This window comes from Moschus berezovskii, chromosome 15, assembly GCF_049115385.1.
Source record: "Moschus berezovskii isolate FMDL1 chromosome 15, NW_MosBer_1.0, whole genome shotgun sequence".
Lineage (NCBI taxonomy): Eukaryota > Metazoa > Chordata > Mammalia > Artiodactyla > Moschidae > Moschus > Moschus berezovskii.
The window spans coordinates 61,438,091-61,582,269 of NC_142474.1; the positions used below are offsets into that span (position 1 = coordinate 61,438,091).

The 144,179-nt window shown below is 39.3% G+C and overlaps 3 protein-coding genes across 4 annotated transcripts; all 3 read right to left on the reverse strand.

The window, feature by feature from the left end:
- Nucleotides 1-24,772: 24,772 nt before the first annotated feature.
- On the reverse strand, nt 24,773-85,280 carry SPAG6 (sperm associated antigen 6). The gene is made up of 11 exons (XM_055428297.1): nt 85,135-85,280; nt 84,951-85,046; nt 71,846-72,012; nt 68,434-68,617; nt 50,420-50,625; nt 49,384-49,557; nt 46,117-46,269; nt 43,416-43,607; nt 35,421-35,537; nt 32,325-32,470; nt 24,773-25,095 (listed from the first exon to the last, which is right to left on the reverse strand). Exons 1-11 carry the CDS (start codon nt 85,157-85,159, stop codon nt 25,026-25,028), a joined length of 1,530 nt encoding a protein of 509 aa, XP_055284272.1. The 5' UTR covers nt 85,160-85,280; the 3' UTR covers nt 24,773-25,025.
- A 14,544-nt stretch (nt 85,281-99,824) lies between these two features.
- On the reverse strand, nt 99,825-109,985 carry BMI1 (BMI1 proto-oncogene, polycomb ring finger). 2 transcript variants are annotated; one of them, XM_088844141.1, is made up of 10 exons: nt 109,491-109,985; nt 104,570-104,700; nt 104,147-104,243; nt 103,485-103,540; nt 103,346-103,396; nt 103,077-103,185; nt 102,951-102,996; nt 102,451-102,549; nt 101,987-102,067; nt 99,825-101,895 (listed from the first exon to the last, which is right to left on the reverse strand). In XM_088844141.1, the coding sequence occupies exons 2-10, from the start codon at nt 104,679-104,681 to the stop codon at nt 101,566-101,568; spliced, it is 981 nt and encodes a 326-aa protein (XP_088700267.1). In that variant the 5' UTR covers nt 104,682-104,700; nt 109,491-109,985; the 3' UTR covers nt 99,825-101,565. The 2 variants fall into 2 exon arrangements, with proteins under 2 accessions (XP_088700267.1, XP_088700268.1); XM_088844142.1 differs by lacking the exon at nt 109,491-109,985 and adding an exon at nt 109,014-109,165.
- Nucleotides 109,986-110,944: 959 nt separating this feature from the next.
- Nucleotides 110,945-114,902, reverse strand: COMMD3 (COMM domain containing 3). Its single transcript, XM_088844143.1, has 8 exons — nt 114,629-114,902; nt 113,229-113,340; nt 113,060-113,123; nt 112,936-112,970; nt 112,517-112,577; nt 112,371-112,427; nt 112,219-112,278; nt 110,945-111,309 (listed from the first exon to the last, which is right to left on the reverse strand). Exons 1-8 carry the CDS (start codon nt 114,765-114,767, stop codon nt 111,250-111,252), a joined length of 588 nt encoding a protein of 195 aa, XP_088700269.1. The 5' UTR covers nt 114,768-114,902; the 3' UTR covers nt 110,945-111,249.
- Between the last annotated feature and the right edge of the window lie 29,277 nt (nt 114,903-144,179).

Sequence of the window (144,179 nt, forward strand, 5' to 3'; positions counted from 1 at the left end):
GAAAAGGCAAAAAGATTCAATATACATATGGAAAAAACAGATGTGTTCCTAAAAATTGACTAAGAAAGTGAATTTTTAAAGGGAATCCTCCTACACAGTTGGTGGGAATGTAAATTGGTACAGCCACTATGGAAAACAGTATGGAGGTTCCTTAGAAAACTAAAAATAGAATTACCAGATGATCCGGCAATCCTACTCCTGGGCATATATTCAGCCAAAACTATAATCCAAAAAGATACATGTACCACTCTGTTCATAGCAGCACTATTCCTAATAGCCAAGACAAGGAAACAACCTAAGCGCCCATCAGCAAGTGCGTGGATAAAGAAGATGCGGTACATATACGATGGAATACTACTCAGTAATAAAAAAGAATGAAATAATGCCATTTGCAGCAACACATAGAGATTATCTAAGTGAAAAAAAGTCAGAAAGAGAGAGAAAAACACCATACAATATCATTTATATGTGGAATCTAAAATACCACACAAATGAACTTATCTACAAAACAGACTCACAGACATTGAGACTTGTGGTTGCTAAGGACAAGGGGATGTGGAAAAGTGATAGACTGGGAGTTTGGGGATTAGCAGATGCAAACCATTATATATATAATGGATAAACATGGTCTTGTGTATAATACAGGGAGCTATATTCATTATTCTGTGATAAACCATAATGAAAAAGAATAGAAAAATAATGTATATGTGTATGTACACTATATACATACATATGTACATAAATACATATGTATGTATGCAAATCACTTTGCGGTACAGCAGAAATTAACATAAGATTGTAAATCAACTATACTTGAATAAAATAAATTTTAGAAAAAAGAAAGTGAATTTCTAAATATAAGCCCCCTATTTTCTAATTGGCTTTATTTATTTTTTTTAATAAAGATGTTCCTTTGGAAAATATTCTAGCATAAACATATAACAAAACATACATGCATACATTAAACAAAATTTTTTTCACATTGAGGTGAGGAGTAATCATTTCAATTTTGGTGTTTAAAATAGTTATTGTATGGACTTCCCTGGTGGTCCCATAGCTAAGACTCAACACTCCCAGTGCAGGGGGCCCACATTCAATCCCTAGTCAGGGCACTAGATTCCATATGCTGCAACTAAAAGAACCTGCATGCCACAACAGAGATTGAAGATCCTGCATGCTGCAACTATGACTCATTTGCAGCCAAGCAAATATATTTTTTTAAATAATTATTGTACTGCAAAGTGTAAATGCAAAACATTCAAGCTTTTAAAAGACTTTTTGTTGCTTTTAAACACTGCAATAGCAATCTCAGACATATATAAAAATATCTAGAGGGTGATTCTTTCTGTGCCCACCTATCACTCAGCCTCAACAACCATCAACCCCATGACCAAACCTACCTCATTTACACTGTTATCCACTTCCTCCCTCCCATATTATTTTGAAGCAAATTCCAGACATAGACTTTCACTTATAAGCATTTCAGGACTCATCTCTTAAAAATAATGACTACTTTCTTTTCAAAGTAAACATAACACAATTATCACCTCTAAAATGATTAAAGTCATCAAACATCCTATGTTCAAATTTCCAAGATCTCATACATGTCATAATCTAAAAATTTTTTTAAATCAAGATCCAAGTCAAGTCCATGCTTTGCAATTGTTTGATGGATCTTCTAAGTCTCTCTTAAATTACCAGTCCTCCCCCAACTCTTTTTCCCCTTGCAATTTAGTTTCCAAGAAACTAGGATGTTGTCCTAACGGGTTTCCTCTCTCAGGATTTTGCTGATATTTCCTGGGGTGGCAGGAAAAGAAATTTTCTTCTCTATTTTCGTAAATTAGTGGTTGGAAGCTTGATCCACATGTGTGATTTTTAAAAAGTTTTCTTTGGCTTTCCTCCTCTTTCATTCAGTTAAGTTTTACTGAATACCTACTATGTGTCTGTTACTGATGGTTGCTATGGAAACAAAGATGCCTCAGGAATTCAGATGAGTGAAGAAAATGTATGCAAACAGAATTATAATCAATGTGTTCAGTGTTTTAAAAAATAATGTAAAAGAGCTGCTAAGGGAATGTCAGAAGGAAGCAACTGGCTTGCCCAAGGGAGGCTTCTTTAGGTGGTGACTTTTGAACTAGGTTTTGAAAGATGAGTAGGAGTTTTCCAGATGAGAACATAGAGAGAAATGAAGGGAAGGCAATTTCCAATCCAAGATAGCAGCATATCTGAAAGCAGAAAATTGTATAGGGTAATAAACACAGCTCAGAGATCTATCTGCTAAGGTAGGACTGCTGACAGCAGAGTTCCTGACCTGGATAAAAATACCTTGAACTACCTCTCCCCTATTTCTGCTCCAGGAAAATTAGTCTCTAGAGGAGTCTTTTACAGAATTGGTCATCGTAGCCAAGAAGAACAGGAGCAGAACATGGAAAAGATTCCAAAAGCAGCAGGAGAGAGAGCCCAGGAGATCTGAGCACTCGTGACAAAGCTTGGGCAGCACCCAGCTGGCCTGGCCTGTGCCTGGGACCTTTGACATGCTGAGACTGGCACAATATTTCACACGTGTATTCAGAGGCAGCCTTTGGTGAGATGGTCAGGGAAGTACAGTTTATTCTGGTCCCCTCGGCACATTCCTCTCATCTCCTCTCATCTTGCTCCTATCTGCCCTGGCTCCCAATAAGGGCAGAATCTGATTCTGCAATATGAGAAGATGCCTGTAGGAGAAAGAGGACTGGAGGGACATGTCGGGGAAGGAATATGAGAGAAGCAGAAGGCTAGGGCAGAGCTCTAGGTACAATGCTCCTGGTTTCTCCCAGGCTGCCCCTCTGAAACTGTGTCAATACCACTCTAATCACTAAGCTAACAACATCCCTTCCACCCCTGACTGCTGGACTATTTGTCACTTATTTTTAACATGTCATGATCATTTACTCCTTTGGTCATGCTGGTCCCTCTGCTACGATGCTCCCATCTCTCCCTTCTCCAATTATCAAACTACTACTCATCCTTCAAGGCCAGCTCACTGGCTCTCATCCCTGGATGACCTGCCCTCATCACTGTGCTCTCACAGCACATGTACACATCTCGGCTTCTACTTCTGTCACTCCATTATGACCATCTGTTTCTGATGTCCTCAGCTTCTCCTCCATTTGACTTTTCCAAAATAGGACTGTGTTCCATTCCCCTTTAAGCCTTAGGGCCTGGAGTGCTGACACATAAAGATATTCGGTGAGCATTTACAATGTGACTACCTGAAAGGATTAACTAGAAAACCTTGGTCTGCATCCTTTGAGTCACTCCACCTTTCCCCACCCACCACCACCACCTGGGCCCAGTTATAAGAGGGCACTGCAGATGGTGGTCTAGATATAATAATATCCTATATGGCTATTGTGGCATTGAGCCCTGAAACTAAGGCCCAATATCAGGTATGTCTTGACATCCAGGGGAAAATTGGGAGACCTCTAATGGCTAACCACAAGTTTTCTTCCCCACTCTGCTCCAAAAGACAAGGTCCCTCAGCCCAACAACCCTCAATAACTGGACCAGGTGCTAATCCCTAAACAGTGGGTTTCAGTTCCCTGCCTCCCAGCCCTCAGAATTCAAATAAGCTAGTCACATCCTCTCATGGAAATCAGAGGGCACTTTGCCCTCTTGATATTACAGAAAAGCCTGCTCCCGACCCTGTGCACAGCTCCTGGTTGCTTATTCCATCCCCAGGTGCAAACTTTATGTGGCCCTGTGTGCAGTGTCCTCCTCCCCATGGCTGTGAGTGTAGAGGACCAATAAACTGCTGTCAATCTCATCTGCCCAGAGTCAGGGGTTGTGTGTCTGGCCATCCCCGTAACTCTAGGGTGAGAATCTCTCTCACCAATGGCATTGAATAGGAGGCGATTAAAACAACCATTGATTCCAGAGGAATAGCGGTGATGGAGGGAAATAGAAGCCAGGTTGGCAGGGATGTAGAAAACCTAGAAGTCTTGGTTCATCTTCCTCATGAGTTTCCTATCATGCTGGGTTCCTGAGTTCTTACGGTAGCACTGATGATCTGTACACCATTCCCAGTGCTACAGAAAAAGTCCTTACCAAAATGTGCATAGTAGTAGTAGCAGTGTTAGTCACTCAGTTGTCCAGTTCTTTGAAACCTGGACTGTAGCTCGCCAGGCTCCTCTGTCCATGGGATTCTCCAGGCAAGGATACTGGGGTTGGTTACCATGCCCTCCACCAGGGGAGCTTCCCGACCCAGGGACTGAACACACGTCTCTTACATCTCCTGCCTTGGCAGGCAGGTTCTTCACCACTAGCACTACCTAGGAAAAAATGTGTGTGGACCTGGGTAAAAGTTTATGAATAACACTACCTGTTGGGTAATCCAGATATTTCAAAACATGGCAGCCATGGAGTGAAAGTATAACTTTTAAAAAGGTCTTTAGCTGGGAATGTCTGTCTGGCTTAGACCAAGCTAAGTTTTGTGAGATTGCAGGGTTAGACTCTAAGAGAGCTTGGGGCTGATTTCCTTATATCCCATACTGCTTTGCCCTCTTTAACCCAAGTTAACTCAAGCGGAATCCATTCAGGAGCAGAGCACTGCCCAGCTGGGGTAATCCAAACAAAAGTAGATTTCTTTGGCTTGAATTATTTCCATAAATGCATCACTTCCCACCTGGCATTAGTGCTAGGCCAGTGGAGTTATACTGCAACTGGCCTTCAAGTTTGTGAAACAACAGGCTCCTCCCAAATAGCAGCTTTGAGACAGAAACCACAAGTTCAAGATGCAAATTAGCATCCCCTCACTTAATAAGATGCTTACTATATAATAATTCTTATTATACAAGTAATAGAAAAATGGGGAAATGACAACAACCTAAAACTAAAATGAAGAAAACTCCAAGCTTTAGGAATCTATCAGAGTGATGTTCTCTCTTTAAAAAGTTTCCTTAGTGAATTACTCATGTTTAGTGCTATGGTAACTAATTTCAAAAGTAATTTAGTGTTAGCAAAAAGTTCAGATACCCTCCGCAGTTCAAGTCTGTAATTCTCTAGGTAATTGCTCAAGATCAGCATGGTGTTACTCTCTGATGTATCGGCCACAAATAATTTCAGCCCGAAGTGTTCTGTCGTCTCTTGTAGATAATTTTTAAAAGGCTCTTTGGCATCCAGAGGAGTTGGATACATCTGATAAATGTCTGAGACACTTTGGATGAGGTTTGAAATCATTTTTTTTCTGAGTAAGGATAGTATATTAAAGGTAGAGAATGAGCTGTACTCATTTTTTCAAATTCCCTACATATGTCCTAACATTTGCGTGTTACTATGAGTGGAAATACTATTTTTCACTATTTCAACCTTATCTTACTCTATGGAGCACTTCATGAAAGCTAGCAATAACTCTTATGAGCCTGAAAGGTGGATTCATTAATTTTAGTAAAACCTAAGTGAATAATGCTGCTTCTCTAGTTCCACAGTCCTCTTTACTCTTTCCCACCAGCACCCTTGTAGGAAACTCAGAGACAGCACTGTAGACGAAAGTGGCTGTGGCAAAGCTGCTCTTCCCTTATTTTTTTACACACGATATTCAAATCTATGTGTAAATATTGCCCCATTAACCTTTATTACAGGCACTGACTTAACAGAGGAGTTACAGGAACTTGTCTACAGTCCCTCAGAACTAGAAACAGCACAGAAATCTGAGCACTGGAGAACCCTGGAAAATTCTAGAATGCAAAGGGACACTGACAGCTCTCATAGTCCATCCTTCACTCCCAGACATGCTTACATCTAAGTGAGTCAGTGAGACCCAGGCTTGGGGCATCCTTTTCCTCAATCTTTTCAGGGGAAGACTGTGGTCAGAAGCCTGGATTGCAAACCTGGTTTTATCACTAACAGAGTATCCTTTGGCAGAAAGGATACAGAAAGTTCCTCTTTCTGGGCCTCACTTTCTTTGTCTGTAAAGACACCGGACCAGATGATCTTCAAAGGTTCAGATCGAAGCTTTTATGTACACCAGATGATTTCTGAAGACGGTTCCACAGTTCCTCCTATATCCTACTTATTTTGGATATACCTCATAGTTATAATAAAATGCATACATTTTGACAAATGCTCCCTGTGTATACTGTTGTTCTAGTCATTAAGTCATGTCCGACTCTTTTGCGACCCCATGGACTGTAGCCCACCAGGCTCCTCTGTCCATGGAATTCTCCAGGCAAGAATACTGGAGTGGGATGCTATTTCCTTCTCCAGGGAATCTTCCCCAGGGATTGAACCCGTGTCTCCTGCATTGGCAGGTGGATTCTTTAACACTGAGCCACCCGGGAAGCCCATATACCACCACAATCAAGGTACAGAATATTCTATTATCCCCCATTACTTTTTGGCAATGATATTCTTTTTTCTGCCCCCTAGATGAGTTTACCTTTTTCAGAAATTCACATAAATAGAATCACACATAATATACTCTTTTGTATCTGGCTTCTTTCAAAAAGCAGAACCATATACCCTTTGCAATGTGCCTGTACCATTCTCCCATCAAGAGTGAAATCTAGGACTTACCTGGTGGTTCAGTGGTAAGGAATTCACCTGCCAATGCAGGAGACATGAGCTCAATCCTTGATCTGGGAGGATCCCACATGCCTCAGGGCAAGTAAGCCTGAGGGTCACAACTACTGAGCCTGTGCTCTAGAGCCTACAAGCCGCAACTACTGAACCCCAAATGCCCTAGAGTCTGTGCTCTGCAACAGAAGTCACTGCAATGAGAAGCCTGAGCACTGCAATTAGAGAGCAGCCCCCGCTTTCCATAACTAGAGAAACACTGGTGCAGTGATGAACACCTAGCACAGCCAAAAATAAATAAAATTGTTTTCACAAAAAGAGTGAAATCTATTTTCCAATCCTTTGACTCCATGCTGGCCCTTGGACTTGCTTTGACCATCAGAATACAGTGAAACTGATGGTATGTAATCCCTTTTACTCCCTGGAAGACAGCCACCATCTAAAAATGCTAGACAACTGAATGATGTGTGACCAGATGGAAAGAGAGCGAGGGAACGCTTGGAGGGGAACAAAGGTGCCCTTCCCGGCTGACAGCACCAAGGCCCAGAAGTGGAAGAGGTCATTTTGGGTCGTCCAGCTGAGGCACCCCCATCAAGATGACATGGAACAGAGAAGAGGCATCCTCAGTGAGCCCTGCCTGAATTACTAACCCAAAGAATCGTGAGAAAATAAAACAGTCTTTGTTTAAGCCACAAAATTTGGAGGTGGCTTGTAACACAGCAGTAGTTAACTGAAAATGTGAGTCTTCTGCCTGTTTTCTTTTAAAGTCCAGCGGGATTTCCTTCAGACCAAGACTATTAGCTAACTATATAAGTGTTTTACCTTAAATCTCTTCTACTCTCTTATTCCCTTTTCTTTCTTTTTTCTTTTTAACTGTGGCATATTTGGCATGCAACATTAGTTTCAAGTGTTAATTAAAATGATCCTATATTTGTATATATTGTAGAATGATTCTATATATTGTATAGAATCTATATATTGTAGATTCTATATCTATATTCTATATGTTGTAGAATGATCACCACAGTAAGTCTAGTTAATATCCATCACCACAGTTACAGAATTTTTTTCTTTTGATGAGAATTTCTAAGACTTACTCTTTAGCATCTAATAAATACACAATACAGTACTATTAACTACAGTCACCATGCTGTACATTACATCCCCTAACAGATTATTTTATAACTGGAAGTTTGTACCTTTGATCCCCTTAACCCATTTCTTACAAGCCCCATTCTTCACCTCTCATAACCATCAGTTTGTTCTCTCCATGAGCTTGGTTTTTGTTTCTTTGTTTTTTGAAAATTCCAAATTATAAGTGAAATCATATGGTATTTGTCTTTCTAACTTATTTCACTTAATATATTGCCCTCAATATATTAACTATCTAACTTATTTCACTTAATATATTGCCCTCAATATATTAACTATCTAACTTATTTCACTTAATATATTGCCCATGTTGTGGTCTTACTCCCTTTTCAGATTGTTCTTCCCTAAGGTATCATAAATTGCATCTAACCACACATTAACCCTCTTACTTACATGGACTTGAAAAATGCAGGGTGTTTTTCTTAGATTTCACTTCTACAGGATTAAAAAAAAGTTCAAATTCTTTCCCTCTTCCCTTCAGATCCAGTGGTCGGGCATTTGAATTATAGCATATTCTGCAGAAAAGGAGGCAGAGTTTGGGAGCCAACAGCTCTCACTTCAGACCTAATGAGCTGTGTGGCTCTGAGCAAGTTTGAAAGCTTCCTGCACCTGATTTTCTACATATAAAGTAGAAAATCTTATGTGCTGCTAGGGAAAAGATAAACTGCAAAAACATATGGAAAAGTTATTCAAGAGCAAAAGCACCTATCATTTCCATAACTCTGACAGGTCTTCTTGCAAACTTATCTGTATGCCCTCCAGGGGTCAAGTTCTCTGTCACAGGGTTCAACATGCAAGATACATTCACCCATCACCTGGAAGACAAGATAAACACTATTTCTGCTTTAGAGCTTTTTGTTGGGAGATGTGAGCAATATGTGTGTATTAATATTTTACTTTGCTACTCTCCATAAATATTCTATGGTGGGCTACTATGACCCATTATGGTCAGGGAAAATCTAGTGAAGGAAACATTCTCACAGAAAGGTGAAAGCTGCAGTTTACATGAAGAAATGCATTGGTTTGTGGGATAATTAACCATAGGGCTTAAGACTTTTAAAAGTCACCTTTAGCAGTAAAAGAACTTTGGGAGTTCTATCTCCCTAAACACAAGTCTAAGGTTCAGTTCAGTCGATCAGTCGTGTCTCTTTCCGACCCCAAGGACTACAGCACGCCAGGCCTCCCTATCCATCACCAACTTCCTGGAGCCTACCAAAACTCATGTCCATTGAGTTGATGATGACATCCAACCATCTCATCCTCTGTCGTCCTCTTCTCCTCCTGCCCTCAATCTTTCCCAGCATCAGGGTCTTTTCAAATGAGTCAGCTCTTCGCATCAAGTGGCCAAAGTATTGTAGTTTCAACTTCATCAGTCCTTTCAATGAACACTCAGGACTGATCTCCTTTAGGCTGGACTGGTTGGATCTCCTTGCAGTCCAAGGGACTCTCAAGAGTCTTCTCCAACACCACAGTTCAAAAACATCAATTCTATGGCGCTCAGCTTTCTTTATAGTCCAACTCTCACATCCATACATGACCCCTGGAAAAACCATAGCCTTGACTAGACATTCTTTTGTTGGCAAAGGTAAGGAAGCTCAAAAAGTTTCTGATTTGCACCATGAGAGTTACTTAGAAGCTTTATTTGAAATATGAATCTTTCTGGGTTCTCCCCCGCCCCTCTCATTTTTTTCTTGGTGTCCATTTATCCTGGTGTCCTAGGACAGTGGTTCCCAAAGTGTAATCCTAAACCAGCAGCAGCACCATCCTGAGAACTTGTCAGAAATGCTAATTCTCTGGCCCCACCCCTAATTTACTGAATCAGAACCTCTGATTGCTAGAACCTAGCAATCTGTGTTTTAACAAGCCCTTTCAGGTGATTCTGAAGCACTGAAGTTTGAGAATCGTTGCCCTCATCAGATACTTGAGCTGTCCACTGCACTGTTTCTCAAACTACCTTTCGTTAGAATCTCCTGAGAGCTCTACAAAAATACCAATGCTGGAACTCTAAACCCACAGATTCTAAGGTCATTGGTCAGGGGTAGGCCCCTGAAATAAGTCTCCTGGGTGATTCTAATATGCCAACCAAGGTTGAGAATCACTAGCATGTTGGGTAATTCAGCTCTAGCTCCTAGGTTTGAGCAACTGGGGGTTGGCAGTAGGGCTGGAGGAGGGGAGGTGAGGGAAGACAGAGAGGCTGTCTGCTTCAGGAATATAAGGATTGTTCAGAAGAATGTGTAAGCAAGTTTGAAACGTAACATTTAAATGGGGAAAGGGGAGTACTGTAGTTAAGCCATAATCTTCAGGAAACATTTGGGCCAGTAAGCAATTTTGGACTGAATGGAAGGGAAAAAATTTAGAGAAAAATGGTGAAAAAGACTAGGTAGTACAACTAAGAAAATTCCTTCTGCTACTGTGCTGTGCACTAGAATCTTATTGTACATTTCTCTTCCGAATCTCTAAGCCACCATTCAGTTTACTCCTTTTTTAAAAATATGGAAAAGGAACACCTCTACTTTGAAAAATTTAATATTGGTACAGTGGTAAAGAATATGCCTGCCAAAGCAAAAGGAAGGAGATACAGGAATACAGTTTTGATCCCTGGGTCAGGAAGATCCCCTAGAACAGCAACTCACTCCAGAATTCTTGCCTGGAGAATCCCATGGACAGAGAAGCCCGGCGGACTACAGTCCAAAGAGTCAGACATGATGGAGCACACATGCATCCTATTCTCCACATAATATTTTATTGTGTTTTATTATAAGATTGGTATGGTTAGGCAAAGTCTGGGTGAAGGAAACATTCTCATGGAAGGGTGAAAGCTGACTGAACAGTAATTATCTTCACTTATACAATAGCGAAATGAAGGAAACAGCAAAACCATTTTTAAACTTGAAAAAATTATAGCCATAAAACGAACATTTTAGAAATGGATTCTTTTTGGTAAAAAGCTATGTTTTTAAAAGGACTTGATTTTTTAAATGGATTTCATTGTGTATTTTTGTATGTTATATTTTGGATGAAGTGAGGGGCAGAACAAAGAAATGTTTCTTAAAAAAGTGGTAAAGTAGATGGCAGATGAAAGATGAAAATAAGAAAAAAATACGTAGTGAAAAGATGGAAGGGGTCTGGAAGTAGAACAAAATAAAATAGGAATATTTTTTTCACTGCTTTACTGCAACACCTAGAACAAGGAATAATGTCAATAAATATAGTATATTTGTTGAATGAATGATTTACATGATACCTCCAGTTCTGCATACCAGGATGAGATGATTACTGGTTGGCTGAGAAATTAATATATGAAATCTTAAACTTATTTTTTGTGAAGGACTTTTCAACCTTTGACAGGTATTATAAACTTTCCTGGCCAAGGTGTGGCCGTTTCCTAACCAAAAATTTCAAAGAAAAGGAGATTGAGACAAGGGTAATTCTTTAGAGAAGCTGGCTGTTCACTCTCAAAGCACCCCACTCTCAAAGCACCCCACTTTCACTTCCTTCAAAATTAATCCATCATTTATGAATCAGCATCCCCTGGGGCCATTTATGAAAGGGCTTTCAGGTAGTAGAATTTAGCAAACTAATTTTCATGTGAAACACTCCGTAGATGTGTCTCCAACATGATACATGATACAGAGGGTCCAGCACAGGAAAATATTTGTGTGGCGCATTGGTGTCCGTCTTGTGCCCTGAATGTCCCAAAGACCCATTCTTGCTCACCAGACAAGCCGCCTAAACCCCCAGATGGGGTTGAGTATGTGCCTGAGGGGCACATGGGACTATTGAAAAAGGGTTTCAATTTTCTTCAAAGATTTTTAGTGGGTTCACCTCAGAAAATTAATCCCTAGAGTGAAGTGAAGAGCACCCTAGACGTAAAGCTCATTCTTTTCACTATTCTCCTTTGCAAAATGTGGGGTATCTCTTGGCCATTCCTTACTGCTCTGAAATGAAAAGAGCGGGTTTGGGATCAATTTCCCGATGTCACATGGCTTTCGGTTTTGTGCTTCTCTCACGATTCCTTTAAGGAATTTGCCATGTGTTTTTCATTCACTGAGTCAGTAAATATTTACGAAGCCCCCAGTACTTCACCAGGCACTGTGCTAGGCTCTAGGCAACCACAGTGAACAAACAACCCCGTGCTCACCCAGGGTTAGAGCAAGTGGGGTAAGAAAAGTCAAACAATAAATATATAAAATATGCAACATCCAGCAGGTGGTAAGAAATGCTACGAAGGGAAACAGAGGATCAGCAGTGCTCTCAAAAAACATCCTTCCTCCCCTCTTTTGTCACCGAGGCCGTAGTGTAACCAAACAACAGACGCCTTCGCAGCGGACTGGAAGCCCCTTTCTGAGGTTTGGCAGCCTCCACCTTCTCTGATTGGGCAGTTTCTCTGGATATCCACTAAAAAGTCATAGAAAAATGGGGTCCCCAAATAACTTTAAACCCCCTCCTCATGCCTGCGTCTGAGGCATCAGCGTGGACTGACCAAAACAAATCTCAGGGCTGAGTCTGTGTGAGCCTCGCCCACCTCCACGGTTTTCCACTTCAACTCTTTCTGAGGAAGGAAAAGATGTGCCAAAGGTCCGAAGAGAACTCGGCCCCTCAAATTTCGGATTCGCCAAAGGAGATAGAGGGTAACCCTCTACGACTCGGACTCCAAGACTCCAGTTAGAATAAAAATGTCAGGAGAGGAAAAGCAGATTTTCCCGGGTTTAAATGACACGGAAAACATCGCCAACAAAGCCCGCAGAGAGCGGCCCGGTGGCCATTCAGGAAGAGCCGCTTCGCCACAGCTCTTCTCCCGCAGACAAAGGATCCTCGTCAGTCCCTCCGCAGCCGCGAAGCACCAAGTTCGGCAGAAGAAAAATTGAGCCGCTGCTTCCCGTCAGGCAGCCAGACAATAGCTGCGACCAGGCCGCGCCTAGCCGGAGGGCACAGCACCGGCATCTTTGTTTCCACCGGGTCCGTCAAATCAGGCCTCCGCGGACTTCCGTAGAGAGGCGGCCGCAGAGGAGGTGAAAGCGACCTAGCAACACTCTTCTCGCTAGTTTCTCTGCAGCAGCGACGCCGCCGCAGCCAATTGCACGCTCGCCTCACCGACGACTGGGGTCCTCTGGCCCCGCGGGAAGTAGCGCCGTCCGCGCGGAGGGAAACGGCGCGCGGTGAAACGCCCGGCAACGTGACGCGTCCGCGGAAACGGGGCTCCTCCGCGGCCCCGCCCCTACTCGTGGCCAGAGCGGGCTGCCCTGGAGGCAGGCGGCCCGGGGACAGTAGAATGGAGTACTCTGCATGGCTCCGGTCTCGCGGGCGGCCCGGCAAGGCCTCCGTCCCGGGGCGTTTGTCTGGCCAGCGGCTGTACACGGCCGGACGCACTGTTCCCCTCTCCAGCCGCAGGTGCCGCAGATTGGGCTGCCGCCCGGGGCGAGCGTGATAATCTGACTAGCTGGTGTCGGCCCCGCGCCCCTCCCCAAGCTCCCCAGCCGGGGGCCCCTAGCCTCGGGTCACTGTGTTGTAAAGTAGGGTAGTTGTGAGTGTTCTAAACGGGCGAATGCAGGTAAAGTGCCCGACGTTTAGCACACAGAGGAAGTTCTCCAAAACAGCGAAGCGTAAAAATGCACCCAGTTATCAATACGGACAGCAACAAGGATGGATCTAAAAAAAAAAAATTGCTTGGTACAGGTGGGGGTAGGGGGTAAACCCAAAAGACCTTAGTCTGTCCGATTGCGTTTATCTGAAATTCTAGAAGAAGCAAAACTGGTGAGGAAAGCTGTTGCCTGGGGAGGGATGAAAGAGGCGAGAGGATGGGAGGCAGGGGAGCAGGAGGGAACTTTGGGGGCGATGGCACGATTCCACGTCTTGATAGGACTGGATGTTACAGGATGTGTGCAGTTGCCAAAATCCAAGGCTTTGTAGTCTTCATATGGGTGGGTTTTTTTACATTCAAATTGGTCTTCCCTGGTAGCTCGGCTGGTAAAGAATCCGCCTGCGATTCAGGAGACCCTGGTTCGATTTACTTGCCTAGTGCAGACGGTAAAGAATCCGATTCAAATTACACCTCAAAAAATCTTGGGAGGGGAAGAGTTAAAGCAGTGGGTAAGCGTAGTGAGGAACATGAGACAGTTTGATGGAAAATAACTACGTTCACACAATCTGAGCGCTAACTGTGCGATCTCTGAATTGAGTGGCTCCTCCTCCCCTACGAATCAGTGAAAAGCAGCACTAGGATAGCTCAGGTCCTAGACGGATGCGCTGTGCGCTGTGCCAGACCCAGCTTGTGCACCTCCCGGGTCTGCTCAGTTGCACCCCCTCTCTCATCTTAGCCTCTAGCTTAGTGCAGAGGGGCCCTGGCTCCTCCCACCAGTCCCAGACTCAGGTGAAAAACATAGAGGTTCAGCCTATTTTTGTCCCTGGCAATTGCCTGGAGGGTCAGGGACACACTCAGAGAAGTGAGGCGTTGGAGCCCCTTGAGACAACAGAGGGCAGAGAGCAAGAAATAAGTACCTCTCCTGTTTTCTCCATAGGCAGCAGGTCCCAGTGTGGCTGAGAAGCTGTACTTTCTCAAGTTGTTTTCAGCTTAGTGAAGCATTGCTTTTCATTGCCTTTCCCCTCACCCTTGCTGCCCTGGGGTCGTACCTCCTAATAAAATCTTAGCACTTAAACTTGGCATGAGGTTCTGCTTTCTGGATAATCCTTTAGGCTTTCAGTCTGTACTTGACTGAAATTTTCACAGCCATAATAGTAAAAAACATTAGGATTATTTTTGGCTCTGACGTACTCTCCTGTTAGCCCTGAACTGCTTTACAAGGCAATCGGTTGAAACTAATACTAAATATATAAATTTATGTATACTTGCTTCTGTGTTAGTAGAGATTAAAATTTTTTTTCTCCACTTACTAGTTCCTAGTGGTGTTTTCTCTCAAGAGTAAATTCCTAGAGCACAGGCACTTGTATGTTTTAAACATTTGGAAGCTTAAAAAACTTGAGATGCAAATAAGTGCAAAAGGAAAAAACTGCTTTTCAATCATGATCATAAAGCTGTCAGTTGGGAAGGGTGGTCTAATTATGTTTTTCAGTTCATTCCTAAAACTATGTTCTATCTTTCCTAAAACCGAATTATTAGGGAAGGAAATGTTAAACCCATTTACAGCAACTTCTTCTGGTCCAGAATGCTATACAAGATAATTTTTTTCTTTGCACTGCTTTAAATATGGAAGACTTGAGTAAGTTTGTATTTTTAATGGTAACAGCCACTGGCTTTGTGCCCTCCTGTTAACTGTAGGTTTGTCAGTCCTTTCTCTTCCCTCCCACTTGGCTTGCTAACCATCTGTAACTTGAGCAACAGTAATTTGAGATGAGACTGGCCAGGGTCATATGTTAAATAGGACATTTCCACTTTCTTGACCACAAAATCCTCCCTTTCCTGGCCACTTAAACACTATTACATAATTCTACAAACATGTGGATCTGATGATGATCTACATATGTTGGCAAAGGTCACACCTGCAAATCTACCTTTCTATCAGCAAATTTTTTTTTAATAAAGACATTTTTATTGTGTATAATCCAGTGTTCCGTAGCATGTAAAAATTATTTTTGAAAACATGTTCTCTCTTATCTGCATCACTGATTTTTGCAGGGAAAACTTTGTCATCCTATCAAATGAACAATTTTTCATCTTTGCCTTTGAAAAATATTTTATCTAGCATTAATTTCAATCACAAGCAATCATGAAGCCAGGCTGTGTTCAAAATGTATTTAAATGCATTTTCACATGAAGAAAAAGCATTTTAAAATATCTTGACTTATAGACATGTGATATTAGAGGACATCCCATTAGGCAAATGTGAGACTTTCTCTTTAACTCCTAGCCCTTGATTCTTTCCAAATATATGAAGGCAGATAACATTCTAGCAAATTTCTAGGTTTTATAGATCTTGGCCCTCTCAGAATAGGTCATAAGCTTGCTGCAGTTGTCACTAAACATTTTTATAATTCTTTAGAGTTCTATAAGACACTGAGTCACATTCTTTTAAATGACATAATCAGGAATAGCAAATCTTTCTCTTTTGAGAGTGTATTTAATTTTTAGAAATACCTCACAGTCATTTGAAACCAGACCAAGTTTAGGAACATTGATTAGCAGGAGAACAATGAATGTGAAATAATAAAAATAAGTGAAGTAATACTTTTTTAAAAATTAAACTCTGAGAAAAGAATTAAAGAAAGATTGAAGCAGAAATTAATGAATGAGAAAACAAGCCACAATTATTGATCAATTCCAAAAGTAAATCTTTGGAAAAAATATGAAGAAAGTAGAGAAATATCTGGCAACTCTAATTAAAAAAAGAAAATATAAATAAAATTATAAAGGGGAAAGGAGACAATAGATACAGAGAAGTTTGAGGGTTTTTTTTTAATTATCTGAGAATGCTATGTATATAGGTAGCTATATTCCAATACATTTTTTTTCAGGAAAAATATGTCACCCAAATTTTATCAATAAGCTAGAAAAACTAAGTAGATCAAAACCAGAGAAGAGGTCACAAAAGGCTCATCTTAGAGATTTTATAAGCAAATGCTTGCAAATTTTGAAAGACATATAATTCCCTTTCTGAATATATAAATATACAAAAGTGTAATTCATTTTATGAAGCAAATATAACTATAAAACCTATCAAGAGTACAAAAAGAATAGTCAAAAATACAAACTCACATAAGAAATCAAATGCCAGAATTCCCCCCAGAAACATCAGCAAGTTATTTTCAATGAAACAAGTAATTTTTAATAAGATCAGGAAGATTTTATCCTAGAAATGCCAGAATATTTTAATAATAGGAAAATATTTGAAATAACAAATCATACATTTAGGCCATATAAGACAAAACCTTATCTCAATAGAGGATAAAAATCTAACACCTACACCTCATTAAAACACCTAAATTTTTAAAAATCTCTTAGTAAATTTTAAACCAATAGCCAACATCATATCTTTAATAAGCTTTTATAAAAATAATGGGGCTTCTCAGGTGGCTCTGTGGTAAAGAACCCGCCTGCCAATGCAGGAGACACAGGTTCAATCCCTGGGTTTGGAAGATCCTCTAGAGAAGGAAATGGCAACCAACTCCAGTATTCTTGCCTGGAATATTTCATGGACAGAGGAACCTGACAGGCTAGTCCATGGGGTAGCAAAAGAGTCAGGCGCAACTTAGTGACGAAACAACATAAAAATAATAATGCTAATGGTAGGACAGTCGCTGTCAAACTGTAAGGAAGAGGAGAAACTGTAAGGAATTCCTCAGCCTCCCATCAGCACTCCCTGCTCTCCTTCTCAGACGTAACCTCCATCAGCTGTTTCTTACATATCTTTCCAGAAACTTCCCATGCACATAAAAGCATATGACTAAGACTGCCCTGCCGGTCCAGTGGTTAAGCCTCCGAGATTTCAATACAGGGGAAGCGAGTTTGATCCCTGGTTAGGGAACTAAGATCCACATGCCGCACAGGATAGCCAAAAAAAATATATTTTTTAAGTATGTGACTACTGCCTTTTGAAAAAAAACACTAATAGAATACTATACAGATTATTCAGCACTTGATTTTTTCATTGTATATGGTATCTTGGACATCCTCCCATATCAGCACATAGATGTACAAAAAATGTTCATAGTTTATTATCTGAATATACATGAATTATAGAACAGTTTACATATATGAATATGCCATTATTTTTCATTCACCTATTGGGAAATATTTTCCAGTTTTTTGCAATTCTATACAGTTACATTAGCATCCTTGCGTATCTTTGCCTATTGGTACTGGTGTACCAGGATTAATGCCTAGCAATGTAATTGCTGGATCCATTTCTGAATAGATATTTCCCAATTAGCATCTAAAAAGTCTGGATTAATTTATAATCCTAAATGTTTGCCAAAATATTGATAATTGTTGAAGCTAGGCAATGGGCAATAAGAGTTCTTTTTACTATTCAGTCTTCTTTGGGGTGTTTTTTAAAATTTCTATATTCAGTGATATGACAGGAGAGGCATTCTCATTAAAATCAGGTATAAAGATGCTCACTTATCAACTCTATCCTTTAAAATTATGCTGAAATAATTCTGACAAGAAACAAATAACAGGTAAAATATTGAAGACAGAAGAAAATTTACCTTTATTTGCAGATGTTTTGCCTAGAAAACTCGAGAGACACGATTTAAAAAGCTATTTAAAAGGACTATTAAAAACAAACCAGTAACCTGTCCAGATCCAGTAATAACCTATTGGGAAATATATATTTTTTAAAGATTCTATTAACATAAAAATAATATTGGCAACACCTGGAAGGGATTGATGTAAAAAAAGAAAAATCACAAATTCCAGTAAGATTATTTTTTAATGAAAAAAAAAATGCTGTTTGGAAGAAAAAACAGAATCATAGCCAGAATACTTTTGAAAAGAAAGAATAAAAATAGGAAATTCACTGTACCAGATGTTAATGCAAATTATAAAGCCAAAGTAATAACTGATTTTGAATGACTGAGAAAAGCTTGACAAATAGATAAAATGTTTCAGAAAAAGTCCTGAAAGAAAATTTAATATGTCCATAAATGAAGCATCACCAATGAGGAAGACACAGATTATTCAAAACTGGCCGATAATTTAGTCCATTAGATGCTCACTTCATACAATTTACTGAAATACATCCCAAGTGGATTGAAGAGGTAAACATGAAATATTAAAAGAAAATATAAATGAGTCCCTTAAATAAGGAATTTTGAGTGGGGAAAAATGCAAAATAATGGAAGATACATAGATCTGCATAAACATTTAGAACATCTGTATGTCAAAAATGAGAGGGATATTTTTGGATGAGATAAGGTTAGATAGTATCACTGACTAAATGGACATGAATTTGAGCAAACTCTGGAAGACAGTGGAGGACAGAGGAGCCTGGTGTGCTGTAGCCCATGGGGTCCACGGGGTTACAAAAAGTCAGGCATGACTTAGTGACTGAACAACAACATGTCAAAATAACAACAAATAAAAAGTTGAGAAGTAGAAAGATATTTGTCATAAATATAAAATGATAGAGTTAGTATTTGCACCAGGGTTCTTAAAAGCCTTTTCAGAGAAGAAATCCCAACACCTTTGGGGCAAAAATAGCATCCTTGTATTATGGGTTATATCTTATGAATTCAGAGGAAACCACTTTGAAGAAGAGAGTTCATTTGGAAGAATCATTTGTCCCATTTTTAGAATGCAAGGTTTTGCTTTTGATATGCTCTGATTTGTTTCCACCTTACTTCATGTGTATGAAGTGATGATATTTGGATTACATGATGATATCTTTTTCCAGTTCTTTTTCAAAAGCAAACCCTAGAATACTGTGCTTCCCTGTCTCCTCCTAAGAGGTTCACTTGACTTCTCTCATTGACTTCTCTCAGGGGTAGATACTCTTACTATCCCCATTTTCCAGATTAGGAAAGATGTATCTCTGTGGCTTTATGTACATAAAGGCAGCAAACTGAAGTGTCAACATAAACATGTCATTAGAGGAGAAGCTAGGCCCAGTGAACACAATTTAGAGAAAGAGAGGCCTGTTGATCCACAAAAGTGTGTGCTCAGCCAGGATTCTTACATCCTGCCCCATCTTTCGCTCACAGACCACACCCAAGGGATACAGCCCAGCTTTCAGCAATGCCTGAACGAGGACAGGTCCAAGAGGCCCCACAGAAGAGGGGAGGCTGGGAGGAAGTTCACAGATGTCTCTGCACTTGTGCTAACACCTGCTGGGGGCTCAAAACAGGGACTGTTTTGAGCATGTACTGACTTCATAATATGCATGAATTGCCTCATGTAACCATCCGCAAACAACCCCAGGACTTATGTACTTTTATGATTTCCATTTTCCACTTAGGAAACTGAGGCACAGAAAAGGTAAGCAGCTTGCTAAAGCTCACACAGCAAGGGAGTGGTTGAAACTGTATCTCAGTCAGGCAGGTGGGGCTGGAGCCTAAGCCCCTTGGCCACAAGTAACCATGTATAAAAGCCCTTGCATCCACAGGGGCACATCTGACCCTCACAACATGATAAGAAGGTCAGGAAAGATTCTCCCTGATTTACACTAAGGCAGTGGGAAGCCAGAAATGGGTTACTGGAGTTAAGTCATCTTTTCCTTTTTTTTTTTCTTAATGATCTGAAAGAAGCTGACAGCAGAGCATGGATGGACATGAGATAAGGAATGACTGGAGGGGAAACAAGACTTACAAAGCTTGGATAAGAGAAAGAAGTGCCCTGAACTTTAAATAGATGAAACACGCGCTGCATGAAGGGGAAGGGGAAGGGGAAGGGAGCTGGGGAACAGGCAAGGGGAGGTTACCCTGAGCACTGGAAGAAAATTGTTCTAGCTCAGGAGCCATCAGGCCTGTAGTGATCCTGGATGATAAACGGTGAAAGAAATCATGCCCACAAGCATTCTCATCATGTTGAAGTCGTTTACCTTCCTGAAATACTAGCTCCTGGTCCATGTCACTATTTGTCCAAGAATCCTGTTATTAATTTATGTCTCTGTTTATTTACCTGGCCTTTGTTAGTTTAGACAGCAAGGCTAGGAGTTCTGTCCAAACAACCAACAAGAAGCTCCAAGCAAAATAGGATTTTCACGTAGTTTTAAAATACAATCATGGTAATAAGGTTTATACAAGTACTTTCAGAATTTGCTCTCATAGAACTAAAATTGTATCAATTAACCTCTGAACCTGTTGCTTGTTTTTCGATCACCTTAAAAATTCCCCAGTGTCATGAATACAAGGGAACTTCACAAGAGTCACCCATGTCTGATAAACTTATGTCTATAAAAATGATCCATGTTAAATGCACTGGAATTCTATTTTAAAGTAGGAAAATAAAGAATTATTTTTCTGTTTGGCTCTTGCCCACTCATTTATCTGATTTTTTTCAAGTCTCAAATGATAGGTATCAGAAAATGTATATTCTATACTCATTGCAAAATTTTCCTAAAATCAATGTGCATCATCAGTTTCAAAGAGAATTCCTTTACCTCTGTAAATTACAGCATTGACCTCAAGTTGTATGTAGTGTTATATCAGTATTGTAAGATTTATCATAAGAATATTGCCTAAGCATAAACATTTTCATCAATAAAGTTCTATCTAAATCCTCTCTCAAAAGTGAGTAAATTTCATGTAGTAAGTCCTTCCTAGTGTCCCTTTCCTGCTCCAAACCCACATTCTTTCCTTCTATAATTCTTGGCCATCAAAATCCTTCAGTGACCTGTAGCCACCAAACAGGTTTCCAGGATTTGATCTCAAATAGTTTAAAAAAAAAAAAAATGGGGGGATTGTTCAGACTGAAATATTTGGCTATGCCTCAGGGGAAAAAAATAAAAAGCACTCTTAATCCATGGTTCTGACAACACTGTTCTGATTTTTTTTTTCTGGTGCTGGCATGAATGAAATATAGGATGATTCATCCGATGAGAATTTGAATGCTGGCAGAAAACCGGACATAAATTCCAGGTGAGTTGAAGGAGAAAGAGATCAGGGACCTGTGGGGAAAATGCAAGCTGAGAATGAAAGGAGAGAGTCTATGAATACAGGAAAACAAACATAGCCAGGTTTGAACTCTAATATTTAAAGCCTGCTAAAGGCCAGTGACAGATGACACCAGGATGAGAAAAGAGCCGAGGGTGAGAAGTTTCTAGGCTGACTGTTAAATAGATGTAGCTCACTGATGAGTGTGCCCATGTGGGATTTTAATTACTCAGACATCTGTTTAGTGAAGTGTATACTAAATAGTGATCAAATACAGAGATCAAATTATGTGGGGAGGAAAGTGGAGATGACATTCATGACTCAGAAAGGAGAGCTATCGGCCAGGAGAAAATCAATCCCGGCTTTACATCTCACCAACAGAGAAGCAATTATTTTAGATGTGGGGCTAGTTAGCATCCTAGGTCATGAATTTAATTAAACAACCTTCAGAAAACAGAACAAACCACTGCATTTAACTGTCAGTAAGACGTGCTGCAAATTAATGGTCCAAATTCCTCCTCTTCTCTCCTTACAGTTGTCAGTGACAAAACAAGGTAAAAGAAACTAATAGTTGATGTAACAACATGGATGGATTTGGGAGGGAATTATGCTACATGAACTAAGTCAGACAAAGACAAATACTGCATGATCTCACTTGTATATGGAATATAAAAAAATACAGAAATGAATATAATAAAACAGAAACAGACACAGATACAGTGGTTACCAGTGGAAAGAGGGAAAGGGGGAAGGGCAAGTTAGGGGTAGGGAATTAAGAGGTACAAATTACTATGTATAAAAGGATACATTAAACAGCACAGGGAATACAGCCAGTATTTTATAGTAACTTTAAATGGAGTATAATCTACAGAATTATTAAATCACTGTGTTGTACACCTGAAGCTATTATAACATGGCAAATCAACTATACAATTAAAAAAAATAATTAAACTAAAAGCCAGTTTGATCCTAAAAAAAAGTCCAAAGTGCCTTAACCAATGGGTAAATGCAATAGTTATAATTAAGATGGTCGTTTAATCCTTTTAATCTCTGAAATAGAAGAGTCACAAATCTGTTTTTTCTACACAGTGAATTTTGTAGCAAAATAAAACACAGTATACACAAACCTCACCATTTGCTAGCACCTAACTTAATCAAAGTTAGATGACTGGAAAACACAACAAATCTTTCATGCTTTCAAGGTCAGTTTCTAAATTTGACATCCTAGACTGGAGTTGGCCTTACCCAGGAATTTAAGGTCAGGGTTTATGAATTTAAGGAAAGGGTTGGAGATCTGAAAACACAACAGAAAAATCCTTCATTCTTTCAAGGTTAGTTTCTAAACTTGACATCTTGAATTGGAGATGGCCTTACCCAGGAATTTAAGGTCAGAGTTTATGTTAAGCAGGACCTCAAATCAAGTTTAGAAACAAGCAAATCTTTAATCCTGTATTTAAGGGGATAGCTTGAGAGGAAAGGTTAGAAAAACAGATCAACCTCCTGTTGTAAATATGAGGTTGTCATTTGTTTTTACACACTGCATGAAATATGCCTGTTTGGTGTTCAGTGTCTTCCCTGTGTCTGAGCAAATGTGTTTATATTAGAAAACTCCATGAGGGCAGGAAATTTAGCTTTTCTTTATCATAAATCATCTGGTATAAACTCCACTTATCTAAGAGTGTGGGGCCTGGTGTGCCCAACTGCTGACCAAAAAGTATACTCATTAACTATCAGATTGTCCATAAATCACATATTGGTTTGTACAGAATGGAATAGTTGACAAAATTGTTTCATGCATCAATGCAAGCTATTGTCATAAGCATCTTAGGAGTCAGCTGAACAAGTATTATCAGTCTTACTAATTGACAGACATGACTAGAACCCAAATATTAATCTCCTTTCAGGCATCACTGATACGTGTGCACCTATTTCTGCAACAGGTGACTGAATGAATAAAGTTCAATCAATAGTAAGATTCAACCACTCTATTCCCGAAGTCCTAAAAATAAATTGCTGTTCATCTAAGTTAAATGAGATATCCTAAGGACAGTTGAATTTCAAATAAACTTCAGGGGCCAGGGAGGGGAAATAGTAAGACAGGGCTTGCTCAGGCCAGAGGATTGGAATTGACAAAATTCAGACCAGGGGTGAAAATAACGAAGAATAGAGGACAAATGCTATTTTTCCTCTAGTATAAATAGAAAAAAAATTTTTTTAATCTCCTTATAGACTTTTCAAAGAATAAAGAAAGCTTCATTTTGCTTTAAGCCAAGAAACATTTCATAGCATACATTTTCCAAATTGCATGTGATTACCTTGAAGCACCCTTTCAAACCCCATTAAATGTTTTATTTTCCTTAGTTTAAAACTATTTGGTAAGTGTGAAATGATGTAAGAAGTGAAATTTTTCAAACATAAAATATAATAGCAAAAAATACATAACGAGAAATTCACCATTCCCATAACATTTGCTAGACTGATACAAGGCAAAAAGAAATGGGATTATCTTGGGTTTGATGAAATTTTAAAAGATACAACAAAGCTACATATTATTAGAAAATGATGACAGAGATTAATCTAGAAAATATCAAAACTAAATGGATAGGTTTCTGTTGAGAGGGGAAAAAAAAAAAGAGTCCAATTAGGAAACCTGAAGGCTAACCTGATTGGAAACTATGTCCAGGGAGCTCTCTGGTTATCATTTACTTCCTCTTCAGGCCTCCAGGGTAGATCACTGTCAGGAATGTCCCTTTAAATTAAAAAAAAAGAAAAGACACACACATGCCAACTAACCAAGACTCCTGAATCTAATCATATATTCCCCAAGGTTAGAAACACCACATAGGAAAAATAAAAAGGACAATACTAATGCTTTTTTAATTTAAAATTTTATCACAACTCCCTCTTATCTTCCTTTCAGCTCCACTTGTGAAAATGCATGTGAAGTCTGAGTCGAATGGTATCCTTTTCAAAATTTTCCTTAAATCCCTGAAAATCTGACTTTTGAAACTTGGGAATGTGAAACTAGGACAAGGGGACACTGAGGACCCATTTTACTTGCTTGCTTCAATAGCAGGCCTAGACTAAGAAGAAACCTTTCAATGAAAATGAGAGGGATGTCTGCAATAGTATAATGTTTAATATTGACTTCTACCCTGTCCAGCCCCAGGAAAGGTAAGGAACAGTTTAGGGAAGAGTAAGATGAGAGGTAGAAAACTTAGGAGGAAGAGGAAACTTTCTAAATTCTTAGGAAAACCTGCCAGGTTACCCATAGAGTTCATGTGTTCAGATAATGCATTTGTGTAACCAGCATCAGCATCTTTCAAATGCCTTGTACTTTGTCATCTATGTCCTTTTGCAACTACTTCCCTTGGATATCCTTAGACTTCCCAAGGCCAGTCTTCCTTGCCTGTGCCCATGAGGAATTGGCAAATTAATTAAGAGTTTCTGAACACCTTCTTTTGTCTATATCTACTTAGAAGTGTGTGCATTGTGTGGTCTTTACTGAAACAATAACAAATTTGTGAAGACCCTTTATTGTCTTTTTTAAATTTGCCTTTCCATCATACCCTATGCAAAGGATCATGACTAGTTCCTCATACATTCAAACCACTAGTTTTTTAAAGTGTTACATAAATTTAGAAAATGTTATCCAAAAGTATTTCACATTGACTAAATTAGTATGTATTTAACTCAAATACTTAGAAAGAGCTCTAACAAATATCATTCACAAATACTCTGCTGTCAATTCGAGCATACAAATGTGACTTTGCTCAGTTAGTAAGTGGTTGATAGCTGTCCACTCTCTGCAGAAGTGTTTCTGAATATCCAGGGGAATAATACCTGAAAAAGAAGATTTTCTATTAAATCTTTGTGAAAAGATTTGGCACAGTAGGCACAAAAGATTCAATGTAAGATATTTATCTGAAATAATTCTTTGAATGAAATCTCTAATACACCAACCAACTATACTACAGGAATACTTTGTGTGTGAGGTTAGAAACAATCAAGGAAGAGAACACCAGCTCACAAGACTGTACCAGAAACACAGTAAAACATTTAAGGAGTATCAATACAATGGCAAAGAAAGGGTATTTTCAAAGTAGCCAAAGTATTGGAGCTTCAGCAGCAGTCCTTCCGATGAATATTCAGGATTGATTTCCTTACGGCTGACTGGTTTCATCTCCTTGAAGTCCAAGGGACTCTCAAGTGTCTTCTCCAACACCACAGTTCAAAAGCATCAATTTTTCAGGGCTTAGTTTTATGGTTCAACTCTCACATCCATACATGACTACTGAAAAAACCGTAGCTTTGACTAGATGGACCTTTGTCAGCAATGATGACTAGATGGACCTTTGTCAGCAAAGTGATGTCTCTGCTTTTTAATATGCTGTCTTGGTTGGTCATAGCTTTTCTTCCAAGGAGAAAACGCCTTTTAATTCAATGGCTGCAGTCACCATTTGCAGTGATTTTGGAGCCCAAGAGAATAAAGTCTGTCACTGTTTCCATTGTTTCCCCATCTGTTTGCCATGAAGTGATGGGACCAGATGCCATGATCTTCATTTTTTGAATGTTGAGTTTTAAGCCAGCTTTATCACTCTCCTCTTTCACTTTCATCAAGAGGCTCTTTATTTCCTCTTTGCCTTCTGCTATAAGCGTGGTGTCATCTGCATGTCTGAGGTTATTGATATTTCTCTCAGCAGTCTTGATTCCAGCTTGTGCTTCATCCAGCCCAGCATTTCGCATGATGTACTCTGCATATAAGTTAATAAGCAGGGTGACAATGTACAGCCTTGATGTACTCCTTTCCCAATTTGGAATCAATCCATTATTCTATGTACAGCTCTAACTGTTGCTTCTTAACCTGCGTACAGATTTCTCAGGAGGCACATGTATCACAGCCTTGTCTAACTCAATGAAACTATGAACCATGCCATGTAGGGTCAACCAAGACAGACGGGTCATGGTGGAAAGCTCTGACAAAACGTGGTCTACTAGAGAAGGGAATGGCAAAGCACTTCACTATTCTTGTCTTGAGAACCCCATGAAAAGTATGAAAAGGCAAAAAGATATGACATTGAAAAAGATGAACTCCTAGGTCAGTAGGTACCCAATATGCTATTGGAGATCAGTGGTGAAATAACTCCAGAAAGAAGAAGAGATGGAGCCAAAATGAAAACAACGTCCAGTTGTGGATGTGACTGGTGGTGGAAGTAAAATTCGATGCTATAAGGAACAATACTGCACAGGATCTGGAAAGTTAGGTCCATGAATCAAGGTAAATTGGAAGTGGTCAAATAGGAGATGGCTGTTTTAGGAAACAGTGAACTAAAATGGATCAGAATGAGTGAATTTAATTCAGATGACCCTTATGTCTACTACTGCAGCAAGAAACCCTTAGACGAAATGGAGTAGCCCTCATAGTCAACAAGAGTCCAAAATGCAGTACTTGAGTGCAATCTCCAAAACGACAGAATGATCTCTATTCGTTTCCAAGGCAAATCATTCAATATCAAAGTAATCCAAGTCTATGCTCCAACCACTAATGCCCAGAAGCTGAAGTTGAACAGTTCTATGATGACCTACAAGACCTTCTAGAACACCAAAAAAGATGTCCTTTTCATCATAGGAAGCTGGAATACAAAAGTAGTAGGTTGAGAAATACTTGGAGTAACAGGCAAGTTTGGCCTTGGAGTACAAAATAAAGCAGGGCAAAGGCTAACAGTTTTGCCAAGAAAACACGCTGGTCATACGAAACACCCTCTTCCAACAACACAAGAGATGACGCTACCCATGAACAACACCAGATGGTCAATACTGAAATCAGATTGATTATATTCTTTGCAGCCAAAGATGAAGAAGTTCTATACAGTCAGCAAAAACAAGACCAGGAGCTGACTGTGGCTCAGATCATAAACTCATTGCCAAATTCAGACTGAAATTGAAGAAAGTAGGGAAAACCACTAGACCATTCAGGTATGACCTAAATCAAATCCCTCATGACTATACAGTGGAAGTGACAAGTAGATTCAAGGGACTAGATTTGATAGAGTGCCTGAAGAACTATGTACAGAGGTTTGTGACACTGTACAGGAGGCTGTGATCAAAAGCATCCCCAAGAAAAAGAAATGCAAAAAGGCAAAACGGCTGTCTGAGGAGGCCTTACAAATGGCTGTGAAAAGAAGAGAAGCTAAAGGCAAAGGAGAAAAGGAAAGATATAAGCATCTGAATGCAGAGTTCCAAAGAATAGCAAGGACAGATAAGAAAGCCTTCCTCAGTGATCAATGCAAAGAAATAGAGGGAAACAATAGAATGGGAAAGACTAGAGATCTCTTCAAAAAAAACTAGAGATACCAAGGGAACATTTCAAGCAAAGATGGGCTCAATAAAGGACAGAAACAGTATGGACCTAATAGAAGCAGAAGATAATTAAGAAGAGGTGGCAAAAATACACAGAAGAACTACACAAAAAAGATCTTAATGACCCAGATAACCACAATGGTGTGATCACTCACCTGGAGCCAGACGTCCTTGAATGCAAAGTCAAGTGAGGACCTTAGGAAGCATCACTACGAACAAAGCTAGTGGAGGTGATGGAATTCCAGTTGAGCTATTTCAAATCCTAAAAGATGATGCTGTGAAAGTGCTACACTCAATATTCCAGCAAATTTGGAAGACTCAGCAGTGGCCACAGGACTGGAAAAGGTCAGTTCTCATTCCAATCCCAAAGAAAGGCAATGCCAAAGAATGTTCAAACTACTGCACAATTGCACTCATCTCACATGCCAGCAAAGTAATGCTCAAAATTCTCCAAGCTAGGCTTCAATGGTACATGAACTAAGAACTTCCAGATGTTCAAGCTGGATTTAGAAAAGGCAGAGGGGACCAGAGATCAAATTGCCAACATCCGTTGGATCATCAAAAAAGAGAATTCCAGATAAACATCTACTTCTGCTTTATTGACTATGCCAAAGTCTTTGACTATGTGGATCACAACAATAAATATATGATACAATAAATGGATTAAAAAAACGAGCAAGTGTAATTAAAAATTTTCTAAAACACTTGGAATAATTAAACCTCCTAAGGTGTTTTCTCCAGATAAAACCTAATGTTCAAGACTTACTTTATCCTTTGTTAATTATCTTTATCTCTCCTCAGGTGCTTGACTTAAAAACTCATAATTTATGTTACATTAATTTCTTCCACAATTTATCAAGTTACTGTGGATAAAACAGCTGTGTTTTCTCAATAGTGTGCTTACAAGCAGTCACGGATAACCATGTACAAATATGCATACATAAAGAGCTACATTAAAGAATATTTCTCCACCAAAGGCTTGTGTGAGTGCTCAGTCGCTCAGTTGTGTCTGACTCTTTGCAACCCCATGGACTGTAGCCTGCCAGGCTCCTCTGTCCACGGGATTATCTCAGCAAGAATATGGGAGTGGGCTGCCATTCCTTCTCCATGGGCTCTTCCCAACCCAGGAATTGAATCCACATTTCTTGTGTTTCCTGCATTGGCAGGCAGATTCTTTACCACTGAGCGCTTGGGAAGTCCCTAAAGGCCTCCTACCCTTGAGAAAAACTGCCCCTAAACAGTGAGTCTCTTCAAAGTATTCCTAGACCAAGGAAGTTACAACTGTTTCTCTATGAGTTAGTCACAAATTTTAAAGCAGGCCTTACCTTCCTAGGTCTTATAAATGCATTAGACACAGGTAAATACTTTTTATAGAAATGGTAAAGAGTGGATTTAGAAAAACCAAAACTTTAAAAATCATGCTGTTTCACATGGTTGGAGAAGGAAATGGTAACCCACTCCAGTATTCTTGCCTGGAGAATCCCATGGACGGAGAAGCCTGGAGGGCTACTGTCCACGGGGTCGCAAAGAGTCGGACACGACTGAGCGACTTTACTTACTTACTTTACTTCACATGGTAGCCACTAGCTAGGGTGGCTCTTGAGCCCTAGAAATATGACTAAGGAATTGACTTTTATATTAAATTTTATTTAAAAATATTAATAACTGATATTCAACTCAGTTATTGGAAAAAAATTAAGTGTGTTTGGAACAACTTGCATATCTACTTTTTCAACTGTAAACTTTATGTAATCTAAATACAGATCATGTATTTCCAATGAAATTTAATATCTAAATTGAGATGTATTGGAAGTGACAAAATACCCACCAGATGTCCAGAACTTACTATAAAAAATGTCAAATAGCTCATTAATAATTTTTATATTGATTACTAAATGCTGGAGATTGTGTGGAGAAAATGGAATACTCCTACACTGTTGGTGGGAATGTAATTGGTACAGTCACTATGGAAAACTGTATAGAGGTTCCTTAAAAAACTACAAATAGAACTACCTTATGACCTAGCAGTCCCACTCCTGAGCATATACCCCAAGAATACCATAATTCAAAAAACACATGCATCCCAGTGTTCACTGCAGCACTATTCACAATAACCAGGACATGGAAGCAACCTAGATATCCATCAACAGATGAATGGATAAAGAAGATGTGGTACACATAAGTAAAGGAATATTACTCAGCCATAAAAAGGAATGAAATGGGGTCATCTGTCATCATGTGGATGAACCTAGAGTCTGTCACAGGGAGTGAAGTAAGTCAGAGAGAGAAAAACAAATATTAACACATATATATGGAATCTAGAAAAATGGTACTGATGAACCTATCTGAAGGGCAGGAATGGAGATGCAGACATAGAGAACAGACTTGTGGCCACCGTGGGAGAAGACAAGGGTGGGATGAACTGAGAGAGGAGCACTGACTACTGTATACACAATACTGTATGTAAAACAGATAGCCATGGGAAGTTGCTGTACAGCACAGGGAGCTCAACTCGGTGCTTTGTTATGACCTAGAGAGGTGAGAGCGAGGCTCAAGGTGCAAGGCTATGTGCATACATATAGCTGATTCACTTTGTTCTATAGCAGAAACTAACACAATATTGTAAAGCAATTATACACCAATTTTTAAAATAAATTAAAAATTAATCTTGAAATAGCTTCCTGCTACATTACTACAAAGAATCTGTATTTCATAAATATTTTTTTCAGATACAGATAGTAACTTTCTTTTTGCCATGCAACATCTCTTTCTATTCTTTTATTGATGTAGCTGATTTATAACGTTGTGCAAATCTCTGCTATACAGCAAAGTGACTCAGTTATACACATATCGACATCCTTCTTTTTATATTTTTTTCCATTATGGTTTGTCAAAGGATATTGAATATACTTTCCTGTGCTATACAGTAGGACCGTGTTGTTAAACATCCTATATAATAGTTCATGTCTCCTAATTCCACCTCCCAGTCTTTCCTCACTCTTGGCAACCCAAGTCTGTACTCTATGTATGTGAGTCTATTCCTGTTTTATAGATAGGTTCATTTGTGACATATTTTAGATTCCACATATAAGTGATATCATATAGTATTTGTCTTTCTGATTTACCTCACTTATTATGATAACTCTAGTTGCATCCATGTTGCTGCAAACAGCAATATTTCATTCTTTTTTATGGCTGAGTAGAAAAACATCTACTTCTGCTTTATTGGCTATGCCAAAGCCTTTGACTGTGTGGATCACAACAAACTGTGGAAAATTCTTAAAGAGATGGGAATACCAGACCACCTTACTTGCCTCCTGAGAAATCTGTATGCAGGTCAAGAAGCAACAGTTAGAACCAGACATAGAACAATGGACTGGTTCCAAATTGGGAAAGGAGTACGTCAAGGCTGTATACTGTCACCTTGCTTATTTAACTTATATGCAGAGTACATTACATGAAATGCCAGGTTGGATGAAGCACGGAACCAAGACTGCTGAGAGAAATATCAATAACCTCAGATATGCAGATGACACCACCCTTATGGCAGAAAGCAAAGAGGAACTAAGGAACCTCTTGATGAAAGTGAAAGAGGAGAGTGAAAAAGCTGGCTTAAAACTCAACATTCAAAAAATGAAGATCATGGCATCCAGTCCCATCACTTCATGGCAACTAGATGGGGAAACAATGGAAACAGTGACAGACTTTATTTTCTTGGGCTCCAAAATCACTGCAGATGTGACTGCAGCCATGAAATTAAAAAGGTGCTTGCTCCTTGGAAGAAAAGCTATGACCAACCTAGACAGCATATTGAAAAGCACATCACTTTGCCAACAAAGGTCCGTCTAGTCAAAGCTATGGTTTTTTCAGTAGTCATGTATGGATGTGAGAGTTGGACCATAAAGAAAACTGAGCGCTGAAGAATTGATGCTTTTGAACTGTGGTGTTGGAAAAGACACTTGAGAGTCCCTTGGACTGCAAGAGATAAAACCAGTCAACCCTAAGGAAATCAATCCTGAATATTCATTGGAAGAACTAATGTTGAAGCTGAAACTCCAATACTTTGGCCACCTGATGCAAAGAACTGACTCATTGGAAAAGACCCTGATGCTGGGAAAGACTGAAGGAAGGAGGAGAAGGGGATGACAGAGGCTAGTTGGATGGCATCACCAACTCAATGGACATGAGTTTGAGCAAGCTCCAGAAATTGGTGATGGACAGGGAAGCCTGGCATCCTGCAGTCCATGGGGTCGCAAAGAGTAGGACATGACTGAGCAACTGAACTGAACTGAGTATTCCATCAACATCTTCTTTCTATCTGTAATAGCAATAATTTGTAATAATGGTCTCATTGATATGAATGTGAGCTTAAGGCAGAGAAACAATATGCAGGGAACTAAGAAAATCAAACACTTTCTATTAACAGTTGATAATTTACTTTGAACTCTGTATTTGGGTACTCTTTAGTAAAGCACATATTAAATTAGTATAGAAATGTCTCAAATGACACTTCAGTTTCATTTGGAAAAGTGTGTGTCAATCAGAACATCATTTAATTTGAAGGATAAAAGAGATTGAGGGAGAAGCAGAAGTATACTTTGGTCTTCTGTGCTATTTCAAAGTCCACAATCTCGCATAGTGGATATAAAAATCTCAATTTGAGAATAGAAAAACAGAATAACATTGACCTTCCCAAAGTCCATTTTTCCTACCTTACTATTTCTTCTGGGTAACAGTTGTTAATGCTGTTGATATATTCTTGAAGAAGAGATCCAGGTTCTGCTTTTATCTCTTGCACCTTTTTAAGTCCACCACTTGTTACAAAAAGTCGTCGAGCTTTGCTATCATGTGGCAGCACCTTGAAAAGTGAAGCACATAAAAGTGTCAGTTTTTCTTTTCCAAGCTGAATTCTCACTCTTGAAAAGCAATAGTATATGAGGAAATGAAAAAGAGAATTTATGTCTAATATACCTGGAACATAATGAGCCTAAATTTGCCAATGATTGCAAGAAAAATGCAGCCTTTTTGGAAATGTCAACTTGGTAGGTTGTGGAGATGGAATAAAGACAATGAACAGAAGCAAAGGTAATAGAGATCCAACCGTATAGGTATGATATAAAACAGTGGCCATCCTTTGCTTACAGCCATTCTAGGTCTCTCCAAAGTTAAAGGCAAGCTCCTTAACAAGGTGCAGAGGGTCTTCTGTGACTCAGGTCCGAAATACCTCTCTGAAGTCCTTCTATACCAACCTCTACACTAAATTTTGTTTTAATAACCTCAAAGGGTGCGTTGGAACCATTTTTTGCTTCGCCTATGCTGCTTCCTCCTCTTCAAAATCCCTTCTGCCTTCCATACTCTTCTCCCATTACTTCGGGTTAACTTCCTTTAAGGAACTTTCTCTGGGACATCCCTACTCTCTTTCCCAGGCTGAGCTGGGTACATTTCTTCTCTCAAAGCATTCTGTTAGACCCCTTTCAGTGCATTTGCCACATTGGTAGTCCAGGGGTTAAGACTCCACACTTCCACTGCAGAGGGCACAGGTTCCATCGCTGCTCAGGAAACTAAGATCCCACAAGCTATTAAAAAATAAAAATTTAAAAAGTTTATCATGAAGTTTAGCACATTGAAGTGTTTTCTGATTGTTCCATCCAGTCCCCCAGCTCAATTATAAAGTTCCTTGAAAAAGAACTTGGTCTCACTATTTTTCATCTATCCATTAAAGCTTAACATGTAGGCATTTAACAAAACTAAAACTACAAAGGGATCTTGCTATTAGAATGATAGTACACATCAACTGGACAATAAAAGATGACACTAAGTGTGCAAGTTTCTAAAAAACGGAAATGCCTATAGGCTTTAAATATTTTGTTTGGCCAAATTAGTATCTTTTTATCTTCTGCCTTGCTTTCCTCTCTCTTTTCTAGTGCTCTGGATCCTTAGATTAAGAAAAGGTAAAACTCTACCTGAAGCAAATATTCCTAAAGGCACACTTATAAGAGTATGTGGTATGCGGTATTGTGTTTTATTTTATCTTGGCTAATTTCCACAAATCCCACTGACTTACTTTAAAAGTGACTTATTTTGAACTCAGTTCAAGCTAGTGTTCGTTTTCACAGCAAGTTCAATAAAACTAGATTATCTCACTCCTGGTAGCCTAAAAAATTAGAGTATGAAATGAAACTTTCAGAAATAATGTCAGCTACTCACAAGAGGTGATGACTGTCTGTAGATGATCCACTCGTCCCCTTACACCTTCCTCCCTCTTAGCTGATCAAATTAGCTGGTTGCTCTCTTATTTAGCACCCAGAAAACAAAGGTTGATTATTTTATTTTTTTTTAATTCCTTTTTTTAAAACATATTTATTTGACTGTGCTAGGTCTTAGTTGCAACATGTGGGCTCTTCAATGCATCATACGGGATCTAATTCCCCAACCACGGATTAAACTTGGGCCCCCTGCACTGGGAGCACAGAACCTTAGCCACTGGACCACCAGGGAAGTCCCCTTATTATTTTCTTAGAAGGAAGAAGACAGAGCACAGGTGTTTGATACACAGAGCTGTACCCTGAGGGGGCTTCAGCAATGTAAAACCTTCTACCATCCAGTGACTATGGTGCTTAAGGGGCAGCAAGATGTTGGAGATCACAGAAACGAGTCAAAGACAGTATGATCTTCCAGAGGAATACCTAAAACTAGACCTATTCAGCTGTAGGGCCTAGCTTAAACATTTTAACAACATACAGTTTCTGTTTATTATTTGTAGAAATATAATACACAACAGTAGTACCTCCTTTACACAGCCTTATAACTGACACTTCAAGTGAAATTGGCCCCATTCATTTTTATTAATTTTTTAAAATCAACCTTTAGCACTTTTATATTTTATTTCTCAAAAACAACTTTTCGGGGTTTTGTGGGGTTTTTTTTTTTTTTTTTTTTGAGTGCCTGGGATTAGGCTAAACTCTATACATATAACAACTCATTGATCTTTACAATGACCCTATAAAATAGGTTCTCTTATTAGCCCCAGTCTATGAGTAATTATACTAAGGTTTAGAGAGGTCAAGATGTCATTAAAGGTATTGCTGCTAGTAGAAACCCAGGCAACCCAGCTCCAGAGCCTGAGCTCACAGCCACACCGAGATACTAATTTCAAAGACCCTATTTTCTTAAATCCAACCTGAACACAACCTGACCACTTCTTGATGACTTAGGGTCCCCCTCCTGGCCATCCACGGCTGTGGGAACACACACATTCTCGGTTGGCCTCAGCTGTCAGTAGTCAGTTCCTCTGGCTGAACCCCATCCAGCAGCTTGACCTTTCCACCTTACTATCTTGAGTCTGCAGTGAGCTAAGAAACATGACAGATATGCTGGTTCAAGAGTGGTTACCAAATAAGCCAATACATTCCAAATGACTGTCTGGAAGCATCTCTGGTAAGTGCATGGATTTCACAAAAAATACTGTGGGGATCTTTGCAGTTGTTCCCAGCTGAGTGAGACTAAGAGACACCAGGAAAACTACCAAAGGGTTATGAGGTTTTCACATGTTGACTCTTTTACTCTCCAAGAACACAAAAAAGACAGTACAGAGGCTGAGGAAACATGATGAAGAAGAAAGTGTGAATTATTTATGTGTGAATTTTATTAACCTATATTACCCTCCCTGTCTATATTATCAGTAAAATCAAATAGTAAAACCCTGCCCCCATCTTACAGAAGAAAACACTGACCCAACAAAACAATGCAAGTTAATACCTCGTTTTAATTCTCTTTCCCCACTTCCAGGCTAAGAGAGCATGTCTTACCTTACTGAACTGTCCAACCACGTGCTTCAGAATATTGGGAGGAGCATCATACAGAAATGGTTCAAGAGCTGGTAAATAGGTGCATTTTTGTAAGATATTCTTTATGGCTTTTTTACTCTATTGAAATACAAGCAAAATACATACCAAAGTAAGTAATCAATGAAAGCTTGACAAAAAGTCATGTCTTGTGTTCTGAAGTTTGAAAATGAAATGAAGAGCTTTATGATGAACTTAACAGCTGTTGGTGATAAAGTCTACTAATGTGCTAGTGGAGATCACATTCACTATACCAGACAGCTTTACCCCAATCCTAACAGTTCCAAGTTGGTGATATACTGTCAAGTTATTAATCAAGAACTCTAATGACAGTAGAAATTCACTGAGCTTTACTATCCTTCATCAAGAAATATACTTGATTTTTGACTATAAAGTTCTATATCAGGATCACTTGCAGATGCTGATTGCAGCCATGAAATTAAAAAACGCTTACTCCTTGGAAAGAAAGTTATGACCAACCTAGACAGTATATTAAAAAGCAGAGACATTACTTTGCCAACCAAGGTCTGTCTAGTCAAGGCTATGGTTTTTCCCGTGGTTATATATGGATGTGAGAGTTGGACTGTGAAGAAAGCTAATTGCCAAAGAATTGATGTTTTTGAACATGGTGCTGGAGAAGACTCTTGAGAGTCCCTTGGACTGCACGGAGATCCAACCAGTCCATTCTAAAGGAGATCAATCCTGGGTGTTCATTGGAAGGACTGATGCTAAAGCTGAAACTGCAATACTTTGGCCACCTCATGCGATGAGTTGACTCACTGGAAAAGACTGATGCTGGGAAAGGTTGGGGGCGAGAGGAGAAGGGGACAACAGAGAATGAGATGGCTGGATGGCATCACCGACTCTATGGACATGAGTTTGAGTGAACTCTGAGAGTTGGTGATGGACAGGGAGGCCTGGCGTGCTGTGATTCATGGGGTCGCAGAGAGTCGGACATGACTGAGCGACTGAACTGAACTGAACTGAATCATTAATAATAATCAGTTGAATTATCCAGCATGAAACAAATATTAGTATATTAGTTGAGATTTTGTTTACTTGTCAATATCTGGGCTTAAGATTATTTAACAAAACTATTGAGATATAATTTACATACCATAAATTCACTCATTTTAAGTGCACAGTTCAATGGATTTTCAGTAAATTTACAGAGTTGGGCAACCATCACCACAATCTAATTTTAGAACATTTTCATCATCCCCAAAATCCCCACGCCTATTTATAGTTATTCCATATTCCCTCCTCCACTTACCCCTACCAACCCCAGACAATTACTAATCTACTTCCTGTCTCTATAAATTTTACTTTTCTGGACCATCCATATAAATGAAATCATACTATGTTAACTTTTGGTTCTGGCCTCATTTGCTAAGTTTAATGTTTCTGAGGTTCATCCATGTTATAGCACATATCAGTGCTTCACTCCTTTCATTGTCAAATAGTATTCCATTACAGGGATTTATCACATTTTATTTATCCATTTACCAGTTGATGGACATTTGGGTTAATTCCACTTTGGGCTAATATGAATAATGCTGCTATGAAGATTCACATGCAAATTTTTTCACTTGGGAAAATACTGAAGAGTAGAGTTATTGGGTGATAATGGTAAATTTAATGTTTAATATTTTGAGAAACTACCAAACTGTTTTTCAACATGACTGCAACATTTTACATTCTCACCAGTAGTATAGAAGGTTCAATTCTCCATAGGATGATCAACACTTGTTATTTTCTGTCTTATTAATTATAGCCATTCTTGTGGGTGTGAAGTAATATCTCATTATGGTTTTGATTTGTGTTTCTCTAGTGACTAATGATGTTGAGAATCTTTCCATGTGCTGATTGGTCATTTGTCAGTGAAATGTCTATTCATTTTTGTCTGTTGCTTAGTGAGGTTATGTATCTTCTTATTATTAAGTTGTAAGAGCTCTTTATATATTTTGAATACGAATCCTTGCATGAATATATGATTTGCGAGTAATTTTTCAGTCTGTGGCTTGTCTTTTCATTTTTTCAGTAATGTCTTCTGAGGCATACAAGTTTTTCATTTTGATGAAATCCAGTTTATCAGTGTTTTCTTTTATTACTTGTGCTTTAAGTGTCATTTTTAAGAAATCAATGCCTATTCCAAGGCTAAAAAGACTTACTTCTATGTTTTCTTCTAAGAGTTTTATAATCTTAATTCTTACATTTAGATCTATCAGTATTATTCCTTTTTAGTTAAATCTAGTGTATGGTATGAGATAAGGATCCAAATTAATATTTTTGTCTGAAGATATAGTCCTAGTACCATTTGCTGAAAAGACTATCTTTTAACATTAAATTGCCTTGGCACCTTTATGAAAAATCAGTTGATGATAAGAGGGTCCATTTCAGATTTTTTATTCGATTACTACATTGATATATATATAGTCTTTCTGTAAGCATCTTGCTTGTGTAGCTTTATAGTAAGTTTTTAAATGGGGCAGCGTAAGTCTTTCTTTTTCAAGATTGTTTTGGCAAGTTCAAGTCCTTTGCATTCCTATATGAATCTCAGGATAAGCTTCTCAAGTTTTTTGAGGAAAAAAGACAACTGGATTTTGACAGGGATTGTATTGAAAATATAGATCATTTTTAACAATACTGAATTGCCATTTTAACAACATCAAACCTTCCAATCCTTGAACATGGAATGTCTCTTCATTTATTCAGATCTTCTTTAATTTTTTTCAGCAAGGTTTTATAGTTTTCAGTGTACAAGTCTTATACTTCTTTTGTTAAATTTATTCCTAAATATTTTATTCTTTTGATGCTATTATAAATGAAACTATTTTCTTAATTTCATATTTGAATTACTCACTACTAGAATATGGAAATACAGTTGGTTTTTACATATTTATCTTCTACCCAGTGATTTTGTTGAACTCTTACTAGTTCTAGTATTAGTGAATGTGTTTGTGTGTATTCCTTAGGATTTTCTACATACAAGATCATGTTATATGTTGGGTTTAAAATGTATAAGCCTTTAGAAAATATGACTTGTATTTCGTGACTTATGGCTGTGAGTGAAATAAAATTGTTCCTATAATTTTATTCTGTGAATTGTACAGAAATTATGTGGGGTCAACAATCCTTTTCTTTACCTAGGTCAGAAAATCAAGTCATGTGTTACTTCGAAATAATGAATAAGAGATTATGAATTTTTCTAAATGTCACAGCATTTAGTAGTTAGTGTTTATCTTTAGACATATATAATATTACATGATGATGTTAGGGAAGGAATCATGGACTATCTATGTAGGGCAACTTGGGTTTGAGCCTGGTTTTCCTACAAACTAGCATAGCATCTATAATTATACATTAATTAATTTTTCTGTCATTTCTAAAAACTAACTCTAGCCACACTGATCAAAGCTCTTGTAGAAACCACAATGAGTGATTAGCAATACTACCCTTTTTTCCTATTAACAATACACATAAGAATAGTAATTAGCAAAACAAAATTGTCAATTCTAGACAAACACTTGATGCCACTTTGTTTTTCACAGAAAATGAAAGGAGTAACAAAAAATTATTCATTGTTGCTTTCATTGTTGCAAATGAATGATCTCTCTTGAAAACTGCTTAAAATGAAAAATGCTTCTTTATTCAAAAGTTAATTTTATTCTGAAAGTATTCTGACCAAAGAGCTATAGTTATTTAAATGAGGGGGTTACACAGGAGTAAATCTTCTCGACTCTGTGCTAGGAAAAGTCTTCTCATATATAACTTCAAAAGCACAGGAGCCAAAAAAAAAAAAAAAAGATAAACTGAATCTCATTAAAATTTTTTAAAGACTTGTTGTAAACAATACTATCAATAAAGTGATAAGACAATCCACAGAATAGGAAAAAATACTTGTAAGTCATACATCTGATAAGGACTTATATCCAGAAGATGTAAAGAATCCTTAAATTCTCAACAATAAAAACATAAATAGCCCAATTTAAAAATGGGCCAAAGGTCTGATTAGACATTTCTCCAAAGAAGATATACAAATGGCCAATAAGCACACACACACAAAAAATTCAGCATCTTTAGCCATCAGGCAAATGCAAATCAAAACCACAATGAGATACGAATTCACACCCACTAGGATGGCTACAATTAAAAACAAAGACAGTAATGAGTGATGGCGATGTTGAAAATTAGAACCCTCATACATTGCTGGTGGGAATCAAAATGGTATAACTACATTGGAAAACAGTTTGGCAGTTCCTCAAAATGTTAAAAAGAGTTATCATATGACCTTGCAAGTCCATTCCTAGGTATATACCCAAGAGAAATGAAAACATACATCCACACAAAAACTTGTACAGTTATGTTCATAGTGGCATTGTTCATAATGGTCAAGGAGTAGAAACAACCCAAGGTTCAAGCAGTGAATAGAAAAGCTAAATGTGGTATATCAATACTATGGAATATTATTTGGTAATTAAAAGGAACAAAATATTGATATATGCTACAACATGGATGAACCCTGAAACTTACACTTAGTGAAAGAAGCCAGGCACAAAAGGCCACATATATTGTGTGGTTCTGTTTAAATGAAATGTCCAGAAGAGGCAAATCCTCAAAGACAGATGGTAAAATAATGATTGCCTGGGGCTAGACAGGGAGGACATGGAGTGACAGCTAATGGGAAAATTAAATGTTCTAAAATTAGACTGTGGTGATGGCAGCACCTGTGAATCTTCACTAAACCATTGAATTATATAGTTTAAAATGAGTAAATTATATGGAATACGAGTTGCTGCTGCTGCTGCTGCTGCTAAGTCACTTCAGTCGTGTCCAACTCTGTGTGACCCCATAGACGGAAGCCCAACCAGGCTCCCCCGTCCCTGGGATTCTCCAGGCAAGAACACTGGAGTGGGTTGCCATTTACGAGTTATATTTCAATAAAGCTGCTAAAAACAAAGGGGAACAACCAAGACAATAAGAATGTAATATTTAAATAATTATGTTAGAAATAATCTTATAACTATTTGAATAGTTTTATAACCATTCAACTGCCAAGCTAATTCCACCTAATACCGCTGAATCAAAACAAATGAAAATGCAACTGCCTGAATATTTTCAAAATATATGTAGGTAAGGTGATTATATAAAAGATACATTTTTTTTTCAGTTTTCATAAGGCATTTGAAATTACACAGGTAGAGGCAGATAGTAAGACCATGCGAAAATGTGCAAGAAATTTCAAGGGGCTGCTCCTGGGCTCTCCTGGATCAGAACCAATTAGAGAATGCTTACAGAAGCTTACATGTCTTTGGGACAAAAGTAACTTCAACATGGCCTTGTAATTTGAAAGCTGCTACAGAATAACAAATGAGAAACACCATTAGACAATTCCTAAAGTTCTTGGATACTTTTCCCTTTTGAGATAGTGTCAAATCAAAGGGTTTGGACTTTTATGCTAAAGCCTTTAAAACAACTGATAGACTCCAAGAGACCTTGGAGAAGAAAAAAAAAAAAAAGAATGATTAAGTCCCTACAATAAGAAAATATTTGGATGGATTTAAAGCCTTGGAAAGATTGATGACAGGATAATGATTGATAAATCACTTTTAATGTAATAGCCACTGTATTTCCTGAAAGTAAATATTATATCAAATAAAGGTAGAAGGAACCTTCTATTAGTAAACCTTAATGTTTTAACAAAACCACCTTTGTTAAACTAGTACACAATAAAAATTATCTGACTTCAAAAAGTAATCAACCGTTTTCACTCCAATGATATTTATACAATATAGCATCATAACATTCATTAAAAATCAAGTTATATAAACTTGGTAGCATGTAAATAGTATATAGTGCTCCCTAAGAGACTATTGGAGAAGGCAATGGCAACCCACTCCAGTCCTCTTGCCTGGAAAATCCCATGGATGGAGGAGCCTGGTAGGCTGCGGTCCAGGGGGTCACGAAGAGTCAGACACGACTGAGCGACTTCACTTTCACTTTTCACTTTCATGCATCGGAGAAGGAAATGGCAACCCACTCCAGTGTTCTTGCCGGGAGAATCCCAGGGACGGGGGAGCCTGGTGGGCTTCCGTCTATGGGGTCACACAGAGTCGGACACGACTGAAGTGACTTAGCAGTAGCAGCAGCAAGAGACTATTTGCTAGGGTTTCTCTAACTATAATTACTATCTACTCTGCTATTAATTATTCATGCTGTAGCTGATGTATTCTTTTATTTCCCTGGATCACTGGAGGTAAGGGTGGGGAGGCTGAGAAGTGAGGAGAAGGAAGAAGGAAGAGGAGGGAGTAGGAAAGGGGGAGGGGGAGGGAGAAAGAAAGGCAATGATGATAATGGGTTAAAGAAATTTGAGGTGAAAAGAGAAGGACATACATAGGTCACAATTACACATACGCAAATCATCTGTATTTAGACAACTCAAAACTGGAAATGGGGTTGTGGTTTCTCACCAGAAAGTCAAAGAATCACAGAATTGTTACACAGGAAAAGACCTTAGCACATTACCAGTTTTACCATCTAGCATGCTGTGCCAAGGAATAGACTCAACATTGGAGACAAGTAATAGAAATCTATTAAATCATTGCTTTGATCTAGAAAGCCTTATAAAAATGGAAATCTTAGAAATCTTAATCTTAGAAATCAACTTCCCTCAATGAGTTTGTAGAGAAAAAACATGTAAACATAATCAAATCAACATAAATTCACTTTTATAAAATTTATAAATCAAATAAATGACTCACTCGATAGCTTTCAGAGTTCCTCAAACTGTGCAGTTCAAATAGATTTCCTGTCCCATTATACTATCTAAAGTTGTTGTAAAATGTGTTTTCCTATTTGTTACTTTATTGTTTCCTTCAAATTTAAGAGTAATTTAACTTACTGTTCATTTTATTTTGAATTATTGTCTTTTTTGTGTATTTCCCTCAACCCAAGTTAATTCTGAGAGCTGCTTTCAAGAAGTTACATGTTTTCCTAACAGGGAGTATGTTGGGAAACATTTTTCTTTCTTTGAAATTCTAAAATTATTTTTAAAACCCATCCTACTTTATATTCATGTTTAATGAACCGTTTTAGTGATTAGTAACATTTTTTTCACAAATCCTCATTTTTTTAATACAAGATTTTTAAATGTTTAATTTTGGGAATCTTATGGTCATTTTCCTTTCAAGGAACAAATAGAAGACATAACTAAAAGATCAGACTTGGAATTAGGAGCGGTCACTCGTTACTCATGCTTCAGGAATGCCTTTGGAGAGGCATTCCTTTTAAATTTTTTTAGGCTTAATTTTTAATTTAAAATGAACTAAAGTTCTCTCTGGCCAATTTTACCTCCGAAGTCCTATTATTCAATTCCTATTCCATAAGAAAAGTCAATAGAAATGTAGATGGCAACAATCAGACATTTGTTTTACAAACAACTTTGTACCCAGACAGAATTTTCTTTAAAATTTATCATTGATTTTTAGAGACAAGGGTAGTTCGTTTTCAAAGAGTCACCTCAATTCTTCTGATAAACTTATTTGTTGACTCAGAAAAATGATATTGCTGGACTTCCCTGGTGGTCCAGTCAGTGGTTAAGAAACTGCCCTGCAGTGCAGGAGACACAGGTTCCATCCCTGGTCCAGGAAGATAACATATATCTTGGAACAGCTAAGCCCCTGCACCACAAGTAGTGAGCCCATCAGCTGCAACTACTGAAACCCAAGTGCCCTAGAGCCCACGCATCACAACTGGGGTAGCCTCCGCTCACAGCAACTAAAGAAAGTCTGAGAGCAGCAGCGAAGACCAGCACAGACAAAAATCAATCTATCAACCTTACCAAAAAAAAAAAAGGATAATGTCCACAATAAAAATTAAAACATTTTAAATTACATATTATAAGAATAAGTTAAAAATCTAACAAATCTTCATTAAAACAATGAAGAATTAAGCACTTACTTTCACTTGAAGATCCTCAGAACTTTCGGTTGACATGTACAAAGAGAGCAGGACAGGCAGAGTGTTTGTGACAGCAACGGCCCGTGCATGCTCAGGAGTGTGTCTCCCAATGTGTCCCAGGGCCCAGGCGGCAGCAGCCTTAATATGGTCTTCTGGCTCTTCTGACAAGCAGAGGGACAACTGCGGCACACCCTGCAGTGTGGATCGAAAGAGCAAGAGTCACAAACCTAGAGCAGGATTAAAGGGTCTCCCATGTCTCTCAGACACGAGAAGAATCATTTTGGTCTTGATCCTTTTTTTTCTTTAAACGGTTCAATAAATGAGCACTTCACAGGGGCCGACATTTTTCAAGTCAATAAAATGACTACCTGATTATCTGTAACAATCTAACTAAACTAAATATCTCTACTAGCGTTTGCTCCCCAAACAGAGGCATTTAACCAAAAAAACAGATGCCATGGGCTAGTATTTAGGCAAAGTCAGATACCACTGTGACAAATTAAAAATGCATAGGAGTTGAAAACCATTTGCTTTTCTTCTAAACTAAAACAGTTAATTTAGAATCTTTTTAAAAATTAACTTTTCACCAAGAGATCCAAAAACAAAATACCTACTATAGACCCAAAATCAAATGAATAATATGGGCAAGAATCCTATTTAAGTAAATTTTAGGTGAAATATATTCACTAAAATCTTTCCTGAAATAGTAATTTCCATTACTTTTGGTCAACATTTACATAATAGTTTTGCCCAATTTAATCTGACTGAATGTCAAAGTAGGGATGAGGACTTTTACTACACAGATGGCATGTGCTTGTATTTTGTATTTCAAACTTCAATTGCAGCTAAATAAAACAGAATTAACTAAAGGGCCTCAAATGCATCACAGCTTATATACCTAAAGAAGAGTCAAATAACCAAATCAAATTATAATTCATTCTGTATGGGCATAACTTTCTAACTTGAGACTACACTAAATTATCTAATACTGATACTAAGTTATCATCTTAAATTCAGTACCACAAAAGCCACTATCACATGGTCATCCTCCCACAAGCAAAGGCCAAATGATCATCTATAGATTTTTTCCCTACACCTTTAAAGTTTTTTGTTTTGTTTTTTTAATTTTTTGGCCACACCACTCAGCACATGGGATCTTAGTTCCTAGACCAGGGATCGAATCCAAGTCCCCATGCATTGGAAGCAAGGAGTGGTAAACACTGGACCACCATGGAAGTCTCTAAATTTGGCTTTTAAGACCAATTTTCAGAAGAGATCTGTCATATTACTTCTTTGACTTCTTACAACTAAAAATGTGTGTCAGCCCATACAAAAACAAAAAGTCAGAATCTTTTCTATCTTCAGAAAGAGGCAACTTCCCAGAAAGTCCATACATCTGAGACATACCAAGAATGAAGAAGCAGGAGGAAAAGAAGACAGTCCTCAAAATGACTTACTAGCCGTGGCTGTTATGAACAGCAAATGAGACAAGAAGCGTAAAACTGCTTTGAACGTTAGGAAGTAATATTTAGCTGGGAGGTATTGTCAGTCCTGACAGCACTACACAGAACCAGAAAGAATGATGCAGTGCTGTGTGATTGGCCTCCAACTGCTGCTGCCCCCACCTTGATCTTCAATTAAATGAAAGACAACCAGGTGTGAGAGGCCAGCAGCCCCAGACCAAAGAAGGGGAGCACCTCCTGGATAGTCCGGGGAAGAAACACAGCAAGCAATCACAGCTTCTTTCCTCATCCTTCCTGTGTGTGGACTTTCTGACAATCCACACAAGAACCGAGAATCAAGAATTCCAATAATATCCCCACCGTGACCCTTCAGAAAGCAGCACTACTGCCCTAGTTACTATCAGAGTCTTTGGTAATAGAAGAACAAAAGGAAAAGCTCAGGATAAAAAGGGAGTGAAGTTAAGTATTATCAAGGAATAGGTAGAAAATAAAGATCTGAGGCTCCTTTTTATTCTGAGGATTAGTAAAGGATAAAAAAAAAATCCACTTCTGTTTAACATACAGCAGCGGGTTTTCCAGGCTGATAAGAAACCTGCACCCTAGAGGGTTGCCAGAGACACTGGGAGCACACAGCCTTTGAAGCGTGCTTCAAGAGATCAATATTTACTCATTCAACAAATATTTTTTGAGCACCTACTATGAGCCAGGGTTACTCAATCTGGTAGATTAATACCAAGTTGTAAACCGAGATAAGGCCAAATCCCTCGAGCAAGCAAACAGAAACACGTCTATCTGACATGTGCCCATGAACTCTGAATCGCCCACATCTAAGAAGAGAAATTAGCTACTGGAAGCTAAAGGAGAGAGAGTCATCCGTACAAGATGATACAAACGACCATTGGGTATGTTAGTTGTCTTTAATCAAAGTATGCCTTACATATTTGTAAAGCCAGTCCTTCAAGATACAAAATACATATTACTTAGATACAGATAATACTAACACTCAGAGGTGCTGACATTTTATTAATATTAAACACTGAGTAAAACTTCAAACTTCCTTCCAAGTCAACCTTACTTTAAGCATTGCTCTGCCAAACTTACTAGTAAGCCTGGAAAAAAGCTGGTAATTCTTTGTCTTTGATCAGTTATATTGTACACTCTGTGGGAGAGTATTAGTCTGTGGTCTGTCTTGGAGGATCTCACTGCAAGAATCAGGGGGAAAGGAAGCAAGGGCAAACCTTGGAAATGATGACCGCCATTGCCAGGTTCTCAGAATGAGCTGCCACGTAGCCGAGCAGCATGATGCCTGGCAGCCTTATGTTCCCTTTGCAGGACCCAATGCAGTCAATCACAGCAGCAACTCCTCCAGCGTTCACTATCAGTTGAGAAAGCTAAGAGAAAAGAGGGAGAGTTACATTATCATGGCCCTAAAATATGAGATGATCTTTATTATTATTTTTTAAAAATATTTTGTAGAGGGTATTTTGGTTTTATTATTAGCAGTATTAGTTGACTTTGCTGGGTCTTCATTGTGGCATGCAGGACCCACAGCATGTGGGATCTCGGTTTCCCCACCAGGGACCGAACCTGTGTCCCCTGTATTGCAAGGTGGATTTTCAATCACTGGACCACAAGGGAAGTCCAGTATAAGACGACCCTTAAATATTACGTTCAGTTCCGTTCAGTTCAGTCGCTCAGTCGTGTCTGACTCTTTGTGACCCCAAGAACAGTAGTACGCCAGGCCTCCATGTCCATCACCAACCCCCGGAGTTCACCCAAACCCATGTCCATTGAGTCAGTGATTCCATCCAACCATCTCATCCTCTGTCATCCCCTTCTCTTCCTTACCTCAATCTTTCCCAGAATCAGGGTCTTTTCAGATGAGTCAGCTCTTCTTATCAGGTGGCCAAAGTATTGGAGTTTCAGCTTCAGCATCAGTCCTTCCAATGAACACCCAGGACTGATCTCTTTTAGGATGGACTGGTTGGATCTCCTTGCAGTCCAAGGGACTCTCAAGAGTCTTCTCCAACACCACAGTTCAAAAGCATCAATTCTTCAGTGCTCAGTTTTCTTTATAGTCCACTCTCACATCCATACAAGACCACTGGAAAAACCATAGCCTTGACTAGATGGACCTTTGTTGACAAAGTGTTATCTCTGCTTTTCAATATGCTGTCTAGGTTGGTCATAACTTTCCTTCCAAGGAGTAAGCATCTTTTAATTTCATGGCTGCAATCACCATCTGCAGTGATTTTGGAGCTCAGAAAAATAAAGTCTGACACTTTTCCACTGTTTCTCCATCTATTTGCCATGGAGTGATGGGACCAGACGCCATGATCTTAGTTTTCTGAATGTTGAGCTTTAAGCCAAATTTTTCACTCCCCTCTTTCACTTTCATCAAGAGGCTCTTTAGTTCTTCTTCCCTTTCTGCCATAAGGGTGGTGTCATCTGCATTTCTGAGGTTATTGATATTTCTCCTGGCAAGCTTGATTCCAGCTTGTGCTTCCTTCAGCCCAGCATTTCTCATGATGTACTCTGCATTTAAATTAAATAAGCAGGGTGACAATATACAGCCTTGACGTACTCCTTTTCCTATTTGGAACCAGTCTGTTGTTCCATGACCAGTTCTAACTGTTGCTTCCTGACCTGCATACAGGTTTCTCAAGAGGCAGGTCAGGTGGTCTGGTATTCCCATCTCTTTCAGAATTTTCCACAGTTTATTGTGATCCACACAGTCAAAGGCTTTGGCATAGTCAATAAAGCAGAAATAGATGTTTTTCTGGAACTCTCTTACTTTTTCGATGATCCAGCGGATGTTAGCAATTTGATCTCTGGTTCCTCTGCCTTTTCTAAAACCAGCTTGAACATCTAGAAGTTCACGGTTCATGAACTGCTGAAGCCTGGCTTGGAGAATTTTAAGCATTACTTTACTAGCATGTGAGATGAGTGCAATTGTGCGGTAGTTTGAGCGTTCTTTGGCATTGCCTTTCTTAGGGATTGGAATGAAAACTGACCTTTTCCAGTCCTGTGGCCACTGCTGAGTTTTCCAAATTTGCTGGCAAATTTGAGTGCAGCACTTTCACAGCGTCATCTTTCAGGATTTGAAATAGCTCAACTGGAATTCCATCACCTCCACTAGCTTTGTTCGCAGTGATGCTCCTAAGGCCCACTTGACTTCACATTCCAGGATGTCTGGTAATAATATGTTAGCATTGCCAAATTTTAAAATTTCAGACCTAAAAAATGGTGTTTCAGTGGTAAAGAATGCACCTGCCAAGGCACGGGACTCAGGTTCAATCCCTAGGTTGGGAAAATCCCCTGGAAAAGGAAATGGCAACCCACTCCAGTATTTTTGCCTGGGAAATCCCATGGACAGAGGATCCTGGCAGGCTACAGTCCATGGGGTCACAAAAGAGTCGGACACAACTTAGGGACTAAACAACAAAATCTGAAATATCATTTGAAAGTATTATATTTATCAAAGAAATATACAAGGGTAACAATTCTGCTATTTCTAATTACAGAATATGCTCACTGTGAGCCTCTCTGCTATTCAATTTTTTTTACATGACTTTTATCCTTATCGTAATACATGTCAAAGTTCCTCACATAAACACTAAACATAGGGCTAGTCCATAACTAGCTAACTGCTGAAACCGCTCCCCCCCCTACCCCGCACAATGCGTGAGTATGAAGCAGATTAATCACTCAATACTGAAAGATGAGGTCAAACTTGAAATATTCTAGCCTCATTATCCGTCCTTTGCTAGCAATGATCACTAGCTGTTGGCACTCCAATCTATAAAAATCTCAAAGATGTTGGGTGAAATAAAGAATAAATACTGAAGAGTTTGGTGAAATGAAATTGATTCGTGAAACTATGCACAGAAAAAGACACAACTTCAGAATCTACCCAAGTTCGCTTCGTCTCTATTCTTTTCCCATCTAAGAACCCAGAGCAGGAAACCACCATGTATGAGCAGCTGAGCAGGGAGCTGGTCATCTCTCCCAACCTGGAGGGGCACTATCTCTCACTACACCCAGATGACCTAGAGTGACAGGACAACAAAGGTCCACGGTCTCTACAACTTAGAAATGGAAAGCAGACAATAATTAAGGATTAAAAACTGAGATTTCAGACACAAACTCCATTGCTACCACCCAGTGGTTCTCAAGTGGGGGCACTTTTGTCCCCTTGGAGACAGCTGGTAATACATGGGGACATTTTTGATTGTCACAACTTAGGGGAGGGGTGCTACTAGCATCTAGTGGGCAGAGGCCAGAGATGCCGCTGAACATTCACCCTACAGTATACAGACAGCCCCCCCCTCCCCGCCACAACAAGGATCATCTCGTCCAAAACGTCAACTGTGCTAAGGGTGAGAAAGCCTCACAACACGTGACACCACCCAGGGCCCTGTCAACAAATTGATGTTCTGCTTAATAACTAAAACTAATGCCATGTGGTTATATTTTGAAGCTGATTTCTTTTCCCCTTGTTTTACCTCGGGTGTATGTTTTGCAATCTCTCTAATTAGAGTAGAAGAGTTTTTCTTCACGTATTCATCTTTGTCCTTCAGACAGGTAAGTACCACTGGAAAAATCTCTGCTTCGACCACCATTTCTGCCAGATCCACAGAATGTTTCGCAATCTGACTGAGAGCTGAAAGCACCTGACGCTGTTCAATAAAAACCAAACCCAAACATTACACAGGGTCCACTGTGGAGTTCAGATGTAATTTAAACAGCTTTATACACATTCAAATTCCTTTATAAAGAGGAAGAAATAATCACAAATCCAACATAAGCTAAGAGTCTTGAAGTATTCACCTCCTACTCTTATACCTAAATACTCTATTTCTTAAATTTCCTAATTTCCAAGTTGAACATCTTAGTTCACACTATTGACTATTTAAATATTTACTTATTGAGGCTGGTCAAAGACTATGACCTTTGGGTGAATATTATTTCTTAATTATGTACTACTTAAATCATTAGTTTGATAAATACAGTAATGTAATACAAACATGATCAAGCAGAACTTTGGGCATGTTGCTGTTATCGTTTTAAAGAATTTTACACTGTCTAATTAACATTGACAATCTTAAAATCTTATAGAACATAACTAATATAAAAGTATAATTGGTAGACTGTTAACTGAAAATTAAATTTTAGAAAGCTTGAAAGACTAATATGGCCATTTTCATAGGAAATGTAAATATAATAGTGGGCTAGAAAACCTTTAAGTCTCTTCTAACCCTGCGGTTTAATCGTGACATGATTCCTTACTTTAATTATTATTCTGATGTTACTTCTAGTTTTCAGCATTGCACATACCCAGTCACATCTTGATTGTCTAATCCTTACAGCATAGTTTCCACATACGAAAGGACCCAAATACATAATATACTCAGACCTGTTTTGCACGATAATTTACTAATATCTAAAAATGTATACTATCCATCTGCACACATATCGTTTCCATTTCCTTAGATTATCAGAATCCTGGTTTGTTTGTTTCTCAACTTTATTTTTAAATACCTTCAGTTTAGCGTCAGGGTTCAGGATCATCTGGGCTAAGTGAGCAATCACTCCTGCATCCACCACTGTCTGTGCTAACTCTGGAGAATGCTTTGCGATATCACTGAGGGCTGAAACAGCAATCCTTTTCAAAGCAATTTCTGGCTCCTGGATACAGAGCACTAAAAGAGGAACAGCTCCTGCATCCACCACAGCTTGTGACAGCTCTGTGGGTCCAAGAAAAGTAATTAAGTGAGTATGGGTGACTGACCCTTGTACAAGCCACTTTTCACCCTGACAGATACAGCAAAGGGAAAAGGGGAGGGTGTACTTCACTGTCTCGACATCTGCATTTCAAATCAGCCTTCCTGGTTTCATGAACCATGTGGGCCAATCGCGAGCTGAAAAGAATACAGGTCAATAGATGGACCTCCATTTACATGAACACATTTGAGGTAGATTAGGCTGAAATGGCTTGTTATTCTTTTTTTTTTTTTTAAGAGAGTAAGCAGATGTCAGCTGTTTAAGCTCTGACAATTCTGCGCTTCTCAATAGGCAAGCATTTTATGCATGGTTTACAATAACAGAGAAAATTAAAGTACCAAAAATTTACCAACCACACTAATTAGGCAGTATTTTGTGCTATTTACATGAGTAAACATTAACATGAATCTCATGCCAATAATGTCAATTTTTTAATTCTTTTCATCTTATCATACTTTTAAAAGATTTTTTAAAACTTTGTACAAAAGGTGCATTTTTGTTGAATATACAAAAACATTAAAAAAAATGAGACTACAACCAAACAACAGGATTTAATATATATAAATTTTAACATTAAAGAAATTAATCATAAACATTTAATATGTCAGAAATAATCTTCCAAATATACATGTTGATTTACTTGTGTGTCCAAGAATAACAGCTATAAAAAATAACACAGTTTTTAAATTACAGAGAATGTGAGATAAACAGGCAAACCCATATATGTGTAAAAAATGTCTTTTCAGAAGCATAAAATACACTACATAGTTACAGATTCTACTCTCATGTTCATGGCCTCTCTTACTGAATCACATACACCCATTTCTGCAATCTCTTCCTTTCAAATTATGTTCTCATTTTCTCAGATGTGTAGCAGCTTGATAATTTATATCTTTTTGTTATTTAAAAAAAATTTTTTTATTGGAGTATAGTTGCTTTACAACATTGCACTAGTTTCTGCTGTACAGCAAAGTGAATCAGTTACACATATATATCCCCTCTTTTTTAGATTTAGATTTCTTTTCCATTTAGGTCACCCCCAGCAGAATGTAAATTGGTACAGCCACTGTGAACAGTATGGAGAGGCCTCAAAAAACTAAAAACAGAAATATCATATGACCCAGCAATTCCACTCCTGGACAATTTATGTCAATAGCCAAATTATCAATTCAGCATATCACTTAGTCTTTAAAGAAGAGTCTTTAATTTTTCAAACAATTGGTAATATCACATTTTCTAAAAGGAAATAATGTTAGAAAATGAAGGTTAGTGTCCAACACTTGTTTTCCTTCAATTATTATAATTATCTGAGAAGTCTCCTATTGTATATAATGATTCATTCATTCTTTCATTAAACAAGAATTAATGGAAGGTTATTATGTGCCAGACTCATTCAACGCTGGTGCAAATGATACACTTCTACAAATTAACATTACGCTGATTAGCAAATATGTTTCAATTAAAAAATCCAGTGTGAAATATGAAATACAATGGGGAGTTAATATGTAATTTCAGGAACCAGAGGCAGATAAGAGGAATATGTTTTTTTAAAAAAGTAGGGAGGGGACTCTCTTGGTGGTCCAGTGGTTAAGACTCTGCTTTTACTACAGGGAGCATGAGTTCAATCCCTGTTCAGGGAAATAAGATTCCACATGCTGCACAGTATGCCAAAAAAGTAAAAATAAAAAATAATTTTTTAATTAAAAAAAAAGACAACAGCAGCAACTGACTGAAATATCCACCTCAAATCAATAGAAGACATTCCTTGGAAACATCTCTGAGATTCAACTGCCATTCCCTGAAGACCAACAATATAGCAGGTAAAGCAGGTGATCACTCTTTCTTCCCAAGGGAAAAGGGAAGAAAATATAAGGGTGTGATATGTAATTTCCAGATATAATTTTTATATTCTATTTTAATAATCAGCACGTTAATTTAATTCAATCCAAATTATACAGCTGTGGTATGGTTGTTGCTGTTGTTCAGTCGCCCCGTTGTGTACGACTCTATGTGACCCCATGGACTGCAGCACGCCAGACCTCCCTGTTGTATGGTAACATCAACTTTATACAGTCATATTCAAGGGTGCCTGGAATCTCTATATCCAGGTGACCCTTGAACAACGCTGGATTTGATCCATGTGGGTCCACTTGTAGGCGGACTTTTTCAATGATAAACTCTGCAGCACTGCACCATCAGTGGTTGATTGGATTCAGGATCTCGGACATGCAAGAAGTGATAATATGAGGGCTGACTATAAATTATACTCAGATTTTCCACTCCAGGGAGGGTCAGCACCTCTAACTCCCACATTGTTCAAGGTCAACTCTACTGGGCTAAATATTTTATTTTGAGAAAGCATAAGGATTACTTCATCTATGTATGTCTTTTCACTTTTACACATCGTTTCTAAGAGTAAAGAATATGCAGTGAACAATTAAAAGTACTATTAATAAAAACAAAGTTCTTTAAAACAAATGTTATCATTGTAACGCCCATACATTTTATTCTTTCCTTGAATAATTGATAACCGTTATCCCCCTTTCCCTGAACTCTATTATGAAAGAAACCCCAGTTTTTCTGGCTTGTTACCCATTCCCATCTAAAGCTGCTTTCCATTCTTTCTGGAATAGTGATGCTAAATGAGGGGAAGGATGGGGAGGGCACCAAAGAAAGGCTTGCCTGAAGGGAAGGAAGCTTCTAGGGACCTGAATGGGGCGTAGCAATCAATGCTGTACTTGAGTTTCATATACTTTACCTCTCCAGTTCATATGGTCCTTCAAAACCTGGCTCTGCTCTTAGATGACACACATTGTTATTAACAAACAATATTGTTCAACCACCTTCATACATATACTGGGTACAAGACACATATACAGGTAAGAGTACGTATACACATTACATTATAATAGGCCTAAATAACGCAAGCCATACTACCGGGGTGGCCAAAAGCTTCATTCGGGTTTTTTATATTATGGATGTTATGGAAAAACCGAAATGAACCTTTTGGCCAATCCAATATATTACACAAACCACAGGCTAACTATTTCATCCTGCCTCGACCGCTCTTTTTTCCTGAAGTGTATCTTTCTTCTCTTCCGTACCATTGCTTCGTCTGGTATTTCTGTACCAGTCGCAGTTGGCTTCTTGTCAGTCAGGGCATGGGCTTGTGAACCAATCCTGGCGAGTGGGACCTGGGTAGAAGTCAGCTGGAAGCATCTGTGAGAGATTTTCCTCTGTAATAAACAGAGATACACAGGAGAAAACACCACCTCATCTGTGCTGGACATGGGCACATCTGCCTGCAAATGACATCTGGGAACTCCTACATCCATCTTGCAACTGTAATAGGAGAAATCGCCAATATGCTGAGGATGGCTGAGTACAAAAATAAGAAACATCTGGGTCCCCCGTAACACTGTTCAGCTGCATAACCAACCTTGGAATGGCTCTGACTCTGAATTTTGTGTCATGTGAAATGAAAAACATCCTCAGGCTTAAGCCACCTGTGGTTGATAGTCTGACTTATAGCCCCAGCCATACTGATATGATTCTGTCCTCTCTCAGGCTTGGTGTCTGCACATAGTTTGCTCTCTTTTCTGGTCATTTAGTGTTCACTACATGCTTACTGTGTGCCAGAAACTGGGTTAGTTAGATCTTGGCGAAGCCAAATAGAGTAAAACATTGTTCTGTTCTGGTGGACTCTGCTAAAGGTGAGTGTGTGAACAGACTGCAGTGCAGAGTGGGGCTGGGAGTCAAGTGCGTGGAGTGTTTGGGGAAACGTACATAGGGCGCAATTTCAGGCAGTGCTTTCCATTTTCCTTCCATCTCCCTTTTTCTTCTTCCCTTTTTTTTCATGTTTGATACATTTTTATTAGTAAACTGCATAATAATACTCACAGACATCAAAATGGGAAAAGCATATAACTAGAAGCTGACTATAACCCAAGTAATTTATGTTGTTAAATCCAGTCCAAAAAAAAAAAATTCCCCCTTATTGTATACTTATTTCAGACTTTTCAGAATTACTTGGGTTTTTCTTCTTCCCTATATTTTTCTACTCTTAAAAAAAAAAAAAAAAGCAGGAATAACCAAAACCCTTACAAAAGTCTGGTACACTTAAAAGTTAATACCCATAGAGGACTTCCCTGGTGGTCCAGTGGCTAAGACTGTGCTCCCAACGCAGGGGGCCCGGGTTCAATCCCTGGTCAGGGAACTCAATCCCACAAGCTGCAACTAAAAGATCCTGTTTGCAGCAACTAAGACTCGACACAACCAAATAAATAAATAGATACATTTGTTTAAGTTACTCTGCATAGGAGAAATCTCACAGAATTCATTTTAACTCTAATTTGGAAATAAGTTTGGGTTGTTTAATTAATTATTACACTTTGGAAATCAAAGATTGATATGTACAGATGTTCATAAAAGTTTTGACCAGGGGGAAAAAATAAGCCAAGAAATTTATCTTCAGTGTGGGAAAATATCTTAACCTCCTTGTAAATTTTAAATGAATCTTCAAAAAGTGAATTTTTAACAACTATATCTTCTTTTATGCAAGAACATGTGGCATAATCATATACTGTTAGGTAACCAGCAAGATTAGAAGTAGTTATCCAAAAAAAAAAAAATCAGAGAAAAAAGGTTTTATGCTATACCAACACATTAATAGGATTTAAGTGGGGTTTATGGCACTATTGATGATATATTTTCTTCTCTATTTGCCAAATTTTCTTCAATGTAATTATTTTTAAAAAATAAAAGAAATATGAACATGTCTTTGACTGTACACATAGCTACTGCTGGGACTAACTTTACTAACATTATTATTACAAAGGACAAATAAATATAAATACTTTAACTTACTTCTCAACATGGGAGAAAGTTTCTTATTTTTAAAAATGGTGGGAATGTATATCTCCTTTAAACAAATTAGGAAAGAATGCATAATTATTCTTTGAAAAATTACAAATATATTCTAGAAATACTATTCACTTTTTCACACTTTCCTTCTTGACTTAATTCATGCCTTTGTTACAGTTAAAATATTACATTTTTAAAATGCTAAGTGTTATTCATTTTTAACAATTTTTTAGGCTTCAAATTGTCAGTGGAAATAAAGCTATCCAGTAGTACCTTCCTTATTCATAAATAATAATTCAAGCCATTGAGTGCATGCATGTAGACAACTGATGTACAGTCCTCAAATCTGACGGTCAGCTATTTTCAGCCAAGGAATAACTAGTTCTCTTCGGCCTCCTGAACACCTCATTGCTGAGTGAAGGAAATGAGGCAGCCATCTCTATGGAAATGTGACAAGCTCAGTATGACTTTAGATTTAATTTTTTAAACAAAAAGAGACACAGATAAAAGGGGGGACATTTGAGATCAATAACATTCATAAAATTACTAGTATATAACAGCTGGATGAATCAAATATTATAAATGACTTTATGTGGACTAGACAGGAACAACATGGACAGGAAAGTCCATCAGTGTGTAATAGGCACAGGTAAAACCAGGTGCATCTTAGCGCTCATCATGGCCTTAGGGCTTCTCTGGTGGCTCAGTGGTAAAGAATTCGCCTGCCAAGGCAGGAACTACAGGTTCAATCCTTGGGTTGGGAAGTTCCCCCGGAGAAGGAAATGGCAACCCACCCCAGAATTCTTGCCTGGGAAAACCCATGGACAGGAGGAGTCTGGTAGGCTACAGTCCACGGGGTCACAAAAGAGTTGGACACAACTAAACAACCACCATGGCCTTGCTGCTGCTGCTGCTGCTAAGTCGCTTCAGTCGTGTCCGACTCTGTGGGACCCCATAGAAGGCAGCCCACCAGGCTCCCCCGTCCCTGGGATTCTCCAGACAAGAACACCGGGGTGGGTTGCCATTTCCTTCTCCAATGCATGAAAGTGAAAAGTGAAAGTGAAGTCGCTCAGAGGAGGGCAACTCTTCCCTCTTAATTGTTACAGCTCATGGTTTGGTTAGATCAGCAGTGGTAAAGACAGGGCCCAGGCAAGTGATGAAAATAAGCAAAGCCAGAGGAACAATCACCAAGTGGGGAGCACAGTAAACTGGAAAAACATATGCACCAGATACAAGGAGCACCAACTACTCAGTTTCTTCAGCCCAGCGCTGCCGTGGGAATGCAGACCTATCCGCTGTCAGATCCTTGGATTTTAGAGAAGCCAGACAGCTGATTGCCTTGTTTTTAAGTTTTGGAAACTTTAAAAAACAAAACAAAAACACACTGTGTAAGACAACATGCGGGTGTGCATGCTAAGTCACTTCAGTCGTGTCTGACTCTTTTGCAACCTCCATGGACTGCAGCCGGAGAAGGCAATGGCAAGCCACTCCAGTACTCTTGCCTGGAAAATCCCATGGATGGAGGAGCCTGGTAGGCTGCAGTCCGTGGGGTCGCCCGCCAGGCTCCTCTATGCACGGGATTCTCCAGGCAAGAATACTGGAGTGGGTTGTCGTGCCCTGCCCCAGGAGATCTTCCTGACCCAGGGATCGAACCCACACTTCTCTTATGTCTCCTGCATTGGCAGATGGGTTCTTTACCACTAGTGCTACCTGGGAAGCCCCTTAAGACAACATAGTGCAGGCCAAATAAAATATGTTCATCATTTTACAACCCTAGGCTTAAATCTTAAACCTTCTGAAATGAGCTGTGGGGACTTTCTGGATGTGAAAAAGGTATAGTTCTCTCTACTTTTGATTCTTGAAGACATGTTGTGGAGTCATAAAGGAAGAACCACTATTGCGGTTATATAAGAAAATTTAGAGGTGAATTCCAAGAAACTGACGAAAACCTAAAAACTGGCCTGCAAAAAAAGGATTAATCTAAACATATATTTTGATACTCAGCTAATTTTCCTGCTCCAATGGCAATGTAGGAGGGAAGAATTTGAGCAAAATTAAGTGATCCATCATGAGAACTCACAAAAAAGACTCAAAATGAAGAGGTTCTCCAAAAAGAAAAAAGGAAAAAAATGTGTATATATATTTAGCACATTAATTCAAAAGTAATTAGGCAACTCAAACACCTCAGGGACTCTAATTTCTTTTAACTTTATTGCTATATATTTTTCCAAACACTGCTTGTAACTCACTGTTTTTAAACCCAACAAAAAGTTAGGTTTTACAGTATTTGCTTCATTAAAAATAAAATTATGAATCATTATTTCTTTGCATTTAGTTTGCCCTATGTATCAGTTTAAAGATAGGCTGGTTTTGCATTTGGCTGTAAAACACGTAACTGTATTATTTCAAAACCTTTTTAAAATAAAGCAGGTTAAAAAAAGATTTAAGATTTGGCTACGATTTATGATGTTAATCTTACATTATATTATCAAGCCATTCAACCAAGTTTTTCATGATTTGGTGAAATCACAGTCAAAACAAATACAGAGTTGCAATCACCAAAGTTGGTTATGTGCTGACCATTGGTGGCTCAGACAGTAAAGAATGACTGCAATGCAGGAGCCCTGGGTTCAATCCCTGGGTTGGGAAGATCCCCTGGAGGAGGGTATGGCAACCCACTCCAGTATTGCCTGGAGAATCCCCATCTACAGAGGAACCTGATGGGATACAATCCATGGCGTCGCAGAGAGTCAGACATGACTGAGCAACTAAGCACAGCACAGCATACTCCAGTTTGATTTCAGAAATGTCACTTCCAAAGTAGAAGAGTTTGTCTAGTTTTTGGTCTAACCCACTGTTTACAATGGGTTACCTACTGCTATGTAACATCACACCAAACTCAGCTGCTTAAAACAGGAAACATGTATAGTCTGATTGCTTCTATAGGCCAGGAATCTGGGAACGGCTCAGCTGGAGTTCTGGTTGTGACCTCTCACGAGGTTGCAGTCAAGCCATTAGCTAGGGCTGCAGGTATCACAGGCTTGGCTGGGTGTACAACATCTTTTTCCAGCACAGCCACAGGAATGTTGGAAGAAGGCATCAGTTCCTCCCTGTTTCTGGGTCTTTCCATAGGCTGCTTGCGATGAGGCTTCCCCCAGAGTGAGAGATCCACAGGAGAGAACCCAAGACAAAAGCTGTAGTCTTTCATAATATAACTTCAGAAGGGACATACCATCACTTCTGCTGTATATCTTTGGTGCAACATGGAAGCAAATTACACAGGGATGTGAATAGGAGGAGGCAGACATGGAAGCCAGCTAGCAAGAAACCTTTATTCTATACCAATACATCTGAGAGAGGCAACATTCTCCTGTAGTTAACAGTGTAGTTAACAGTTAACTAGAGCTATAATTCTGAGTTGAGAAGCTGACATCTCCAATTGCAGGTGGGAGTGTGAAAAAGTGGAAGGAATTTTCATATTATTATGAAAAAAATCTAACTATGACTTTTATTTATCCCCCACCCTCACAAATGCCGTTTTTCCTATTCATCATTTCCATACCATTTCTCTCCACCCAATCTTCAGAACCATCCATCTAACCCTTACACATGGATTGAGTGTTTGAGAGATTAAAGGTTAACGTACATACATACATACATAAATACATACATATGCTTTGAAGGTTAAATAATTCTAGCTCCTTTAAAAAGTCAAGCCAGTCAAATAAGCCATTGATCTGGAGTTAATGGGGCCTTAGTAAGAAATTACAATCAGCTGGAAAGATGGCACACTTTCACAAGGCTCAAGCATAAAAAAACAGCTTCAAAATACGGAAAGAAAAAGTCAAGAAGTGGAGATGAGAGAAAGAGAAGGTGGGAAAAGACAAAGACGTTGGTATGGCCTTGGAAGATAATAAGTAGCATAAGATATAAAGCAATTTTTAAAACCCCAATTTTAGTGACTTTCAGTTTCATACTTATAACTACTCAACAGCTGAGACTAGGCTGAATGGAGGAAGGCAGAACTACAGAGAGGGTCTGGAGGGCTCTTGGGATGAAACAATAAATTACTTGGAATCAGTTTTTTACAAAATATGTTTTACGTATCTAGAAATGTTTCCATTCATTTCCACTTGCTTTAGGGACTTCCCTGGGAATCCAGGTTAAGTTTAAGACTCCATGTTTCCAACATACGGGATGCAGATTCAACACCTGGTCAGGGAACTAAAATTCCACATGCCATGTGGCACAGCCAAAAAAATAAATAAAAAAACAAACAAAAAATACATTTCCACTTGCTTTATATAATATTGCAACCACAATTGTAGTTTCACTCTACCCACAATATGCCAAAACAAAACAATCTTAAGTGGATTTTAAGAAGTTTAAAAAGATTTTATTAAACTTTGAGCCTTCAAACTTCATTGGCATTTGTTATTTGCTTCAGGCCTCTAGGAGCTCAGGCTAACCGAGGAGGCTAAACAGTAAAGGGTCAGCTGTGCCCCAGTGGAATTCTCTATGAGAACACACAAAGGAGAGAGGAAACAGAAACGAAATACTGGATGATTAGAAAGTGTACAGGACGTTTCCATACAAGGGCTCCCTGGTCAGCAGTTCTTGGTGTGACTCCTTCTGAGTGGTTTCCTGAAGTTACCCTTGGGTCTCCACTGTCCACTTTTATTCCTGAGGATGAGCTGGCCCAACAGTGTTAAAATCGCATAATATCCCACTAAGCAAATATGCTATAGTTTACTTAACCATCCCCTCAACTCAGGACACTTAATTGCTTTGTGGATTTGGGGTTTTGCATTACTAAGTACAGCGCTTTAAGATTATGTGTAAGTTAACCATTGCTACATACCAACTGATTCAAACTCGGCGACTTAAAGCATCATTTTCTCTCTCACACTTTCTGTGGGTCAGAAATCCATGAGCAGTCTAGCTGGGTGGTTCAGGCTTGGAATTTCTCGTGAAATTGCTGCTACACTGTCTGTGGGGGCCGCAGTCATCTCTGAAGGCACAATTGGGGTAGGATCTGCTTCCAAGCTCACTCATGTGGTTCTAGAAAGCTCCATTTCTTGCTGGCTGTCAAAGACCTCACAACACAGGCCTTTTCATGGGATACCTGAAGGTCCTCATGTCATAGCTGCAGCTCCCCTCCAAGCAAGTGATGAGAGACCCCCAAAACAGAATCCCTGTAAAGGCTTGTAAAGCTGGTCACCCATGCTCAGAAGTAGCAGATCATTGTTTCTGCTGCTGTCTAGTGGTAACACAGATCAATCCTGGTGTGATATGGGAGGGACTGTACAAGGGTGAGAATGCCAGGACGTGGGATATCTGAGGGGCTTCTTGGAGTCTAGCTACCATGGGTCCTATATTCATACATACATATTCCACACGTTAAACAAACATACACATTCATATGTATGTGCATGCATGTGTGTATTTACTTAAGACAGAGGCTCTCAGGAGGTGGTCCTGAGCAGAATGGTGGCTTTTTTAAATGAATTAATTTATTTTAATTGGAGGATAATTACTATACAATATTGTGATGGTTTTTGCCATACGTAACATGAGCAGGCCATAGGTATACATGTGTCCCCCCAATCCTGAACACCCCTTCCCACCTCCCTTCCCACCCTATCCCTCTAGGTAGTCCCAGGGCACAGGCTTTAGCTTCCCTGCTTCAGTGGGTCTTGATATTTTTAAATTAAACCACAAGAAACTGCTGTTTTTGTTAAGTCAAGACCAATCAAATATAGGAAATCTCATATAGGTCAAGGTAATAAACACTGCAATACTGTTTTCCAAAGGGGATTATCAATATGGGGACCCACTGACAATGTGCAAGTCTGAGAGTTTGGACACTTATAAAGTATATTTCAGCCCTTACATTAGTAAGTGGTTGCTTGAAGTTGACTTATCGTTTATTTCTCCCCAAATAGTACATTTAGTTCCATATTCCTTAACTTAATACATATCACCATTCAGCTATACTGATTAATTTAAGCATATTAAGTGATTTTTTGAGGCCACAGCATCACAATGAGTTGGTGATGGACAGGGAGGCCTGACGTGCTGAGGTTCATGGGTCGCAGGGAGTCAGAGACGACTGAGCAACTGAACTGAACTGAACTGGATACATGGCCAGGAAGGAGATTGCTGGATCATTCAGCAAGTCTATTTTTAGCTTTCTGAGGAACCTCCATACTGTTTCCCATAGTGGCTGTACCAACTTACATTCACACCAGCAGTATAGGAGGGTTCCCTCTTCTCCATACCCTCTCAAGCATTTTGTTATTTGTGACTTTTTGATAATCGCCATTCTGAGTGATGTGAGGTAGTACCTCATTGTCATTTTGACTTGCATTTCTCTAAAAATTAGTGATATTGAGCAACTTTTTTATGTGCCTGTTAGACATTTGCATTTCTTCTCTGGAGAAAGAAGATATTGAGGTCTTCTGCCCATGTTTTGATTGGCTGTTTTTTGTTGTTGTTGAGTTATAGTTGTATGAGCTGTTTTTATGTTTTGGAAATTAAGCCCTTGTGAGTCACATTGTTTGCAAATATTTTCTTCCATTCTATAAACTGTCTTTTCATTTGGTCTGTGGTTTCCTTTGCTGTGCGAAAGCTTGTAAGTTTGATTAGGTCCCATTTGTTTGTTTTTGCTTTTATTTCTATTGCCTTGTGAGACTGAGTGAAGAAAACATTGGTGCAATTTATATCAGAGCATGTTTGCCTATGATCTCTTCTAGGAGTTTCATGGTGTCATGTCTTAATGTTTGTCTTTAAGCCATTTTGAGTTTATTTTTGTGTATGGTGAGAGGGTATATTCTAACTTCACTGATTTACATGTGGCTGTCCAACTTTCCTAACACCACTTGCTGAAGAGACTTTTTCCCATTGAATATTCTTGCCTCCTTTGTCAAAGATTAATTGATTGTAGGTGTGTGTGTTTGTCACTATCAATGTCACTTTTTCCTTTTATATCTATGCCCAACAGAGTTCAGAGGTTATCTGGATATAACAAAGTTTTAAACAAAGTAAAGATTCCCCTTTCTACCACAGTACAAAAACATAACTCACTTGATCCAAAGTAAAATCACCCAATATATTATTCATATTCTTAAGATAGTATTGTACCTTTTTGTTCGATATTTGGTCAGCTCTTTGGATGACCTCTATGCTCACTGTATCAATTCTTCCATCTTAGATTATAAAGTCTTAGAGGTGAGATGTTAGCCAACTTATTTTACCTTCTACAGTAACAAAAGAGATGGTAACATACACATAAATGCCTCAAATACTTTTTGATAATTACAATGATGATGATGATGATGGAGATTAAGAAACTGCTCGCTAGTTCTCAGTGACTTGGGGATCTGCGATTACAGAATTATATTTTATTGTTCCATATTCTGAATTTTAAAAAATGCAAAGAAAGCTTAGAAGATTTTATTAATCAAAAGTCTGTACTTTAAAAATCACAAGAAATAAAAATACAGAAAAATTCACATATAATTTTTTACCAGCATACAAACTAACTCTAAAAAAGACTAACAAATTAGGTAACCACTGAGTAAAAGTTACAATTTAAAATGTTATTTTAGGGCTTCCCTGATGGCTCAGTGGTGAAGAATCCACTTGCCAAAGCAGGAGACACAGGTTCAATCCCTGCTACAGGAAGATCCCACATGCTGCCAAGCAACTAAGCTTGTGCATCTCAACTATTGAGCCTGTGCTCTGGAGTCCAGGAGCTGCAACTGCTGAAGCTTGTGCTCCACAACAAGAGAAAGCACCACAGTGAGACACCCACACACTGCAGCTAGAGAATAGCTTCTGCTCTCCACAACTAGGGGAAAGCCCGTGCTACAATAAAGACCCAGCACAGCCAAAAACAAAATAAATAATAAATAAATAAATTTATCTTTAAAAATGTACTTTAACACATTTGGTGTCTATGTCCAAAGAACATAGAAGAGACATTTATTTTCACTTTTATCTTTTTTTACCAACACCTCAATAAAGAGAAAAGTATTGGTAGAAATAAATGTTAGGATCAAGATTGGTACAATATATAATACATATAATCTCATATACATCATTTCCCTCTATGCTTATGTGTTCCTCAACCCTTCCAAGATAAAATAAGTTATAAAAAGATGGCACAAAAACCAACTTATCTACAGGTATCACTAAAGTTGTTAAGGCTTTTAACACAGAATTACCACCCTCTTGTCCCCTTCTCCCCCTCCTTCCTTACTCTAAGACCTACAGTACAGAATTCCTAAGTATCTCAGATATTTGTCACTAACATGTAGATTTTTAAAAAATTAATTACTGCAACCTAAGCCTGTTCCACACGATGTAGACTATTGGTATTTATGTATGGGTGGTATGAGTGGCACAAGAAGAATATATGCAAAAACTCTGATTTTTAAAATTATTTTTTCTTTTTATCATTTCATTGTTCTAAATGACACAGAAAAGAATCAGGCCAGCCAGCTCTGTCTGGATTCCTCCCTTACATTATCTACTTGGTGAACAAGACACGGTCTACTCGCTGTTTCTGTGGAATCCTAATCAGCTGAGCCCGCTAAGCACTACTCATCTGGGGTTGCAGCCATCCCCTCTCCTGACCACTACCAAGCAGGGAGGGAAGTGTCTCTTTTGATTTAGGTCTTAAGGAGATAAATCAGGTCCCTGGGAGACAGCATAGTCACACATGTGGAACCAGTCATTGGGAATTAAGAACAGAAGTCCCTCACGAGACTTGCAGATACTGCAAGGAGCTTAAGAAGAAGAGTGATGAGCTTTCATACACTTGCCTTTCTCACATTATAAAAAAGAAGAATCTCTAAAGGCTTCTGAGTAATGGCCAAACAGCTCTGCCATAAACTGCCGTCTGACCAGAATAAATCCTTTAACCTCTCTATTTCAGTTTCCTCATCTGTAATAGGGTGATTGTGTTAATAATTAAAATGTTTTAGAACACTTAATCCAACCTATTCCACTTTGCCAGGACTGAGAACTTGCCAAGGTTTACTCAGAGACAGCAAAGGTTTATAGAAAACAAAGTTTACAACAGACAGTGTTTTTAGCTAAAGCTCCTAAACACACACTTAAAATTTATTTCTTTTTAGCCCAAACATGGAAGAGCATTCCTCCAAAACACCTATGTGGCTTCTCTTTCCTCAGGCTGCCGCCAGGTCACTGCTCAGTCCCCTAGTGCTGTGACGGCTGCCACACACTCCACCCAGGTCACTGGCAGCACTTCTCCATGAAGTTTCTGTGTCACCCACAGGTGCAAGGCTAGAGCCAGGTTGCCAGGCAGAATGGGAGGGAGGGAGGGCCTGGGCCCTCCCAGTGGGAGCACTAAGGCAGCAGAGCCCACCGTTCCTCTGGCCTCACCCCTTGTAGTTCCAAAAGCAAGACTAGTCCTTGAAAATAATGAGAGATTGGAGACTAATTAGGTAAATACGCAACCAGAATAATCCTGCTGAGGGGGAGACTGGAGGGGGAGACTGTAGCACGATAGAGGAAGAGTGACAATCAGTCTGAGCCAAAACAGAAAGAGGTAGTTTATTTATCTTCAAAGAGGTGTGTATTAGCAAGTGTGTTCAGTAACTGGTGACTCCATCACAGACGTTTAATGAGACGATTTGCCCAGAATTAAAAACAACACTACGACCAACATTTCTGATGGTTAGCCTCCAGTTTCCTTTGATTATCTGTACAATGCCTTAAAATCTATATGTACAAGTAGCTTTTAGAATGGAGAAGGCAATGGCAACCCACTCCAGTACTCTTGCCTGGAAAATCCCAGGGGCGGAAGAGCTTAGTAGGCTGTAGTCCATGGGGTCGCTAAGAGTCGGACACGAGTGAGTGACTTCACTTTCACTTTTCACTTTCACACATTGGAGAAGGAAATGGCAACCCACTCCAGTGTTCTTGCCTGGAGAATCCCAGAGACGGGGGGAGCCTGGTGGGCTGCTGTCTATGGGGTCGCACAGAGTCGAACACGACTGAAGCGACTTAGCATCAGCATCAGCACCAGTAGCTTTTAGAAATTGTATTTTTCAAATAAGGAAACATCAGATGATGCCTCCTGACTTTCCTCTTCTAATAATTGTATGTTTATTTTTGTTTCCTACACGTAAAACGTTTTCCTTCTATTGCCCTTAAAGGTCATTTCTTTTGTATCTTCTTTAAGGTTTATATTTCTTAAACTACCTAATCAAAAAATTTACCACTAATTCCCAGAAGAAAATGCTGAATGAATCCCTTCCATCTCAATATATTCCATTTTTAGGAGATCATCAAGAAAGAAATCAGGTCATTTGAAGGTAAATCTTCTCTTTCCACTGATATTCAGGATGTGAATTATGACTTACTGCTTACTAGATAACAATTCCCTTTCCTTCTGAGAAATCTATTCAGTAATCCCTTCTGGGAGCTTCTGGGTCCCAAGCCCCTAATGACTGTGAAATATTGAAATTACACTGGGAATTCCATGTGGGAGCCAGATTATAGCAAGAAATTGGAATGGAATCCCTTAGACAGAGCCTATTTATAAACTATAATCATTTAGCCTCAGATTCAACCAAAGGGAGATATGGAAAGGTTATCTATGGGCACCTGCCTGACAGAGTATCTGTACAGTTGTCCTCAAAGTTCTTTTGCATCACCCTTTAAAATACTCATGTTACGATCTGTAAAGTCCTCTGACATTTAAAAAAAATGACTAAATATACTCATGTAGTTTCCCTGTGATAACCAGCTTCTAACTTAAAACACTGCCTTAGTTTTCTCAATCAACATGTGTTAAGCAATAGTCCTAAGGTGAACCTACTTGGAAAACCAAAATTCAGATATTAAGGAAATAATTTTATTGTGCCAATTCTGAATCATTCTAAGCATGACGATAGTTTTCTCTTGATTTATCTTTACATCATTTTATTGTCTCCAACAGTGTCATAATTTAAAAACCAAATTAAACATAACTATGGGACAGCCACTTCCTGTTTCTGTTTTGAATTTCTTCTTCAATACTCTTTGAAGAAGTACGCAGTGAATCTGTATGGTACGGGGTTGACATATGGCTTTGGAGTCAGACAGATTTAGATTCCAATTTTGGCTCAACCATTAATGTAACTTCAGGCATCCTCTACGTTCCACTCTCTTCCTCTGTTTAACAGGGAGAGTAATACCTGCCCTAAGTGTATCTGCAGCCAAAATGAGATAATATCCTGATGTATACTGCACAGAGCCAAGCACATAGTAATTACTCAATAAACAGTAGTCATTATTTTATACATGCATGCACATTGAAAAATCTAGACAATGAATTTAAAATATTCTTCATTCTATAACCCTAGTAACACAAACATGTACTTGCTTGTAATTTATATCCACATTAAGATTTTATTTTTATATCATTATGGTAAAGAATCTGTCTGCAAGGCAGGAGACCTGGATTCGATTCCTGGGGTGGGAAGATCCCCTGGAGAAGGGAAAGGCTAGCCCCTCCAGTATCCTGGCCTGGAGAATTCCATGGACTGTTCAGTCCATGGGGTCGCAAAGAATGGGACACGACTGAGTGACTTTCACACATACACAAAATTGTAATATATAATTTTCTACTTTTTCCCATTATAATCACTTTTTCATGTTTTCATGCAGGATTCATAACTGTTGAGTGAGATTCCATTAAGTAAACTTCTACAATTTAACCCCTAAATTTCTACAGAATATTTGAGGGGTTTTGATGTTACAAATAACACTACAATAATATTTGCATAAATGCAGCTTCTTCATCCTCTGGGATTCTATCCTTAGGATGAATTCTCAAAGCAGGCTTTCTACAGTAACCATAAACTCTTTTATGGCTTAGATTTGCATGGCTTTCTACACGTTCATACAATTTCTAGTGCCTTTATCCACAGAAACATCATCGTGCCCTCTCAAATCTTCAGTTTTAATAATATTAAGTGTATTGAATATTTACCATGCAGTGGCCTATCTCATCAATCTCACAACCTTTGTTGTACTGTAAGAAAGTACAACCTTTCTTACAGATGAGGAAGTTTCAGACAGTTGAAAAGCCACGTCCAAGGTCACACAGCAACTAAAGACTGGAACTTGGACTCAAACTCAGATTCTAGCTAAGGCCACAGTGCTCTTAACCACTTGGTATTTTTCTGCTTTACTTTCACTGATGTCTTATTATGAAGTTCTTTGATTATTAGCCAAGTTTTCATTTTTACATGTTTAAAACTGTTATTCTCTTATTGTGTTATTTGCGTATTATTTAGCAACTTCTGTAAAGTGGTGGGGGCAATTTTTTTCACTGTGTATTTTTTACCAATCAAGTGTATCGGCACAATCTTCACACAAGAGGCCCAGGTCCCTTCTTGATGGCCTCACTGAGCTCAATTTATAAGAAAAGATGCTCCTTTTCTTTCTCCTTCTTCCTGCCAATCTTGGACTGAATACAAATATATTCATGGCTCTTGGCTACCTTGGAACACCCTACCATAAGTGAGAGTGAAGACCCAATGTCTCCTGGGGAGTAACAAACTCTAATAATTTTGTAACAGAACCAATTTACCAAGGTCTTTGAATCAATCAATATCTCATTCTCCCCATGTCCCCCTGCTTCCCACTCTGTCTTCAAATGTCTCTTTCGCTAACTAAGATAAAGACTGACATGTATAGCGGTTTTTTGGTTGTTGTTTTTTTTTTATGAATTTGTGATCCAAACAATTTGGCTTTCATTCAAAACTTATCTCCCATAATGTATAGACTCATCATTAAGACCTCATATCTATGGTTTACTAGTAAATGAAACCAGGTTTACCTAATTAATGTAAACTTTAATAAACCTATTTTATAATAAGGGCCATTACCTGCATTATGTCTTGCAATATAGCCAAGTGCCCAGGCTGCAGCCTCTTTGACTCCAGGGTCAAAATCTTCCAAGCAAATCACCAGTGTGTCCAGTGCTCCACAATCAACTATTGCCTGAGCTAGTTGGGGAGAATGTTTACCAACCGCTCGTAACACAAAGGCAGCTGCTTTCTTGTAAAAACGCTACAAGGATAAATAGACAAAACTCAATGTGAATCAAGCTAAACGTTGAAATAGACCAAAAAAAAAAACATAAAAAATGACACTGATATTAAGAAAAAAAAGCTCAGCAGTTTTTAAATACAAAAGATTAAAAACATCCTGCAAAATCATTTTGATTCTTTGAGGTTTCCCCATTGCTTTTGTTCAGTAACTGAACTGAAATGGTGTACATCTTTAATTTCATTTCAAATGTTTTACTCTGAAACATGCATTTGGAAACTGCATAAAATAAAATGTAAGCATTATATTTCCTACAGATTCATAAAATAATGGGAGTTTTTGTTTGTACATTATAGCAAAAGGTATTGTTTGTCCTGTGGGAACTCCTAGATTGTGAGCACGTGCAACTAAACTGTCACCTGACAAATTCATTTCCTTTACTTGCCCTCAGTCTCTAAGCATGACCTCAACTAACCTTTCTGGTGTCCCGTGTTATCCTGAAATAACAACTATGCTCTGAGATGCACTTAGCAATCATCAGATAAAGTTTCTATTTCTTCACAGTGTATACAAAAAAAGCAACTAGGTGACTACAGCAACTGTTTTGAAAGCATTCTATTTACATAGGCTAAAATATTAAAAATCAATAAAAAATTATATGAGAGAGAAAATACAAAAGGTATATTTTAACAGATTATATCTTAAAAATTAGGGTATCTTGAAAAGATAAGGAATATACTGTTAGTAACAATGTTTTGATTTGATATATTTCTTTAGTTTCTTAAATGTCAACATATATAGACATTAAAATATTTGTTATAAAGTCTAATTTTATAAGTCTGTAACCAAATGTCTACTAAATCATTACAAAAATTAGAATTGAGTTTTAAAGCAGCTTTCCATAGATTATTTTCTCATGATTGTGGAAAAATAATAGTGATACATTTCTTGTCATACTGCAAGCTGATTTGAATGTATATTGCAGAATTTTCAAATTCACACTTTACTGAGCACCAATAGTTAGTATTAACTACAGTGCCTAGAATTCACACTCTCCTGTCTCACTCCCCCTTCCTTTTAACTTCTGCTTCTCCAAATCCATAACTCTCTTCTCTCCCAGAATGCCTCACCAAAAGAACTGCCAGAAAAGAAAAGAGAAGAGAAAGAAGAAAGGATGGAAGGAAGGAACGAAAGAAACCCTGGAAGGAAAAGGGAGGAAAAACCAAACCAGAGGACTTTGTACGCATAGAGAAGAGATGAAATCTCATGTGAGAAATGGGTTAAAGGCCTGGAAGGGGAAGGAGACAGAAGCCTGTGAAGATGCTTCCCAGTCTCACTTTCTCATGTGTGCCCTGTTGCTATAAATAATGGGCACTCATTCACACTTAGAAAACCTTAGAGAACCTTCTATGTGAGATATCAAACACAGACCGTGCCCTCAGAGAAGGAGCTAAGAGTCCAAGCATTTGATGATAGAAAGAACGCCTACAAGAAAAATACAATTTCTGCAACTCCTCCTAGAGATAAAAGTCATTAGCAAATGACTCACCAATCTTTAAAAAAAAAAAAAAGATACATTTTAAAGTAATTAGAATTTTATTTCATTTTGTAAAAAAAAAAAAAATGTGGCCATTTTAAAGTGTACAATTCAGTGACATTTAGTGCATTCACAATGTTGTACAACCATACCTATCCAGTTCCAAAATATTTTCATTCCTGCAACAAGAAATCCCCTACATTAAGCAGCCACTTCTCACTTCCCTCTTCCCCCAGCTCCTGGCAATCATTAATCTGTGTCCATCTCTATGGATTTGCATTTTCTGGATACTTCATATAAATGGAATCATACAATATGTAGCCTTGTCTGGCTTCTTCCTCTTAATACAACGTTTTTAAGGTTCATCCATGTTGTAGAATGGACCAGTACTTCATCCCTTTTTATGACTGATAATACTCCATTGTATAGATATATAACATTTACTTTATGTAGTCATTCTTTTGGCTATTGCAAATAATGCTGCTATGGACGTTTGTGTTCAAGTTTTGCTTGAACACCTGTTTTCAATTCCTTTGGAAATATAACCAGGAGTAGAACTGCTGGGTCACATAGTAATTATGTTTAACTTACTGAGGAACTGCCAAATTGTTTTCCATAGCAGCTGTGCCACTGTACACAACTTCTGCACATCTTCAATAACACTTGCTATTTTCCTTTTTTTTTTCTTTCTTTTATTTGTTATGGCCATCCTAGTAGGTAGAATGCTGGCTCTTCACAGTTTTTTCATCTCCTAATGACTAATGCCATTGAGTACTTTTTCATCTTGGCTCTTAGTACATTTTCTTTGGATAAATGTCTGTGTGAGTCTTTTGCCCATTTTTTAATTGGTTTGTCCTCTGGTTATACATGTGTAAGAAAGATAATTTAATCTTAAAGACATGTCAAGAAAGATATATCCCTAGGTTATGATAAATCAGCAGGATGGAACAAACAGGCAAAGACCCTACCTAGAGGAAGATCCTTAACTATTGTTAGGAACATAAAGGCAATCAGACAGGATGGGAATAAAACGGAAGCACTCTTAGATGACCCTTAAAAGGCTTGACATGCTTGCATACTTGGCAAAAAATGCTTTGTCAAACCTTCCCTTACATGCATTCCCCTTGCTTTCAAATGCTTCTCTTCCTCCTTGCTTCAAAGCTATCTCTTCCATTGCCCATTAACTAGATTCAGATGGTAAAGAATCTGCCTGCAACCCAGGAGACCTGGTTTCGACTCCTGGGTCGGGAAGATCCCCTTGAGGAGGAAATGGCAACCTACTCCAGTATTCTTGCCTGGAGAATCCCATGGACAGAGAAGCCTGGCAGGCTACAGTCCATGAGGTCGCAAAGAGCTGGACTGAGCAAGTAACACAACATTACTGTATGTAACTTATTTGCCCAGGATGCCATACATCTTTCAAAGACTGATCCTACAACTTGAATAAGACCATATATAGAAGTACTGCTGTGTGTATAATTCCATTAAAAACTTTAATACATTTTCTCCTATACTAACAGTAATGCAGAAAAGCTGTCTATTAGCCCCAAAGTAAAACACCCTAAAGGTATTATTATGTGTAGTTCAAAGAATTGAAGGTTGTATTAATATCCTAATAATTCTATGCCTATGCACTTGCAATTGTACACAAACTATCAATTTTTTTAAATCCAAAACAAAAATCATACAACTTGGTTTTAAAAAATTCTTACATTCTGTTCTGCCAGTGAATAAACAAGCTGTGGAAGAATGTCACCCTTCACGACTGCTTCTGCCAGGTCATCATTATAATTAGCCAGTCTCCCCAGAGCCAAAGCAGCAGTCTGTTGAATTGTTGGGACCACATCCAGAAGAAGAGGCCTCAGCAAAGCCATTACGCCTAAGTTACAAGAAATAAGAAATCAGCAAATTTTAAATTAAAAAGCAAACATACCATGCAGATAGGAAAATGCAGAGGGAAATATCATTAAAAACAAACAAAAACCATCCACTAAAACCTAATAAGATATTAAGCAGCAGTCAACTGGACAAGGTATAGAATAATATAACCTGCAATTATCAAAGCAGCAGCCTAGCATGGAACTAAGAACGGCTTTGGAGAACCAGAGTTTAAATCCCTGATTTGGCAAACTCTAGCTGTGTGATGTCACGAGGAATGCCGAGAGAGGCTATAAAGCACACAGGAGAAAGCCCACCTAGCAGGGTTATGAGGGTGGTGGTGGGGGGAAGGTATTGAGGAGCTGTGTTCCTTCCCCCTCAACCCCACGTGCCCCGCCCCACCACAACAGCCTTTGCAAACCCTATCTCTTTCAGGGCTCAGTTCAGTTCTTTCCTCTCAAGTCTTCTGGTGGTTTTTTCCTCTGATTCCAACCAACTTGGAGTCTATTACAGAAATTTTATGAGGGTCTATTTCAGGGCCAGGTGAGATAGAAGGGCCATTCTACTAGGGCTTCCCATTCATAAAGGGCTGTAAATTCAGATTTCCGACATTGTCTCCGAATAAATAAATTCTTTAAGATAAGGAAGTATGTCACATTACTAGCTCTCATTAATATTCATTCTAGGGTTGAATACATAGTAGGAATACCATCATCACAGCACAATAATAAAAGTAGCTTATATATTATTTTGTGTTAAGAACTTATTTTCTACATCAATTCACTGAATTCTCATAACAAACCTATTATCATGTCTATTTTACAGATGTGGAAATGAAGACAGAAAAATTAGGGAAATTACACAGCTAAAATGCAGGAGCAAGGTTAGAAATTCAGATATTCTTTATTCATACTTACTAAATAATACATAAAACTGGATGGAAATAATATGGAAAATTAAGGAGGTGGGGTATATTATTTCATTTGGATCATTTTATTCAATATTCCAACTCTATATTAATTCTGCTGTGCTGTGTGCTCAGTTGTGTCCAACTCTTTGTGACCCCATGGACTGTAGACCTACAGGTTCCTTGGTCCATGGAATTTTCCAGGCAAGAATACCAGAATGGCCTGCCATTTCCTACTCCAGGTGATCTTCTTTAGAATGGGCAAGCAGATTCTTTACCACTGTGCCATCTTGGAAGCAACCCCTCAATAAAGGTGTTTTAGTCTAATACTAAAAAAAAGGTGACTATGGAGTTCAAACTGGGACAAAGTGCACCTTGGCTTTTAAACTTAATTTATGGTGGGCTGTTCAACTTGCACGTTATGACATCTTTTGTTAAAAAACACCACTGTGACCTATAAAAGCAGATACATATTACCAATATTCTTTTATAATGTTATATCCAGAAACACGTGAAATAGAAATAAAAGGAAAACACAACATTTAGAATTAGACCAAAATAACATAAACAGAGAATAAGGACGTTTATCAGAGAAACATTTAATGATGAGACCTGTGGCTTTTCTTGGTTCCCAGTTTTCTTCAGTGATCCTTTTTCTAATTTGACTTGGTTAGATCCTTTTACAGAAGGCCACTGCTGCAAGTTGGCATCCTGCTCGGGCTGGTTAACTTTGCAGGCACACAGCCCCCCTTCTCAGGCCTAGGCCACAGCTCATGTTAAACAATTCGGCATGCCCATGTGTATAAGTGTTGCTTATATTATTCTCTACACTTTTTATAGAGATAATTTCTGAAGTATCTCACAACAAGCAGTTCAATGTGCAAAATAAGGTATGAGAATGACTACCAAATGTTAACATGGTTCCTTCTAGAAAGCTGGATCTAAAACCAACCATTTGTTGATCTCTTCTTTGTGGTTGCTTATTACTTGATTTAAGTTTTTTAATAGTGGTAAAATATACATAACATTTTAAGCATTTTCTGGTATATAATTCAGTGGCATGAAACACATTTACAATGGTGTATAATCATCACCAGTATCGAGGAACCATCAAACCACTTTCCACTACACTGAGGGCACAGCATTTTAAACTCCCACCAGCAAAGTACAAGGGTTTAAATTTCTCCCCATCCTCACCAATGCTTGCATTTTATTTTCTTTAGAATAACCCATCCTAGTAGGTATGAAGTGGTATCTCCTTGTAGATACATTTTTATTTCCCTCTCCCTAATGACGGTGAATGTATTCATTGAACATTTGTGCATTGTCTTTGTTGAAATGCCTATTTAAGTCCTTTGCCCATTTTTTAATTAGTTGGGGTTTTTTGTTGTTTTATTCTTGAGTATAACTTGGTTTTTTTTATAATGAACATGTACCATTTTAAGTAAAACAGGTCAATATTCTAAAAAAGAAAAGCTAAATTTCTTAAGATATATTTAAAGTTTCATAATAAATACATTAATAAGGCAAAAAATATAAAGTGAAAATATGCTTAGAATAGTTTCAAAAGAATCATAAACTTGTTTTTTGTTATTTTTTCCTGATGATTCTGGTATTCCCTTTTTTCCTCACTTGATAGAACTGTCTTTCTAAATATAAATAGAAAATTAATCCATGTTGGGTTATTAACCTAAAAGTTTTAATTAAATATCAAAAACTCTGAAAGTTCTATTATAAAGTTCTATTAGAATTTTCATAAAAAGTAGTGGGAGAAGTTATAGAATAGCCTCAATCAACCTTTCCCTTATTTCCTTTTAATACAACGTACACCTATCACTTGAATTTTGCAGGCCAATTGCATATATAAGCCAGAGGAAAAAAGGTCAAACATCTCTAAAGACAAAATAATTTATTCTCATATTATATGTGCATAATTTATATACCAAACTTTATCAAAATTTTATCAAATTCATGTTATGAATTTGAAGAATGAATTCATCTATCTGAGTTTATACTTCTTATGCTTGCCAGGTAGTTCAGCTGGGAAAGAATCCATCTGCAATCCATGAGACCCCGGTTCAATCCCTGGATTGGAAAGATCCCCTGGAAGAGGGCATGGCAACCCACTCCCATATTCTTGCCTGGAGAATCCCCATGGACAGAGGAGCCTGGCGGGCTACAGTCCATGGGGTCACAAAGAGTTGTACATGACTGAGCGACTAAGCATAATAAGTACAATTACATTATTATTTATTATTAGTTACTATATTTAGCTAGTATACCACAAGTCTCCCAGTGTTGGATATCTTCAGTTTGCCGTTTTAGCAATAAGATATTCTACCCCAAAAAATATATTTCACTTGTCCACGTACTCAAAGGAATTTTGCTGCTTTATATATTTTCTCCTCCCTTTTTCTACTTCATTTGGCCCAGCAAAAATCAGGTCAATAAAATGACACACAATTCCTTTCATTTCTATTCCTATATTCAATATCAAAGTTAGGCTTTCATGCAGATGCTCTGTCATATGCCCTTGTTCAGACAATGAGAATTTTGAAAATTTTGTAAAAGCTAAAGTTTCCGTTTAAAATATCTGAATAAGGTCATTTTTACTAGAGAAAATATTGCCCCAAATTTCTAGTCCTTGAATTGCCTCTTAGTGCTCCATAGTCTTCAATCCCCAGGAACATGTTTTTATCTCCTACACAGGCTAAGCATATTTTGTTATTCTAATTTCAGGTTTGTCCTAAAAATACAGATAATGCTGCAAGAGGAACTGAAGAAAGAAGGGAGGGAGGGACAAGGGAGGGGAGGAGGAAAGAGACGAGCATGTATAACAAAAAAAAAATTTCCTTACCTGTCTGTCCATTAGGAATCCATGGTGATTGATCCTTGGTGAGTGAATGCATGAAAATATAGAGTCCATAGGTTACAGCAGTCTGAATAACTGCTATAATATCTAATAAGACAAGGTCTTCAGTGAGCAGCTAATGAACTCACTAGGGTCTCCACTAAAGGAACCAACAAGTGCTACCTAATATTATATCTAACAGTAAAAGTAATTCATATATTACACTCTGATATCTATAAGACAATTTTGTCTTCCCTATATAAATTCATTACATGGTGTGAAAATGTTTATGAAATTTAACCTATAGGCTAAATCTTTACAATATTCTCCACCCCCAACTTTATAGCTTTGAGTTTCTTTTCTGTGTTTCTTGTTCCAGTGCCATACTGGAGACACTGCTTCTATTAATAATATTTACATTGTTATCTAGTTTTACAAAAATAAAAACCTCATGGATCCTGCCCACAATTATTCATTCAAAAAATAGATCAAGGCTTAACAAGTGGCAAGAAATAGGGACCTCACACATGAGTTAAGGCAGCTCATACTCTCAAAAAACTATTGGAAGAATTATAGAATAGCCTCAATCAACTTTTCCCTTAATTCCTTTTAATTCAACATAGGCCTATCACTTGAATTTTGCATAACCAAATGCATATATAAGCCAGGGGAAAATGGTCAAATATTTCTAAAGACAAAAAAATAACTCAGTCTCATATTACATGTGTATAATTTCTATACATAATACTTCAATGTGAGGTGCTTTATAAAGATATTTAACATCTCAACTTTGTTCTATTGAAAGCAAGTCTCTGCAAACCCGGCCTTTGGGTTCACTGAAGTCACAGTAAAGATTTCTGGCTGCCCTGGTGACTTATCTTTTTTCTTTTTTAAATTGTAGTAAAATATACCTAACATTAAATTGACCATTTTAACCACTTTAAGTGCACAATTCAGTGGCATTCAGTACAGTTGTAATGTTGTGCCACCATCACCACTATAATTTCCAGAACCTATTCATCATTCCTAACAGACACTGCATACCAATTAAACTATAACTCCCCATATCCACCACTCTCAGCCTGTGGTAGTTTCTACTCTATTTTCTGTATCCATGATTTTGCCTATATTTATAGACACTTCATGTAAATGGAATCATACAATACTGTCCTTTTTTGTCTGGCTTCTTTCACTTAGTAAAATGTTTTTGAGGCTTGTCCATATTGTAGCACATATCAAAATTTCATTACTTTTTAAGATTGAATAATAGTGGTAAAGAATCTGCCTGCCAAAAGACAAAAAAACAGAAAAAAAAAAATCTGCCTGCCTCCTTATCAACAGCGGGTTTGATCTCTGGGTCATGAAGATCCCCTAGAGAAGGAAATGGCAACCCACTCCACTATACTGCCTTAGAAATCCCATGGATAGAAGGAGCCTGGTGGCTACAGTCCATGGAGTTGCAAAAGAGTCGGAAACATCGTAGTGACTAAACAACAATATTCCATTGTATGCACATACATTTTGTTTGTCTATTCATGTGTTAATGAACATTTGGGTTGTTTCCACCTTCAGGTTTGTGAATAATGCTGCTGTAAACATTGATGTTCAGGTATCCATTTGAGTCCCTGCTTTCAATTCTGAGCAAACGATGAGTCTGCTGTTTTCTCTTTTACATATATACCTACTACACCCATCTGCCTAGAGAAGACTGGAATGTTGGAATGAGGCTAGTACAGAGAAAAGAGGACATTGCTAAAAGGACTGCCTGCTCCAAGAGGTTTCATTGGTAATATCTGAAAAGAAAACTTTGGAAAGGCAGTCAGTTCAAAAATCTATCTTCACATGTATACCTGTGGCTGATTCTTGTCAAAGTATGGCAAAAACCACCACAATACTGTAAAGTAATTAAAATAAATTAATTTTTAAAAAACCTATCTTCAGATGAAATTTTTAGTTTTACTCATCCTCTGCCTACATTGTTTTGAGATAGTTCACTCTAAAAGATATGGATATAAAGATAATAATTAAGAGAGATGGAGTGGAGAGCAGGGCTGGGTCTTTTTTTTTTTTTGTAATCAGAAATATAGTTTAGGTAATAGTTTCTACAACTGAACTCTGAGCATAAAACTTGAGTTTCGTGGCAGCAAAAGTAAAAAGAGAACCATTCTGTAAAATAAAAGGAAGCAGGAACAATTTTTTTCCTGAAATCATAGGCCTAGCTTGAAACATAATATTTAGATAAATAGTAAAACATCAATTGAATAAAACAGTGTAACTTGGGGACTTCCCTGGTGGTCTAGTCTGTCAAGATTTCACCTTCCAGTGCAGGTCAGGGAGGTTCGATCCCTAGCTTGGAAGCTAAGATCCCACCTGCCTCAGGGCCAAAAAACATAAAACAGAAACAATACTGTAATAAATTCAATAAAAACTTTAAAAATGGTCCATATCAAAAAAATCTTTTAAAATAATATGATTTTATATTTAAAAAATAATGGCAAAAGGCACAATGTCTTCAATGATAGATTTTAAAAGTCATGGGAAAGTCTAAGTAGCTATTTTTAAACAAGCCTTTAAAAAAAAAGAGGGAATATTATTAGACTAAATCTACAAAGACAGTTCCACGGAAAACTAATGTAAGCCAGCATTTGTACACAATTAAATAGTGATTCTAAGTTGACAGTGTGGAGAAGGAAATGGCAACCCACTCCGGTACTCTTGCCTCGAAAATCCCATGGACAGAGGAGCCTGGTAGGTTACAGTCCATGGGGTCGCAAAGAGTTGGACACGACTGAGCAACTGAACTGAACTGAACTGAAGTTGACAGTGAGATAGAATCTAGACTATATAGAAAAGAGGACAGAGATCATTTCCTTTGGAGACACAGGCACACATACTCAAGCATAAATATCACTAGTTTTCACCTAGATTTTTCACAGAACTTGATTAAAAAATAAATTTTAAATTGAGCCGCCCTTATAAGACTGGGGTGTATGGCAAAACCAATACTTCACTTTGAAAATTAGGTAAGTCTGACTTGTGTTCGGGCTTCCCTGGTGGCTCAGAGGTTAAAGCGTCTGCCTCCAATGCGGGAGACCCGGGTTCAATCCCTGGGTCGGGAAGATCCCCTGGAGAAGGAAAGGGTAATCCATTCCAGTATTCTTGCCTGGAGAATCCCATGGACGGAGAAGCCCGGTAGGCTACAGTCCACAGGGTTGCAAAGAGTCGGACACGACTGAGCGACTGAACGGACGGACGGACTTGTGTTCAGATAGGCCAACTACAAAAGCAAGGACAATTTTTTTTTCTCAAGGTACAGCCCTGGATTTCTCCTAGGACCAATACATCTACTTAACAGAAATCCCAAAGTTTTGCTCCGCATGAACATGGAAGAAAAGTCCCTCACATAAAGTATGATTAAATAAAGAACAAAAGGAAGTGCTAAGTATTCGCTCACATCAATCAACCAACAAATATCAAAGGCCTCCTTCTTCACTGAGCTTTACTTCACATGTTCTCAAAAAGCCCAGGAGGGCAGGCAGTCAGTCAGAGGGCAGCTGGCCTCTTTGGGCGAGGTCTCCCGGGCGCTCTTTGTGATGATGGCAGGTGTCAGTCCAACAACTCTCTCAAGTACTCTCTCTTGGTTCTCAACTTCCAGGGGATTAGACACTTTCTCTGGGTGATTTGAAAGAGCCTCTGGTTTGATAAGGCTTTCCTTAGAAGTTAAGAGGAAGCCAAAAGGTCTTCTAGAACTCTGAGGCCAGTTTAAGCACTAAATACAACTTCCATTTCCTCAAATCTCTGGGTATTTATCAATAAAAGTTAGTCTTCGGCATGTGGGCCTCCACTCAAGGTCCCTCAGTGGTCCTCTAGGAGACCTCAAAAGCCATTACAGACAATTACTGAACAGTCACTGGTACCCAAAGGCCTGAACAGATGACGCATTTTAAAAGTTAACCCTGAGTGGGAATTCCCTGCAGTCCAGTGGTTAGGCCTCCACACAGTCACTGCTGACAACTGGGATTCAGTCCCTGGTCTGGGAATTAAGATCCCACAAGCCATGTGACTTGGCCAAAAAAAAAAAAGTTAACACTGAGGTTTATTCGAAACTCCTAAAACACCTATGAATAGTTTCCTGATACCTCAGGTAACACAGGAAGGGCACAAAGTCAGCTAGCAATATGGAAACAGGTCCTAGTTCCAGTTTGGCCACTAACTCACTTAGCTGCTGCTGCTGCTAAGTCACTTTAGTCGTGTCCGACTCTGTGCAACCCCATAGACGGCAGCCCACCAGGCTCCCCCGTCCCTGTGATTCTCCAGGCAAGAACACTGGAGTGGGTTGCCATTTCCTTCTCCAATGTGTGAAAGTGAAAAGTGAAAGTGAAGTCGCTCAGTCGTGTCTGACTCTTGGCGACCCCATGGACTGCAGCCTACCAGGCTCCTCCATCCATGGGATTTTCCAGGCAAGAGTACTGGAGTGGGGTGCCACTGCCTTCTCTGAACTCAGAGATGAGGGCAATTATCCAGCCTTCTTTGAGATTTAACCACAGTGAAGACAATACCTACTCTACTCACCTGAGCTGTTATAAGAATCTAATCTAAGAGATATGAAAACACTTAGAAAAATAATTACTCCTTCCTTCATCCTCTTTAAACATGTTGAACATCTGCTCTATGCTAAGCATTATGTTAAGCATAGAACTTACAGTTAGTAGAGAAAGCAGAAATTAAACTATTACAATTGTGATAAGGACTATGAAAGAGAAATGTTACAATCAGGGAAACATAAGACACAACTCACTGGAAGGGCTCAAGGAAGGTCTCCCTGAGGAATCAACATTAAATAGAGCAATAAAGAATGAGTAGGAATTAATTGGGCAAAAAGTGTAGGAAAAGGTTCTTGTCTGAGAAGCAAAGGCCTTGAAAAAACATTCAAATGTAGAGTGTTTTTAGAAAACACTGAAATAACTTTTCAAAACCATTTAATCTGTGACATTAAAATTTAACCCACACAATTTGCCATTTCAAGAACCTACTCTTTCAGGTTCATGTACCGCTTGGATTTTTTTTTCTCCAGTCATCCAGCTTTTCCTAGAAAAACAGTGAAATCCTAGTCCTGGTTGTATTATTTTCTACTTATGTACCAATGCTTAGATATCAAAACAGGAAATGTCCACATAGGAACAATGATTTGGGACACACAATAAAACCCTGAAAAATCTTATTTATAGGACATTCTAGGTGCACACAAGTTCAGAATTTTTATAGTTCCCTGGAATATTTTCCACTTAAGTATATGTAAAAACAAAAAATAAAAAACCTCTATCACTATCCTTAAAAAAAGAAAAACACTCCCCGTCATTAAAAAAAAGTGCTGTAATTATCATACATTCAGAACTATAAGACTCCTTTTATATTGGAAAAACATCAAATTTAAAGAGCATAACTCATTAAGTTTTTTGAAGTTGCTTTACTAATTATTTTTTCGGTTCTAAAATCCTTTAGAAAAGTAGTTTTTGTAGGAGAATCATGCTTCATGTACCTCCCAGGAGGTGTTTTCAATACATCATAAATGCTTGCTACAGGCTTTTCCTTCTCATAGAAACCGAAGTGCTAGATCATTAATCTGAAGATTTTCACCCTGTGCCAGACACATGTAATTTAAAAGCATTTTATGTCAACATGCATTACTTATTTTCTTGAATTATGAACCAAATAAATTGCCTCAATTTGTAAATTCGCTTCATACAGGTGCATATTTTAAGTGTTAGGCAAACTTCTCTATTCCTACTCTTTTGAAAATATGCATAACTTTTGATTTGCCATGTTTACCGTTTGGGTATAGGTTATAAGCAAAATACTACAAAGTATTATTTTAAACTTTACCCCTGCTTTTCTTATATAAATAGCTGCTTCAGAAGAAGTTTATTTAATGTAGATAAGCAGTTTAAAAATCAAGTTTTTGGGGCTTTTATTAGCTTATTTTAAAAGACCTTCTAAACAACCAAGAGTGGCCTAGCACTCCAGTATACCATAAAACATCTTTCTTATAGTTTATAATTAAACAACCACTTCCAAATGCTGAAATTCTACAATTGGTACAAGTTACTATGTATTATCTCTAGCACTGCAGTCAAGTGTTACTAATTATTCAAAGAGGGGAAGTAGTCAAATTCATTTTTAAATACCTGCAAGATTTAATGGCTCAGACATAGAAGGTTTGAGGGTGCATAATGAGATTTTATAACAAACTTTTTAATGTTTTCATGTATGTTCTTTTGATTTAGAAAGGAAAAAAATCTATAATTTGTGTGTACAGTTATAGACACACTGTATACAGTTTTTCTGGTAAGTCAAACCTATTTTTGTCCAAATACTCTGAAGAAGATATCTTGCAACACTGTGTTTTAGAATTACTTTGGACATAATTAATAGAGCAAATTCTCTCATCGACACATCAAAAACACAATGAAAAAGATCCGAGATTTTTAAAATGAAATAAAACTTCATCAATAATTTTCACCTTTAAGGTTCCTTTCATAGTCAATGGATTTAAAAATTCTTAAATCCATTTAAGTGAACTACTAATTTATCATGATGTCTATATGGAAACTTTTTTTCCCATTATTTTGGACCCATGATACATGTTTATTTAAACAGTTTATTAAGGGAGAAAAGTGAGAAAACAAAACTCTCCCAGGTATAAAGACAGTATATCAAAGTCAGGAATAAAATGTACTAGTATCTTATGTTACCAAAATGAATTCACTTGACTGGAAAAAAATTGATCAAAATAATGTAATTTATGTACACATACTGTGGCTCATTCAGACACATCTTAAATCCATAGTGATTTTTGAAAAGGAAACCACTTAAATGTTTAATTGACTAATAAGAACAGTTTTCATAACAAAGCTTACAGGGTTTTCTTATATTAAAAGGATAAATCTATTGGAATATTCAATATCTGTCTCTACTTAAAGTTATTAAAGATGTGCTTAAGTTGAATTTAGAAAACATGAAGTATGTTAAAATAAGTTCCTCAGGGGAAAGAAAAATCTTACCATTCCATCCCAGACATCCTAGAGACTCCTAGAAATACTGTTTAGCCAACTGCCTGGAGATCTCAAGGTCCAGTCAAGTTGACATAAAATTAACCATCACAGGCTCTCACCAAGTGGAGATAATTTCAAACTGTTAAGCTATATTACTTTTGTATTCCATTCTTTCCTAAGTCAGACTGTAAGTGAAATAGGTGGCTATTTAAGAATGTCATATCTAAGTCACTTATACTTTGGTGATGACTTAGCCTGTTTGTATTGATTAAATTCCATTATATATTCTACAGTGTACACTTATGGGAAGAGATAATCTGTCACTCTTACATTAAACATGATATTCTGTATCTTAATAGTTACTGTACAATCCATATTTCAGCTATCAAATTTCTAAAATAATGTCAATCATTTTCCCTTTTTAAGAAATCACATTTTTGTTTAGCTGTATACATACTGTCCAAAAAACTAAATATTCATAAATAGCAAGAGTAGGACTGGAAGGAAAAAAATCCCTCAAAAAAGTGTGTTCAAAAAATGTAACATGCTCTAATAAAGTTAACATAGTCAGTGTAGATGAAACACTGTATGTCCAGCACTGTGCTGGATACTTTGAGGAATATACGTGCATGCACACAAGCACACACATACACATACAGAAGAAAGGAAATGAATCCATGTGAAACAAAAGATTATCAGCATTGAAAATTTCAAAACGGAGAAGAGATGAGCAGTTGCCCAAAAAAGTTAGGGGAAAGAGGGAGGTAGGTGTGATTATAAAAAGGCATGACAAGAGATCCTGTGGTGATAATCTCTGACTATAATGGTGATGGATACACACAGTATAAAATTATATAGACCACGTATACAAACACTAGTACACGGAAGACTAGGGAAAACTATATAAAAAACAAAAAACCTGATGAATTGTTATCAATCTCAATATCCTGGATCACACTACAGTTTTGAGGCACCTGAGTTCTCTGTATTATTTCTTACCATTGCATGTGAATGTACACTTACCTCAAAATTAATAGCTTTTAAAAGTGATTATAAACTACACTTTCCCTATTCTAACTACATTCCCCCCCCCCAATAAAAATATGCAATGAATAAGCACCAGAATCCCTCCCAGTGACAATAGAAATTTCCACCTAGCTTAGTACTAATTCCCCTCAAAGAAACCTAGAGTAAACAGTGTGTCTAAAATTCTTGCCCTGGAAATATGTTCTTAATTCTCTTCTAATTCCATGTTAATTTAAATGAGTTTTAAAGATCATAACCCATAAATTGAAGGTTTCTCATGACACAGCAGCAATAAAATGCTACCTTCAGGTGGTGGTGGAATCATCCTTAATCAGACACAGAGGATGGAGAGAGAGAGAAGGGACCACCATTACGTGAAAAGGTAAGGAGAAAATCACACACACGTAACACACACATTCTTCCTGTGCCTGTAGAATCTACATAAGCTCGCATCAAGACGTGGAATAGGAGCACCACTAGAGATTTCTCAAAGCTAGGTCTCTGCCTACTTGGAATCTCTTGGAAAAATATTCAAGCATATCTTTGCTCTTTCACCAACACAAGGCGAGAAATAACGGATCAACCGCTCTGGAATTCCTTTGGTGTGAGAAAGTCAAGTCGAAGGTGATCAAACTCAGGGCATCCGGAAGAATGGGGCTGATTAGGGTAGGTTCACGTTCACATAAAATGACTTCAGGCAATTCGCACAGTCTTGACTTTCAATCTGACATTTCCCCAGTTTCGATAAAGATGGAAATAGGAATGCCTGGCCCCTCTCATACCCAAAGAGGCCGAACACTTCTACCGCCTCCGCGGTTGACTGGAGGAACTTAGGGACGCCATCCTCCGTCCCCACCCTGCAGCTCCCTGACAGCCCAGCCAGTAGGGGAGACGGGGACTTGAGGCGAGGCCAGGGGACACTGGGCGACGAAGGGCCTGGGGATATGGAGTGAGAGGCGAGGCTGAGAGGAGGGCCTGGGGCAATCAGGAATGTAGGTTTGGGGAGAGGACGGGGCTGCAAGGGAGACAGGACCCGGCTGACGTGCGACGGGCGAGGCGAGGCCAGGGGTGCGGAGCGACACGGGTGCAGGCTGAGGGCTCACCCGCGTTCTGCAGCGTCTCGATGTTCTGGGGTCTGGTCGCCAGCTCCGCCACCATCTGGACGAACTGGGTCCGGGCTTTCTGGTACTGCTCGAACACTGCGGGGAGAGACACAGGCTGGAGGGCGCCTTGCGAGGCCCGCGGGCTCCGCCGTCCTCCCTCCCCCGTCGGGGCGCCCCGGCCTACCTTGCAGCACTTGCCTCTGACTCATGGCGCCCGTGTCTCTGCGCCCGTCACCGGCTCGTCAGTGCCTGACTCGACAGCGCCGGGCCTGCGAGTTTATGGAGCGGGCAACCGCGGCTACAGCTCGGCCTCCGACGGCAGCGGCTCTCTCTGTGTACCCGCGTCTCCTGGGCAACCGACCGGAACCGGAACGCGGCCGTCTCGCAGCAACCGCAGTCCCCAGCGTGACGTCACGGCGCGGTGCCTGGGCGCCCTGCGCGGTCGGCGGCCGCAGGTGGGGAACTCCGTCTGCTCGGCTCCCCGGACTCGCGGAGCTTCCCCGGACTCGCGGGGCTCCCCCGGCCGCCGCGAGAGCCGTGCGCCGTCGAGGGTCACACTTTGTGGCCACAGGCGTCCGCCAGAAGGTCAGAGAACTTCACAAACCGAACCCAGACTTGATTGCAGCGGGGCGGGAGGGAGCCCCACGTGCCAAGGGAACTCGATCCTAGTGCGGCGAGACAAGCAAACTGCCGCGATGGAGTCTCCTGGGCTTCGACAGTCGAGAGAAATCTCACATATGACACTGTGTCAGTGCTGCCTTCAAGTCAAATATTTTCCCCTTTAAGTTCAGTTCAGTTCAGTCGCGTCCGACTCTTTGCGACCCCATGAATCACAGCACGCCAGGCCTCCCTGTCCATCATCAACTCCCGGAGTTCACTCAAACTCATGTCCATCGAGCTGGTGATGCCACCCAGCCATCTCATTCTCTGTCTTCCCCGTCTCCCCCCGCCCCCAATCCCTCCCAGCATCAGAGTCTTTTAGTCCAGCTTTTATATACTGAGCATTTCAGGTTTGAGGATTCTTAGAGGATCAGGATGGAGAAGGAAATGGCAACCCACTCCAAAATTCTTGCCTGGAGAATCCCAGGGACGGGGGAGCCTGGTGAGCTGCCATCTATGGGGTCGCACAGAGTCGGACACGACTGAAGCGACTTAGAAGCAGCAGCAGCAGCAGCAGAGGACCAGGATACCTAGGTTCATACACCTAATTATAATGTATTGAAAGCATTTAATTAGCAGCCCTAAAAATTCAATGAGAAAAGCAGACAAGGAAACAATATCATAAACGTCCTATCTTCCATGACTTTTACAAATTACGACCAACTTTGCTGCTTCCTTATTTTTTTGAGATTTTTAAAAACATTTTGTATTTGTCTTTTAAATGTAGACTTCATTTGTTGCTGAAGGACTTTTCCAAAAGAAAAGGAGAGAGAATCTTTACCTGGAAAGTCTTGATTCAAACTATCATAATCAGACTTCTCTAGCTGACATAACTTTCTTACCCAGTTTCTTTTAACAAAAGTTAGGTAATCTATCACTGGTTTCTAGCTGGTCTGAAAACTGTATACCAAATGTTTCAATGACGTGTCAACTTTAAATGTTCCTCCAACAGAAACTACAATTTCGCCAGATGTCAAGGGGATAGTCACAGCTGCTGCTGAGTAGTACCAAGACAGGAACCCTCTTGATGTCTCTTCTTTAATAGAAGGGAACATGCAAATTTAGCTGGTTCTCATATTTGGGATAAGTCCTATATAATAATCTTTGAAATCTCACTCTGACTTGAGCTCTCTGATGAAGTCTTGGTGTTTTCTGAAGCCCCAAATAGTCGTGGAATGGACCAGCAATCAGAAAGAATAAGTATGTTCAGTGGGATGCCTGCTACCCCCAGAACAGGTGCATGTCTTTTGCTTCGAAGTTCAGAAGCCAGTAATACCCACAATCCCTTTACTTAACTCTTGAGTTAAGTAAAAGTCTAACAGTGAGTCCCATATTTCCTTAAGGAAACAGGTCTTTTAAAATTAAAGTTTTGGTGTGTACTAATTTAGAGATGGGAGGGGGATGGATTGGACAAATAATTAAAATGGCAAATAAACCTTCATTGTAATTTTATTTTCAGTTCCTTGTTGCATTATGAAAAAAAAAAATCCCCTTAAAACTAAAAGGTTCTACGTTTGGTTTCAGTCCTTTAACAATTCGAACTTCTAAGCTACTACAGCTGCCATTTTTAGTAATTGTTTTTACTGCATATTTTCCACTTTAAAAGCATTGAGATAAGATCCCAATAGTGAAAAAAAAGTTTAAACCTGTAAACATGACAGTCTACTTATGGAACTCTTCAAAGTTTGAAAACTTAAATGGAATATAAATTTATTTTTAACTACAGATTCTGAGTATTTGTCACTAACAGTGTCTGTGTTGTTCCTGATAAAACTGTATTGTTCCCGATAAAACACCATATAGAATTCTTACTTTATGTATGAAATTGGACAAACTAAAGAAGTTGGATCTTTGCTCTTTATTCTAGCTTTCTTTTTAGAAGTCTTTAAATGGAGAAATGTAACATAGATTAATCATAAAACAGAAAAGAATTGTTAGTAATTCAAATGTAAGATATGTCGAAAGTGGAAGATTACTTTTACTGACAGAAGTATAATTTCTGACCCACTTTTGAACTTCAGTTCAGTTCAGTTCAGTCGCTCAGTCGTGTCCGACTCTCCTGTTTTACAATGTTAATTGTATGCCCCAAGATGACATACACACCTCTAACAGTTAAGTAGTGAGAAAGAAAACTATTCAAAGGGATATTTCGATTTTAAAAAAAGAAAAGGTGCTATTAAGATTAAAGTACCAGGTGACTTTAAATATAGATCTACAATGTACTTGACACAATAAGCTATATATTTGATTGAGAATGAGACATATTATCTGAATTAACTTGCAAAAATGTTTCCATGAAAGATTTGTGTGGAAAACTTTGACCCCTTTTGTATAAAGGTAATCACATGTAATTTCAAAATCATTTTTGCATCTAGTTTCTCTTTTTATGAAAATGAGATTCAAAAAAGACAACATCCTAAAGCCAGTTTAAAAATCCTGTTGTTTCTCTTTGAAAATCTGCTTTGGGAATTCAGAAAAACCCATTATCATGGGAATATATTCTACACATGCCTAGAAGAAATTTTACTAATTTTAACAGACATGTTCTTTTTTCAGTTTCTAGATGAATTTTAAAAGTTAAAGCTTTATATGTACTAATTAGATGTTAATTTGATATAATATCCACATTTTGTAAACTTCTTCTAGATAAATCAAGTGTATATATATATTTCTCTCCCAAGCCAAAAACATTAAATATCAGTGTGTGCGACACACTACAAATAACAGAATGTACCTGTCTTCTAGGACATGAAATCTAGTGAGAAATAATGACATCTGAAGAAAGTTTAATTCATTAAACAAGCATATACTGCAGCCTGCCCCATTTTAAGGACTATAATTGCACTTAGTGCTGTAAGTGCTTTGGAAACAAAGAAGAGGGATTTAGGGTGACATAGGGGAAGACGTGAGAATATCTAAAATATCACTTTAATAAAAGGTGTCTTGTTTTTAAGAAAAATTAGCTGACTTTTACCTAGATATGAAATCTCCTTTCCTCCTTCCCCACACCCCAGAAATTAAAAACACAATGGCAGTACTTAATATGCATTCATTTGGCAACTGCATGTAATTTTTCAAGTTATAAGAATACAACAATCATTTTGCCACTTAAAATCTAAAATTAATAACTCCATATATACATACTTGAATGAAAAATAAAGGTATTACATACCCCATAACCAAGTTAGTTTTCTCAAAATATTATCTGTAATGATGAAAGCAAACATATGACATCTTAAATGTTGCTCTGCTCCTCTTTTGAGAAAAAACCTCAGGAGTTTACGTTTGGGTTTCAGCAGACCAACCAGTTGTGCCATCAAGTTGGTCAGCAAAGCAGAAGAGACTCGGACACTTCCATCCAAGATGGGAAGATTAACATTTCTGTGTAGGTGTTGTGCTTGTGTCTTGTTTCCTATCATTTGCTTTTCAAGCCTTTTAAAGGCAACTAAAGTTTTCACGTTTGTTTGTATTAAGGCCAATAAAATGTTTAAATATTTGACAGGTTTTGCTGGCCCCAAGATATGCCTGTAATGGCTTCCTTTTCCAGTAATTCAGTGGATGCTGAGATTGAACTCAGCTTTTCCACTACCAAAGTAAACCATCATTGGGGGAAATTCCACATACGAATAAGTTCACCTCCAAAATCACCATATAGCACAAAGTGATGAAAATGATGACTCTAATGTCTGAAATACAGCGTAACACTTTCAAAGGCAATGAGACACCCCACAAAAGACAAATCATTGCTGCTTGACGTGCCTGTGTGTTATGTGAATATCTTCTTTTTAAAGACTTATGTGGGTTTTCCTTTAAGACTGTACCCAAGCCCGGCACCACCAGATACCCTCTAGGCGCCTTGCCTTAGATGTCTGTCGGCCACTCCTTCTCAGCATTCCCCAGACCCCCCACCCCTTTAAAATCTTGGTCTTGTTGGACTCATCTCAAGCAAGGTCGGTAGTATTCCTTTTCCATCTTTTTATTAGTACAGGACGCCAGAGACAAAAGATGGAAGATGCCACAAAGGAAAAAAAAAAAAAATCCTGGAGCCTCACCAAGCCCACGTCTGGGCCAAGACCCAGGAGACGCGGCTCACGCATCCCTCAGGTGCGGTCCTGTCAGGCCCGCCGCACCGGGAAGGTTCTGGACCGACGCCGCAAGGCTGGGCGCTGGCGGATGTCCGCGCGCAATGGGCGCGGGGTGCCCGGCTCGACGGCGCTGGCCCTGGCAGGCGACTGCGTTCAGTGTGGACAGGGGGGTGTCGGGGCCCCAGGGGAAGGGATGACGGCGATGCTCCACAGATGTCCTCGGCTTTTCCTTTAGGCCAAAATTTCTCAAACTCCCAACGGGCATCTCCGCGGACTCCGCGCGATTCTAAACTCGGGAGGGGGCGCGTGAATCGGTCGGGGTCAGGCCGTCGTCTGAATCAGAAACCCGCGAGGCCCCTGCCGTGGCTTGCTGGGGTGGGCCGAAAAGGGGGTGTGGGGACGGCAGGGCCGGGAGAACCGTTGCGTGGAAAGGGCGGGGGCGCGCGGCCCGAGTGCGGAAGCGCGGCGCAGGCTCCGCACTGGCGGCGCCCCTTGCGCGGGGCCTACGGGGGCGAGCTAGCGGGCAGGCCCCTGTTCCGACTGACTCGTGGCCCGGCGGGCCGCCGGCCTGGGGAGGAATCCGAAGGGAGAAGGGCCGTGGATGCCGCCGCCGGCGTCTGCTGGGGGCGGGTTGCAAGATGAAGAAGGCCCGAGTCCTTTCGCTTTGCTTCCCTGGGCCAGGCATCCAGCAAGCACGGCAGCGCTGCGCGGGCTCTCGCGGAAGGGTCCCGGCCCGAGCCTCCCCACGGCGTGGCTGACCCGCGGGCCCCGGAGTGGTGCGGCCAACTCTCAGGGGCTAGCCCGGTGCGGGCGGAGGCTGGAACCCCGGGAGCAGAGGCCCCGCAGCGCTGCGCAGCCAGAAAAGCTCGCGGCGGCCGCTCAGGTCGGCCCTGCTTCCCCTTGACTTTCTCCTGCCGGGACTTAAAAAAAAGAGCCCGGTTGACTGGAGGGGGGGATCCGACTCTCATTGCCCCGAGTGGAGTGTGGGACTCCTACACCGCCTTAGATCGGCCAGCTTCCTAGACCCCACGGCGCGGGCCGGATCCTGAAGGCGGGGTGAAGAGCCCAAAGCTTACTTTAAAAAAAAAAAAAAAAAGCGTCTTACTGCGCATGTGCAAGCCTTAAAAAATTTTTTTTCACGTCATTTCGCTACATCAAATCCCAAGCCAAAATTTGTTGCTCATTGATTACTCAGAAAAATAACTGTATGCTCTAATTCCTAGGAAGTAGTGCAAAAGTACAACAGAGAAGGCGTTCAAGGTTTCTGCTTTCACAAAAATAGCACAGGCAGTCTATCTACCCTGTCCTTCGGTTCCCCCCACAGATTATCAGAGCCGAGAGGTAGCTCCGCTAAAATGTAGGCTAGACTTGGAAGTCTCAGTGGCACAGCTTCTCATTCTTTAAGTGGAAATACTTGCGCTATGATTTGCATCCTCCTTAGTCCAAGCAAGCTATGCAACTCCTGCCAGCTTTTTAAAAAATATACATTTCAGAGGAAACACCTGAATATGGCTAAAGCTGAATTACTTTACCTCCTATTTCAGTGTTATCTCATATTTATTTTTTAAAAAGAAGAATAAAGGTTCTTATATGGACAACATAAGAAAAAATTAATGACTATATAAAGAAAATGCTAATACCTTTCCCCTTAGTAAGACAGGAAATGTATTGTAAAGAAACACCTTTTATTCAAGAAGTGATCCCCCACCCCATGAAATAATAATAATTGCCTATCATTTTGATTTTAGGTGAAGAGTGAAGGTCTTGAAAGTTTACAAAGTTTGTAATGTCGGTGTATTTAAGGTCAAATTCCAAAGAATCAAATTTACTAAGACACTTTTGCCTTAAAGAATGCTTTGCACTACTAAGAGCACCAAATGGAGACAAATTAAGATAGAGACTTCTTGTAGCACAACTGGATAAAAAAAAACACTGATTTTTAAAAATGTGATGCTTATGCATTTGCTTTAACTGTATGGCAAACATTTAACAGTGATACCAATTAAGATACCAGTTTTCTTTCTTGGAAAGGGTATTCTCAGAACCCATTGTAGATCATCATAATATGATAGAATTGGTTGCACTAAGGTCTGTCTTTAAGTTTAGAGAGCCTATACAAATTGTGTGTATTAAAGTTCATGAAAAAGCATTTCCTTAAGCCTATTTTAAAGGTTGCCTGTATTATTCTGTTGTAAACTTATTCTAATGAATTTCCTTAGAAGTGATCTCCAAAGTGATCATTTTAATTGGTGACTAACTTGAGGAGAATGATTATTTGGTAAAAGGGAGTGGGGTCCCTTGGATCTGATAGACTCTTTCTCATTAGAAAATGATGGGATAGTTTAAAGAGAACCCAAATGAAAATATTTTAAGATAACTGTCATGAGGCATATTTAGAAAGAAACAGCTGGAAAACACATTTTCCCAAGCTTATTCTAACTTCTTCAGTTACACTAGAAAACAAACTGTAATAAATCATGTTCAAAGGGAAAGCACTCTCCTGAGTTAATTACTGATAACATTAATTTTCTGATTCAGGAACAGCTAGATGTTTTCTAAACATCACTCAATTTCCCCAGTACCATTTACACTTAAGTATTTTGGATGAGTGCTTATTGAACTTAGGAGTTTTGTTCAGAAAGCTGAAGAGGAGTCAAAAATTGCATGGTAGGATTCTATAGAAATGTAACCAATTCCAATAAAAAGTCCTCTGTACAGAAGTACATTATGGAAATGACGTGGTTGTCAGACCTAATTGCTTGGCTTTTGAGTCCTCAGAAGAAATTCTACAGCCTTAGGGGGTGTAGACTCAAAAGCAGCAGCATTTCTGGTTTCAGTTTAAATAAAACAATGAAATCCATCATTATTTGAATCAATAGCGATAATTCACATGAATATGAATGCACTTTGATCTTATCCTTCAATTCTTTGAAAGACACAGTCATAATGAAAAAGGGAGATAATCTCTTTAACTTGGTCCAAAGCAAGTTGTTGGAGCTTTTCTTTCTTGAAAGACTGTAGAAAGGAACTTTTCACTAAAGCCTTGCTTTCCTATTTTTCAGGTGATGATGGGGGTGTTTGGGCAAGCAACAGGTCATTATGTTGCCTCTAGGAATCAAGTAGTGTTAATTTTCTTCTTTGAAGTAAACTGTCTGATATCATGAACTTGACATTTTCTGAAGCTTAAAGGTGAATGAACCTCTGATAACATACCTAAGAGGCATTTTAGGAGACATGTTGATTTGAGTTTACCATCAGATATGATTAAGACATATTAACTATTTTCAGTACATTTTAAAGATTAAGTTAAATAGGCTATTTCACTGTGCATTGTCTTAGTAGATTTGCAGTATCTAGTACTAGCCCCTTGAGAGTTCCTGATGAACTGTGAAGACAGTTAATGCCATGCCTGTCCCATATGAAAGTCACTTTAAAATATCCTCTTATGCCTATTTAACCAATTTCCAGACACCTTTGGTGGGAAAATAGCAAAGTTACAAGTTCTTGTCACTCTTAGAATTCTGGAAACATCTGTCAGATATTTTTTTTAATACAATCACCACATTTGAAATATAATTAGGTAAAAAATATGCATGAGTGAGGATATCTGATTAGTACCACTAGCTTGGAAAATGTTTACCTTTTCATTGGAAAATGTTCATCTTTTCATTGAGTCCATGAAAGACATCCAAGCTTTACGGTAACTGTTAGTAAGTTTTATTTCTCATAAGGATTGTTGAACTTCAGGAATCCTCTGGAAATTCAGTAAATATTTGTTATGTTAAAAGGACCCTGGAGCATACAAAGATAAATAGGATAGGTGCTTGTCCTCAAGGAGTTTTAAACTTAATCTCAGCACATCTGTTACTTACATTAAATGTCAATCTAGGAAGAACACTCCACTAACTTAATGGCTTTTTAAAACTGGGACATTTGGTAAGAGCAATGAAATTTGGCAACGCACCTTGTTCCTGGGTTATCCTACTAGCTTAATCAAGAGATTGTGCTGGATACTCTGAAGATTTTTCTCCAATAAAACCTCTTTAAAACATTAACAAGAGTTCTTTAAAAAATTAAATCAATGCCCTAGAGCCACAGATATTAGAAAAGGCAGAAAGATTCCTAAGGGTTAATGTCAATTATTTTCTTTAATCATCAGAGCACTCAGTCTTCATTACCAAGGGCTGGTGTAGTTCATCAAATGAAATGAAGGAGAAAAAACGTGCTCCATCCACGTCTGTAAAAGACAAGTATCTGGAGGTAATGTTTGAAAGTTATATTATGAAGTTCATGCAAAATATTCCTGGTAGACAAAGAAGAGGGAAGACGGTACGGTTTGCCTGTGGCTCTAACCCAGAGGAAAGCCATCGCTACCAAGACCAAACACAACTCTAAGCTCTTTGTGTCGATGTTACTAAAAAGGGAGTGGGCGTCTTGTCTTGACTTCTTTCTTTACCACTATCCTTACTGCTGATGTCGAGAAAGGCTTCTTAATGGACTGGCCACTGACAAAGAATTCCGGCTCAAGTTGGAGACAAGGGCACCTGGGGCTGGGACGAAGCCGAGCGCCAGGATCCCGGGGGCTCAGGTGCCGGCTCAGCACCGCGCTGCAGTGTGATCCGAGTCTGTTTGTCTATTGTCTGCCGTGGGGGCAGGGCCGAGCCGGGGCAGCTTGCTTTCGAGTGGAGCTGAGGGTCCTGGAGGATGGGGACCCCGGGGAGGGGGCGAGAGATGTCAGCGAGGGCAACCCCTAGGGTTCTGACTGCTAGACCCCGAGATGTACGAGGCGGCGGCGGCTGTACCGGCTGCTGCAGCCTTGGCTGCAAATCGCCGTCGTGTGGTTGCTACTGGCAACCGAGCCTCTGCCGAGCGCGCAGCCCCACAGCCCCTGGAAGGAAGGTGGCGAGGGGAAGCGGCGGCGCCGCGGCCGTGCCGGCTCCGCAGCCCGCGGGGATCGGGTTACCGCCCGCGCCCCACGATCCCTTCTGGCTGTGACGCTCGTAGAGCTCCCCCAAAGGGCTCTCGGGTCGGGGGTGTCGCTGCCTCGGGAGCGTCAAATCACTGGTGTCCTCCGCGAATGCAACATGGCAGCTCTGGCTCGAAGACTGGGGGCTCTTCCAGCCTGCCGGGGTAGGCGGGGGCAGCGGACTTCCCAGCGCGCCCGCCGCCTCCCTTCCGGGCTCGTAGTCCGCACTACCGGCGCCCCCCGCCTGCGAGCTGGGCCCAGTCAAGGGCAACCGCGCGCGGACTCGCCTCGCGCTCGCCCTCGGCCCTTTGTTCTCCACTCGATAGGCACCTCGCGCTTCGGGGGATTTTCATGGAGACCCTCGAAGACAGGGTGACCCAGGGTGAAGCCCGCCGACGTTCTGAGACTCCCGAGAGGCGTTCACCTCCCCAGGGTCTCCGGAGGGCGCCGGGCCGAGCTGGAATCGCGAGTCCAGGAGGCTAACCGACACTTAGGGAGGAGCCGCCTCTCGTCGGGTGCGTCCCTTCCCGCCAGGCCTGGCCCGCCATTCTCTTCCTTGCTTCCGAGAGGTGTGAGGCGGAGAGCCCAGGGCTGGGATGCGGTCCCTGCAGAAAAGACAATGCGCATCACCGCCCGGCCAAGGAAATGAGTTTCTCCTCGGGGGAGAAAGCTTCGGGCTCGCAATCTCGGGGAAAACGGGGAGGAAAACACTCGTTAGTCCTACGCTGGGCGCCACCCCTCATCACACTAGCCCTTGGGCGTTCGTGGAGGCCAGTGGAGCACGGGGCTGCCCGCCCGGGGTCGAGGGGGAGCGGAGACGCCGCACCCTCCACCGGGTGTGGGGGAGGGAAGGGGATCTCTGGAGACTGGCAGGAGGCGGGAGGTGGGCAGGGGAAATTTGCATCTTTAAGAACTGCGGTTCCGAAACGACCGTGCCACGTAGACCAGCCAGTTGTGAAGTTCAGCACAACGTGCTACAGAAATACCGAAATTCGCCACCAAATGGCGGCCCCTGCAGTCTGCGCCGATAAAGAGGACTCGCCGGGTGTCGCCCATTTTAGGCCGCTTTCACTTCTCTGCAGTTACCCTTACCCCTCTCCCCAAGCCGTCCCTCTCCCTCCCAGTTTTTGGGCGCACGTGGGAGTCCTGGGCCAGAAAAGCGTTTCTGCCCCCGGGGAATCAGGCAGATGCGGACTCTGCAGGAAACCTCTGCGTCCTGGTGGCTGTCAGAGGCGACGTCCCAACCTCCGACCGCCCGATGCTCTGCCCCGCTGGGGTTTCAGGGCCGCCGGACCTTCCAGTTTTGCCCTGGCCGGAGACCTAGGCGTCGCCTTTGGGTCCCAAAGTGTGGTCCTTCGCCCAGATCTGGAGATTCCTGTCACGCGACCACTCATTTCCTCGACCCTATCACCTGGTCAAGTTTCCTTCCCAGGGTATTAGAGCCCGTTCCACCTATTAGACAAGTTCAACCTGTTAAAAGGGTTAAGGACTCTTTCTCATCGGCCTTTCCAGTCCACGAAGCTCAGCCTCTAGGAATCCCCAGGATGGCAGTTTTATATTGATTAATAATGTGGCTTACAATTTTTTTTCCAATAAAACCCCAAACTCCAAGGACACCTTGTTATTGAAGGGGCAAGAGGATAGGGATTGAAGCAGCCACAGGGAGAAGGGCAAAGCGAGACGATGATCTGGAATGGGCCCCGTAAGGATGCGCTTCTGAGGGCTTTGCACGCAAAGCCACCGCCTCCTGGGGACATAGGACAGGGGGCCAGTTGCTGCGCCTCGGTGTCCCGCCCGGTGGAAAAGCTCCGGCCAGACGGGGGCCACCTTGTGAGGTCGCACGCACCCGGCTGTCGCCGCAGCTCACCACGCTGTCCGGACTTGGAGAAACGACTTCGTTTCCCCTCCTCCCAGCCTGCTAGCGCCTGAGAATCTAGCTTTCAAAATTGGCGGGAGCGGAGTCCGCCGAGCTGCGGGCGGCGCGAGGCGAGCGGCGCACGCGCAAAATGGCCTCCCGGTGCCCCGCGGCCTGGGCTCGCGAGCCGGCCGGGCCGAACCCCACGGCGCGATCCCAGGTGGAGGGCTGGGCTGCAGCTCTTTGAAGTCCTCGGAGTGCTGCTAGTTACAAAATAAAGCGGGGAGAAGAGTCGTTTCCTCTTTAACCCGTCCTTTCGGGGAATGCTCCCTAATTGGGAAGGCAGGTCATTTACGGGGAAAGGAAGGTCATTTTCTCCAGGCGGGCGTTCTGTGCCTTTCCCACCCGATGCCCGAACAGGAGAAGCCTTTTTCTTTCCTTTTCTTTCTTTTTTAAAGCAGTTGCTCTTTCCAGCCTAATTACCCTCGCCCCCGCTTTATGTTCCAAGCCGCGCCTTGCGCTCCTGTCTTCGGCTTTCTTTGAATATTTCCACTGTTGGGGGCACTTAGACCTAAGACTGGAGCCCCTAGATCGACATCGCTGACTCCAGTCACCTCTTTATCCGTCGCTGTAATTTTCTCATTCCGCCCATCCCAATTTTCTACGCGTCTCGTGAGTACCCTGGTCCGCAGCCTTCCGAGGGTCAGTTAGGTTCCAGCTAACTTAGAAGGACAGGGTTGGAGAGCGCCGAATCCGCACCGAATTTGAAACCAGGTTCACTTTGAAGTTTGGAGTTTACGGCGACCTAACAGAGCCAGAAGTAACTTTTTAAAAACATTGAAATGTAGGTGAGTCTGAGGGAACATCATTTGCTATTTTGGGAAAGTCCTTCTAATAGCCTCTGGAAAAGGATATTTTAAGACAGGAGTCAGAAGAATGGAAGTAATTTAACTCGTTCATTGGAAGTTTTATTGAGTGCTTACTGTTCCTCTAGAGGGTTAAATGAGACTTCTCATGAGTTTTCCACATGCTCTGAGAAAACTCCCAACGATCCTGGAATAACCTTTCCAGTGATAAATGACTTTTGATGTCGTCGACTTGATGAAGACATAAAGTTGGTGGTGAAGTCTTCATGTGAGACCTCTAGAAATTGCACACTCAGAAAAAGAAACTGGTGCAAATAAAGGAAATCCGTTTCAAGAACCAAAAGAAGAAAAAAACGTTAAAAAAAATTAACTGCGGAAACAGGAAACACTCGACTGTGTAAACATTTTCGGAGACTTTCATAATCAAAACTGGGCGATCTTGAGATTTTTAAGGCGATGGAAAGGCTTCGCGGGGTATTTTCCACGTCTGATCTACTGGGAGCTTCTATTATGTGATACTTTCTCTGCCTTGTAAAGGACCCATCTATCTGAAGTCTGTGATCCCAGTTTATTTTGGATGAATCAGGGTTTTTTTTTAAAGCAACCTTAGAAATAATCACCTGTTGTACTGTTCATTTTATACCTGAAGAGACATCCTCAAGAAATGACTTCATCTAACCCAAGAGCCTTACCTTGGAGCTGCGTTCTGTGCTCTTTACACTTTACGAGTCCTAAAGGTATATACTTTTTTTTCTCTTAATGGCCCTTTAAAATCTCATTTCATCAAGACCTTTTGTTTTGGATAATATGCGAGTAAAACTGTATGGAGGAAACAATCGTTGTATTTCAAAATAACATGGAGCCTCCATTTCATGGAGCACTAAACTAAATCAGAATTTCCAACTGTCATTCCAGGGCAATGGAATACCCCGAAGAAAAAGATGTATTTAAAAAAATTTTAAAGTATAAAGAGAAATGGACAAAAATAACACTTCCTTCACCTCAGGATTCTAAAGGAGACTAGATTCAATGTGCAGATTGTTTCTAAAATTAAAATCCTATCTCCTCTAAAGGTTAGTTAACATGAGCTATTTTTAAAAAACCAAACATTTTCATTTCTCCTTGGCCAGTGCAAGTAGGATTTCACATGGGTTCTTTTTACGTTCCTATTTTCATACCAAAACTTTTTGATAGGCCTATACAGTGAGTGTACCAAAAGACCACAAGTGAACTGCAACTCTAATACTGGGAAAAGAATAAGAGGAAAGGATGAAGGAAAAGCCCTAATAGCTTACTCTGCCGGTTGGATTGTACCTCCAGAGGTCCTAACATTTGAACATAGGAGTATGGAAACGAAGCACTATGGGTTGGTAGGTGAAGTCAACTGAAGGGCAACTTTTTTTTTTTTTTTCAACTCAGAGCAATTAACGGCCGGCAATTTTAAAAGCAAAAAAGTACTTGTAAAGGGGTATGCACGTGTAAAGCAAGATAGATCACTATTTACACAACAGGAACCAGCCTCATTCTTTTTTTGCATTTAAGCTAAAATGTGTGAAATCAATTTAGGTGTTATCTGTGGAATATTTTAAGCTCTAACTTTGTGGTATAGAATCCCAGAATACTTTTCAGAAGCAACAGGCCGACTTACAGCTGACTTTTCATATTTCCTGCATTGACTACTAAGAGTTACAAAGTTAGCAGCTATGGATTTTTGTAAGGTTGAAATTTTAAGTGGTAGTTTAGCAAAAGTTTTAAAGTCTAATTGTCAAGTGTGATGGCTGGTTACTGAGAATAAAAAACATTGTAATCTTTCTTCTGTTTTATTTAAAGCCAAATTTCAGCTGAAATAGCCTTTAAAGCTTAAGCAATTTTCACATTGACTGGGGGAAAATTCCTCTTTCAAACAAAATAAATGGACATGGTTTCAAGCAAGAGAAAATAGCGTTAGGTGAGCTATAAATGCAGTATCTGATATTTTACTAAGTAAATTCAAAAATAAATCCATAAAAAGTTGAGATGTAAAGTCTTTGAGTTCTGTGTTGGTTCTACGACTTGGTTTTGTGTTAAGTCAAATGACAGTCCACTAGCACTTGAAGTTTTTAGCCTTTGAAAATATTTTTTCATTTTTTATATACATGGTCATATCCAAAGTAAAAACATCACTTGAAACTTTCATTAACTTTTTTTCTTGTCTTAGATAACATCACTTGAGAAGAAAAGCCTAGAAAAATAAGTTAAATTCACCAAAATTGGCAAACATGAGTAACTTTTACTTCAAAGATTATAAAGTAAATAAACAGATACATCTTTCCATTGGGCTTTCAAGCAATTATACAACAAAGCATGTACTCTCAGCAACATCACTAAGACAGCAATGGATGTTCTTTAGCCTTTACCTGGTGTAATCCACAACAGGGTTTCCAAAACTTCTGCACATTGTGCTTTTCATATCAAATTTTTATTAAAGCCTTAGCTATTTTCTAAATGAATATCCTTTTTATTGGATTTTTTCCAATTACAAATGAAATTTAAATGTACATCTATAATTAGAAACAACACTTACAATGGGACTGTACAAATTTAGGTCAAAATAAAAATATATGTATTTTGTGGTTTCATAAAACTTTACTGTATCTTTAAAGAAAGCAGAAGTAACAGCAATATATGTAAAAGTAATGATTTAATGACTATAAGCAAGACAGAGCAATAGAATTGTGCTTCTTTTGCAGACGGGGGACAATGAAATGTTTAGCTACAATTTTCCCATACAAACATGAAACAATATTCATAGAGAATAAACACCCTCACAAATAACTGATGGGTGATGAACACACACCAAGTTCGACCAAAGCAAAACACAAACTGAAAATTTGGGGGAGGTATTCATATTTTAAATTCAACATGCTCACTCTATTTAAAAACTAATACCTGTAGAAGCTCACAATAAATTGCTTCTACTTCCAGATGTTACAGAGAGGGTATATTCCACTGTTTAAAATTGTAAGAGAATTCTTAAATTTGAGATTTCCACTATGCCACATATTAAAATAATTTAGATAAAAATGTTCTTTCTCCAGCAATCTGGCTTATTTCAAAATTGGTCTTAGAATTACAGTGATCAATATGCATTTTAAAAACACATTAATTACCATCGTAAGCAACAGGAAATGACGACAGCATTTCCAAATCCCTTAGTGAAAAGTTTTCCTTTAATGCAGCGATTAATTTTAAAAGTAAAAGGTATTACTAGAGAAAAATCCGTATGACAATAATGCCAATTGCTTCCAATGGAAGAGAAGTTAGAATTAGATATCCATGTTAAAAATATTCTATGTTGATAAGGCTCAAACATAGGTATCTGCCAAGGTCGAACCAGTTGGGAGAATTTTAACAACCATCTCTGAATGCATGAAACACAATATTTTCTTTATAGTATTTATAAATATATCATACAATACTGTTTCCTGTTATGTCATATACCAATATGGCATTGTACACCAAGCATAATGCCATCTGATTCTTACAAAAGCGAATCATTTAAACAAGTCAGTAAAATAAACGGTAGTACCCGCTTTTAGGCATACAGATTGTAAAACTGAAGTTACTTTCCTTTGATCGGTTTTGCGTAGCAACAGAGAAGTAAAAAATCGAACAGGAATCAAAATGGCTAAATATGCGAGAAGTTGTTATTCACAGTGACATGGCTACATAGAATGCATTATTCTATGCATATTCTTTCCATTTGTTGAATTTCAAGATAAAAAGCACTTGTTTCCTACAGGTTCACAAAACAGCATAATAACAAGAACAATCAAGGAGGATGTAATGGAGGTTTCGTTAGTTGAGATTAACAAACTACGGCCCAATGTTTATATCCACTGCAGAAGATTTTCAAATCCAAACAATGGTGACAGAAACCATTTCACATCGGTCCTAACACAGAAAAACATCTTGCCTGCTTTCTCTGAAACTAATTCTTTCAAGAAATGATCTTTCTTTTCCATTAACGTCCATATGAATATCACATCTAGTCCATCTTTTATAGTCAAATTTAACTTCACTACAAAAGAAAGCAAATTGGACGATAGTCACATGTATTAGCATCTATAAAGCTGTAATGGCATGAAGATATCTATATAAATCAAGGTTTTAAAATTTTTTTTTCCCTCAACAGTCTCAGGTATCAACCAGATGAAGTTGCTGACGACCCATTTACTGATGATTTTCGAGGTCTATTGGCAAAGGAAGATTGGTGGTTACCGCTGGGGCTGCTGCTGGTTCCATTCATAGTACTGGAAATGTGAGGAAACTGAGGATGAGGAGACTGGACTGGAGTGCTGGGACTGGGCAAACAGGAAGAGGTGGAGGGGATACCTCCTGCTGGGCTGTTGGCCTTGTCACTCCCAGAGTCACTTTCCAGTTCTCCAGTGTTTGTCAGTCCATCTCTCTGATGACTGATCTTCATTCTTTTACAAGTAGGTCGAACTCTGTATTTCAAAGGAAGTGGGCCATTCTACAAAGTTAAGAGCGGGGGAAAAATCAGTCTTAGATCTTAAAGTACAGCTTACCAAAATAATCTATGAGCATCAGGTATGCTTACTTACCCTTCTCCAGGTATAAATGTAGGCAATATCCATTAGTGTATAGTAATCTTTTAAAGGTTCCTCTTCATACATGACATCAATCTGTTGATAAACAACACTTCAATTATAAGCATCACAAAGAATTATGGTGAATATAGATTTTCTGATCATCTAAATATAATCCAAAAATGATTAAAAAAAAAAAAACGATTTTAAAAAAACACTTTCTCCAAACATTTGGACAAAGCAAGAATCCCTCTTGGAACTTCAAATGAGGAAAAACTTCTTGAAATCATTAAGAGATTTGCTTTCATAGCATAAAACAGGATCCATACCAAACATTTAAAGAGATATTTTCAAATAAACTACCAAGTTTGAAAAAAAAAAAAGTTGCTTATTTGGGTTTAGAATGCAAAAAGAAAAAGGTCACTGAATTTTTTAAAAAAGCATTTACATCAAATGCATGAAAACCATAAAGTAGATACCTGGAAAGTATTAGGTATGTCCATTTTACTTCTGAGAAACTTTCTTAGGTGCATTACAGTCATTGCTGCTGGGCATCGTAAATATCTTTTATCATTCACCTAAAAACATATTTAAGAAAAGTTAATTTTTTAAAATTTCTAACTTTAAGATTTTTTTAAGTCAATTAGATAGATGTCTGAGTATGATAAAAGATACTAACACCAAAGCTGAGATTCGACTGTTCTCAACTCTACTTTGAATGTGCTATTATTATAAATACTAGATGAACAGATTCCTTCAGTATATCAAAGCATTAAATATTACTGAAAATATTTTGTAAGAATAATAATCATATATAAATTCCATCTATTAACTATCAGATATAGATCAACTCTAAAACATCAAATATGATGATTTTCTTCTATTTGATAGCATCATCTGACCCTAGGATATTTGAAAGGGCAATATACACTCTCATGAAGTCGATAATCTAAACAATGTTTTTGTCCATGGAACATACCTCCTCCTTAGATTTCTCTTTGTCCTTGTTTATTTTCCGATCCAATCTAAAAAACAAATAAACTATTAAGCAAACAATGTATCTAATAAATATATTAGCATAAAACATATTTCCTAAAGAATTTACCTGTTCTGGTCAAAGAATTCAATGGATAAACTTATTATCTCATCATCAGTTATAATTCTCTTATCTTCGTCAGCAACTTCTCCTCTATCTTCATTAGAGCCATTGGCAGCTATAAAGACATTTTAAAATTCAATTTTTAATAATTAAGTATTTAAATGAAATATTGCATACATAGAAGCATGGAACTGTACTTTAAACTTAGTTTTAATAAATTACTGAATAAGTTCTCCCTCCAAATAAAATGTCTTTCCCATTCCAAAGAGTTTTACCATCAGCTGAAGGATGAGCGGCATAAAAATCCCTTCTTCTCTTCATTTCATCTAAAGAGAATAAAAAGACAAATATTTGGCATAGCAGGTAAAACTGGTAAATACTTTTAAAATGTTTGTTTTTAAGCAAGTTACTCACTTTTGAAAAGCCCTGGAACTAATTTGTATACAATATCTTGAAGAGTTTTATCTGACCTGAGAGAATAAATTACAAAATAAGTTTTCAATATAGCAAAAACTATAATGTTCATACACTGCAACACATTCTTTGTTTTCTTTGTGTTATAGTATTTAACTTGATTGTGACACTGTCTATAACTACATCAACATAATTATGGGGATAAAAGTTCTTTATGTGGTAGCACTGTCTTAAATTAGTAGAAGAATATTTCATTTTATGTTCACTAATAAATTCTTCACATTTCACTGGAGAAGTGTGCTTTTCAAATGACCAAACTAGCTAATATGAAAGAGAACAAAGAGAGAATGGAAGCAGTTTAAACACATTCACTCTTGCCTGTCACAAGGTCAATAAAGCAATGCAAAAATGGAAAACCAATTCGATTTCTAAAAGATGGTTAAAAAAACTTAAAATCTTGTTTAGTCATCATTAAAATGGCCAAGTAATGAAGGGGGCTACACTCTACAAAACATGCATATCAGATGGGAACTGAAGGGTAAATTTTGTGTGAAGAAATAAACAAATTCAACAATTTATTGAATATTTATGTATAGATTTATAATTTATTAAGTACAATTCCAATAAAAACTACAAACAATGATTTTTAAACATTTTCTCACCTTATATTCAGTAGCGGTCTGGTTTTGTGAACTTGGACATCACAGATAGGACAATACTTGCTGGTCTCCAGGTAACGCACAATACACGTTTTACAGACTAGAAGTAAAAACACAAATTTTTTACAGGTCAGGAATTAGATGCTAAACAATAAAATCAGTGTCAGAAACAGAGAACTAGTAGTAACAAAATGGTAACTGCCAAAAGGTATTTATAATTAAACAAACTCAGTTGATAGCCTGAGAATACTTCTACAAAATATTTTATTATATGCATTAACAAAAAAGTCACTATACAAGAGAAGAAAACAAACTTCTTCACTTTGCACCAACATTCTTAAGGACGGCCAGAATTGTTAGTTTTCAAATTTTAGGACATGATGTTAAACATGCATGGCACAAAAAGGGCTAAAACTTGGTACTCACAGGAATGTAGACATTCTATTATGGTTGTGGCATCAATGAAGTACCCTCCACAAAGCACACACATTAGGTGGGGATTTAGCTCAGTGATCTTGATTCTGGTTGTTCGATGCATTTCTGCTTGATAAAATATCCTGCAAGACAAAGTAATACTGGCTATAATTCACAGATAGAAAATCGAGATTATCTCCAACTCCCAGGAACTATACGCTCTGAAATGTTGGAGGAGTTCATAAAATGCATTTTTAACACTGTACAGCAGGATTGTCCCAACGTCTTCTACATAAGGAATTCACCGATCAGACCTTGATCAATTCTACTGAAAAGGTGAAAAAGAATCCGAGAAAAGTAATATCTGGTCCCTCAGGTCATTCCCGGAGGGCGAAGAAAAAGTCTGAGGTGGGGGCTGGGAGCTGAGAGTATTCGGGTTGCTTTCTTCCATTTGTCCTCCAGCCCAGCAGCCCCACGGCTGCTGCAGACGCCTCACACTCCCCGCAGATATTTACCAACCGCGAGGGGTTGTTCCAGGACTCCAAATTTATCGTAAAACTTCCTTATGGCTCTTCGATAGAAAATCCAGGAGCATGCCCCCGCTTCCCAGGGGTTCCGGTTGTTTTAGGCGGTTCCAGCCACCAGAACCTGGCACGTTTTGACGTGATACAAAGGGAAAGCAAATTCTGCTCTATCTGCATCCCTGGCATTTCCGGAGCTGGGTGCTCGGGCCGCAGAAGAAGCACCTCGAGTCGGCCTCGGGCTGGGGCCTGAGCGCGCGGACGCCCGGGGGCCGGGATGCGAGGGGCGGATCCGGCGGCGCCCGGGGCTCCGTCTCGCTCCGGATTCGGAACTTGCCTCTGTCGGGGTTTCCATAGCAACTTACACTTACACTTGGCATCCGGCCACCGCTGCAACTCCGCGCGCGGAGCCCGGCCGAGCCCGGAGCTTCGGCGGGCGTGCGGGGCTGCCGGGCGGCGGCGGCGGCGGGCACGGGGGAGGGGCCGGCACGGCGCGGGGGGCGGGGCCGGCGCGGGGGCGGGGTGGGGTGCGGGCGCGCGGCTCGGGGGCGGGGAGGCCCCAAGAGGCCCCTTGACGCTGGGGAGCAGGATCCCGAGCGGGGCGACCTGGTAGGCAGCCCGAGGGACCCAGGAGCGTGAAGTGGTACAGGAAAATGCAAACCGCACTCTCGGCCATGTCGGACACTCTGGGGGGCTTCTTTCCATGTGGACTCGGCGCGAAGAGCTTTCAGATCTTGACTCGGTCTCTCCAGTTAGAAATCACTAGGTCAAAATTTTCACGAAGGGATCTTTTGAGAATTGCCAACTGTGCACTTAGCCCGAAACCATCAGGGCTCAAACTGCAGAGATGTTTATTGAAATGAACCTCTTTAATGCTTTCTTCTCTAGTAGGAAGTTCTTCTGCAGATTAGATGAGCGATACAAAGTTTTGGAAAGGCTGAAAACTAAAATCTGTTTAACCGCAGGGGAGAGGAGTACAAAGCCTTGTGTTTTACCTGAACTATGCTGGATAGAGACAAGAAAAACTACTTGAATCGACGATAGTGACAATAAGTTAAAGAACCATGTGACCAGTCCATTCCCAACGCTAAATCAACACCTTGTCAGCCCTGAGAATCCATAGCAGAGAAAAACAAATGTCATTTTCTCATTCTAACCTCCAAGCAAACCTCCACACAATGAAATGACATTCCCAACAGATATCATATATTATAGAAAAGTCACGGGGGAGGGGGCGGCGGGGGGAACTGTCAGCAGCAATACACCAGTGGACAATAAGGGAAGTCAATTACTTCGTGCAGCATGCTCGAAAAATGCATTTCTTACTCCCACTTCATTCATTTCAGAATCTGAAGTAAGACCAAGCTTCCAGATTTCTCTGAAGTACATTCTCAAAGCTGCCTTGAATAGAAATCTAGGAACTGGTGAAACTTGAAGATGCATCTGAGGTTTTAATTCTCAGGGAATTTCAATGCAGAAGAGGGAAATACTAATCAACACAGCTCAATGGCTGAAGCTAAAAGCTTTGGAGTACTAAGAGGTGGGGGCGGGGGGGGGGGTAATGGTAAAAACAAAACAAAGCCTCTTTTATGAAAAGTGACCACAGTTTCAACCAGTGACTTCAACCAGAAAACGTCATGTGTGACTCCTCAGTTATCTTTGGAAGATTTGTTTAGAGGAATATTGTCAACATATTGTTACTATAAATCTAAGTGGGGTTACAGAGGAGTTGTGGGTGGAGCAGTGTCCCTAAAGAGTAGCAATATTTAATTCTATTGTATTTGGTGATTAAGGACAAGACTTCTTGGTTCTGAAAGAAAACTCTCCTTGTGAAACAGCAGGACCTTTTCTAGATAGATAGTTAGCAAGGTGATACTTCTGTCTTCATGTGAAAGCACATCATGCTAATGCCATGGGATCCTGAAGTTCAGGAAGGGGCATTAATAAAAACATCTGCCTTAATTTCTCCTCTATATAAAACCAACACCAGACAAACACAAATATTAGACAGAAAACAATCAGATTTAAGTCTCACATACTTGACCAAAACCCTTTCAAATTCATCTTAAGTCTTAATTCAGACCACTCCTTTACTTCAATTCAGAAGAATCTGGCCACTACCCTATAACCATTTATAGTGCTAGTAAGTATCACTTTGCTAACTGTGTAAGAATCAGTTCTTTATCTTTTTATACCACTTGAAAGCACTGGCAGTCTAATAAAGACTTCCAAAACATCTGATATGTTTGATAAGAGTTTCAGAAACAATCTCTTGCACCTTAGAAAGGAAAACCTTCTAGGTTCCACCACAGAAACTGCCAGTTAAGCAAGCAAAAAGGCACCAAACATACTATGGAAAAATACTCAATAGTTAAAACTTGTCATTATAACATACTTAGTTGGGGCAGTCAGTTTAGTTGGAGGCCTAACACCAGTCATGTCAAAATGAAGGAAAACAGAAGCAAGTTCTTCTGTTAACAATCAGCTTGACTACTGCAGTCTAAGAAATGCAAATGAACTCCATAACCCTATTTGGGGCTCCCAGCCAAACACAAGTATGGGTAAAGTTGGGGTTAACTTGACTCCTAGGGAGAATTTCACCTTTCAGGGGAACTGAATGCACATCCAAGGACTTAATGGTAGAGCATTAATGGACTTAAGTACAACTAAATGCTCAATTTTCTTACAGAAGCGTGTGTGTACACAAACACACACATGCATACACAGCGGCTTACTGGCTTTAAAGATACTGTTACTAGGCGTAAGTTTATACAGGTAGGTTATTTCAAACACCTTTGCACTTTGGTGCAGATGTACAGAAATGAACTTAATTATTTAAAAGTTTATAAATTTGCTCATAAAATCAACCTCAAAGGAATTCTACTTAAAATAAAACTCAAATGTTAATATAGTCTTAAGTTAGCATATGCTGTTAACAATTGGCATCCTTAAGTTTCTAGACTTCAGTGTGGCTTATGTTTCCAGAACATGGGGGTTAAGGTTCCTATAAAACATAAGTTGAACTACACATAACATTCTAGGCATCACCAACCTACATTTGGATTTGAGTAAATATGCCCAGGATTTTGCCTACTTTCTGGGAAGGGGTTAATACATGCTTCTATTTCAGATACTGAACCGTGACCACTAAGCCCACTAAATCCTTTTATTGCAATTGGGAATGATCAAAGTCTCTATACTTGTTTACTTCCAATTATTAACTGTAAATCTCTAGGAAAAAGATCGTGCTACATGGCTGTCAAACCCCAAAAGACTGCATAAACATATGCCATCAACTTTTTAGTGCTCCTTTCTCCAAAGCATCTCTTCACCACATGACCTATGCTGACATTTAGTAAAACCTATAAAACGTTGTAGACTTAAGTCATGGTTCTAAGTGCATCCCATACTAGAGGTGAAAAAAAGAAGAAAAAAACAAAACAAAACTGCAGTCTCTGAGACGAGAAAAAAGAGGAAAAAGAGAGGAAACCTCTTGCAAGACTAACGTCCACTCACCATCATCACTCCAAAAAAAGCTCCAAATTTGAAATGCCCACTTCCCATTGAGCACCTCCTAAGTAATATTTGAAGAACTTGTCCGAGACTCTCAACAAATAACACCTTGAAAACTTTACCATTTTAAACACAAACGCAGGAGACCTTGGAAACAACTGGGAACCGCCATCTTACAAGCCATCTAAATTCACCCAAGTGTCCCTCCAACTTAAGTTAATAACATTTTTGTTCGGGCTCCTTTCAGCCTAACATCCACCTTGGCGGGATCGCGGCCCCCCGAGCAACCCGTCCCTATAAAATGGGGGCGTTCTCTGGCTGTTTAAACCCCTCCAAAGCCCTTTCTTCGGGAGAGGAGGGAAGCCACTTGACCCAAGCAGCTCCCGATTTCAGGCACCCGTCCCCGTTTTATCAAAATCTACCTCTCAACAAAGGGCGCCGTGGCCGGGAGAGCCGCAGAGGCTGCAAATAGAAGTATTCTTCTCGGGGGCCATGTGCGTCGCGAGGGTGTAGAGGGGCGCTCGGGGGAGAAAGGAACTAAAACGTGGGGCCGCGCGCGGCGCGTCCGGGCTGGAGCGGGCGGCGGCTGGAGCGGCGCCGAGGCCGGCTGGCGGCGGCGGCGCGGCGCGGGCTGCGGGTCGGTCCCGGCGCCGCGGGAGTCGGCGGGCGGCGGCGGGCGCGCGCTCGCGGGCGCGGGCGGCGCGCGGGGCCGGGCGGCGCGCGGGGCCGGCGGGCGGCGGCGCGGGGCTCGGCGCCCACGCTGTCAGCGCCCTCCCGGCCGGCGCGGGCGAGGCGCGGTGGGGGGGGCCCGTTCCCCGTCCACCCGCGGCCGGCCTGAGTCCCGCGCGGCCCCCGCCGCCCCCAGGCCCCGTCCCGGAGGCGCCTCGCCTCCTACGTACCCGGAAAAAGCAGCCGGCGAGAGGCGATCGAAGCGGGCGGAAAAGACAATGAAAGTTAAAAGTCGTTCAGCAGAAAATGAATGTGAGCCAAGCGGCCATCTTGAAGCGAGCTGCAGACGCCGCTGTCAATGGGCAACGAGCGCAGCCGAGAGGAGCGGCGGCCGCCGCGCTCGGCTCATGCTGCCTCCCGAGCCCGGCCTCCTCCTCCTCCTCCTCCGCCTCGGCCTCCTCCTCCTCCGCGGCCTCCTCCTCCTCCTCCTCGGCCTCCAACGCCTCCTCCTCCTGGGCCTCCTCCTCCTCCTCCTCCTCGGCCGCCGCCGCCGCCTCCTCCCGCTCCGCACTCGGGGGAGGGAGCGCGCGGAGGGGGCGCGATCAGTATTATTCTGCGGGGCTGGGAGGTGTTTCTAATCCGGATCGGGGCTCCCTCGCCAACATCCCCATTGTCTCGCCCCGATCTCTGCCTTTAATACTACGATTATTATTTCATAGTTGCCGTTGGGGGGGAGGAGGGCGGGTGGGGGGCGCCGTGTGTGTGCGTGCGGAGAGGCGGGGGGAGGGGAGGAAGGCTGAGGACGGGGGAGGGGAGGGTGGAAAAAAAAATGCACCGCTGAAGGCAGAGTGGAAACTGACACCGGCTCCAAAATGGCTCAGAGTCCGCCCGCCCCCTCCCCCGCCCCCCCCACCGGGTCACGTGCTCCCCTCATTCCTTAAGGGCGGCCTGGGAATTAGTGTCGGTGTAGTCTGGCCCGCGGCCGCCCCCTCCCCTCGGAGCAGCGCGACCCGGCCCCCTCCTCCTCCTCGCTCAGCGCGGCTGCGGAGACATTTCTCCACAGCGCCACACGCGCCACCCTGCTCTCGGCGCGGGCATCGCTCCGGCCCCGCACGCAGCTCAGCCCACCCCAACCCCCGTTATTTCTTTCTTTCCGCCGTCCGTCTCCGCCCGCGGCACACATGTCCGCGAGGAGACCGCCGGCCGACACCCCCCGCTCGGCCCCACGGGCTGCGGCCCAGACTCCGGCGCCGCGGCGCGGAACCTGCGCCCGAGTTGGGCTCGCGGAAACAACAGCGCCCGCCCCAGTCTTCCCGCGGCCGCGCCGGCCCCCTTTCCCGCCCGCCAGTGGCCGAGGCGGGGCGCGCGCGGGCAGCCGCTCGCTCCGGGCAGGGGCTCCGCGCGGGGCCGGCCCTACCGGGCCTCGGGAGCCCCGCGGGCGAGGGTCGGGCAGCGAGCGAGCCCTCGGGCGCAGTTAACGGAACGGACGGGCTCCCGCCGCTGGGCGACCGCGACCGCGCCCGCTCCCCACGTCCCGAAGCTGGGGTCTTCAAGCAACCCCGGAGATCGCATCCTTTCCAGTGTCTTTAACTTTAATCCTGAGGAGAGGAGATCGTTAAAAGTTAACGCCAATCGTGTCTATGTCTTCAAAGTAATAATTAACAAACTCAAACTCTCACCACTCTTTTTGTGAGAACAACTTCTTTATTCAGAATGTAATACTGTCTACTTCCTTTTGGAAGACGTGGAAAAGATCAAATGGGATCAAGTGTACGGATAATACTGAAGATTCAAGTACTTCGGCAGAAATTCTCTCTTAACCCTTCCACAAGTGTAAAAAAATAGTGTCAAAACTTATGAGTGACAGAAATCCAAAAGAAAAAAATCTGTTCTGAAAAGGACATCCAGCTCACAGAAATGATGGTCCAGCGGACGGCAAGACGTTCCTGGTCTTCCTCTAGATCCAGGCAGATCGTTAACTTTCCCAAGTTACAACTGAGTTGCTCTTTCCAGGCTTTTCGAAGCATCTTTAAGTTTTCCTACTAAGTCCTGAAAGATGTATATCATGGCTCGTTTTTAGGATAAAATGCAAGAAAGAAGTATCCAAGCTTGAGAAAGATGCAAGAAAAAAGTCGGGAGACACTTTCTAAACAATTTAAAATTCAAGATTTTAAGCCTTTGACAAACCACTATCAAAGTAAAGTTTTCCTCTAAAATATCTCATCTTCAAAATGCTTGCCCTCAGATGTGAAATACAATTTCTAGCTGAATCTTCTGAACAGGCAAGGTTTACCAAAATTAAATTTCTCAAGTTATCTAACAAGGATAATGGTGTATTCACATCTTTTGAAAGTTTCAAGTTCAATTAATGGTTACATTAAAACGACTCTGCAGGAGATTCCTTTGGAAAAAATAAATTTCATCAAAATTTCAAAAGATGTCCTTCATTTTCTTAAGTGCTAAGAAATAAATTCGTTGTCATGTCCATTAATCAACGTAATTTTGAATTTCCCCAGTGTCTTACACAGGCAATATAAACAGTTTCAGAATTTTTCTAACTTGCCCTTTTATAAAAAGTCATTTAAAACCATTGTTTAAAAATCATGTTTTGAAAGTTCAATTAAATTTCTGAAAGCGAAGAGAACATTTTTCAAAGCCAAGCTTTCTTTTCCTTTGTCCTACTGGCTCAAACACATCACAAACAGAATTTACACTCAACACTAAAAGTTTATTTTAACTGAAGGAACAGCAAACCAGACCAGTTCTCTACTAGTAACATCTTAATTTCAAAAGCCTATTTTAAAATATTGCTTTTGAAGCCCCCTTCCCAATAATTCCTTAACCAACCTTCATTATCTACTGACAGATGGTTAATTTTCTTTTGAACTTTCCATGGGCATAATTCACAATTAAAAATCTGTAAGAAGACAGTCATATTCACAGATCCTAATACTGTACCTGTAATTGTTCCATGTTGCAACTAAAACTAATCTCTGGGTGGGATCGCGAATCAGTGTTCTAGGGAAGAAAAAAATGCTGTTTATTTAAATCAAGGAAATTGAAATTTTCATTATACATTTAATTTTTAGACAGGGCTTCTGTATAAATACCTCTACATTTAAGGTCACCAAATATGCAGGTCTGTACATCTTATCAAGTTGATTGGTCTAAAACAACACAACACAGAGATTTCAGTCTTTAGCTCTTTTTTTTAAAGTTCCCTAAACTGCCCTAGAGAACATTTGTTAAACTTTACCTTTATCTGATATTCCAAACGCCAAGAAACATCAGTTATATGAGGGAGAGATCTGCCTATACTGAAAGATATAATGACAGTTTTGTACATAATAGCCACAGAAAAAGTTTCAGTACTTGTCCTTTACCAACAATGGTGTCTACCACCTCTTGCACCACACACACACAATTTTAATCCATTCTGAAATTAAAACACTGTTAAACTTTATTTCAAGTTCTGAATAGTAAAAGAACATTTTAAAAATTATCTCAATAAACTTTAAAAGCATTAGCTTAACTTCAATTGTTTCACTTGCCCTTTGGCCCCTTTTCTTTTGGTCTAGATCCCCATTTTTTGTCCTGTTTTGTTTCACACCAGCACTCTCCATTCATACCTGCAAGTGAAAAGTAGCTCAGCTTGATACCTTATACAGTACCTACCTTCCCAGTAGGATTTCTAGGGAATTCCTATTATTCTGGCAGGAAAAAAAGAAAAAGAAAACATGTCTTTGCAAACAGAGTAGAAGAAAAATAGTAATTGTTAAGTTTTAAAAATTTAAGTAACCTGATATTCCGTCCAAAACAATTCTATTCTCTCGCTGTCAAATTTACAGTCTTCTAGATAAGTGCTAAAAAAAAAAAAAAGCTAAATTTTAGTCTCCATTTTAAAAACTGAAATTTGAATCATAAAGGCACTATTTTAAAACAAATGGATATTTAAATAAATCCTGTACCTTAGAGTTGATTTGTCAGCTCTTTGCTTTCCAGCCTCCAGTATGTAAGTTGCAGCTGCTGCATGACAATGTTTTAAAACCACTGGGTCGATATGTTTCAAGTCTGGGTGATCTACAATAAAAGTAATTGCCAATGATGCCTGTGATAATAAATTCTTAATAGTCCTGTTTCTAAAAAGGTATTTTCATTTGGTGAAGAACTCTCTTTAACAAGATAACAAGAAGAATTCAACTATAAGGACTAAAAATTTTAAGTAAATGAGATGAGCAATATGGTCAATGGCAAAACAATGAAGAGCACACATCAATAATCATGCTGTCACCTGGTCAAATTACCTTCTTTTTATTTTACCTTAATACTTAAAAAGTCCTATTGTAAAATATACAGTGATCATTCTAAAGCTGGATGGAGTAAATTGAGAGGAAAATAAGAAGATGAATATTTTACATGGTGTAAACTTAAGAATGAATAAATTTTCCTTCTAAAGATTAATTTTAGGGTAGGTAACTGGTTCCACGGACTTTAATACATGGAGGTGGAGGAGAAGGAAAGAGTTCAAAATATTTTCAAGTTTCGATATTCTTTTTGGAGATTAACCCAGGTGGTGGTTACTATTTTCGTTTAAAGAACTTCCACTTTCATACTTTTTGTACACATGTTTAGCTCGTGAAACTATAGGGGGGAAAAACACAAAAATTTGAATCGTTGAGATATTTGTAATTAAGAAAATCATTTAAAAGCGATCTATCTTAAAATATGCCTCCATCCATACTGACACCGCACTCCGCAGTGACCGGACCACTTAAAACAGACTTGCTTCCTGATAACTGATGCGGAACAAAACATTATACACCACATTTTAAGAGTCTGGGCGTGGAACCTGTGCAAAACATGTTGAACTAGAGTGCTGGAATGATCAGAGGAACTTGAGGTATTCTCTAAGCTGGAAAATGTCAACACTATTTGACCGAGTAATTACTCTGGAAGCAGACCCTTTAAAAACCTTCGCCAGCCTAGTACTGAAAGTTTGAATCGCAGGGAGCTGCCCTGATTAAGTCCAAGTGTCAAACAGTCTGCCCCAGACCAGGGTGAAAATCTTAGATGTTTAGGCCACAAACAAGACTTGAACACCGACTTTTCAAAAGAACAAAGAGCCTGAGAGGGAAAATCAGAACAGGAAAGTGTAGCTGGCGGTGTGCAGGTGCCAAGTGAGGAGAGAACAATGATCTGGGTCCGCTGTGGGTTCTAGCAGAACCACATCCCCACACTCCGTCCGGAGCGAAGGGCAAAGCCCGAAGACTTCCTCTTCCCGGGGCTTTCCCCTTCTCGCTCGGTCTCGCTCCTCTTCTCCGAGCGCCCCTCCACCCAGGCCGATCCAGCTCAGAGCCGAGCGGCTTACCTAACACGGCCTCGTCCGCCTGGGCGTCCAGCAGACTCTGGAAAGCCGCCCGGAGGAGAAGCGTGAAGGTGTTGGAGTCGAAGGAGCCGGGATCGGCCAGCATCTGGAAGCCTTTCTGCACATACTCCGAGAGCTCCATTGTGAGCGCGCCGTGACCTTCGACACGCGCACCACGTGACACGCGCCGCGCGCTCAGCTGATGCGGCCGCGCGCGCACGCGGCTGGGGCGGCGGCGGCGGCGCGGGCTGCGGGCCTCCCCGCCTGGGGCCTCCCCGGCGGCCTCCCCGCCTGCGTCCCGGCCCGCGTCCCCGGCCGCTCGCCAGCCGCCGCCGCCGCCGCTTCCGTCTCGCCCTTCCTTCTGCGCCCGCCGCCGCCGCCGCCGCGCCTTAGCGTGAGGGGCGGCTCGGGCGCTTTGTGGACGCGCTCGGCGCTCACCTAGGACTGTCACCGGCTCCTGCGGGGCCCGCGGGAGCGCTCCCGAAAGACCCCCGCGGGTGGTGGTGACGGTGTCGGGATCCCGGCCCCACCGGCCCGGAGAACTACTCCTTCCCCGCGCCCCGCTCAGCGCGAAAGCTGCGGGAAGCTCCAGTCTAAGGCAACTGGTTGGTTTTTGGTTTTGAGCATTTTTTTTGTTTTTAACTCAACTGCTTAACCCCCTAGCACTGCCCTTATGTGAATGAGACTGTAGACGTCTAATTATAATTCTTGCTTATTTCTCCTTTTTCATTGTCATTTCTGGAATACGGCAATTGATTCCTTTCTGCGTGGGGGGGGATGTGTAAACACACGTATACATTCATATAGTGCGCGCGTGTAAGTTCTGTATTTCGACAGCTGAGAGAATAATACTTACGAACACATTGGACAAAATGATAAAAAATAGATGCACCTGCAAATAAACACCTTTCCAAAAGAAACTGATACAGATTTTGTGCTACTGTGCTCACAACATCTATGGGTCCTGTTTTAATTAGTCAAGCAGTCCTCAAATATTTATATCAGATAGTTATCTTAGTACAATACAGTTAAGAATGGCAAAATCTTTATTAGAAGTGAATGCCCATAATTTTGAAACTTCAAATATTGTATAAAGTAACTCCCCCCCTTTGTAGTTGAAGAACAGAAATGATTCTTTATTTTTTTTTTTATAAAAAAAAGCACAACAAAGTAGGTTATGAGGTTTTTTTGATCAAAAGAATTTAAAATTCTTTCGGGTGGAGAGAAGGGATAAGGAAGGAGGAAGATGTTTTAGTCTTCAGGAGGCATAATTTGAAACAGACTTAGCATGAAACACTTTAAAAAGCATAATTTAGGTGCTTATTTGAAAAACAAGTTCCTAATGAATACAGTCAACATTTAACCTTGCACCAATGGATAAAAAGCACCTGATTTCACAACAGAACGCAAATAGAATAATTTAGCATCAGTAAAGATTGAGTAACTACTCAGTTCTCCTTTGAAAGCATTGAAAGGCATGTGAACTAGCTTTCCACTTTGGTCAGTCTATAGGAACAGTGAAGAATTTAAAAGTCTCCCTTGAGTCTTTATGAAACAAACACCTATTAATCACGTTCATCTTTCCTTCCCATCTCACTTTTCTTTCTAAACTCCCTGTTTCTCATCAGTAGTAAAATGTCAGTTGAAAAATGTCAAGATATCTGATTTGCATAAGGAATATTTTACAGGACAGAGTTGTGTAAAAGTTAAACAGTATTAACAACACCCAAGCTCATTATGTTTGTTACACATATATTTTATAACCTTGCATAACATTGATTGTTAATACTCTAAAAGAATTTGAGTTGATAACTGTAATCATAATTTGGTGTCAGAAAAGAAGGCAGTAATGGTGAGCATAGATTTTTTTTAAATGCTATTTTAAAAGTGGAAAGTAAATACAATTAAATGTGAGTTTCTGAGCATAAAAGTTAGGAAATTCACAAGAATTGTTTCTGTAATAACTGTCACGTTACTCTCTTGTATATATGTAAGTCCTTTCTTTTACAAGGCATTTGTCCTCTCTGCCTATGTGTATTTCTGTGTTAGGCCTAAGTGATGGGTCCATTTCCAGCTCACACCAAAACTTTCACCATAATGTTTTCTGATACTAGAAAAACTGAATTTTTCTCCTATAGCTACATTTATTTCAACTCCCTTTGAAGGAGGCACAGGATTAAGTATTTGTTTGTAGATCATACATGTGTATCTTTAACAAGGAAGCCATTGAAATACATTGAAGTATAATCATTAAAAGGCATGATTACATAGATGTAGGCTCTCTTCATTGCGGCAATAAGATCAGTATTTATTCTATATTATTAAAAAAACTATATATGAACACGTTCTAGAAGTGTGGGGGGGAACTATTTAAAATTTTTACTTTGATCACTGAAAATAGCATTGGAGCTTTCACTAGATTTAAAAAATTCTTCAACCTTAAAGCCAATAGTTTAAATTGGCCCTGAAAGAGCCTTTTAAAATAACAACTATATGCAGCTGAAAATTGCAATATAGATGTTCAAAGATTGTGTTAATAATGTATTTTTCCTTTTACACAGCAATAGACAATGCTGATAAATTTGGGTTTCTTTTTGAGGCTCTACAAATTATTCAAAGAATTAGAAAGTATCATTTTAAGTAATGTTTTAGACTATTTTAAAATACATTGTATCCTTTGTGCTAGTTAGTTAATTTTTTTTTTAGAAGCCAATTTAATATTGGCCTCTGTACCATGAGTACAATTTAAATATGCTGGGGCATTTATAGGATCTGTGTGGTCAGCTTTTCCCAGAGGCCTCCTTGGTACATTTGTTAGTTGCAGAAAACAATTTCTAGTATTTAATTTTTAGAGTGTATAAATACTTTTGCTTTTGTGCAGGGAAAACTGAAGGAAAGTATTCCTTTAGACGAAAGAGTTCCTTGAACATCTACAGGGAGAAAAAAAGGCCAATATACTTAAATGCTCATGCATCCAAAGGTTTTTATTGGCATACATACTGTGTTCTAATGGGGTTCTATTTTATCTCTATCCATGGAATATCTGCTCATTTTCCAGAAAGAAGGATGTTAAAAATGCTTAAATATTATACAAACACAAGAAACCATCTTCTGTCTCTACCCCCTCATATGGATTATTTGATGGCTAGTGATCTTAAAGCCTTGAGATAAATATTAATAAAAACAGAATTTATTATTTTAAAGTTATTTTAGCCACAAATGGACATTTGGGAGGAGTGATTAATTGAGATGCAAATAGTATATGAAAGTGTAAGTCAAAATTATTTCAGTCAAGTTTATAAAATCTACACACATTCTTTTATTAAATATCTTAACTTGGCAAGGTGTAGATTGGGTCTTAGAATTTAAATGATCAAGTTTTTGCACATTTATGAGAGCAGAATTCAGTGATTTTAAATTTAGTCTTGTGGCACATGTCAAAAGACCACATCAAGCATTCAGAGGGGACAAGAAAGCTTTAATTTTCAAATTAATATTTAATCCAGTGTCTAAGAATTTATAAATGGCCATTGTTACAATAACTAATATAGGCAAATACAACCTTTTCCTTCCCTTACATCATATAGCCTGTCCTGTATTTGAGGACTGGAGCATAAAAGTCAAATTCCTTTCAATGGAGCTTATGCCTTAGTATGTGAGGGCAAGTGAAATGCTAGTCACATTAAAGAAATTGGAACCATAGGAATGAAAATCAGTGCATTCTCTAAAATGCCTATAAAATTCATGCTTATGGTTTTGTACAAATGTTTTGAATTTTCTCCCCAAAACTGTAATTCAAAACATTTAGGCTAGTTAGTACAATTTCTGTTTAATAATTTCATCATTTAGTGGATTTTTAAATTTTCACCTTTCAGATAGTTGCCTCAGGAAAATATCAAACTTTAAAATGTGATATAACAGTAATCAAAATTAAATATTTCAAATCTAAATTGTAATAGATTACATGAGCATACTACTAAGAAACTGAGTTTCTTAAATAGATTAGTATCAGAGTATTTCTTTTGAAATTAAGAAATTATGATTTTGTTAAACTTCACAAATAGGAAAGTCTATAGTCAAGATATTGTTTAAAAAGGAAAATAGTCTTGAATTTCTAAAGTAAAATTTGGGACTTATCTTTGAGTGTCCTGCCTTGATTTTGTTAGCTTCTTGAGTCAGAATGAGATAATTCCATAATATTAAAGAAATGTACATAATAATCAAATGATAATTCTTAATGTTAAATCTTTGTATCTTAACAGTCTATAAGTTTCAAAGGACTTTCTGCATGTTGGAAAAGTCATGTCTGCTCTTCAGGGCTTCTGTTAGGAAGTTTAATCCCTTATTTTGAAGCCAAGTAACTAAAGTCACATGGGAATATCTGAGTCTCACTGACTAAAATCATGAAATCTTCAGCTAGGAAGAAATGGGGAATGGGTTTTTAAAAGGAAATGAAAATTTTAAAATGCTGTTTGGCAAAGGATGTAGACAAAAATTTAATTTAGAGGTAAGGAAATAAGAAACAAGGAAGGCAACCACAGTTCACAGTGTATTTCATGAGAAAAGATCAGAATTTTGTGTCTTAGAATTTCTCTACACAGTCAGATAAAAACTATTTACTTTTAAATTCAGTAAGTGATTGAAATGATGACAAAGTATCTTTTTGTGTGGGTTATAATAAGCAAGTTTACTCCTTGTCACATAATTTATATTTACTTCACCAGTGAAGTGATATGAAAATTAGAAGCTGGCCAATCACCCAATAAGCTCTGTCGAATAGTTTGGTAATAAACAGTTTCCCCCTCAGCAACAGGTTGGTTTTATTCCCAACTTCAATTATAAAGATCACCACTTCGATTTCCTACTCCATTGATCTAGTATCAGCCAGAATGACCCATGGGTTAGCTAGAGTTGAATGAAAGTAAAGCATGGGCATGTTGAAACAAGTTTACTTTGATGAATATGTCAGATTAATTCTTCCATATACATACAGACTGTCCTTTAAATTGTTAGTATACTTTTAAAGAGAGAGGGAGAGAGAGATTGAATATTTCTTAAAAGAGGAAGGGAAAAAGAAAGGCAAAAAGGGAGGGAGGAAATTTTTTCCCTTGAAGAGAAGAAATGTCACAGAAAACTTACTTTTTTTTTCTCTGACACAGTACATTATAGCAAGATTCTCTTAGCTCCACTGAATTCAACTAAGTCTCAGTCATGTTCAAAATGGAACAAAAGATCTGTCATGTCCAGAACCTAACCAGTTTTAAGATGGCTTATACTTACTCTAGAACAATAGAAAACATCTAACACATTCCCTTCCTTTCTGGTCCTGGTTTTGGAATCTCTATTCTAACACTGTTTTCTCAGACCTCAGAAACTGAAGTTTTGACCAGATCCATGAATTCCAACAACAGAAAATGAACAAATGGGCCTACTCAAAGGAATATTATTGTGTAAAGCCAGTATTTTTTAAAAGTATTTTGAGATCATGCTTTTTATCTATTAAAATTTGAAATTTAAGTAATACACAAAAAATTACACTTATTTTGTTTAAAGGAGTATCATTTAAAAAAAGAGGAAACAAAAAATAAATGAAGTATTTTGTAGACTATACTCAGGTAACAATCATCTGTACTGCTTATAAAATTAAAGATTTGACCATCTTTTATCAGATGAATTATTTCAGAAGTTATGTATATAAGAATGTGTGATCTGAATTAAATACATTGCAGACACAAGAACAAAATATGCTTTTAACTCATTTAAAGTAAACACTTAAACCAAAATAATATGTTAAGAGAGATTACTTTGTAAAAAACGTCTTGGGTGAAAGAGTTTTAATATTTTGAAAGATATATGATATTTTAAATAATACTGGATAAGAATTTAACATTTTAATTATGGTTTTTTTGAATGGTATTTTCAAGAGAATACATATTTTTATTTCCCTTGTCAAAATAAAATGTAGACTTAAAACAAGTTTATAAGAAGTTCAGTCTAAAAATACTTTTAAAAATTCTTAGAATAATTGTGTTCAATTCTCTCACATTTTTTGCATATATAGAATATTCTGAAATTTTGCTTTATTGATTTATTTTTAATTAAAGTGTAATTGACTTATACTATTATATCAGTTTCAGGTATACAGCATAGTGATTTGATATTTTTATACATTATAAGATGATCCTCTTGTTAAGTCATTACCATCTGTCCCCATACAAAGTTATTACAATATTTATTACTATATTTTCTATAATATATATTACATCCTGATAATTCATTTATTTTATAACTGAAAGTTGTACTTCTTAGTCTCTCTCACCCATTTCATTCATCCCCATCCAACCTCTTTGCCTCTGGTAAGAAAATAAAGAGTTGATACATAACTGATTTTTACACCATAGTAAATGCTCAGAAAGTAATTTTATAGACTGTTGTGAAAACAAGTGCCTATGAAATAGATGAAAATTTCCATTTTTTTCTCCCTAAACATTTGATTATTAAGGTTAAAACATAACCACAGTTGTCCTAACTCTTTCAAGTGTTATTTTCAAAATTACATTCCTTTGTGTAAGCATTCTAACCTGTGTTTTATGGAAACTTTTCATAAATGGGGAGCAAGATTTATAAAGTCATTTTAATGTCATAAAATATCAAGAAAATAATGAGTGGCAACAGGGTAAAAGGGAGAATTGTATTAATACAGTCAATTCAGTCCATGTTATTAGAAACTTGGATTTGAGTTACTAGTATCTGGGTAATTACTCAACATTTTATTTTGTGCTAAAGTAAATAGGACTGGATCATTTGGAGCAACGGCGTTCTAAATCAAAATTAATCAGATAATTGGCAAGTTTTATTTGACTTGCAGTGTTCTATAAATTATATACCAAGAAATGAGGAGAAATTTGGCAAAGAATAATAATGTCGATGGAACTACATGGGCAAATGAGGCCTAAGGAAACTCGGAATTTTCATATGCTTTTCTTAAAATCTAAAGGTGATAGAAGATTTTTAATGAGGCCCAACTACAATATATAGGTGAGTAGTGATGGACAGAGGGTTAAGAAAACTTGTTTTTGTTAAAATAGTAATTGAATTAAAATATTTATGAATTGAAATAAAGAAATTTTTATAAGACCAATGGTATCAATAAGGAGATGCACATTTTGTTTTATAAATTTCTGTATAAAGAACATAGAGAGTATTCACTCTACAAAGGACTCTTTCTTTAACAGTGTATATGGAAATATTGATTTTACATATGCCAATTATAATAGAAGGAAAATAATATTTTACTGTGCATGTTATAATTTTGAGGTTTGCTTAAATTACTTTTATAACAGGGTGGACATTAATAAAAATTTAAAATACAGAGTTGTGATACATTTTAACCAATGATTAATGGGTTTTTAAAAACCTAAAAGCATTTTCAAACTAATACTTTTTAATTCATTTGCATTTCATTTTGGTTATTCTGTTTCTAAAAGTTGCTATGATCAATATTCAACTGTTTGTAGAGACTGTGACATTCTGTGGTGACTAATCTTCAAGGTGAGTCATAATGATAGTCTGTTATATTAAAATCAAGAGTGACTATAGGAAAATAGTCATTTTGCAAGCAAACATCCTGTCAAGTAATGGCCAAGGTAGCAGGGAGCCTATGTCATAAAGTAACAGACTTAAACCTTTACTTATGCCTTAATTATCTGTCTGTTGATATAAATGGTATAAAGACAAGTTAATTGTGTTTGTCTTAAGCTTTTTTTCTTAGTTTCCCTTTATTTTATTAAAGTTTTAGAAAACTATGTAAACAGAAAGAATTGGTTACAATTCCCAAAATGATAAAGGGGAAAAGAAACCTTTACATTAAACTGTTAACACAATCTCCTATATAGCTTTACATTATGCAAAAAATTTAAGTGATCACTTAATCACAATAATCAGAGTAGATAATGCTGCTGTGTGTAATAATATTGCACCATTCTTTGAATGAAAAAAAAAGTTGTTACTCTCTTTCTTCTTTCCTTCCTTCAGGATGTCTGAATAATTAGATGAATAGTATTTTGGAAATGTAACAGTTTAAATGGCAAATTTAGGATTAGAATTTATCCATGATTTTATGTTGAATGTCGATTTTTCAAATAATATACTTGATTAGGATAATAAGATTTATTGAAAAGGAATATAAAAAAATCTTCTATGGAGTTACTTATCCAGAGATATATTCTGGATAAATAGGGAGATTTTGATAACTCTGCTTTAAAAGTTTATTTTTATCTTAATTGTAAGGATCACTATAAGGTTATATAAATAAGTTACAATACCTTCTTAAAGTATACTGAAGCCCATGGAATTTAAACCTTTACATTTTTTACTTCTTTATTTTTTTAGTTTGCTCTACTTTTCTAAAAAGAGTTCTTTTATTAGACAGGTACCTGGTATATAACAGATAGTAAAGAATATTTATTGAATGAATGAAGGCAGTATAGAGCATGGAGTCAGAGGAAATTGGGTTCAGATCCCTCTCCCACCTTCTAGTGCTATGACCTTGGACTTACACTCAGTCTCATTTCTCTCAAATGTATAATGGAAGGAATAATGGCATCTCTTTCATATGGCTCTTGAAAAGCGTTCAGAACATAAGTATGTGCAAAGCATTCAGAGCCCAGCCTTAGCGTGTGTTCCATGCATGCAATTATAACCAAATATTGTAATTCTGTAATTCTGAATTTTGTTTTCACTGGCACAGATATTTTTCCCATGCAGATTTACAGCTGTTGTGCACATGATATAACCATTTGAGGACCCCAAGCACGTAAGCCCCTACTTAGAAAATTAAATAAAAACCTTCTGGGCTGCCTACCACTTCTTTACAGTGAATCTGACAGCGTTCTTTTAATAGCAACAGTCAAGATACCCACAAAGACCTTGATGATAATAATTATCTTACCCTTCATTTCTTGGCTTCCCAGGAATCTCAGAATCCATGCCAGCGTCCATTATGGTCAGCCAGCCTCTAAACACCTCCCTCTTAAGAAGGCCTCATGGGGCCTTCCTTCTCTTTCCTCTGGTTCTTACCCTGGTTTTCCTTGATCCATTCATTTCCTTTGTTTGCAGCTTATTAGAAAATATCCAGGAGCAAAGTCAAGACATCTTCATGTTTTCCTCTGGAACACCTCTCATTTATTTTTATCTTAACTGTAAGGATCACTATAAAGTTATATATATTACACTGCCTTCTTAAACTATACTGAAGTTTATAGGATCTAAACCAGTACTCTTGTCTAGAAAATCCCATGGATGGAGGAGCCTGGTAGGCTGCAGTCTGTGGGGTCGCTGAGGGTTGGACACGACTGAGCGAGTTCACTTCCACTTTTCACTTTCACACATTGGAGAAGGAAATGGCAACCCACTCCAGTGTTGTTGCCCGGAGAATCCCAGGGACGGGGGAGCCTGGTGGGCTTCCATCTATGGGGTCGCACAGAGTCGGACACGACTGAAGTGACTTAGCAGCAAACCTTGATTGTTGTTAGCAACTGTCAGGGAGTTACTGTCTCATCCTCTAGTTAGAGTAGTCCATGACTTGTGGTCCTTTGGCTCTGCTTGGACTATCTTTCCACAAGCCACATGGTTCCTAAGGCATTGAGAAGATAAAGTAAATTTAAAACAATAAGAAAGAACCCTTGCCTACCATGGAATGGAGGACACACAGTTTGGAATATGGAGGTTTGAACTCTACAACTCCAAGGTTTGTGTGTGTGTTAGTCGCTCAGTCATCTCCAACTCTTTGCAACCCCATGGACTGTAGCCCATCAGGCTCCTCTGATTTTGGGGATTCTCCAGGCAAGAATATGGAGTGGGTTGCCATGCTCTAGGCGATATTTCCAAACCAGCAATTGAATCCAGGTCTCATGCATTGCAGGCAGATTCTTTACCATTTGAGCTACTCAGGACTCCAAGGTATTGAACAATTTAATGAGTTTTAGCAAATGTACACAGTCATGTAACCATACCACACTCAATAAGCAGAGCATTGGCATAAACCCAACAATTTCCTATCTTCCCCTTTGCAGTCATTATACTTGCCTCACCCCTGATTCCAGGCAACCCTTGATTTACTTTGTCTCACTATAGTTTCATCTTCTCTAGAATGTCTTCCACATAGAATCCTTCAGTATGCAGTTTTTGTGTTTGTCTTTTCTTACTAAGTATAATATTTTTGGATACACCTGTGTTGATGTATGTATCAATAGTTCTTTCCTTCTTATTGTCAAATAATATTCTGTTATATGGATATACCACAGTCTGTTTATTCGGTCACCAACTGGTGGACATTTAGATTGTTTCTTGTTTTCGGAGATTATAAATAAAGCCTCTATAGGGATTTGTGGGCTAATTTTGTATAGACATATGCTTTATTTCTCTCAAATAAATACAAAGGTGTGGGACTTGATATGAGTATGTTTAAGTTTACACTGATTGATTTTTACATTTTTGAAACTAACTTACATTTGTGGTATAAATTCATCAAGACCTATTTGGTCTTGATGTATTATCCCTCTTATTTATTGCTGAGTATGATTTGCTAATATTTGTTGATGATTTTTTGTGTATGTTCATGAGTCATACTGGTCTTTAGTTTTATTTTTTCTAATAGTTAGTCTCCTTTTGGTATTAGGGTAATGCTGACTTCCTTCTTCTTTTATTTCCTGGAAAAGTTTGTGTAGAATTAGTATAATTTTTTCCATCAATATTTAGTAGAATTCACCAGGGAAGCCATCTGGGCCTCCAGTTACCTTTGTTTTAAGGTCTTTAGCTATACATTTATTTTTCAAAGGGATATAATACTATTCAGTTTATCTATTTTTTGTATGTGAGAAAATTTCCACTTGTCTGTTCATTTTCTTAATATTATTCTTCAAAGATCAAAAGATTTGACATTACTTACAGTATTTAATGGACTTCCTTGGTGGCTCAGATAGTAAAGAGTCTGCCTGCAGTGCAGGAGATCCAGGTTTAATCCCTGGGTTTGGAAGATCCCCTGGAGAAGGGAATGTCTACCCACTCCAGTATTCTTGCCTGGTGAATCCCATGGACAGAGGAGCCTGGCAGGCCGTATAGTCCATGGGATCACAAAGAGTTGGGCATGACTGAGTGACTAACACTTTCACTGTTTCGTAGTACTTAATACAATAGACAAGAGCAAGCAACTGTAAGTTCTTAATCAGCACAGAGCAATGAGACATCAGGAAGCTGAGTAGGATTCAGACAGGATCCAAGAAGGAAACTGGGGTTAAGGAGACTATCTATCAAATAAGAGTCAGGGAGAGGTAGTGGCAGTGAAAACAAGGAAGAAAGGAGCACTTGAAAGTCACTTTAAAGAAGAAATTGATAGAACTTAATCATGTCTGGAAGTAGGTAAAGGTGGAGAGGGACACTCGAAAATGAACCCAAGATTCTATCTGAAGGGATGAGAAGGTCAAGAGTGCAGACAGACATGACTTGATGGAAAGGGTAGCCCTTTTAGAGGTTAAGATAATGCTTCATCTAGGGGTATACTGACTGTGAAGTAAGTTGCTGTGGGAATTGACAGCAAAAATAGTATGAGAAGTAGGACAGTAGAAAAGATTTTTGGGTTAGTGAGGTCAGGGTTCCTCAGAAGAATGGAGAATCAGAGAGTGTTGCCATATACAATATTAGATACTCAGTTAAATGAGAATTTAAAAAAACAAAACAAAACAACATTTGTATGTATTTATTCATTTGGCTGTGCCCAGGTCTTAGTTGTGGCACATGGGATCTTTAGCTGTGGCATGCAAATTCTTATTTTCAGTCAGTTGTGCCATGTGGGTGGGCTTCCCTGGTAGCTCAGCTGGTAAAGAATCTGCCTGCAATGCAGGAGATCCTAGTTCAATTCCTGAGTCAGGAAGATCCCTTGGAGAAGGGATAGGCTACCCACTGCAGTATTCTTGGGCTTCCGTAGTGGCTTAGATGGTAAAGAATCTGCCTGCAGTGCGGGAGACCTGGGTTTGATCCCTGGGCTGTGGAATCTAGTTCCCAGATCATGAATGGAACCTGGGCCCCCTGCATTGAGAACATGGAGTCTTAGCCACAAGACCACTATGGAAGTCCCAAATGAGAATTAATAAGGAATGAGTTGGGTTTTTTTTTTTTTTAATATGTTTGCCATACAAAGCCTCACAACAACACTCCCAGATAAGTACCATTATTTCCTTTTTACAAATAAGGAACCTGAGGCTAACAGGGTTTTACTTGAAGTAATATAGTATATTGGTTTGATAATGTTTTAGCTAAACTGGAATTATTTCCCCCCAAATTTCTGTACTTGTATTTGTTGTTTAGCCACTAAGTCATGTCTGACTCTTTCCGGACCACATGGACTGTAGCCCTCGGGGCTCCTCTGTCCATGGAATTCTCCAGGCAATACTGGAGTGGGTTGCCATTTCCTTCTCCAGAGGATCTTCCTGACCTAGGGATCGAACCCACACCTCCTGCATTGGCAAATGGATTCTTTACCACTGAGACACCTGGAAAGTTCTGCACTTGTGAGATTCCCATCTAAAGTTGGCTCTGGAGAAATCTGTATAAGATTTGAAGTGAAGCGGCAGCCATCACCCTCAAAGCAGGCTGTCGCCGATGTCCTTATTGGCTCATCTTTTCATCTTGAGGCTCAGCAGCTCCCTCAATGCCCACCAGTCTCCTCCTTCAGGTGCTATTGATCCTGGGCAAGATTAGGTGCAGCAAGAGACACGGTGTGAAGGCAATATGCTGTATTACCATAGTCAGGTGTGCCTGCCTCCCACCACTTGGCATTCAGCTTTCCTTCCTGACTGCCTGCCTTGCCACTCTGCAGGCAGGTGACTTTGGGGCCACCGGCCGAGGAGTCGGGCTTCAAGAGAGCCCTTCATCAGCTTCTATTCATGTTTCAAGGTTAGCAATTTTATTTGATCCTCCAACTATCCCCCTCCTTCACAGACCTTTGCTATCACATCTTCCCCCACATTTGTGTAATATCTACTCCCTGTAATGAACCCCTTAGTCCAAATCAGTCCTAAGAGGTCCTCGACTGAATGATTAACCAGTTAGGTACATATCGAAAGCGAGTTGCTGAGGAGCTTCTCAAGCCCAGGTCTATCTGACTCCTCCTTCTCACATTGGAAAGAGCAATTATAAAGCTCGGTTTATTGTTATAGATGGTATAACTGGTTAATTGTTACCATGTTGAAATCAGGTTTCCCAGCAATTTGAACATGTTTTATGTTTCCTAACATTTTTGTTGTTGTTGTTTTTGTTTAACATTTTATTTTATTTTTACTTGTCATGTTTGGCCACACCCCCACATGTGTAGGACCTTAGTTCCCTGACCAGAGATAGAACCCGGGCCCCCTGCAATGGCAGCACAGAGTCCTAACCACTGGACCACCAGGAAAGTCCCCTAACAGTTCATTTGAATTACAGCTGTTGTATATATGTCATCTCTAGTATTGAATGATACAGTTCTTCAAGGACTACATAAAACTTTCTCATTTTTCAGCAGTTATTTTGCAAGTAACAGGCACTCAATAAATGCTTGTGACTTTTAATAGAGTAGCTAAATTCCTCAAAAATAGGCACACTAGTACCATGTCAAAATATAAACATGCGTTTAGGGACACTGGGTGTGTGCTATAAGATGTGTAAGAGATGATGCTGCTGAATCAGGACATATAAAAAGAGGAACAGCTTTGAACAGGAATTGAACTGCTGTTCAAAGCATTGGAATATTCTTGTTACAAGCTGAGGCTTAACTTCAGAATGAAAGACAGAGTCCTGCCCTCCCTTTGACGTTGTAGTCTCATGGTAGAGAATTTCATTATATGCTACTGCAAAGATACTATCCTGTTAACAGATACAGCTCCTGGGAAAAATATGTTTTGTTAAATTTCTCTGCTATTTACAAATAATGGTTATAAACATGACACACTTTTAAGTGTAATTTGTATTAACATTTTTCCATCAGTTAAATTTTAGACAATCAAATTCTAGACAACAAAATAATAAATCAAGCCTCGATTTGTGGTGTTTGCCAATTTCCATGATGTAAATACTCCTATGATGGTTGATGTCCGAGCTTCCAGTGTGATGTCATTGAACATGAAATCAGGAAGAAATGTGCTAGAAATGTAAGGGAGTATATTAGTTTGTTTTATAGATAATTTATTTAATTGTGAGTTTATATTATATAATTTAATATTCAACATTACATTTAATGACTGGCTTACAAAATTCCTGAAACTTTAGCGATTACCTTTTACAAGCAGGGAAACCTGGCTCCAGCACACTACTGCTTGGTGGCCACTCAGCCAAGAAACAGCACTGCTCCACAGAAGCTAGCACTGCATGCAGAATAGCTAATGGCACACAGCACAGCTGGGCACAGATCCTGTCATTGGGTGGGCACAGGAGGGTCCTGCTGGAACTGGTGCTCCTTGTTGGTTCAAGAAACAGCCACCAGCTGGCATCTGTCACCAGAGCACCACACCCCTTGTGTCTTTTGTGTTGCTGATTCCCAGGACTTTGAACTGGTAGATGCATCTGACTGACAGCTCTTAGTTCAGGTCAGTCGCTCAGTCTTGTCCAACTCTATGTGACCTCATGGACTGCAGCACTAAGCTCTCACTGAGGTGAAAAAATAAGAAGTGTTTCTCATTTTCATGTCTCATAAAGTGAGGGGTTCTAGAAATATGGAGAAAGAGTCCAGATATTTGGTGACAAAAATGAGTACCAAGCATCTGCTCAGCCCTATGTTTCACCTGGTTGGCTGTGGGAAAATTGGTTGCTGGTTTGCTGTATCCCATGAGAAAGCACAGCAGTCTATCAAGAACATGTGTCATTATTCCACTATTCCATAAGGCCAGCTACTTCCGAGTGATGCATAAGTGAATTCCATGAGTACCAGCTCAGTGTCTTGGGCTGCCCTGGTGGCTCAGACAGTAAAGAATCCGCCTGCAATGCAGGCAACCTGAGTTTGATCACTGGGTCAGAAAGATCCTCTGGAGAAGGGAATGGCAACCCATTTCAGTATTCTTGCCTAGAGAATTTCCCATAAGGCCAGTTACTTCTGGGTGATGCAAAAGTGAATTCCATGGATATCAGCTCACTGTAATACTTCTCTTAAGTTTTTGTTTGAATTAAATTTTTGATAATATGCTGTCTTTTGCAAACATGTATCAGCTTCACTGACTATACAGGTGACTTAAGTGGTGATGTAAAAAGAATCCTGTCCTTGCATCTATAGGTTTGTTATGATGATCTTTATCTGTATGACCCCTCAGGTATGGGGCTTGCTTTTAAGTGACTTGTTGGTATAGGGGATACACAGGAAATGCTCCAAGGGGTCTGATTGTGGCCCTTCCTACCATCATAGTTCTTCCTATTACTATGACAAGAAGTCATTCTTTCAGTCTTTCACTTCATCTATTCCTTATGCTCTTAGCAACAGATGAGTGAAATCAGAGTCCTACTGGGCCTACAGAGATGAAAACAGATCAAAACTTTATTTCTTATTTTTATTTATTCAGTAACTACATCGTAGGTGTCTGTCCTATGAAAGACATCATTCTGGCTTCTTGGGACACAGCAAGGAACAGACAAAAATCCCTGTCATTCTGGAGCTTATGTTCTAAAAGAAGGTAACAATAAATTAACTAACTAAATAATAAGGAACCTTAGAAGGCAATAAATTCTATGGAGCAAAACATCAGTCAAGGAAAGCAGATAGGGAGTTCTAGAGGGGAGGTGTTTGTACTTTTAAATAGGGTGCTCAGAGAAGGCTGTATTTCTGCTAAGACTAAAGGCAGCAAAGGGAAAATCTCTATCCTGTAAACTAGTTTCATTCAGGAATGAATTAGTTCTCAGCCAGTTTCCAGTAATCCCCCCAAAACATCTAGGTATTTGTCTCTACAATGTACTCGTCCCCTGAGCAATGACCTTCAGGTACTATTGGGGAAATCCAGAAGGAAGATTCACAGTACCTATGTGTGTTGTTGTGATAGGATTTTCCTCCACAGGTCCCCACTTCCCCTTCAGTGCAGACGCTCAGGGTCACTGAACCAACTCAGGTTCAGAAATCAGGTGAATGGCTCTGAACCCCCAATGCCAAGGCTCAGAGCAATTGTCATTCACCAGACTCATTAGTTGTTGGTTATTTCATCAAATAGTCCTTTAAGGGGCTGACCATCAATTTTGGTTCAAGGGACTGAATACTGAAATAGCTGCTAACAAAGATTCTTTTTTCTTTTTTTATTGGAGGCAAATTACCTTACAAAGATTCTTATAGACTTCACTCTTTTTACCACTCTCATTCTACTGCCACACACACCTTGCCCTGGTGACACTGCTGTGGGACCTTGGAATGCCCATTGCGAGTTCACTGGGGATTGAACCATTTCAACTAACACATCCCCAGGCTACACTGAACAGCCAGTACAATGCCTATGTGCTGGTTCTTCAGTGTTGGTACCCCCTTCACCAAGGAGTGTCTCTGGACCCTCTAAGGGTACACAGTTGCGAATTGTGGGAGCAGCCTCTCCCTGATGGATCCATTCCAACATTTTTTCTCTCTGCTTTTTGTATTGTTTCTTTGACATTATATCAAGAAATTTCTGGCAGCTCAACTTTATTCAGCCAGCTTTCAGTCAACAAACTGGGCAAAGCATTAGACCCAGTCCTAACTGCTGGCATTAGCACACCCAATAAATTCAGTCTGACCTAAAATTCTGTCCCTTAGTCTTAGCCTAACATCCTCAGAATCGGTTTCCAAAATTTACAAATATAAATTAGCATAATTTTACAATTCTTCTGATATGTAGTCATTATCTCTTTTACTGGATTTTGTTATCACATATCTCCTCCAAGGCATGCTAGGATATATATAATACATATTATTATATACTATATGTATTCTATATACTAATATATGCATTTCATATACTACATATGTAGCTACTTATGTATATATTTAGACTCTTCCCTTGTTGCACAGTGGTAAAGAATCTGCCTGCCAATGTGTGTATATATATATATATGTATATAATATGTTTACATAACTAGATATATTTACATAGGTATAAATGATCACCGAAGAATTGATGCTTTTGAACTGTGGTGTTGGAGAAGACTCTTGAGAGTCCCTTGGACTGCAAGGAGATCCAACCAGTCCATTCTAAAGGAGATCAATCCTGGGTGTTCATTGGAAGGACTGATGCTAAAGCTGAAACTGCAATACTTTGGCCACCTCATGCAACGAGTTGACTCACTGGAAAAGACTCTGATGCTGGGAAAGATTGAGGGCAGGAGAAGGGGATGACAGAGAATGAGATGGCTGGATGGCATCACCGATTCTGTGGACATGAGTTTGAGTGAACTCTGGGAGTTAGTGATGGACAGGGAGGCCTGGCGTGCTGTGATTCATGGGGTCGCGGAGAGTAGGACACGACTGAGCAACTGAACTGAACTGAACTGAAGTGTGTATAGTTATTGATATATATGTAAGTATACATAGTTGTATATACACACACACACATACATGCATAAACACATATATATGTCACTACATATCTAGATAGAGAGATAGGAGACAGACAATGATGGGTAGTGGAGGTAAGGTATGAGGAAAATATTTCTCACCAGATCAAGTCTTTACAGAGTTTTCAAGCAAGGCAAGCAGAATCTTATCTGCTGTAATTAGCAAGGGAAACTCCATGGGGTTGGAATTTCAGTATATACTGAGTCTAATCCTCCCATGTATTCATAGGCCAGTCCTCAAGTCCTACACTTGCTTCTTCAGAGCCTTAACTTGAATATGAGCAATCTGGTGAGGTTGGCACTTCACCTGGTACTGAAATTAGATAACTCAAGATCTAAGTGGATGTTCAATTTTCAGTAATCTCAGCATTTATTTTGAGGTCTATCAGTCCTGCTACACAATATATAGGAGATCCTTTAAGAATAATCATAGAAAGTCCCTGTTTGAGTCCTTGATAAAGTCCATTTTCTTTCTTTAAGCTCTCCCATACCATTGGAAGCACCAATTCTACACTGCAGTTTTTGAATTCATCATATCTTTGAATTCTTCAACATCCCATGCTGTTTTTGGGGGAAAGCCCTGGATTTCTCAGTACCTCATATGAAATATAATAGCACTTCATGCCACGTGGCCATAGTTAATTGCACTATGTATTACCAAAGTTCCATCCTTCAAAACTGCTTGGTTGTTTACTCCATTCAGCCCCAACCTGGCCAGGCCAGGTTCCCAATTACTCTAGTTTTTCTGTCCCCTACCCTGAGAACACTGCAGAAACACCAACAAATTCATATATGTCTATCTTTGTGTTAGTTGCTCGTCGTGTCCTACTCTCTGCGACCCCATGGACTGTAGCCTGCCAGGCTCCTCTGTCCATGGAATTCTCCAAGCAAGAATACTGGAGTAGGTAGCAATTCCCTTCCCCAGGGGATCTTCCCAACCCAGGGATTCAACCCGGGTCTCCCTCATTGCAGGCAGATTCTTTACCATCTGGACCAATAAGACTCTGTTTATGTCATGGTTTTTCTGTTATAACTTTGCACATGCAGACATGTTGCAAGAAATTGAATCACAAGGATAAATAATTTTATATCATTTCCATTTTTTATTTATAGTGGTTAAGAGCACTGGCTTTGGCTCCTAGATCTGTAGTACACTTGTGTGATCTTGGTTAAAGTACTTAGCCTCTTTAAGACTCAGTTTCTTCATCTGTAAAAATAGGGATAATAATATTTCATCTCATTGTTGGGTGGTGATGTCATGAGAATTAAAATCTATGAAGTTCTCAGTGGCACATATTAAACTCTGAGTTTCTGTTTCTTAAGTAAATCTCATGAGGATTTGGAAAGCACTCAGTTTCATCTGGAAGACATTTACAAATGATCAGAAAATGCCTCAGTCTCACCTATTATCAACAACACAGCGATTAACAAGCAGCACACAAACGGCATCAGTGCTATGGAGAGTGTCTGTGGCACTCAGAGACCCGCTAGGATGCTCCTTACGTGGAGGCACCGCATCTTAGTTACCACTGCATCTCCACACACCACCACACCTCACAGAGGGCATGGCCAGAACCAGACACTGAACAAAGTACTCATTGAATAGACAGTGTTTCTTTTGATCTTGTCCCCAAATTCTAGATTGTCCCCTTTTTATTTTCAGCTTCAAAAGCCCTATAAACAGCACACTCCCAATCAAAATCCCAGTAAGTTTTCCCTTTTTGCTTTGTAGAAATTGTGAAGCTGATTCTAAAATTAATACGTAAAGGTAAAGGCTGCTGACTACCCAAGGCGATCTTAAAGAACAAGGTTGGAGGACTTTCACTGTCAGATCCTAGGGCTTATATTACAAAACTTATAGTAGTTAGGAAAATGTATTAGGTATTCCTGAATAGACAGACAAACCTCCACACAGAACAGGATAAAGAATCCAGAAAAAGACCCATGCATATACGGTTATCTAATTTATGACCAAAGTAGCACTGCAGGCCAGTAGGGAAAGGATTGGTGCTGGATTGGTTGGATACATAAGTGGAAAAAAAATCTTAACCCTTGCTTCACACCTTACACAAAAATTAAGTTCCAGGTAGATTGCTTGTTAAAGGGAAAATTACAGAGCTTTTAGAATAAAGCACAGGAGAAATATTCATGGCATTAGAGTAGGCAAAGATGGCTTAATCACAATACAAATAGGGCTAACCAAAAAATAAGAAATGACAAATAGGACTATATTAAAATTAAGAATTTTGTTCATCAAAAGAGACCCTTAAGAGAATGAGAAGGCAAACTATAGAGTGGGAGAAGATAAAACAATACACATATTGACAAAGGACTCATCCGGAATATGTAAAGACGTCTACAAATCAAGAACAGGACAAGATACCAATAGGAAAATGGACAAAAAGCTTGAACAGTCTTTCACAAAAGATGATGTAAAAATGGCGAATAAGCTTATGAAAAGATGTTCAACTTCTTTAGACAATAGGGAAGTGCAAATTAAAATCAATTGATGCTACCAAACACTTAAAGAAATAATACCAATTATTTTCAAATTCTTCTGAAAAAGAGGAAACATTTCATAATAAGAAAGTATTACTCTGAGACTAAAACCAGAAAAAATACTGCAAAGAAAACTACAGACCAATATTCCTTTTAAACATTGATTAAAAAATCATTAACAAAATATTAGCAAATCAAATCTAGCAGCATATTTAAAGGATTATATACTGTGACAATGTGGGGAATATCCCAGAAATGCAAAGGTGGTTCAACATAAGATAATGAATCAACAAAACATACCGCATTAATAGGATGAAGGTTAAACATTACATGATCATCTCAGTTGATACAGAAAAGGCATTGGACAAAATCTAAAACCCTATTCCCAAAAAAGCTAGGAAGAGAAGGGAACTTCCTCAAATGATAAAGGGCATCCGTGAAGAACCCATTGCTACCATCATATTAAATGGTGAATGACTGAAAACTTTCCCTGTAAGATCAGTAACACTATGAGGATGCCTGTTTTAATCACTACTATTCAACAATGTGCTGGAAATTCTAGTCAGAGCAATTACACAAGAAAAAGAAATAAATGGTATCCAAATTGAAAAGAAAGAAGTAAAACTATCTCTGTTCACAATGACATGATATTACATATAAAAACATTTCAAAAGACTGTACCAAAAAAAAAAAATACTAGAGCTAATAAATTTCAGAGAAGTTGTAGAAGTGTGAGATCAACACACACACACATGAACAGTTGTGTTTCTGTACATCAGCAATAAATATATGGACAAGGAAGTTAAGAAAACAATTTCATTCACAAGAATGTCCAAAAGAATGAAGTATTTGGAATAAACAAAGGAGGTGAAAGATTTGTATACTGAAAACTACAGAACATTGCTTAAAGAAACTGTAAATAAATGGAAGACATCCTATATTCATTGAACAGAAGACAATATTGTTAAGATGGCAGCAGTACCCAAAGTGGTCTACAGATTCAATGGAATCTCTACCAACATTCCAACGATAATTTTTATAGAAATGGGAAAGTTGATTCTCAAACTCATGGAATTGTGAGGAGCTGCCATCTATGGGGTTGCACAGAGTTGGACACGCCTGAAGCAAATTAGCAGAAGCAGCAGCATTAAAAGCCAAAAAAAATTTTTAGAAGAACAAAGTTGAAGAACTCACATATCCCAATTTCAAAACTTACTATAAAGCTACAGTAAACAAAACAGTGTGGTACTGATGTAAGAATAGTCATGTAGACTGATGTAATAGAATTAAGAAATAAACCTGTACATCTATGTATATAATTTTTAAGACGGATGCTAAGAACACTCAGTGAAACTTGCTCAGTCATGTCCAACTCTTTGTGACCCCATGGACTGTAGCCCACCAGGCTCCTCTGTCTATGGAATTCTCCAAGCATGAATACTGGAATGGGTAGTCAATCCCTTCTCCAGGGGATCTTCCTGACCCAGGGATTGGACCCAGGTCTTCTGCATTGCAGGCAGACTCTTTACTGTCTGGGCCACCAAACCGTATCCAATAAGTGGGAAAAGGACACTCTCTTTAGCAAATGGTGTTGGCATAACTGATCTACATGCAAAGAAATAAAGCTCAATCCTTACTTCACACCATATATAAAAATTTAAGATAATTCAATAATATAAATATAGAGCTAAGATCATAAAACTCTTAGAAGATGGTGGTAAATCTTTATGGCCTTAGATTTGCAATGGATTCTTAGATATGACACGAAAATATAAGCAACAAAAGGAAAAAAAATTGGACTTCATCAAAACTAAAAGCTTTTGTGCTAATGTCCAAAGACACTATCAAGGAAGTGAAATGATAACCTATAGAATTGGAGGAAATATTCACAAATCATATATTTTATAAGGGCCTACTATCCAGAATATATAAAGAACTATTACAATTCAACAACAAAAAGACAAAAAATCCAATTAAAATATGGGCAAAGGCCTTGAATCTCTACAAAGAAGGTATATAAATGGCCAAGGAGCACATGAAGTTGTTCAACATCATTTGTCTTTGGGGAAATGTAAATCAAACCTACAATGAGGTGCCACTTTATACCCACTAGGATGGCTATGGCCAGCCAGAAAATAACAAACATTATTTTTTTCTGCTGTGGATATAGAAAAATTGGAGTCCTACTACATTGCTGGTAGAAATCTAAAATGGAAACAGTTTGGCAGTTCTCTAATAAGCTAAAAAGAATTACCATGCAACACAGAAATTCCACTCCTAGGAATTATATATTCCTAACCAAAATAATTGAAAAGAGGCATTTGGAACTTCCCTGACGGTCCAGCAGTTGTCTCCACACTTCCAATGCAAGGGGCCTGGGTTCAATCCGTGGTTAGGCAACTAGATCCCACATATTGAAACTAAAAGCCCACATGCCGCAACAAAAATCCCAGGTGCCACAACTAAGACCCAGTTCAGCCAAACAAATTTTAAAAGATAAATATTTTTTAAAAAAAGAAAGAAGACTATTCAACCAAATATATGTACATACATATTCATTGCACTATTCATAATTTGGGAAACAATCCAAATGTCCATCAATGGATGCATGGATAAACAAATTTTGGTCTATGTATACAATGGAATATTATTCCACTGTAGAAAAATGAAGTCCCGATACAACGTGAGTGAACTTTGAAAACATGCAACGTGAAAGAAGCCAGAAGCAAAAGGGCATATATGTTATGATTCCATTTCTATGAAGTATTCAGAATATGTAAATCCAGAGACAGGATGTGTGTTGGTGGTGACCATGGACAGGTGGAGAGGAATCAGGGAACAGGGAATTAATATTTAATGGGTATAGAATTTTCTTTTGGGAAAATGAAATGTGTTAGAGTTAGATAGAGACGGTGCTTGCAGAACATGGTGAATGTACTAAATGCTCCTGAATTATTCGTTCACTTTTAAAAGGTTAATTTTATCTTATGTGAAATTCACCTCAATTTAAAGAAATATTAAAAACAAACATATAGTGGTATAACCACTAGAGGAATAAAACTAAAAAAGACGTAAATGCTCAGTCAAATCAGCTCAGTTCAGTAGCTCAGCTGTGTCCGACTCTTTGTGACCACATGGACTGCAGCACACCAGGCCTCCCTGTCCATCGCCAACTCCCGGAGTTCACTCAAACTCATGTGTATCGAGTCAGTGATGCCATCCAGCCATCCCATCCTCTGTTGTCCCTTTCTCCTCCTGCCCTCAATCCTTCCCAGCATCAGGGTCTTAAATGGGTCAGTTCTTCGCATCAGGTGGGCAAAGTATTGAACTTTAAGCTTCAACATCAGTCCTTCCAATGAACACCCAGGACTGATCTCCTTTAGGATGGACTGGTTGGATCTCCTTGCAATCCAAGGGACTCTCAAGAGTTTTCTCCAACAACACAGTTCAAAAGCATCAATTCTTCGGCGCTAAGCTTTCTTTATAATCCAACTCTCACATCCATACATGACTACTGGAAAAACCATAGCTTTGAGTAGACAGACTTTGTTGGTAAAGTAATGTCTCTGCTTTTTAGGTTAGTCATAAAATTTCCTTCCAGGAAGCAAGTGTCTTTTAATTTCATGACTGTAGTCACCATCTGAAGTGATTTTGGAGCCACTGTTACCACTATTTCCCCATCTATTTACCATAAAGTGATGGGACCAGATGTCATTATCTTAGTTTTCTGAATGTTGAGTTTTAAGCCAACTTTTTCACTCTCCTCTTTCACTTTCATCAAGAGGCTGTTTAGTTCTTCTTATCTTTCTGCCATAAGGGTGGTGCCATCTGCATATCAGAGGTTATTCATATTTCTCCTGGCAATCTTGATTCCAGCTTGTGCTTTTCCAGCCCAGCGTTTCTCAGATGTACTCCACATATAAGTTTAATAATCAGGGTGACAATATATAGCCCTGACATACTCTTTTCCCTATTTGGAACCAGTCTGTTGTTCCATGTCCAGTTCTAACTGTTGCTTCCTGACCTGCATACAGGTTTCTCAAGAGGCAGGTCAGCTGGTCTGGTATGCCCATCTCTTTAAGGATTTTCCAGAGTTTGTTGTGATCCACACAGTCAAAGGCTTTGGCATAGTCAATGAAGCAGAAATAGATGTTTTTCTGGAACTCTCTTGCTTTTCTGATGATCCAAAGGATGTTGGCAATTTGTTCTCTGGTTCCTCTGCCGTTTGTAAATCCAGCTTGAACATCTGGAAGTTCATGGTTCACATAATGTTGAAGCCTAGCTTGGAGAATTTTGAGCATGACTTTACTAGCGTGTGAGATGAGTGCAACTGTGTGGTAGTTTGAGCATTCTTTGGCATTGCCTTTCTTAGGGATTGGAATGAAAACTGACCTTTTCCAGTCCTGTGGCCACTGCTGACTTTTCCAAATTTGCTGGCATATTGAGTGTAGCACTTCACAGCATCATCTTTTAGGATTTGAAATAGCTCAACTGGAATTCCATTACCTCCACTAGCTTTGTTCATAGTGATGCTTCCTAAGGTCCACTTGACTTTGCATTCCAGGATGTCTGGCTCTAGGCTGGAGATCACACCATCGTGATTATATGGGTCGTGAAGATCTTTTCTGTATAGTTCTTCTGTGTATTCTTGCCACCTCTTCTTAATATCTTCTGGTTCTGTTAGGTCCACAGTGTTTCTGTCCTTTATTGTGCCCATCTTTGCATGAAATGTTCCTTTGGTACCTTTAATTTTCTTGAAGAAATCTCTAGTCTTTTCCATTCTGTTGTTTTCCTCTATTTCTTTGCATTGATCACTGAGGAAGGCTTTCTTATCTCTCTTTGCTATTCTTTGGACCTCTGCATTCAAATAGGTATGTAAATGCTAAGTCCCATAACACTAAGGGGAGTGAAGCAATACGGACTGTCACAGAATGACAGATATGTACATTGGTTGCAGTTATTTGCGGAAACACTGCTTTCTGCTACAGCTGAACCATCTGCACACCCTATGACCCAACAAATCTTCTTTTCAGTATATAGCTCAAAGTACTGAGTGAAAGAAGCTAGACACAAGACAGTGTATGCTGTATAATTCCACTTAAAGTTCAAATACAATCAAAGCTACTTCATGTTGATAGAAGTCCTCACAGTGGTTGGGGCTGAGGAGGTAGTGACTAGAAGAGAGTCATTCCTGGGGCGTGATGATGCTATGTTTCTTGATCTATTGCTCTTTGCACTGGTATATTCAGTTGATGAAAGTTCATGAACTACACCTTTATGATACATAGCCCTTCAGTACAGTTCAGTTCAGTTCAGTCGCTCAGTCGTGTCCGACTCTCTGCAACCCCATGAATCACAGCACGCCAGGCCTCCCTGTTCATCACCAACTCCCAGAATTCACTCAAACTCATGTCCATCGAGTCGGTGATGCCATCCAGCCATCTCATTCTCTGTCGTCCCCGTCTCCTCCCAACCCCAATCCCTCCTAGCATCAGACTCTTTTCCAGTGAGTCAACTCGTCGCATGAGATGGCCAAAGTATTGGAGTTTCAGCTTTAGCATCAGTCCTTCCAATGAACACCCAGGATTGATCTCCTTTAAAATGGACTGGTTGGATCTCCTTGCAGTCCAAGGGACTCTCAAGAGTCTTCTCCAGCACCACAGTTCAAAAGCATCAATTCTTCGGCGATCAGCTTTCTTCACAGTCCAACTCTCACATCCATACATGGCCCTTACTGTTACACTATTCCTCAATACAAAATTTAAAAATATTTTTTTACAGATACAGGAGTGTAATTTATTAAGAGATGCCAAGTGCATCCCAATATTTCAAACTTAATTTCTTAAGAATCATTTAAAAAATTTTAAAGAATGTATAAAGAAAAAATTGTTTACAAAATTATGTTTTGTTGAATTCTTACTAATTGACCAGTTTGTACACCAGTATATACACTTTATAATTTATAGCTGTTATTATTTAAAATCCTGGTTTACAAACTGTGCCTCACAGCATCAGAGATGTTTTCAGAGATTCCAAAACCATATAGTATGCTCTCTCAAACAGCAACATTTTTTAAAGCCTTTATTGAATTTGTTACAGTATTGCTTTTATGTTTTGGTTTTTTGGCCATAGGGCATGTGGGATCTTAGCTCCCTAGCCAGGGATGGAACTAGCATCCCCTGCATTAGAAGACGAAGCCTTAACGACTGGACCACCAACCAGAGAATTCCCAACAACATTTATTTTTATGGAGATCAGGAGATAATTCTGGATAGTTCTGGATAATCAGGAGAATCTGTTTCTTACTGCCTTTGAAAGAGTGAGGATGAATATAGACTTCCTTGACTCTAAAAATCTTAGGACTCCAGGACAACTTGGGTTATAGAGGGGGAATCTTTGTGCCCTGTCTCTTTTGGGGATCATAATAGCCACAAGGAGACTTCCACTAGGAATTTTGATTCCTATTTTGAAAGAACAGCACCATATCATTTGTTTCTATTAGAAATAGAGAGTTTGGGCGGCACAGGCGCAGACGCGGGAGACGCCCGGCTCCAGCGGCGCAGGTGCAGACGCGGGAGACGCCCGGCTCCGGCGCAACTGACCACGTGCAGAATCGTGGCTGAGATGAGCTACCCCGCGCCCAGGGTTAGGGCGGTGGCCGAGAGGAGCTGTACCACGTTCAGGAGGCGGTGGCTGCTTGGGCACTGGAGGGCCGAGAGGAGCTGATCTACATTCAAAGCAGGAGGCGCGGCCTTGAGGAGATACCCCTCGTCCAAGGTAAGGTGCAGCAGCTGCACCTTGTTGGAGCAGCTGGGAAGAGATACTCCACGACCAAGTGGAATATAAGAATCCAGTGTTCTGGGGAGGAAGGAACAAGATGGCGGAGGGATAAGATGGCAAGACCACTTTCTCCCCCACAAATTCATCAAAAGAACATTTGAACGCGGAGTAAAGTCCACAAAACAACTTCTGAATACTGGCAGAGGACATCAGGCTCCCAGAAAAGCAGCCCATTGTCTTCTAAAGGAGAGAGAAGAAATCCAGCTCCACCCACCAGAACACCGACACATGCTTCCCTAACCAGGGAACCCAGACAAGTCACCCGTCCAACCCCACACACAGCGAAGAAACTACGTAATAAAGAGAACTCCACAAACTGCAAGAGGAGGGAAAGGCCACCCCAAGCAAAGCAATATAAGCAAGATGAAGAGGCAGAGAAATACCCAGCAAGTAAAGGAACGAGATAATTGCCCACCAACACAAACAAAAGAAGAAGATATAGGGAATTTACCTGATAAAGAATTTCAAATTTTGATAGTGAAAATGATTCAAAATCTTGAAAGCAAAATGGAGTTACAGATAAATAACCTGGAGAAAAGGATTGAGAAGATGGAAGAAAGATTTAATAAGGATTTAGAAGAAATAAAAAAGAGTCAATATACAAGGAATAATGCAATAGATGAGATCAGAAACACTCTGGAGGGAACAAACAGTAGAATAACAGAGGCAGAAGACAGGATAAGCGAACTAGAAGATAGAATTGTAGAAATAAATGAAACAGAGAGGAAAAAAGAAAAACGAATTAAAAGAAATGAGGACAATATTAGAGTCCTCTGGGACAATGTTAAATGCTCCAACATTCGAATCATAGGAGTCCCAGAAGAAGAAGACAAAAAGAAAGACCATGAGAGAATACTTGAGGAGATAATAGTTGAAAACTTCCCTAAAATGGGGAAAGAAATAATCACCCAAGTCCAAGAAACCCAGAGAGTCCCCAACAGGATAAACCCAAGGCGAAATACTCCAAGACACATATTAATCAAATTAACAAAGATCAAACACAAAGAACAAATATTAAAAGCAGCAAGGGAAAAGCAGGAAATAACGCATAAGGGGATTCCCATAAGGATAACAGCTGATCTTTCAACAGAAACTCTTCAGGCCAGAAGGGAGTGGCAAGACATACTTAAAGTGATGAAAGAAAATACCCTACAGCCCAGATTACTATACCCATCAAGGATCTCATTCAAATATGAAGGAGAAATCAAAAGCTTTACAGACAAGCAAAAGCTGAGGGAATTCAGCATCACCAAACCAGCTCTCCAACAAATGCTAAAGGATCTTCTATAGACAGGAAACACAGAAAGAGTGTATAAACTTGAACCCAAAGCAATAAAGAAAATGGCTACGGGATCGTACTTATCAATAATTACCTTAAACGTAAATGGGTTGAAATTTTCAAAAAGGCTAGGAAACAATTCTCATAGCCATCAATAGTTCAGTGTTGAGTTCATGAATAGTTTTTAAAGTTTGGGACAAACTGTAGTATTTGCTATTTGAAGTACTATTTGTAATTGGCATATTACGATGTAACATTGGTCTTCATTTCCAACTTAAAACGCCTAAAAATGCCTAACAGGTTTTTAGATTTGTGAATTTTAGTTGAAATGTATTTTACGATGTTACTAAACCTGAGAAATATTGAAATATTTCAGAGAACTTATTCACTGTACATTTAATTTATTTTATTTATAAAAGTTATGAACTGTAGAAAGTTTTACTTGTTGGGTCAAATGCTTGTTGCTTCAAATGCTTGTTGCATTTGAAGTGCTAGTTACAAGAAAATCAAATACCTTCAATGTATAAATGCTATTAAGTTTTTAAAGGACTGGAGTATAAGTAAGTTTGTTTAAAGAAATTTAGTCTGTTCAACTTGAAAAAAATAAATAAATAAAATTGGAAAAAAATAAAATTAAAAAAAAAAAAAAGAAATAGAGAGTTTGGTAGCTGGAGAGGACCTCAGAGATGGTCTAGTCCAATTCCCTAATATTATTACTTAGGAAAAAGCCTAGAGAAGTAACACGAGCCATGTGTTTCTCTGAATCTCCTCTCCTCCCATTTATAATTCAAATTATATAACTTCAGGATTTAAGATTTTGAAATTATTTTTAGAAAAAAAAACTCAAAACACCAAGAAAGTACCCCTCTGAATGATCTTTCTTCAAGAAAATTAGAGATACCAAGGGAACATTTCATGCAAACGTGGGCACAATAAAGGACAGAAACACTGTGGACCTAACAGAACCAGAAGATATTAAGAAGAGGTGGCAAGAATATACAGAAAACTATACAAAAAAGATCTTCACAACCCAGATAATCACGATGGTATGATCACCAGCCTAGAGCCCAGACATCCTGGAATGCAAAGTCAAGTGGACCTTAGGAAGCAACACTGTGAACAAAGCTAGTGGAGGTAATGGAATTCCAGTTGAGCTATTTCAAATCCTAAAAGATGATGCTATGAAGTGCTGCACTCAATATGCCAGCAAATTTGGAAAAGTCAGCAGTGGCCACAGGACTGGAAAAGGTCAGTTTTCATTCCAATCCCTAAGAAAGGCAATGCCAAAGAATGCTCAAACTACCACACAGTTGCACTCATCTCACACGCTAGTAAAGTCATGCTCAAAAT

Excerpts from the sequence above, each read along its gene's own strand:
- COMMD3 (XM_088844143.1), bottom strand. The coding sequence starts at position 114,767 with ATGGAGCTCTCGGAGTATGTGCAGAAAGGCTTCCAGATGCTGGCCGAT. Across the intron at positions 113,341-114,628 it reads GGCGGACGAGGCCGTGTTAG|ATCACCCAGACTTGAAACAT; the intron begins GTAAGCCGCTCG and ends CTTTTATTGTAG. Across the intron at positions 113,124-113,228 it reads GCTGACAAATCAACTCTAAG|CACTTATCTAGAAGACTGTA; the intron begins GTACAGGATTTA and ends TTTTTTTTTTAG.
- BMI1 (XM_088844141.1), bottom strand. The coding sequence starts at position 104,681 with ATGCATCGAACAACCAGAATCAAGATCACTGAGCTAAATCCCCACCTA. Across the intron at positions 104,244-104,569 it reads AATAGAATGTCTACATTCCT|TCTGTAAAACGTGTATTGTG; the intron begins GTGAGTACCAAG and ends TTTTACTTCTAG. Across the intron at positions 103,186-103,345 it reads CGCTCATCCTTCAGCTGATG|CTGCCAATGGCTCTAATGAA; the intron begins GTAAAACTCTTT and ends ATGTCTTTATAG.
- SPAG6 (XM_055428297.1), bottom strand. The coding sequence starts at position 85,159 with ATGAGTCAGAGGCAAGTGCTGCAAG. Across the intron at positions 72,013-84,950 it reads CGAGACGCTGCAGAACGCGG|GCGTAATGGCTTTGCTGAGG; the intron begins GTGAGCCCTCAG and ends CTTGTAACTTAG. Across the intron at positions 35,538-43,415 it reads CTGAGGATCTTCAAGTGAAA|AGTAAAAAAGCCATAAAGAA; the intron begins GTAAGTGCTTAA and ends GTATTTCAATAG.